This window comes from Sphaeramia orbicularis, chromosome 18 (assembly GCF_902148855.1).
Source record: "Sphaeramia orbicularis chromosome 18, fSphaOr1.1, whole genome shotgun sequence".
Taxonomy (NCBI): domain Eukaryota; kingdom Metazoa; phylum Chordata; class Actinopteri; order Kurtiformes; family Apogonidae; genus Sphaeramia; species Sphaeramia orbicularis.
In genome coordinates, this window is record NC_043974.1 from 13,636,713 (window position 1) to 13,778,686 (window position 141,974).

A 141,974-nucleotide genomic window follows, 5' to 3' on the forward strand; every position below is an offset into this window, starting at 1 on the left:
GACCACAAAAGATTTAAAGCTGTCATTAGTTGCTTTTCCATTGGACATATCTGCAAAACTTTACTGATATTTACTAAATGTCGAAAAAACAAGTGCATAATGTCAGGTTTTCCATTCAATCACAAATGCAATGATTTGTATATTTATTATCACGAGATAACACGAGAAGTCATTCCATAAGCATGGTGACGAATAAAAATAGCGTGTTGATTTTCAGATATATTCATTAATATTATATACAGGATTTAAAAAAACAAAAACAAAAAACAACTATACTTTTTGAAAAATTACCCCCAGTTCTGCATTTGATAATTTTTGGAATTTTCTTTTATGGACATCGGTAGGTAGCCCAAGTTAGGGTTAGGGTTAACCCTTTTTATAAACTAAAACCCATCACTCCACACACTATGTTTTATCATTCTGTTAGGGCTGACCTTAACCCTAACTTGTCCTGTCCTCAGTGACATTTTCAGGCCTAATCAAGTTGAATGAACTTTGAAAGGCAGGAACAGCTGCCATGGATAAAGAAACGAAATTGACATGGTGGCCAAAGTGTTAATGCTGTAACCTGGCAATTTTACGAAAACAAGATGGATGCCCACTGTCCCCTCCCATGACCTTTGATTGGATTTAAATCCCACCAATACTTCGTGCAAACCAGTTTTAACTTGGATTGTGCAGTTTGCCCCTGCTCACTCATACATGAAAACCTGGGTCTGTCAATTTGGACAAATATCCACCAGTCCCCTACCTACTGACGTCCAGAAAAGAAAATTCCAAAAATTATCAGATGCAGATCTGGGGGTAATTTTTCAAAATGTATAGATTTTTTTGATACATCTTGTATTACCCTTCTATCTCGTACTAAATTAAAAAATGATTTGGTTCCGTGGTGTGTCTACACATACTGCACCGTGTTTCTATTAAAACTCTTCTTCTTCGCTTGTTGTAATGTCCGTCAACATCCATTTTTTTTTCATTCATGTGACTCTAGTTGCAGAAAACGGTCTTTCCATCGCAGTTTTGTGTGATATACCAATTGCACTTCACCTGAAAAACCACCTTCTGCCAGCATAAGCACTTTTAATCAAAAAACAAGAGTTGGGCAAAATTGTCATTTTTCCATTAGGTACATTTTTATGCACAAGTTACACCTGCAATTTGAGGGTCAATGGAAAACGTCTATTGATGTTAAAGGGGCCAATACAGAGGATTAAGAACTAGCGTACGTAAACTTTAGATCAGGGTCATTTGGATAGTTTCTGTTGTCAGTATGATTTAAAAAGAGCAAACACATTTGTTTGATAATAAATGGCTTCACCCAACCGCTAGCCATGAGTGAAAGAAATTTTTTTGTATTATTATTGCTATTCTTTGAAAAATGGCCAAAAAATGATAAATTCTGCTTGTGTATGTAAACTTATGAGCACAACTGTATAACACCTCCATATTAAATGTATTTCTTCTTTCCTTCTTCATGATATAGGCAAAAAAACTACTTTTCTAAAGCACTTCCCATGCACCAAACAGAATGATTGCATTAGCATAAAGAACAAAAACCTCTAAAAAGAAGGAGTATTACACCACATCAGGGTGAAAAGCACACGCTATGCCTTGATTACGTGGTAAAAATTGGAATCTGTTAGACAAATATAGCAGTGCTGAAGGGTCTGTCCACTTCCACTGGGTCGTCCAAAGCCACAGTACATGGTTGTGTTCTCAGGGGTCATTTACATGGTTGACATGCAGCCATAATGAGGATCCCTCCCTCAGCCATTAGGTTCTCCATAATTACACTTTATCTTGCAGAGTGACCATGCACTTTGAGCCAGTTGTGCGGCTCATGGGACATTTATCCCAAAATGAGTTCTGTTTGAACGGCTTTGGCCTTATTTTTGACCACAACGTTAAATGTTAAATGGTCTTTTTCTACATCTAATTTCTTAATAGTAACATGTGAGCACCCATAAAAATCTAAATTCTGCATATTTTCTTTTTATCTTCCACTACATTTACTAATTTTAATCAGTATCTTAATATTTTAAACTGTTTTAAAAGGACTTGATGAATCTGCACGGTCCTGGATGTCCAGTATTTCACTGATCATGAACCACTGCTATTAAAACAGACACACGTCCCCATGGGAACAAACATTTCTGGGTAATTTACTTTGATAAAAACTGTTGTGGGACTTCCACATTTTTAAGTCTTAGATTGTATGTGTGTCTTTGGTTGGATATATAAATATGTGTGTCCCCTTTCATCTGTTTGTCTGTCTGTCCCACCATAACTACTGACTATGGTCCAGATCCCTCAGGACCTTTGCAGTGTAAGATGAAGCTCGGGATAAAATCACATGTAATCATTCCCAGTTTTCTTTAGCAACAAATTTCACTGACAGTTGAAGAACCATTTCAAAGTCGTCTCAGATAAAACATTCATGTATGAATCATTTTAACCCATAAAGACCCAAACATCCACCACCGACCAAAACCATCTACTGATGTAAATGTTTAATACCTGTTGATCCACTAATTTGATCAAAACATGTAAATAATTGGTGTAAAATACCATATCCATCCGGATCTGATTCTGGATTTGGTGCAACTTTGAAAAATTTTCCCATTATAACAGATAGGAAGTGGATTGATCCAATAAATCAGTAAGTATCAATGATATCAAGTTGGAATTTGAATTTTTTACAGATCTAATTGGAATATGACCAAAACATGGGCTATTTCTGTAATATAATAAATACACATAACTGGGTGAAAATAAATGGCATCTGGATACATTTCCCAAAGCTTTTTTTTTGGCCGGTAAGCTACAGGGCCATTGGTCCTATTTTTCATCTTTTCATGGTCATCCGATATGACCCATTTGGACGTTCAGAGGCTCCGTAGTTACTGTGGAAACACCGTCATCTTCCACAACATTGATTCACCAGTAAAACCCATGGAGTTGGATCAATGACAGTGGATGGAGACACTTGGTTTATGTTCAGTTAATGATAGATTTTACAGAAAAAGTCACTTTTTCTTCCGTTTTGTCCGTTTTTATATAACAACCCTCAACTTTAATCTGAGCTTTTATGAACATCTACATCAGGAGTCACCAACCAGGTGCCCGCGGGTGCCAGGTCGCCCGCAAGGACCACATGAGTCGCCCGCAGGCCTGTTCTAAAAATAGAAGTAGTCCAGATGTCTCCAACACGTTGCTCGTGATCTACCGGTAGCTGCCAAGGGTCACTAATATAAGAACACAAAGTTGATTCGTCATTTGGTTGAACAGGTCTAAATTTCCACCCAATTAAAATTATAAGTGTCCTGCCCCCCTCCTGAGATGAAACTGTCAGCTATCTGCCAATCAAACTTTAGCGCTGGTTTGCTGTCTGTCATTGCAGAGGGGTGGGGCCAGGTTAGGGTTAGCCAGATACCAGACAGGTAGTGGGTTTAACCCCGCAACGATGTGGGCGGAGTTTAGTCAGGGAGTTATTTACACAACAATAAGACACAGACTTCTGTTTGACTAATGTGAAAGACGAGTGGGTGTGTCTGATCTGTGGGCGGAGCCTGGCAGTCGGTAAAAGATGCAACATGGAGGGGAATTTCACCATAGTTCACAGCAACTGTTCTGGAGATTCTTCAGTGGGAATCAGTTTCCGTAAAGAGAAGGTAAAAGAACTGAAAACTGAACCCCAAAACCAACAGTCCATGTTCACTAAACTGACCAAGACCAGCGCTTCAACAGAGGCATCAGTAAAGTGGGTCACATCTAGATAAGCATAAACATATGTGTTCTATGTGCGCATGCGCTCAGACAGCTGGAGTCGGACCTGAACAGGTGCCTCTGCATTTGACTCCAGTGTGATGACTGTAAAAGTGACGGGGGATGGTGGATTTATGTACACGAAGTTGTGGTTTTAATTTATATGTTTTGACAGCGTATATGAATTTAGAAAAGGTCAAATCCTTCAGAAAAACAGCAGCACATGCTGGTGAAGTTTTATTGTGTGAGTGACAATGTTCCATTTCACAATTTCAAAGTATTAAAAATGCACATACAGGTGTGTATTATTAGTTTTTAATAATTCTATAAAAATATGCAGGATTGTTCCATTTCATAATATTTGACATAGTATTAAGATATTTAGGAACACAGCATGCAAATGCTTGTATTTGTTTTTTTCTACTTTTGATTTTCTTAATAAAAGTAAAATAATAGTTTCATATTAACACTTTTTAAGTATTGTAAATGTTAAAACAAAGATATATAAATAAATAAAATTATAAATGAAGAAAACAATGTTACAAACGTATTATGCAAAATATGCGTATGTATGAAAATTAGGTATATAAATAAATGTTGCTAAATTAGAGTAGCCCTAACTTCATTATGTAAAAATAGCTCACAGAAGAGAAGAGGTTGGTGACCCCTGATCTACATGATCAGTGAATAAAATCAAGGAGAACTAGCACATTGACCTGTGTGGATCCACGGGTTCTAGATGTGGTAGTTTTTATGCAGTTGTATACTTGTGCATGCTGTACCACTTTTGTCCAGTAGTCACAGCCAAAATGTTCTTGCCATAGCAACGTAATTATGAGGCTATTGAGGCTATCCAAAATTACTAATATCTCCCAAAGTATTTGTCCCATCAACTTGCCGTTTTTGCTGGGTTGTTCTTTGACCAAAAATACATAAGTATGACAAACTGCAGCAGTCAGCTTTTTCCAGATTTGGTATGAATACCCAGACACACACACACACACACACACACACACACATACACACACACACACACACACACACACACACACACACACACGCACACACAGGCCACTTGGCTTTTTAATATAGATACCTGATTTGTCCTGATAAAATGCAAAATAGAGCAGATAATATTATAAAAAATGGTGCTAAATCACTTAAAAAAGATTAGATATGCGGGAAAAAAATCATTTGGGGATGGATACAAAAGTAGCACTGGAACTTTATGGGTAAAATAAAAAAGTTTGACAGTCTGGTAATTAGTAACTTCATTGGACTCAGGTGGATTAGGGTATTTTAGATAATTTGACTCCAAATCTACATTCTTGTCAAACCAGTTAACACACACCTTTCACTGCACACCGCTATCTTGAACTAAACATCTCATTTTCTTGAGAGGCAATTGCATACTGGTGTACCACAGGGCTGTGCACCCCACATTCAGTGCAACAATGGAGTGGCAGGAGACACCAGTGATGATATGAATGTAAGTTCCTCGCACTGGACCTGTTGGTTCACAAAACTATTTTTAGCTCCTGATCCTGAGGCAACACTGTAGCCAGAAGTAAAACGAGCAAAAACAACTTCAGCTTTACTCAAAGTGTCTCATGTGAGGTTGGATACAACTGCAAAAGGCAACTTCTCTGAGGTGCAACTCCTCTGGGCCTCTGAAACTGCAGGGGTCGAGAAAGTTCTGCGCTTACACCACGGTATGTCAGCAGGTTTTAAAGCCTATTTTGTGCATATTTCCCAATATTTGGCTAAAGGGAATATCAGGGCCTTCAGGGTATAGCCAGTTATGAGTTGGCTGAATATTAAAGCTGACATAAGCTACTTTTCAGAACTGCATTTTTGTCCAATCTTTATTATAGTAGAGAGGTGTGAAAAAAACAATAGTGGAAGAACACCTCATTTAGGCTACAAAATAAAACCACACTGACACTAATGAGCTTTTTTTGCCCATGATTTTACATATGAATTTACATACAAATACATGTTATAGTTATAGACAGCTTTGAAGTATGTATTATCTACAGCATGTTTTAATTATTAATTTTAAGGATATGTACAATACCTTTTAACATTTTGTGTTTGTGTTTTACATATCCAAAGAGGCCAAATTACTGCATTTGTACGAAAACTGTCTGTATACATTTATACCACATTCAAGTCCATTCAAAGCAATGGTGAAAGAAGCATTTGAATCTTTAACAAAATACATGTACTGATGCCAAAATACTGCACTACAAGTAACAGTTTGGTCCGATAAGGCCCCTGGGATGAATTTGTAAAATGCAAAAATCACATTGAAGATACTGAAAAAAAAAAAAAATTGAATGATAAGGTCAAGGTTACTTTATTTGTACCCATAGGTAGATTTGTTTTGCAGTCTAGGTGATTGCTTTGGTATTACAACAGTACAGACCTTGAACATGTAAGACAGGTACTTGATCATGCTTACAGACAGGACAAAAAGACAAAAAGTGCTCAGTGTTCCACCATTCATCAGTATAGCAGCATGGATAAGTGTTTGTGTTGCATAGTTTTCCATATCACTTTCTGATATTGGTTTTTAATTCTTAATTAATTCATGTTTCTTTGCTTCAAAAATATAACACACGGTGTCCGGCTGAGTGGACATTTTTGTAACATCTTTAAAAAAAAAAACAAACTTGATTGCATTGTTTTTTTTCATGCCTATAGAGCAGGGGTGTCCAAACTTTTTTTAAAGAGGGCCAGATCTGATAATGTGGAGATTGCCAGGGGCCAGTGGTCCCTTCGGACGTTTTTTTAAACAGTAAAAATTACATATAACAGCGATAATTTTAAAAACAACTTTATTTTCATTATCAAAATATTATTTTTTTAAATGGCAATGTAACCAAATCTAAGCCACTCAGGTGTGAACAAATTAAAAAAAAAAAAAAAAAAAAACATTTCTGCCTTCCTTTCACATCTGGAGTCAGATAACGTAGAACAAACCGTGTGGAGTATCTTAAACGTCCAAGAAGTTGATAAAAAATCTTAACCCCACATTCATTTTAAACATGACTTATATGAGTAATCATTACTCATATATTACTCAGTAATGCAAAGTCTGTTAACATTTCAGATGAAAACATATGACTCTTACTCTTGTCTTTCCCAGAATCGTTCAGAAAGTAATATTTTGTGTCACATCTACAAGTACATAACACCAGCAGTTAGAGGCAACTAACCTGGCAACTTGGTAGCCTGCCTTGGTGGTGAATTCATTGAACTCCCAGGTTCACATGAAGAGTCACTGTTGTGAGTTTAAAGCAGCTTGCTTCACTTTTTCAGAATGCTCATTCCCTGCTAGCTTGTCGTATGCGTTAGCATGTTTTGTCTGCTAGTGTCTCTTTACGTTGAATTCCTTAAACAAGACAACAGTCTCTTGACAAATTAGGCAAACACAATCACCTCGATTTTCAGCGAAAAAAAATTGTAATTCCTATCTCTCCTGGAAGCGGCGGCCCTCACTGTCAACTTTCGTTTTTTTTCATTTACAGGCGCCGTGGTTAGAAATTAGCGAAAAGGGTTCACGGCAAAGTCACAGAGCCAGATAGAGTTAGAGTGGTGCTGCCAACATGAGGTGAAAGGAGAAACTGCATTTGGAACCTTTTATGATTCATGTACTCTGTTCAACAGTCCAAGTGGGCCATAAATAATACATTATAAAACCGAAGCTGTGGGCCGTATAAAATCTGACCGCGGGCCGTGATTGGCCCCCGGGCCGGACTTTGGACATGCCTGCTACAGAGGAATAAAAACACTCAGGAAAAATATCTTGGCCAAGGTTCTCATAATTCATGCATGAAAGGGTTAAAGGTGTTGAGATTGGAGCAATGTTGGATAGAAGGGGGGAGGGAGTTCCAGAAAAAGCTCTGTCCCCCAGGTTCATTGTTCAATAAAAAAATCAATGAATGAATGAATGAAATAGATAGATAGATAGATAGATAGATAGATAGATAGATAGATAGATAGATAGATAGATAGATAGATAGATATCCCCTCACTTCCGGTTTTTTTTATTTTGACAGTCTAAAAGCGGAAGTCGCTCTCGCATTTATCCGCGCCCCCGTATTGTTTTGGGAGCGTATCGCCGTGCAGGGTGCGCGCCTCCGCCTGTGCTGTGTGTGCCTGTCACTGCTCGGCTGACATCACGCAGGATCCGCCACAATGTCAAACATCCACCAGCAGAGCCAGCTCATGGCTTCCCCACGCCACAATGACACGCACCGCCGCGTCCTCCTGCTCATCCTTTAAATCCACATCCACCTTTTATGGCTTCACCCATGTCCCCACAGAGGATGCGTTTGAGGTAAGGTGGCTTTATCCGGATTCTTTCAAACTGTGACATTTATTTATTTTAATCAGAAATGCATTTTAGTGACTTTTTCTATGTTTGGATCCAACTCTTCTTCTTTTAATGTGGATTTTATATTTATATTTATATTTTTGTTTTTATTTTTATTTTTTTTAATATTCTTTATGTCAAAAGTTGCTGCTTCTATCATTTAGTGTCGTACGTGGCTTATTACGTAATGGGAGTGCGGATTGTGCTGAGCAGATGTTACAGTGAGGTTCTCTCATGGCAAATCACTGACCCCGATGCTGGACTCCAGCCCACACCATCATCCTCTGGCTGCTCTAACATCATCACAAACTGGAATCTAAGCTTTACTGCCTCCCACCTTCAACTTAACCGGCTTTGATCAGACTCACATGATGCATTCACTGAACCCTCAAAGGGGATTTGAAGAATAAAAGGTGCTTTTCTGCTAAATGGAAGTGGAAAAACTGGTGGTCTGTTGCTGTTTTAATGTATTTTTGGGTTTGGAGGTGGTTTTTGAAGGGTGGAGATGTGACCCAAGGGTCGCCGGTTTGGCTGATGTGCCCTTGAGCAAGGCACTTAACCCCCCATTTGTTCCCACGGATGCATGACACAACAACCCACTGCTCTTAGTCTGCAGTGTGTGGTGTGTTCCTGCATGTTCTAGTGAGAGGTTAAAAGCAGAGGGTCAATTTATGTGTGCTGCGAACAGAATAGAATAGAATAGAACAGAACAGAATGTTTTATTCTCTATGATTTTAATGTAATTTTAATTTTATCTTTGTAAAGCACTTTAATTTGTCTTGGTATGAATGGTACTCTATAAATACATTTGCCTTGCCTTGCGAATAGAATAGAATAGAATCAATTAGAATAGAATAGAATAGAATAGAATAGAATAGAATGTTTTATTCTCTAGGATTTTAATGTAATTTTAATTTTATCTTTGTAAAGCATTTTAATTTGTCTTGGTATGAATGGTGCTCTATAAATACATTTGTCTTGCCAATAGAATAGAATAGAATAGAACAGAATAGGATAGAATAAAGACTCAAGATTCTAACTCTTAAATTCCTATATACACTGTGTTGGTTGTATTTTAATTAACCCATAAAGACCCAGTGCTACTTTTGTGAATTTTTTCTCTATTTCTACCTTTCTTAACTGATTTATCACCGTTAAAAAATAAATGAAAATTGCATTTTTTTGGTGTAAATCATGTTTTTTCTTATATTTAATTAAAAAATCATGTAGATCAGTGTTTGTCAATGGGGGCGGTACCACCCCCCAGGGGGTGTTGGGACATCTTCGAGTTGCACAAATGACAGGGGGGGTTAGTCACTGTTGTACATTTCAACATTATACGTCACCCCCCCACCCCCACCCCACCCCCCAGTGTAAGGACAGTATAACAGAGGCACATACTCCTACCTGGTCTTATGCCCCCCCTCCCTAGTAAATTTGTTTTTGGGGGGCGCAAGGTGGCCAATGATGAGATGAGGGGATTTTTAGCAACTGAGCTATGTAACCCACCACATCCTCCGCAAACAGGTCTGTCACCTTACTTATAGAATAACGTGAGATTTTCACGGCAGCGGTGGGGGTGTGGTTTTAGTTTGAGTGGGGACGGGGGTCTGGTCTGATAAATGACACATAAAATGACACAAAAAAACTAATTTATTATTTCAGCATTATTAGTGCAGGTGTGTGTGTGTGTGAGAGAGAGAGCGAGAGAGAGAGAGAGACATAATGTTAGTGTTCTTTATTATACTTCGGTTAGATCAGTGTGACAGCTGTCCTCTTCTGTAACAGTGTTGTGCCGCGAATATCTAAATCTTACCCGGATACAGCAATGCTATTTTTGGATTGGCTGTTCGATAACTTTATTCTTTTTATTTGATTGGCTGGTTTGTGGCATGCACTGTGAGTGTCCAGTAGCTGTTTGGGTCTTGTTGGTTAAGAGACATGCTGTCTTCATATAGAAGCTATTTCTTAAAGATGGGATTTACTTCGACTAATAGAAGAAAAGTATTCAATCTTAAATATTTATACCTCACTTTTGAACTCAGATCTTTAGTGCAGCTGTTGACAACACAAACTGTACAGAAAACAGTGGATTTGTACTTTTGCTGTGTCTAAAGTCAGAGCTAAACTAACAGAGCTAAGCTAACAGGGGTGTAATGGTGTTGAAAAATTTTGGTTCGGTATGTTTTCGGTACAGGGGTCTTCGGTTCGATACATTTTCAATACGTTTTTGGTACAGTGAAGGAGACCAATTTCATAGAAAACAAAAACAAAAAACAACTTAGGCTAACCGATAACCGATCTTCATGAAACAATGCTGGCACACCGCTCTTCTTTGTCAACTTGTCTATCTCCATTGACATAACTCTGGGGCACCGATAAGGGGGGGGTAAACATGACAAATTCATGGGGCCCAGCATTTGTGGGGGGGGCCCATAGAGCAGTGGAGGGGGTCCAGTGGAGTGGATACAGATTAGAGGTTGCGAAAATGTTTTGTAAGATCTGACAGAAGTGTGGAGTCGGACGTAGAAAGTATGTTAAGTTTCAGTTTCGTTTCACGCTAGCATAAGTGATGTTATGTATGGACCCCCCACCCCCACCCCTGGTTCGACACTGATACTGAAGATACTGAATTTATGAAGGGTCCACAACATTTATGCTTTCATGGGGCCCACAATTGGCAGTGGTGCCCCTGACATAACTGACAAGGAATGCGAAACGCTCCTAAATCTAAAACTTTAGAGAAGATGGAGGGTCTTCCGACTCTGGCTTTGTACCTGTGACGTTGCACTGAGCTGCCATACTGGTTCACCTTCAGCATGTGCATGGTGTGTGTATCGCTTAGACATCCGTTTAAAGGTGGGGTGTGAGATGTTTTCCTGGTGAATTTTTTACTACATTGCTTAAAATCCCCTTCACACCCCAATTACAACCAATAACTTAAATGCTCTAACACAAAAATAAAAAAAAATGTAGTCACCTGTGGAACAGACAGGACTGAAAAAACACCATCCAATCATTTTAAGCACCCAATCGAAATGATTGAACGGTGATATGTCTATCAAACTCAACTGCCATTTGTCCCTCCCCCTCCTCCCTCTGCGTGTACCCCTCAGTGTGCGTTCCCAGAGGTTTGGAGCACTTGTACAGGAAATGAAGCCAGGCTAGGTATATTAGCTATATTCTATTAGGATGGAAAGTTTACGGGCAAACTGTTTCATCATTAACATAAATCATTAGGAAATATAACGTTTGTCAGACAGGTATGAGCTGGGGCTGTTCTGTAAGAGCAGGGGGGTTGGAGGAGACTGAATGAGGTATGCATAGATCGGAGCCTGAGCTGTAGCCGGGGCAGTTGTTGCTGTGCAGCGCTCGTGAACCCTTGAGAACAAGCATTGCACATGCCAGTACTCTGGAGGTGTGGCTTTGGGCGGATGTCTGAAGAAAGGGGTTTGGACTTTTGAATTGAGTATTTTCAAAATGTAGCTGCTCGAACCGTTTTTCTAAGATCTCCTATCCCACCTTTAAGATATCAAATATTGCACATGGATTCTGCTTGTGTCCACCCTGCTCATACTTTGTATGTTCTGCTTAAGATTCGTGTAGAAACTTCAGGCGAGTGTTTGCGTTCTTCACATAGAGTACATGTGTTTGTTTGGTTACACCTCCGAAACAGTTCAGTACAAATGAGTGCACCGTTACAAACGGGTGTGTTTGTGTGTTACACCCCTAGTAATGTAAACTATCAGCTGATGCAGCACGTGGAGATTCTACCCTTCGTAACCGACTGAGATCTGGATGTTGGACCCCAAACTGATCCACTGTGTGTTTTTGTCTCCAGTAGGTCTATGTGAGTGTGTGAGCCAGGTCAGAGGTCATGCTGCGGAGGGAATCTGACTCCCACGGCCTCTTTTCCTCCGGAGAGACGTCTGACAATGACTGTGAGGTGAGGACACCAAAGGACTGTCACATTTAGTCATGGTTTTCAAAACTAGTCAGACTCCATAGGTAAAATTTAATTGTTCCATCTCACATTATTGTGGTATACAGTATATTCTGTCATTTTAATTTTACACTTAATTGTCAAAAAATGACCAAAAAAAGCATCATTTGTGCAGTTTTAATAGATCATTGAGTTCAGGGTTTTATTGATTCAGCCTTTACTTTGATGGGGAATCCAGGTATAAACCTACTTTTGTATTGAAAGACAAACAAAATTAACTCGTTAAAACCTGACGTGTCATCACTGACACACCCTGCACATATGCAGTTTGGATGGCTGGAACTCTTTCACTGTTTGTGCAATTAGAAAAATTCCAACGGTTTCTGAAACCTGGGACGTTGTGCTTTATAGGTAGGGATGGGAATCGAAAACCAGTTCTTTTTGAGAACCGAATCCCAGTAGCTCGTTTCCTTGGAATTGTTTGCCTGCCTGCTTAACGATTCTGCTTATCGATTCCGCTTTTGATGCACATGCACGATGACATCACGCGTACGCTGCATTGTTTTGGTCAGAATGTAGCCAACATAGTGTTGAGGCAGAAACGGTCCAAAAAGATGACACCAGGTCCACAAAGCTTCCATTTCTTCTAAAGGGTGGAATCCCTCCAATATGTTCAAACATTTGACCACAGCATGTGATTAATTTGATTCACTATTTAGCAGCGCTTGTGAATCTAGCAGCAGAGTGAACACTACGCCATCATCTGGGCCCAGTTCCGGTTCTGGTGTGGGCAACAAATGTCGTACCCCCTCAAATACAAGTTTCCAAAGGTAGGGGAAAGGAAATGAGGTGCACAACAACGGGAGACGGGCAGAGTTGAACCGGTTCCACATAGCGGAAATGCGGTAATAGAGGAATTAGTGAAGCGTCTTTAGTTTCACTTTCACCGTACGCCCCCCCACCAAACTGAGCCTGGTGTCATCTGTTATTATTATTTGTACATATTGTTGTTGTTATATTTTCTGTGCAGAGATAGAAATATAACAGACAGTTACGCAAACCCACAAACACACCCGTTTGTACTCTTTCATTCCCTCACCCAATGAGAATCGATAAGGAATCACATCGATAAGCAAAATCAATAATCGAATCGGAATCATTAAATTCTTATTGATTCCCATCCCTATTTATAGGTTTTATTGGGTCAATACAGTAATTTCACTCATTCCTGTACTAGAAGCTGGAGAATAAGTCGATTTAGCGGAATTATATCATGCAGTAAATTGTAAATGATTGGTAGATTTTGAAAGATTTGGAAAAAAGTGCTCTGTAAATGGAAATGGACTCACAGCATATTTTCTAACCTTTTAGTCAGTCAAACCAAGAAAAAAAAAAGTCCAGGTGGACCATTTTGGACTTTGGGTTTAAAGGGTTAAAAAGTGACAATGGATGAATAATTGGATTTGTTAAAGTTATTTGTTAAATTACAGTCAAAAGGTTCTGATCGCTAGCATGAATGAATATTTACTTGAAATGACTGTAGATCAAATGATAGAAGTAATGGATCCTAAAAGAGATTTTAAGTACAAAATGTGGGTTATACATCAGCCCAAACTGCAATTTTTAATTTGTCGTGCACAATATTCAAATTAATGGCAACTTATGCAAAATAATAAAACAATGAAATGACATTAATGAGATAACTAATGATATTTTTTTAGAAGACGTGTTAGCATTTTGTTATGATGATTTGGAAATTCCCTTTTGTTACAAGATTCAAAGACTGTAAAACTCTGGAGAGAAAAATACCATATTGTCCTTATTGGAAATACCTTTTAACTGTTGTAATAATATAAATCCAAAATACAATGTTTTTAGTCAAATAACAACAAAACCAGCATCTAAACCCTCCATTTTTTCCCCTTTTAAAAAAATTTCATAATTTTTTTTTTTTTTTTTTACAGTAATACATTTATTAGTTCCAACTATTTAGTATATTCATTTATGTTTGTATTGCAGTATTTTACAGGTTTGACCCCTTTGTGTATTAAATATATTGAAGGGATGATGTTAAGTCTATTGATGAGACCAAATCTAACAGTTCTGATATCACAACTCTGATATTACTTACTATTTTGAAACAGAATCATAGATTTCTAAACTTTTGTCACTTCTGTGCTATTACCAGTCATCTATCCTCCACTGTTGAGCAGTTTGAAGGAAAGTTAAAATCCAGAATTTTCAGTGAGTCATTAATCGCTTTTCCATTGGACATCTGTGCAAAACTTTACCAATATTCAAATAATGTTGAAAAAACAGAAGTGTTGGTTTTTCCATTAAATCACAAATGCGATGATTTGTCTATTTATTATCGCGAGATGACACCAGAAGTCATTCCATAAACATGGCGACGAACGTAAATATGGTGTTGATTTACAGATACAGGGGTTGGACAAAATAATGGAAACACCTTAAAAAATCAACAAAATATAATTTAATATGGTGTAGGTCCGCCTTTTGCGGCAATTACAGCCTCAATTCTCCGAGGTATTGATTCATACAACTTGTGAATTGTTTCCAAAGGAATTTTAAGCCATTCTTCAGTTAGAATACCCTCCAACTCTTTTAGAGACGATGGCGGTGGAAATCGACGTCTTACTTGAATCTCTAAAACTGACCATAAATGCTCAATAATGTTGAGGTCTGGGGACTGTGCCGGCCATACGAGATGCTCAGCTTCATTAGAATGTTCCTCATGCCATTCTTTAACAATTCTAGCTGTATGGATTGGGGCATTATCATCTTGAGGTGAAGGTGTTTCCATTATTTTGTCCAACCCCTGTATATTCATTATTATTATATATCACCCCTCTATCTCGTACTAAATTAAAAAATGATTGGGTTTCCTGGTGTGTCCACACGTACCGCGACATGTTTCTTCTTCTTCTTTGCTTGTTGTAACGTCCGTCAACATCTGTCTTTTTAATTCACCTGACTCTAAATGCAAAACAAAGGTTTTTCCATTGCAGTTTTGCCTGATATACCATTTGCGCTATGCCCAAAAAACCACCTCTTGGCAGCGCAAAAACTTTTAATCGAAAAATTTGAGTTTTGGCGAAATTGCCGTTTTTTCATTCGGTAAATTTTTGATGCGCAAGTTATATTTGCGCAATTTGAAGGTCAATGGAAACGCGACTACAGACAGGGTTGTATCACATGGTGTTCTTAACCCATAAAGAGCCACTTTTGAGGCAGTTCCCATATGATTTTTTTCCTCTTAATCAGTGTTTTTCAACCTTGGGGTGGCCTGAAATTTGAAGTTGGGGTCTTTCTGGGTTAAATCACCACTGCTTCCTACATGTGCAAATATGTAAATGGAAATGAAAACACAGTCTTGGTATGTATGGGTGAAAGCTTGCATGCCATGTTAGACGTTTAATGTTATAATATATGTTGAGAATATAGAAGAAGCTCCTTGTGTAAGCTGTTAATGTGCTGCTGGGTAATGGTGAAAAGTGCAAACAGCTCCTAACAAGTCAACGGATCTCCTGTTGATCCTCTGTCCTTGTTTGTGTCTCAGATGGGGGCGAGTTGTGGAGAGGTAGATGTTGTGTGTCTGTGCGAGGCCGGTCCCTGTACACTTTATTCAGAAGCACACACACCTACGCCGGTGAGTGCCAAGGCTTCCCACATAAGTGTCGGCAGCCGCTCTTCATCTGTAATCATGCTGTAAATCTGTCCCTTCACTGACCTTGGTTTGATGCAGTGTATTTGAACACAACACAAGTAGAAAGAAGCTGACAGGTTATTACACTAAAACGAAAAAGATAAACGTATCCACTCATAATTATGATGCCTCATTTCTGTATGTGAACGTTGACGTGAAATATGGTTGAAACATGACTGAGTTTCACCTACATTTCAGATTCTACACAGATGTTTTTATACTTCTAATATATTCTATATAGTATAGATTATATACTATATCTTACTATATTATATAGTGTATAGTGTTGTATTTGTTGTTTATTTGTGTTTGCTGTGGTACTGTATTTTTTATTGTATGTGTGTCCTGCAGCTGCTACACTGGAATTCCCCAGTTTGGGATAAATAAAGTCTATCTATCTATCTATCTATCTATCTATCTATCTATCTATCTATCTATCTATCTATCTATCTATCTATCTATCTATCTATCTATCTATCTATCTATCTATCTATCTATCTATCTATCTATCTATCTATCTATCTATCTATCTATCTATCTATCTATCCATCCATCCATCCATCCATCCATCCATCCATCCATCCATCCATCCATCCATATGTTGGTGTCATCCTGAAGCTTACACCAAGATTTCATTTAAATAACCAATATTTGATTTAATGCACTGTGTATTATTTTCCAATATCAGTTACCTCTCTTATTGGTATCAGTACAAACCCTGAAATAAATGTGAATGAATCAATACTTAACATAATCCAGTTATCTTGTTTTAACCCTTTATTGTGCACTCATACATAGAAATACTCTGAAATTCAAAATTTCAACCTCAGTGTGTTATTGGAGGATATAACAAGACTTAATTACTTTTGTGAAGTTTTTCAACAGTTTTTATTATTATGTAGAAAATCAAGGTCAGTGAAGTTACGGTACTTGGTTCCTTACCCATAAGTGTCAAAAAAAAAAGAAAAAAAAAAAAAAAGAAAAATCCAAGAAGTAAATATAAATATTAGAACATCACTTTTAAAGCATTAAAACAACCATTAAGTCATCAAAATATGCCCATTATAATAAAAGGCAAATGTTTCATTCATTAGATACATCAATCATTAGATACTTTTGGTTGCTAGAAAATGTTTAGACCTTTGAGGATTAAATATTAAAAGAACATTTTATAGAAAACATCGATTAATCACATGATGCCAGGTATTAATACAAACTCTGTCTATACTGTAACTCTGACCATTCTGATTATTTATTCATCTGCCAGTGGGAAAAACACATTGTGTTCTGGAATATTTCTTAAATCTGGAATAAAAGTCATAACCACTCAAAAAATATTGCCTACTAAAGGAATAGGAAAACGACAAAAGGCACAGGCTCTACATGTTTTTTTTTTTTTTTTTAAAGCGGTAGGAGTGTCTGTTTAGGATGAAGTTTTCTAATGTTATGCTGAATATGTCCTGTAATGATATGGACAGAATTTATTCACAAACACAGGCTAAAATCTAGATGCACTACCATTGTTTTCTCCCCTAGGCACAACTCCCAAATAAAAGAATGAAATTTGATGAAAAAATGCAGTGTTTCTTCTGCATGCTTGAGGTTTTTTTTTTTTTGATCAATGTATTTTTATTCATATTCAGTCTTTCAAACATACAAAAAGTAAGACAAACACTGAGACATATAACAGAGGTATAAGACGCCACAAATAAATAAATAAATAAATAAATAAATAAATAAATAAATAAATAAATACAAATTAAATGGTTCCACTATAATTACCCAATCACTTTCTCCACAGCACACATTAACCAAAGTCAAGGTGCATTGTCAGCTGTTCTACATAAATAAAAGGATGCCATACCACATTAAACTTCCCCATTGATCCATTCAATGTGGATCTAAGACGTCTGAGTTTGATAATGAAACGTATGAACTGCGTATGAAGTTTCTGCTTATTATGTTTGCAAGTTCACACTCGTGACAGTTCTGACAGATCTTTATTTCATCTTTTGACAACACAAACCGTACAGAAAACGGAGCCGATTTGTGGTTTTCCTGTGGCTGTTTTCAGTCTAAAAACAGCTAATCTAACAGAACTATAATGTAAACTATCAGCTAATGCACCACGTGAAGATTATTAATGTTATTTTGACTGACGGTCAAAATAACCAGCTATGTGTTTTAGATTAAGAAGAAAATTTGATGATAATTTAACACTAATAGAGATGTGTGTAAAATCTATGTCTATGGAGTCGTAACGTTAATCCATTGATGGCTTTGGTATGTGACTATGAGGATAGATGTAACGGTCTACTAGTGTGAAGCTGTGCAGGTGGTCCCACTCTTAAAATGAAGACAACAGTCTGGTCCTTCTGCTGGCATTTTCTACAAACCATTGTCTTACTGGTGTTTTTTTTTTTGTAAGACACTGTAGACAATGGTCTTAGTGTGCAACTCATTATACTGAAGTCAGTATCAGCCAGAATATCTCATTAAACCCTTTATAGTTCATTAATCCTCTCTTAACTGAATGTGCAATAACCTGCTCTACCTCCCAGTACTTTAATTTAATTTCTATTCAAATGTGCAATAACTTGTTTTTACCGTCTAGTACTCTTATTATTATTATTATTATTATTATTATTATTATTATTACTACTTTTTTTCTGACCAGTACTCTATTTTACAAATGTGTATTTGTGTTTGTCTGTACAATAACTGTTTTTATATGTTTTAGCTGTGTTTATGTTTTGTTTGTGTTTTTATTCAAGTCTTTATCTAACTCTGTGATTCTGGGAAATGCACAAGAATTCCAATGTACCTTTACTGCGATGTATCTGTGCAAATGGCAAATAAAGTCTATTCTATTCTATTCTATTCTATTCTATTCATAGAAATACACTGAATTCGAAATTTCTTTACTGTGTTATTGGAGGACATAAGAAGACTTTATTAGTTTTGTGAAATATTTCTGTAGAAAATCAAGGTAAATAAAGTCACTATATTTGGTCCTTACCCATAAGTGGCAAAATTAAATTAAATTAAATCAAATTAATCATCCAAGAAGTAAATATAAAAAAAATACATGTAAGGTGAAAGGAACATGCATTTTAGAACATTAGATCACTTTTAGAACATTAAAACCCCTGTCCACATCCACATTCTCCCTTTGAACATCATTCCTTACATTAGTACCATTACTTCATGGTACCTAACAAAGCAGGTCCAGTCACTATTCATGCAGAGGTGGACCTTACAGACCCTGGAGACCACATCGGACCTGAAATTTTTGATTCACTGTCCTCGCTGGAACTGTTACTGTCACTGTCTTGTTACGACAAAAAATAGTCACTTGCCCGATAAAGGGTTAAGACAACATAGAGAACACTTTTCTAATGGAAAATCCAGAAACTAGGCTGTTTCACTGTCATGAAATTGCTTTATGCAGTGAACTAAAGTGTCCATGGTTTTGTTGCATTTCAATTTGAGTCAGTCATTTTATCTGTTCTGTCTTTCTACTTCTCTGTACTTTCTGTTCTCAGAACACACAGCTGTGTGAACACTGTGGAAAAAAACGAGTGATGGTAACCAGATACTCAGAGGGATACGGCACAGAGGTAATGTGTGTGTGTGTGTGTGTGTGTGTGTTAGTGTAAGATGTGCCCATGCAAGTGTGGATGCACTGACACTTGTAGAGTGTTATATCTGCAGGTGTCTGTAGATATAACACCTTCTAACAGATATGTGTGTTGGCTTGTTACTTTGGCGGTCAGATGATAGTTTTATAAGACTCCAATATATGACTAACATGAGCATTCATTCTACTTGATGAAGGCCACGAGTAGGGCGCAGTTTGACGACACTGATACTACTATTTTACTGCATACTTAGTGTATTTTAGATATTATGCAAATGAGCTAAATTAGGTATTTTGTCATCTAGGAATGTAATTGTCATCGCTGTCCTTTCTGTGACCTTAATGTCTAATTCAGACAATGAGAGCACCCACTAAAAAGACAGTCACTGAGCCCATTCCTCATGTGCAGAGGTGTTATGTCTGTTTATGCACCAAAAATAGTGGTGTTAAGAGAAAATGACGCATTAACACACTCGCTCATCACAGTCAAATGGCATCAAGTTCTGCTGCTTGTGTTTTCCAAACAGTGGTGTGAGTGATGATTCACCAGGGGCTGGTTTGTGTTCCTTCCAACAACTTCACTCAATGTAGCTAAAAGGCACTTACAATTACAACTGACACACAAAAAATACATTGACTCCACCATATGATGTTATAAATATGCCTGTGTCATGATGTTCCTCAGAGTTTGGCTTACAGGAGTGGTATTTTTGCCTTTTTTTAAATGGAATTATGCATTTTCAAACATTTCCCTGTGGTCTACATAAACTGTAAATGCTATGTTTGGGTTTGAATTCTTCATTAATTCAACTCCACAGGTCCATCTTCAACCCTATTTCTGAGTAATGACACCAGAAAGGTCATTTTGAGCGCTGGTCCTTTAAATGCAAATGAGCCACTTCATGCCCCACCCCCTCCAGAATGTTGGCTGTGCTACTCTGTCCCATTCAACCAACAACTGAACATTTTAGGCAATCAGCTTGAAGTTTGGACATATTGGACTACAACTGCTCCTGCTGACAAATAATTATGGCATATTTGAAGAAATGTTCATCAAAAGTCTTGACCTTATATGTGCAAATGTTGTGACATAACTAGTTATAGACAAATTAAGAAGGAATTCAAACAGGTTGTAGAAATCCACTAAATTTTTTGCCAAAATTAATATAAAGATAGCTTTGCAGCACCGGGAGGGTTCAAATTCAAACTTTATGAACTGTTAGGGTTCAAATACACAAATAAATGAACCAAAGACTAATAAAAGTGGGTTTACCAAAATATGACCCCTTTAAGAAGACTTCAAAGAACTCGTGTCCACATTTTTGATGCAATGAAGTGTTAAATCTACAACTGAAACTAATACTGTTATTCTACTTCATGGGTGTCCACATTCAGCTCAATCTGATCTCCAGTGGGCCGGACCAGTAAAATAATAACGGTGAAAAAAGTGAAATTATATTATGATCAGGTTTACATCTACAAAGTTTCCTTAAAAATCTAAATAACATGAACAACTTGAATTGTCATAAGAAAAACAAGTGTAATTTTAACATTTTACCAATATTCTGCCTCATTTTCATCAGTTTATCATTTACACATTGTAACGATTTGAGTACGGTGACTGAATCCAAATGCAAGACCCGGAAGCAGACGTAAAAGTTTATAGTGTTTATTAAACACAGGTTTAACTGACAAGTCAAAGATTGTGTTAGAATACAGATTCTTGAGGTTACAGAGTTCAGGGTTCTTCACAGGGTTTGTGAGGCAGACCGGAGATGGACCCTCACAGCTCGGACCGAAAGCACACGTCGGGTATCCGACTAGGAGAGAGCAGAGGGATGTCAGAAAACAGACCAGGTCATACACGGTGAGGCAAACGGATAGGCAACAGTACATTGGGATTAGACTAGCTCACGTACCAGAAAAACAGGCAAAAGGTCGAACACACGTTGAGGCAAACAGCAGCAGAGGCACAGACAGGGGTCAGGCAGAAAGGCAGAGGTCCAGAAAAACAATCCAGGTCTAAAACAGGCACACAGACAAACAGGATCCAAAAAACGCTGGTAAGTAACACATTAAGCGACACAAACTGGCACAGGACAGGGGAAAACACAGGGCTTAAATACACAAGAGGGAGGGAAGACAATGAGACACAGGTGGAGCAAATCAGGGTGGGGACAGGTAATCACACACAGGTGGAACTGATTAGGGAAAGGAAGCAAAGACACCAGACATGACACATGAGGAGAACTTAACAAAATAAAACAGGAAGTGACAGACAAAACACACAAGACAGACAAAACCAGATTAATGTCTGGTGGCAGATGTGACACACATATGCATTACAATCACATAAAACATGTAGTAACAGGCAGAATATTGATAAAATGGCATTTGCTTTTCATAAGACATTTCCGTTTGTTCATATTTGTTCAAGTTATTCACATTTTTTGTAAAAGTATAGTTTGGTAATGTAAATATTTTCATGTAATTTTACTTTTTTACACCAAAAAAAAAAAAAAAACTAAGAAAATTTGGGGTTGTCATTATTTAAAGGTTATTATGATAATATTTTACTGGTCTGACCCACTTCAAATCTAATTGGACTGTATGTGTCTGAACGTGGAACCTGAATTAAAATGATTTTGACACTATTGATTGTTAAAATCTTCAGTGTAACTTTTGCATTTCACAAATTCTTCCCACGGGCCGGATTGGACCCTTTGGCGAGCTGGATTTGGCCCCCGGGCCATATGTTTGACACCTGTGTTCTACTTCATAAAACTGAGTTTTAAAAGCATTAATCTATTGGCAAAATGTAGAATAATCTCACTTTGGAACCATATTCTCTCATAAAACTCACCTCTGCACTAGACACATGTATACGACTTAATATTTTGGTGCAATAACTGAATTTTGAAAAATAGAAGATTTATCCTAAAAATAACCTTAAATGTGGTGTAAAATGATATTGTGCTAAAGTGTCCTGTTTTAACTGTTTTCCTACAGGAGGAGTATGTATTGTCTGACCCTCAGGGGGAAAGTGATGCAGACGCTGACATAGAAGATACAGATAGCAGGTTTGACCCACACTTACACACACATCACCACCTGATCTGTACTGAAACCCTCATTTATTTGTTGCATGTTTGAGAATTATGCTTCCTGTCACTTATATTTCTAAATATTGTACCTCTGTTTCTGGGATTTTAAGGGCAGTGAATATAAACGTGTAACATTTGCTTTAAATATAAAGTAAATTTTTTCATCACATACATTTAGGTTTTATTAAGAAATCAATCAGCTATCATTAGCTGTTGTGCTAACAGTTGCTAGTAATCAAACAGCAGTTCGGTAAGACAGAGGGGGAACCTACAAAATAAGTTAAAATTATTATAAAAAGCTAAAATATTTTGGGGCTGTGAGTATTAATGTATACATTTTTAATTTTTATTTATGGTGTTGATCTCTGTTTTTATTATTATTATTATTATTATTATTATTATTATTATTATTATTATTATTATTAATAATAATAACTCAAACAGCCATATAACATTGACACTGTTGTCCATTCTCAATGCACTGTGGACAATAAAGTTGAATTGAATAAATGTAGCTAACCTTTTATTAGCATCATATATTAAACACACTTTAGAAGAAAAAATTATTTAATACAAAATCATTTGAATTTCTATTTCACCACTTTTTCAGTTATACAAAATAATTGACAACACGTTATTTTTTTATAGAGTGGCAAGAAGTACTTTTCTCACACGTGTGTAGAACAAATCAGGTTTCAAATACAGATTTTTTTGTATTTGTACTGTAACTCCTCCCATCTCTGTGTTTCACTATCCGATTTGTCTAGACTTCAGGAGCCTGGTTCACTCCAGCGAATCAGCTCACGGAGACGTAAACGCCCGCGAGTTGCGCGGCAAGACACCACTGAGAGTGAAGACGATGGTGGGCGGAGCCACAGGTCCCATCGCTGGAACCTCAGGCTCAGCCCTGACAGAGCACAGAGCAGAACCATACTAGAGGTAAAGGACTGAAGTTCCAACCCCAGTTCCCCTTTTCCCAAGTTGGAACACTGTGTAAAATGTAACAGAATACAATGAACTGCAAATCTCCTAAACTCATATTTTATTCACAGTAGAATATAAAGAACAACCTAATGTTCTATTTTAAGAGAATGATATGAATGAATGTTTTTATTATTGTGTCTTGCATAAAAAAACATGCCCAGCCCTCACATGGGCTTATAAGACACCAAAAATACAAACCAAAAATCAAACACCAGACAATAGGCACAATAGATATGAACAAAACAAAATACTGACCTATTTAACAAACACATCTGCCGCTTTTTCCTGGCTTTACAAACAAATAATGCTAATTTATATACATTAAAACTAAACAACCATTTCATCTTGTCATCATCAGTGCTCCAGAACAAATCAGGATTTCGGATACACATATCATCAAACAAAGGGGCTCTCAGTTCATCATATAGAGGACAATACAAAAGAAAATGTGATTCATTTTCCACTTCCCCCAAATCACACAGTCCACAAAGTCTGTTTTCTTCTGGGGTTTGGGTGAATCTCCCAGTTTCTACGGCCAAGGGAAGGATTCCTGTTTGCAACTGAGCAATTAGGGACCTTTGGTTAAGGATAAGGTAAATAGAACATTGAACCACAGGTTCTAGATGTGGTAGTTCTTATGCTGAGGAGAGCTGACTTTTGGGAAAAGATGTTAGTCTGGAATAAAAATTGTTTGGTAAATCATTCTTTAAAATTTAAACGACAATTAGTATATTATTAAACGATACCTAAGGACTGAAGTTAGTAAATCCATCGTTCCTGTTTTTAACTTAATTTCCTATCATGCAGTATGGTACTGCACTTCCTGTCAACTGTCATGTGCATAGCTATGTGATTGTAAGGCTATTGTATTCTGAAATTACAAATATCTCCCAAAATATTGGTCCTATCAACTTGCCGTTTTCGCTAGTCTCTTTGTTGACCAAAAATACATAAGTATACCAAACTGCAGCAGTCAGCTCTTTCCAGATTTTGTGTGATGCCCGAGACACACACACAAACACAGTCCACTTCCCTTTTATAATATCGATTTTGAATGTGATTGAAGCACCACATCTCAAAAAAGTCTGGAAACTTTTCAAAAATGCAGCCGAAGCTCATGCTAAATAGAGTCAGGGAAAGTTGAAACCTGTTTTGTGGTCGCATGAATTGAACCAAAATAAAGTGGAAACCACTGTTGCTGTGTCCTCCAGACTAACGAGGAAGGACACCATCTGGTTTGTATCACTGCTCAGTTCAATAGTCTATATCTCTGATGGTATGGGGTCACATTAGTGCCTACAGAATGGGCAGGTTTTGTATCTGGACTGACATCATCAGTACTGAAAGACATACACAGGTTTTAGATCAGCATATTCTCCCACCCAGAAGACGCCTTTTTCAGATGTCAATTTCAGCAACACAAAACTAAACTGCACACTGCATCTATTACAACATTATGGCTTCAATAGGACAAGAGTCCAGGGGCCTGAAGTCCAGATCTTTCACAAACTGGTAGCATCTGCTGCATCATAAAACGAGTACAAATACAACAATGAAGACCAAGAACATTTAACTCTTTCAGTGCCATGGGCCAATTAAATCGGCTTTACGAATACAACCTTTAAAGTGCCACGGGCCAATCAGATCAGCTTTGGAGAACACGCCATATTTGTGTACAAACAAACCATCCACCCCCATTTCTTTCTCACATTTCGATGACGTTCTTTCAAATCTTCTTGCAAATCACGATCAATAATGAATCGGCTTCGTCCGGTGCGTTTTGAATCTAAGTAGCAATCGGTCGGATGTTATCGAGCGGTTTTTGACCAAGGAAGAGCTCGCGTTTCGTTTTCTGCTTGGGAAATTTTATGAATGAATTTATGAATGAAATCATATGCAAATTAGATGGCCATTTTGTAGTAATATCGTAAACACAGCGATATGTCAAAACAGTCCCATCTGCTAGAAAATGAGTTCTGATGACGATTCAGACTTCGATTATAAAAACGACGCGAAATACTGAAAAACGGCCAAATTCTGTGGCACTTTTAAGGCTTATTAGCCCCTTAACTGTCTGGCACCGAAAGAGTTAAGTAACGAGGAAACCCTAGACAGGAATGGGACAACATTCCTCTCCCAAAAGTCCATCGACTGGTCTCCTCAGTTCTCAGATGTCCACAGACTTTTGTTAAAAGAAGAAGGGATGTTACGCTGATAGATGTGTCACTGCCGTCTGATTCAAAATGACCCAATTTTTTCCTCAGAATATTTCATTTTTCCCATTTTAATAGTTCAATATGTTTTATATGCTCGACTGAGAATAAAATATGGAGATTTACAAGACATTTTACACAGCATTTCAACTTTTTACGAAGTGCTGGGAGGTAGGATATAGCCCACCTGGAGTTAAGTACATCCTGCCTCAAAGCATTCCAGACCATCTGTGTTGACCATAAACAACAAATATGGAGGACCGCAGATCTAAGCTCCTATTTGCTTTCTTACTAAAGTGGTATTTTGACTGTCAACGATATGGTATTCTCACAGACACAAACCAGATAGAAGAGGTGAAATGACGGATACGGTCATTTTCCATTATGAAGTTTTTGTCATTGCAAACTTGCTGTCCGTGAGCCGCCATTGTTGTGTTTATGTCACGTTGTAGTTCACGTTGAGGTGGGGGTAGTTCGATCTGGTCCCACTTTACAACTAGGACCTCCAGCTTTGATAGGCATTCCGATGCATTTTACTGAGTTGGACGTCTGAAACTTCCCACCTTCCAGCACTTTGGAACAGGCCATTATGGAGCATTCCAAAGTGCTGGGAGGTTGGACATATTTCAACTGGAGTTAAGTACATCCCACCTCAAAGCATTCCAGGTGATCCACATTGAATATAAACAACAAATATGGAGGACCGCAGATCTAAGCTCCTATTTGCTTTCTTACTGAAGTGGTATTTTGACTGTCGACAGTACGGTATTCTCAAATACACAAACCAGATGGAAGAGGCGAAACGACGGATGCGGTCATTATACATAAACTCATTTTAGTTCAGGGGCCACATGCAGCCTAACATGATCTGAAGTGGGCCAGACCAGTAAAATAATATAAATAATAGGATAAGAACTGACAAATAATGTCAACTCCAATGTTTTCTCCATGTTGTTGAGTGAAAAAAACAAAATTCCTTAATGAAAATGTTTACATGTACGAACTGTACTTGAACATACCATGAACGAATATTAACAACCTGAAAGTTCTTAAGAAAAATATTTGCAATTTTAACAATATTATACCTTAGTTTTATCATTTATACATATGCATCACAACATCACAGTGAATCTACAAATATACAAAACATTTAATAACAGGCAGAATATTGTTAACCCTCCAGTATCCAGGTGTGTCTTTTAGGCACACTTTGCACTTCATTTAAAAAAATTTCATATTATTTTTCACAGTTTAAATAAAGTTAGAATTCAAAAGTTGTTCATTTTTGCATGATCTTTAAAATTCTGGCCACCAACTAAAATGTGCACATTGTAAACAAAAGAAAATTACAAGACTAGCATCTGTCTGCCAAGTGTGCCTAAAACGCACTATTTCTTCCATTTGATATGTATGATTAGGGCTGACCTTGATTTACAAAAATAAAATAAAATTAGAGCAGAAAAATAAATCAATATATAATATTTAATAGTTTGATTTATAGGTGTGCATTTTACGCACACTTGGTGACAGATGCTAGTATTTTTGGACATTTGACCTAGCGCCAAAAATAATAATGCAAATTAACCAATGTTGGAGTTAATCATCGACATATGCCAGGATGAAAAAATCAAATAGTATGTGATCCAATTTTATGTAGTATATTGAAAAAAATTAATTTTTTTATTTGTTTTTTTGTCTCCAAATAAATGGTTTGTTTACATTACAAACATGGCATTTAAAGGGTTAAAAAATATGACAATTATTGAGTATTTGGTATTTCTATTTACAGCTCAAGCTGACGAAATAGAAGAAAGTGTAAAAGAATTAAAAACAAACTATGAAAATTTTTGGGATATTTTTCCACAAGTGTGCAAAAAACGCACACTTGGTGCTTAGTAAGGGCCTTGCTGGACAAGATACCGGAGGGTTAAGATTCCACATACTTCAGACATTTTTGTTCAGGTTATTCCCATTTTTTGTAAAAAGCTAGTCTGTAAATGTACACATTTGTGTAATTTTATTGTTTTTACACTAAAACAAAGGGAAAAAAATGGTTTTCATTATTTATAAGTTATTATGATAGTATTTTACTGGTCTGACCCACTTTAGATTGAATTGACCTAAAATAAATTTAACATCCTTGATTCTTAGTATATTCAGTGTAATTTTTGCATTTCACAAATTCATCCCACGGGCCAGACTGGAGCCTTTAGTGGGCCGGTTTTGGCCCCCGGGCCACATGTTTGACACCTGTGTTATACATTGTCAAGTTTTTGTCATTGCGAACTTGCTCTCTGTGAGCCGCCATTGTTGTGTTAACATCATGTTGTATTTCACGTTCACTTTGCTATTAGGACCTCCAGCTTTGATACTGAGTTGGACATCTGAAACTTCCCACCTCCCAGCACTTTGGAACAGGCCATTAGAGTCAGGGTTGTGTTTCCTTGTTGACTGATACGTGTTAATTTCCCCCCTGATCTCCGTCTTGCAGGAGAGCATATCGCAGGTCAGGCCGCTGATCATCTGCCAGCCAAACGCTGAGAAGGAGAAGAGTCCCAGTGAACTGTCCAAAGGATCCAAACGTCTGATGTCTCTGTGGCCATCGTCCCTGTCTCTTCCACTTATCCTCCTCCTCTCTCTTCCACTCTCCCTTTCCCTCATCATTGTCATTGTGTCTTTTATTTTACCGTGGGCCAGTGCTTGACCACAAGATTTAGTTTAACCCATAAAGACCCAGTGTTACTTTTGTGGCAGTTCCCAAATTAGTTTTTTTTCTCTGTATTTCACATTTCCTGAGTGATTCAATACCATTTATTATAAAATAATTTTGCATTTTTCCTGTGAAAATCAGATATTTTCCTGTATTTAATGTACTGGTCATGTAGATCAGGGGTGTCAAACTCATTTTAGTTCAGTTCCACATTCAGCCCAATCTGATCTCCAGTGGGCCGGACTAATAAAATAATAATAGTGAAAAAAGTAAAATTATGTTATGATCCGGTTTACATCAACAAAGTTTTCTTAAAAATCTGAATAACATGAACAACTTGAATTGTCTTAAGAAAAACGAATGCAATTTTAACAATATAATGCCTCAGTTTATCAGGTTATCATTTACACATGTGCATTACAATTGCACAAAACATTTAGTAACGGGCAGAATATTGGTAAAATCGCATTTACTTTTCTTAAGACATTTCCATTTGTTCATATTCGTTCAGGTTATTCACATTTTTTGTAAACGTATAGTTTGATAATGTAAACATTTTCATGTAATTTTACTTTTTTACACCAAAAAAAAAAAAAAACGAGAAAATTTGGTGTTGTCATTATTCATAGGTTACAATGATAATATTTTACTGGTCTGACCCACTTGAATTCTAATTGGACTGTATGTGTCTGTATGTGGAACCTGAAATGAAATGATTTTGACACTGTTGATTGTTAATATCTATAGTGTAATTTTTGCATTTCACAAATTCATCCCGCGGGCCGGATTGGACCCTTTGGCAGGCCAGATTTGGCCCCCGGGCCACATGTTTGACACCAATGATGTAGATGTTCACAAAAGCTCGAATGAAAGTGGATGGTTATTATATTAAAAACATAGAAAACTGAATAAAAAGTGATTTTTTTCAGTAAAATCTATCATTAACTGAACATGAAACACGTGTTTCCATCCACTGTCATTGATCCAACTCCATGGGTTTTACTGGTGAATCAATGTTGTAGAAGATGACAGTGTTTCCACGGTAATTACATAGCCTCTGAACGTCCAAATGGGTCATATCTGATGACCATGAAAAGATGACACACTGTATTTTACACCAATTATTTACATGTATTGATAATATTAGTGGATCGACAGGTATTAAACATTTTAGATCAGTAGATGGTTTTGGTTGGTGGTGGATGTTTTTGGGTCTTTATGGGTTAAAAAATAAAAAAAGACAAAGTTTGACCAACTCCTGCGGTGTCATGGATAGCACAAGTGAAACCAAACCATGGTGCTCTATGAAAGATTGTAAACAAACAGATGTTCTATTTTTAGTTACCGAAATCTGAATCCCAGGATACACAGGGCTCAGTCAATGAGTTTTGGGTCAGTGCAGATCCTAAAGTCACAGATTGAAATATTTATGTCATCGTTTGGCTCCATTTAAAGCCACACAGTGCACTGACATTCAGAATGAAAACAGCTCAGCGCTCGCCTCGCACAGTCTCTCGCCTTCTTTCTCACTCTCTCACCCCCACGTTTGTAAAAATAGACCTCTCATCTCATTCCTTATACTAATGAGACGCAAGAGTGGATACAAGGGGAGGGAAGGTTTCAGGGTTGCGCAGGTAGATTCGCATATACTCAGATGGAAACTTGGAAACAACGACGCTGCTGAACTATGCAATTCCTGTGTTCCAACCGCAGCATCTTAGAGCCAATGCTGTTCAAGAACGTCTCCTATGTCCTTGGCACTGTCTTCACCTTCTTGGCCCCGTCCCCTTCTTCTCTCTCTGAGGGATATGCTTTATGAATGCAGGGACTTATGGTTCTAAAATAGAGCATGACCCAGATTAAAAAAAGCAATAGCAGGAGAGATCAAATATAACTCTCATCGTGTATGATGTACATCTGTTGGTTTAATCACTGTCTGAATGTGTTCTTTAAGTTGTTGCAGACGGACCTAAAAACAGGTTGATCCTGGAACTTTCGCTCCTTCTTCCTCACTGTACTGTATATTTTTAGTCAAATAATCACATTAAAATGAGCTTTAGTAAAAATTTGATCATGTTAAAGCAATTTAAATCACAACCATAGAGTTGTAAAATCATTATAGAGTTGACAAATGTTTACAGTGTGTGTACAGTATATTTGGAATTATGAGAAGATGACAATGAGCTTGACAATCAGTCTTGCCGCTCCAAATATCTGGAAAAAGCCATTTTGCAGTGGCTTCTCTGTACTGTATATTTAATGTTATATTGTTTTCATATGTTTCCAACTTCTAGTTCTTTTCTCTCGTCATATTGAAGTTGCTTGCGTTGTCGTAGAGGAATGTTTACTCAAAGTTAATATTAGGTTGTACTGTAGAAGCTGATTTAAGACCTTTTTCTCCCTTCCAGCCTGCTGTATTTCCAGTCTTACTCTTAAACATTTAACTTCCATGTGTATGTTCACCTCTGTGTTTCATGGGGCCACAGAAGGTCAATAAAACTAGATTGTATTTTGACAAAAAGTTTCCCTTTTGTTTGCGTTTTATTTCCTCCGCCAGGAGGTATTGAGATCACTTTGCTTTGTGTGTTTGTTTGCATGTTTGTTTGTTTATTTGTTAGCAACTTTACAGGAACACTATTCCAACCATCTTTACCAAACTGTACCCACAGATAGGCCTAGGCCCTGGGACCAACCCATTACATTTTGGGCCAAGTAGGCCAAAGTTCAAGGTCACAGCAAGGTCACAAAATCTACAATTTTCTTATCTCATCATTGAGCAATTTTCAAAAATTCATAAAAAATTCAAAACGACTCCGATTAGCCTCCAATTTGATCCACCTGTAGCTTAGAACAATATCTTGTATCTGGCACAAAATTGTCCACATCCACTGTGGAATATGGACTCTGTGGACATTTCAATTTAACGTTGAAAATCTCATTTACGACACATTTTTCATTATAACTCAACAAATATTGATTGGAATTTAATATAATTTGACAAACACATGACTGGTACCAAGCTTCAACTTTTTCTGCTGTATGGAACAACCTGGAAACTGTTTAATTTAAAAAGAAATAGTCGATCCACACATGCACGACACCGTTCGGGGTGCTTGGCGGAGGTTTGCGTTCTCTGAACATTTGTTATAAGAAATATGAATTTACATTCTAAACTGCATTAACCCTTTATAGGACACTCATAGAAATACTGTGAAATTCACTATTTAAATCTTAGTGTGTTATTAAAGGACATGACAAGACTTTATTACTTTTGTGAAATTGATTTTTTTTTTCTCCCCAATATCAGTTATCTCTCTTATCGGTATCAGTACAAGCCCTGACATAAATGTAAATGAATCAATGCTTAACATAATCCAATTATCTTGTATGAACCCTTTATTGAGCACGCATACATAGAAATACCCTGAAATTCAAAGTTTCATTCTCAGTATGTTATTGGAGGACATAGCAAGACTTAACTACTTTTGCGAAATTTTTCAATTTTTTTTATTTTCATGTAGAAAATGAAGGTCAGTGAAGTAACCATATGTGGTTCCTTGCCCATAAGTGCCAAAAAAATACATATTCAAGAAGTATATAAAAACAAGTGGTGCTGGGCACAACAAACCCCGCCCCTTATATTGTAGCTTATTTTGGCATCAATCCAGTTGATGTCAGCATATCAATTGCCACTACAGGGTGGGGAAGCAAAATGTACAATATTTTGAGGCAGGGATTGAAAGACAGTGTATGACCAATTAGTTTATTGAAAGTCATGAGAATTTAAATCTTCAAATCATGTTTTACTGCATTTCTAACGGTCTTGTTGTCTACCTCAAGTTCAATTGCCATTTTTCTCATGGATTTGGTTGGATCCTTTAGGATTTTGGATTTGAGAGCTTTAATAAAAGCTTTGGTACGTTTTTTGTTGCTTCCTCCTCTTCCAGACTTTCTCGTAATAGTTTTGCTCATAGTCATTCTCTTCTTTCCATTATAAACAGTCTTTATGGACACTCCAACTATTTTTGAAATCTCCTTTGGTGTGACGAGTGCATTCAGCAAATCACACACTCTTTGACGTTTGCTTTCCTGATTACTCATATGGGCAAAAGTTTCTTAAAAGGTATGGATAATAGTGTTAGGTATGATTATGACATCAATATATGTTTGGTTTCAAAACAATTGACATAGTGCCTGCTGAGAAGAAAGAACTAAATGTTCATTGTAAATTTTGCTTCCCCACCCTGTATATATGCGCCAAGTTTGAAGTGAATTGAAACAAAATTGATGTTTTTATAGACATTTGAAATTTTGCCCATTATAAGTAAATGGGAGAAGAATATTTTAAAATTTCATTAAAAATTTGAACTTTGACCTACTTTTCCCAAAATTTAATCAGATCTATTCTGAGTCACTGGCAATCTATAAACCCAATTTGGTATGAATTCAACCAATAGTTTTGCCGCAAAAATGTCAAACAAGGAAACAAACCGAACGTAAAAATACAAGAAAAACACATGTATTGTAGAACATTAGAACTTTTAAAGCATTACGATAATGTAAGTGCTGATCCAGACCCCTGTCCACATCCACATTCTCCCTTTGAACATCATTCCTTACATTAGTACCATTACTTCATGGTACCTAACAAAGCAGGTCCACTCACTGTTCATGCAGAGGTGGACCTTACAGACCCTGTAGACCACATTGGACCTGAGATTGTTGACTCACTGTCTTCACTGGAACTGTTACTGTCACTATCTTGTAATGTATGTGAAAATGACCAAAAATAGTCACTTGCCCGATAAAGGGTTAAGGCAAAGTAAAGAACACTTTTCTAATGGAAAACCCAGAAACTATCCTGTTTCGCTGTCATGAAATTGCTTTATAGAGTGAACTGAAGTGAACTCACTGTTCATGCAGAGGTGGACCTTACAGACCCTGTAGACCAGGGGTGTCCAATCCTGGTCCTCGAGAGCTGGTACCCTACATGTTTTAGATGTATCCCTCTTCCAACACACCTGATTCAAATGATAAGCCTATCATCAAGCTCTGCAGAAGTCTGATAATGACCTTCAGGTGTGCAGGAAGAGGGAAACATCTAACACAGGGGTGTTAAACTCATTTTAGGTCAGGGGCCACATTCAGCCTAAAATGATCTAAAGTGGGATGGGCCAGTACAATAATGTAAATAATAAGTGAAGAACTTATAAATAATGTCAATACCAAAGTTTTCTCTATGTTTTTGAGTGAAAAAAGTAAAATTCTGTAATGAAAATGTTTACATCTATGAACTGTACTTGAACATAACATGAACAAATATGAACAACCTGAAAATTCTTAAGAAAAATAAGTGCAATTTTAACAATATTACGCCTTATTTTATCATTTATACATGTGCATCACAACTACAGATCACAGTGGATCTACAAATACAGAAAATATTTAGTAACAGGCAGAATATTGGTAAAATTCTCCATTCATCTCTCAAGACATTTCATATTGTTCATATTTATTCAGGTTATTCACATTTTTTGTAAAAGGATAGTCTGTAAATATAAACATTTTTGTGTAATTTTACTTTTTTTTTTTACACTAAAACAAAGACAAAAATTTGCATTTTTCATTATTTATAGGTTGTTATGATTGTATTTTACTGGTTTGACCCACTTAAGATTGAATTGACCTAAAATGATTTTCATATCCTTGATCGTTAATATCTTCATTAAAATTTTTACGTTTCACAAATTCATCCGAGGGGCTGGATTGAACGCTTTGGTGGGCCGGTTTTGGCCCTCGGGCTGCATGTTTGACACCTGTGATCTAAAACATGCAGGATACCGGCCCTCGAGGACCAGGATTGGACACCCCTGCTGTAGACCACATTGGACCTGAGATTGTTGGCTCACGGTCCTCACTGGAACTAAAACTGTCACCGTCTTGTAATGTGTGCGGAAACGACCAAAAATAGTCACTTGCCCGATAAAGGGCAAAAATAGAAGACCGATTGAAATAATAATCCTGAAACTTTATACACAGGATCATATTCTTTGGTGTCTGTTATTTTATACTCAAAGAAATCAAAACTGTTTCTTGTGGTTTGTTACCAGCACTCAGTAGAAAAGCTGGCATCTGTGATGGTGTCAAGGTTATAATAGTTTTGGATTTTTCATTATAGTTCAGTTTTATTTAGTTTTGACTTTTTTTCTCAAATTCAGTTAGTTTGAATTCGTTTTTAGAGCAGGTTTGCTAGTTTTTATTAGTTTTCATTATTTTCTAAATGCCCAGTTTTAGTTTAGTTTTTTTTAATATTTTTTATCTTCTTTGCAGTCATATTCAAATAAATCCCAGACAGGACTCTGCTGCTTTCACCCAACTTTAGTCTCCATGTTTCCAGATAGAGTGGGGACGAAAAGCTGACTCTAAACGACAAGTGACGAGAAGTGACGGACCGTTAAGTATCATATTGTGCCGGCAGCTAAAATTGCTTGAGGGAAATAAATCGATTTCATATCAAGCCGATATTGACAAAGATGAAAACGAAGGGAATTTTATCCATAATTTTTTATAGTTTTAGTAGTTTTGTAAGCACACAATACAGTTCCAGTTAGTTATTGTTTTTTTATTTTAATTATAGTTTTTATTTATTTCTAGGGATGTCCGATAATATCGGCCCACCGATATTATTGGCCCAATATTGGCATAAAAATGTATTATCGGTGAATATTGGTATCGGGTTTTTTTTTGCCTATCATTAAAACCGATAAAATAACGCCTTGATTTCGCTGGCATTTACCGACGTGTAAATGAAGCATTGTTTGTAGCTGAAAGAAATGTGCAGTTTTCAAAATTGTACAGTAGAGTTGCCACACTGTAATAGACTCATGGAGGGAGGGAGAGAAAATAACTAAATATGGCATTTTTTCCACAACTTCAGTTGAAGTATGTATTCTTTGCACAGACAGTGTTTACATTTTGAAAGCCTTGTTGCATTTGAGAATGCATCCAATGGGGCATCACAATAAAATTAGGCATGATGTGTTAATTCCATGACAGGAGATATGTGATGTTCCTAAAATTAGTTTAATATCCCACATATATCAGCAGCGTTATCAGTAGATATCGGAATCGGAAATTAAGCATTGGACAATACCGGCATATCGGTTTTTGGCAAAAAAGCCAATATTGGACATCCCTATTTATTTCAGTTAACGAAAATATTTTTACAATTCTAGTTTTCGTCATTTCATTAGTTTTTGTTAACGATAATAACCTTGGATGGTATGGGAGTGCCTTAGTGGCCATGGAAAGGGCATCTTGCACATCTGGAAAGGTACCATCACTACTGAAAGGTTTTATAGCAACATACAGTAGGCTCCCATCCAGAGCAGCTCTTTTTCAGGGAAGACCTTGTACATTTCATCATGAGAAGGCTAAACCACAGCTTACAACAGCCTGGTTTTGTTGTCGAAGAGTCCAGGTAGTGAACTGACCATTGTTGGCCCTTCTACTGCTATCACACCGTCATATCCTACTAATGTTTTACACAAGAACAGTACAGACCTCATGTCCCATGCAGTGTTTGTTGTTCTTTAGGAAAGGGCCCGAGGGGGAGGGTCCCATAACGAGGTTAACTCTCCTCTCCTCCTCTCACTGTGAGTGTCGTCATGGTAACAATCGGGACTGCAGAGAAAACAGACTTTTCATAAGTAGATTGTGAGCTGCTGCCCAGAGCGGCACACTCCATTAGGTGATACTGTGAATAAGCCAACATCTGCACATGTACCAACTCCACAGTCTGCTCCTCTATATGTGCTTTATGCAGAAATGTCCAGTTTTACAATGTGAAGAAACACAGTGGACAGATTTGGGTTCATTGTATTTCCTCTAAGGGAGTGTGAAAATAAGTCTTTGGAGTGGTGCATGTATAGATGCGTTTCCGTTTCTTGAATTACCACGGCGAGCGGCCATCTTGTGTGGCAAGCAGTCATGTTTACTTCCTGTTCATTCACTTTTCTGGTGCCCTGGCTGATACCGGAGAAGAGCGGCAGCGTTATTTGTGACATTGTACGTGCATGGCAGGATTGGGTGGGGTGTGTTCCCATGCTTCGGCACCACTATTTTCCATCGAAGCAACAGTGAAACTGAGAAACTGCAAAACAGTCACACAGGAGAACTCTTATGGGCTACTCCCATCAGCTATCAAAAAGGTAAATTTTATTTTGTACGTAACATGTATTTAAATTCCGTGTATCATTCAGTCTGGTTCCAAATCAAAACGAAATTAGCCAGAAACGTCATTTGCAGTGCATTGAGCTAGCTCACATCATCAGTCAGTTAACATCGCTGTAGCCAGACGGTTCATATCTGCACAGCCCTCATACTTATTAATCTTTGCGCACCATCTTGTGGGTTTTTGTTACTGTAAAATAAGATTTCCTGTGCATGGTGTGTTAATTTGTCGCTCATTATTGTAATGTCCATGCTGCTGCAAATTTCCGGGCCCAGTACCAGGCCCAAATAACTATTTTAAGAACATTCGACTCGAGCGCGGTGATTATGAGTTACAGACTCGCCCATGGTATCATATGAAAGCCTAAAGCCTCAGGATTCCAACCATATCTGTCACTACACTAGAAGTAAACATGACCACTTGCCACACAAGATGGCCGCTCACTGCGGTAATTCAAGAAATGGAAACACATCTATACACTGAAACCAGCTTGCAGACAGATGGATACACCACAGACCAGAGACAAATTCCAAACTCTGGAAGCGTACTTTTCATCTCAGTGAAGCCTCCTTCCATTTCCTTTTGCGTAGGTCTGAATAATAACCTGACTCACTTCTCTGCTAGTTTAATTCTGCTGGTATGCACAGTAGAGTATGTGTTTGTGTGGCTGTGAAAAGAACAGAGTCATTGTCCTCAGGTAGGAGTTGGTTGCCCACCAGTTTTGACTACACCCACTCACACTGCCTCAACCTCAAAGCATCTTTTAATGGAAGTTCATCCTGTGTTGATGTGTGTTTATTCTAGTTGGGCATCAAGAGACCTGCAAAAACAAAAAGAGGCCTTCATGTTTCTGAGCAGCTAGCAACTTCTATTAGTTACATTTATAAAAAAAAAAAAAAAAAGCTATACTGAAGTAAATGTGTCCCCAATTTTGTGTCAAGCTTTCATCTGCTCTGAAATGGACTTTTATATCATATTACATAGATATGAATGTGATGGGAATCTATTTCCATGCTGACTGAAAATCTCTATTTTTGTTTTGACTGTGGTGCTGAGCGGTTTTGTTTTGTGTTGTTTTGAAAAATGAAAATTTAATAAACTAGCAGCATTGTACCCGTGGTGCCATTATACGATAGCACCCTCCCGTGCTCATGTTGCCTTGTTCTCGCAGCCCTTCTGTTAGCTTAGCTTAGCATAGTCACTGCATTTCCATGGTCACAAGTAGCTAGTTTTTTAAAGGTGATTTGTTGTCTTTTGTAAGTGATTTTCTGAAATCCGACTCTCCCTAATTATTTCTTTAGATCCGCGACTTACTGCACACATACAATCTTGGGACTGTTGTGTTGACGGAAGTTGGAAAATCTTTTTGTTGGAAGGGATGCATACGCTAAATTAGCTTTGCTTTACCGTTTTAGCTTTGCATTAGTTTTTATTTGCCCAGATTTTATTAGTGCAGTAAGTCACATGGCCATGATTTGAGCCTCAATTTGACCCCACCGGACTAAAGTAATGATTAGGGAGAACTGAATTTCACAAAATTACTCATAAAATACTACGAATCAGCTATAAAAGCCTGGCTATGTCTGACCATAGGAATGAAGTGATTATGCTAAACTAGGCTAAGCTAAGCTAACGGAAGGGCTGTGAGAACAAGGCAATCGGTGCACTGCAGTGCAAACTGTTTTGCCCACTTATCGAACTCATTAGTGCATGACAAATGAATTAATAAAAAACAAGTGGTGAACTCTTCCTTCAGGGTTTTCCAGGCTGGTAGATCCCATCAGAATAACCCACTGGAACAGTTTGGGTTGACTAGACTGCATTGTATATTCTTCCGCCAGCGCAGAATGTGTGTGTCATCGCGACAGGACAAGACAACGAGCATGCGCAGATTGGCAGGAATAAAGTCCAAACGGAATAGAGGGTTTACATGTCCGAGGAATAATTTAGATCGGAATTAAAAGGGGATTAAACCAGTGACTTTGATCGGGTTTAAATTTAATCCAAACTTTTCTTTTTCAACTGGAATAAGGCATTTACATGGGCATCTGAAATAGGATCTAACCTTTAATCAGATTAAACCAGGAATAAAAGTTGTCTTGTAAATGCACGGGACTAATAAAAATGACTTTATTTTAAATATAAAAGAACCATTCCAACAAAGTTTGATTTAAACAAAACCTGCACTTTTCTGAATAAAGTAATGTATTTATGTGCATTTCTATACAACAGATTGCAAATCCCTTGAGGTGATTTTATGATTGTGTTAATAGATGACATAAATAAACAACTTCTCCCTTTCACTTTATGGGACCCCCCATCCCATGGGCCCCAGAGCAACCACACTGCCCGCATTGTCTTTATTTACGTCTCTGAATGAACTTGAAGTTATTTTCTTAGCCGAGGCTACTATGTGACCCAGCTGTTTGTTTATTCTGCCAGTACAAAAGGCGACAGGTGTTAACCATGTCGTTTCACTACCCCTTGGCCTCCTTCTACTTAACACGTGTGAGGATCCTTGACCCAAATTCCACAATGTTTGGACGTGGAGGAGCAATGTGATCCAACTGATGACCCACAAGGCATTTAATACTGATCCCCGAGTCATATGGTCCAGAATAAAAATTCCTGCCAAGACCCTCGAGAAATCCTGGTGCACACATTCAGATGGGCAAAGGTCCAGTTGCCTCAGAGTTTACAGTGTTCCTCTCTTTATTACTCTACTGTAAAAACTAAAGGGCAAGATCAGTACAGGAAAAGAAAGTGACATCACATTTGTAAACATAAATTATGTTGTACACGTGAACACAAGCAGCTTATTATGATGGTGAGCTAATACAGAAAATGCAATAAAGGTAAGAAATACAGTAAACAAATGCTAAAAAAAAACTAATTCAGATCATATTTTAAATAAAGAAGCATGAGTGTTTTGTTGCATAAACTCCCACCAAATGTTTATTCCTCACTCTGGACAGTTTAGAATTTCAATTAGCTGGTGATAAAGTATACGTGATGGTTGGGTATTTGAGGAGCTATGGGCTCTCATACACATGTCATCCTCAAATATTCACTTGCATGAGGAGAGAGGGAGGTAGGAGAGGATCAAACACACAAAACAGCTGCTGTCTGGAGGCAGGATAAAAAGTAGAGCTGCTGGCAACACTAGCAAAACAACATCCAAAAGGTGGATTAAACCTGGACATATTTCATTTTCCCTCCACATTTTTTCTCACCGTCTTTACAGAAAGTAAGTGATGTACAGTTTTTTTTTTTCTTCTTTTTTTTTCTTGGCAATGCAGAGGTTTTAATACTTTGAGTGTTTAGGAGAGGAGGATTAGAGGGATTAGTGCAGAATACACTTACACTGGACAGTATGGCAGTGGCTAATCCATGGGTGCAGAAAGAGTGGGATGAATGGAAAAGAGAGATAGAGGAGAACAGGAGAAAAAGACTAATATGGATGCAAAGGGTGATGCGTTGGACAAGACTGGAGGTCACCTATGAAAGGAAAGAGGATGGAGAAGAAGAAGATAGTGATGCAGAGGAAGAAGAAAGTATAAATGACAAGAAAGATAACATGAGTAAAGAGGAAAAGGTAGACAGTGAAAGGGATGAGAAAGAGGGAGGGGATATATTGGTGGTAGAAGCAAAGAAAATCGAGAGAGATGTGACAGTAAAAGATGAAAGTGGGACAGAACAAGAAGATCCAAAAGAGGTGTCAGAAGTGCAGGAACAAGAGGATGACAATGAAAAAACAGGGATGAGAGAGGTAGATGAGGTGGAAGATAAAGAATTGGGAGAAAGAGAGGAAGAGGGGGAAGGTGAAAATGAGGAGCAAAATGAGGTTAAGTGGAATGAGGTGGATGTGGCGGAGAGTAACTTAGTCAAAGAAGACATAGAAGGAGGTGAGAAAGAAGGTGATAATGAGGTGCAAAGGGAGGTCAAGGAGGACAATGTACCAGATGAGGAGGAAAAAGAGGAGGAGAGGGAAAGAAATGTAGAAGGGGAAGACAATAAAGAGCACCAAATGGAAAGTGAGAGAGATGGTGACATGGAAGGTAGTGGAATGGAGCAAGAAAAGCAAGAGGAGGGGGGTGAAGAGGTGGAGAAGCAGCACGAACATGAGCTAAATGAAGAAAATCACCTGGAAGAGCACCTTCAGCAAAACCAAGAACCTACAGGTCAAGAAGACCTTTCAGATTTGCTTGAATTTGGCAATTTAAGTAAAAATTCCACCTTAATGGGATCTGAAGATGAAGAGCAGATCAATAGGGAGAGGGACAACTACAACGCGATAAAGGACGGAGAGTTAGATGATGAGAAACTCTATGTGAATGACGAGGAAAACTGTAGGAAAACGGCTTCTATGGAAAGGAAAGAAGACGATGAAGAAACAGTCACAGAATCTTCAGCGACTTACGATGATGACTTTCAAGATTATCTGCTTGGTGAGAAAGAGGAGGAGTTTACAGGTGATGATGAAGCTGAACGTTTCACAGAAGAAGACTCAGATGAGGTGAAGATTTACAACAAGGATGATCATCCCAGAGACATATTCCACACCTTGAATGAGTTCAGGGACTCCTTCGTTCTCACTGATCTTATTTTGAACACAGTGGATGGGAAAGGTCTGCATGTGCATTCCGTTATCCTGGCTGCCGTTAGCTCTTTCATCAGGAATACTCTTAGTAGGAGCAACAGAGTACATGATAGACCCAAAGAAAAACTGTACACAGATACAGCCAATGAAGTCCACATTCGGTCAGTGTTCCTGGGTCCAGAGGTGGATCATGTTGGATTAGAAGCAATCGTGGAATTTTCCTACACTGGAGTGATTTCATGTCTGAACAGTGACACTATAGAAAAGATAAAAATAGCAGCTCAAACACTGGGCGTCCCAAGAGTGATGGATATCTGCACCAAAGAGGAGAAAGAGTCAGCAAAAACTGGAGCGCAAAAGAGGGAGGAAAAAGTGTCTGCTGAAGCACAACTGATGATCAATCTTCAGTTGATCAAAAAGCTGTGGATGGACGGAGTGGGCTGTGACGTTATCCTGGGAGCCCTCGGGGCATCGTTTCATGGTGAGTAATCTACAAGGAATTTAGGAATAGACCTAAATAAAAGGTCAAGAACTCAAGTCATACTGGTTGTATTGAGGAATATCAAAGTAACACTGATGAAGACCATAAGCTAAAGTGCACTGGTCTAACTTTAAAGTTAAATAAAGTTATCCAATATCACAGGTGCTGCTGGAGTTATTGGTCTTTTTGTATTAGTATTTGTTATTATTATTTAGTTATGGTTGGCAGCGCTTCTCCTCCTTGCACCTTGGAGGCAAGAGAAGTTGGGCTAGAACCTCCTACTGAGATTTAGATCAATATGCCAATCTGTAATTTAGCTGTTAGGTGTTTAGTTCATGAAATTGGTTCTTGATGGTCAAGGCTTTAGACAAAATAAGCGACTTTGGAAAACTGTGCTCAAACACCACCAGATCCTAATTACACTGGGTTACAAAAAAATGTTGTTTGCAAGTTGTCTAGGTTTTTTCAACTGAATTAGGACCTTTTTGCACCGCTAAATCCAAAAATGACATCTGTTTTTCTCAATCAGGTCAGGTTTTTTTGCTACTTTAATTTTGAAAAATTTGATCTTCTCACAAAATTGATTACATTTTTGTGACTTTATCAGTTGATTTTTTTTATGTAGTTCTCACCCAAAATAGGTTTTAAGAGAAAAAAAATCATTTTCTAACAGGATTCCTGTTAGGTACAATGGTGTAGTCACCGCAGATGTAGCAGAATACATCAGGCTTATTTTTGCAAGATCTTCTAGTTGAAGCCATTTCATTCACCTGTAATATTAAAAGAACTATTAATCATAAATTGGCATAAGTAAAATCTTCAGAACTCGTTTATTGCAAGTAATATGAAAGAATTTTGTATCATATGATGTGAAAATGCCCATAAATGTAAGCAAAAATGTTAAAAAGCCAATATGTAGCATAGTTCAGAAAGTTGACCTGATTGAGCAAAATGAATGTGATTTTTGGATTCAGCACACCAAAATTATCCTAAATCAGCTCAAAAAACTTAAACAATAAACTTGTTGTTGACCAGTGTTATCATCATTATCAAAATTGAAGCACAAAAGTTGCAGAATCAAACAAAGAATGGTTGTCAATGAAGACTCCAACAACATTTATCACACGTGTAAAAGTGTAACTCCTGTGCCACTCTCAAGTGTATAACAGTAGAGTGTGATGAATTAAAGAAAAAAAAAAACATCATTAAGTGTAGTACTACCATGGTGGACTATCACAGTGTTCTGGGACACCTTCAAATCACCATGAAACCTTGATGTCCAGTCAAGTCTAGGAACTCTACTGGAAGGATGAACTCCATTCTTTCAAAGATATTTCCTTCTTTAGTGTTTTGATGATGGTGGAGAATTCCTTGTGTTGGGTATAGATCTGGTGACTGGGAAGGACATACAAGGAATATTTGACCCACAACTTTAATATTCATCAAACCACTGCTGAAAGAGATCATTCTTATTGGTTTTTTTTTGTTTGTTATGTTTATGATTTTGAATTTTCTGAATTTGTTACCATTCTCCCTGCAGTCCACAGAGTCATCCTGGCTGCGAGTAGTGACTATTTCCGTGCTATGTTCACTTTGGGGATGAAGGAATCCAATCAGCCCTTTGTAAACCTCCCTTTCCTGTTGGCTTCAGAGCTAGAGGTTCTCATCGGCTGCTCCTACAGTGGGATACTTGCCCTCAGTTGGAGCTGTGTCTTCGAGATCACCAGCACTGCTCTCCAGCTCCAGTACCAACCTGCCCTTTCCATGTGTCTCAACTTTCTTCAACAAGAAATTAATCCACAGTCATGTCTAGATGTGGCGTCATTTGCCAATGCTTATGGGATGGTGCAGCTCCTCGAAGTCGCTGAAGATTTTGTCTTGCGTCAATTTCAAAAGGTGGCGTGTACCTCCAAGTTCAAGGATCTGCCAGCCAAGCAGCTCTTAAAGTACCTGAATAGTTTATCACTTTGTGTTCCTTCTGAGCTTGTTGTTTTCAGAGCTGTGGTTTCCTGGATCCAAGCAAAGCCAAAGATAAGGCTGAGGTTAGCTAAAGAACTAATGAAGACCATTCACTTTCCTCTGATGACCTTCAAGGAATTTAAAGAGGTCAGAAACCAGAATATGTGGTCTGAGCACAGTTTGAAAGAACTTTATGAAACAATTTTTGAGGACTTCTGCTCCATAGAAGTTGCTCCACAAAATCAGTGCCGCATCTATCTGCCAAAAGAGAGTCTAGTCTTGATTGGAGGCGACCAGATCTCTGAAGACCTTGGTACTCGTAGCATCAGCAGGGATCTATGGTTTGGGAATTCCTTGAGGAACCACATGGGCATAAAAAAGGCCATGGAATGGAGAAAACTGGGAGAGATGCCTGATCCAGCAAGGTTTGGTCATGAAGTGGCTGTGCTCAAAGGACAACTGTACGTGATTGGAGGGAAGCAGTATTATGGCGTGGATGACACCTTGAATTCTACTTATAGGTGAGTGGGGGTAACCTTCTTTGCAGAAAAACAAATGTGCATTTTTAACCTTTCCAGTTTTAAACAGATGTTTCATTGTCAGTCTATTTCTGTTCGCTTCATTTATGACATTTACAGATATGACCCCCTTCGAAACAACTGGGAGACACTGGCTGAAATGCGAGAAAGGAGATGTTCTTTCTCTGTTGTTGTCCTAGACGGAAAGATATATGCAATCGGTGGACATTGTGACCCTGAGTATAGAGACAGTGTTGAACGGTACTGCCCCGCGACCAACTCTTGGAGGTAAAGTATGCAGTGTCAACACAACACATGCTCTCTAGAAACTATCCTCTCTGGTTCCATGTGAAGTTTGTGGAGTAACTTTCGGTATACTTCATAGATAGTGATGTTTATCTAACCTTCCTGTGAACCAAATTTACTGTATACATATTTGCCAAATATATCTTTGTAATCTTTTTTGGCATCTAGTGGTAATGTAGTGACCAATAAAACTATGGACAAGATGGAGAAGCCGTTGTTAGAGCACACTGTTAAATGCGAGTATTGGGACTTTTTGGTTTAAAGGGGTCATTATTTAGCTACACCCTCTTTTATTAGTCTTTGGTAGATTTATTTGTGTATTTGGACCCTAACAGTTCATAAAATTTGAATTTGAACCCCCCAGGTGCTCCAATTTTTTACCTCCGTCAAGGAACGGCAGAGATTATGTTTTCATCGGGGTTTGTTTGTTTGTCTGTTAGCAAGATAACTCAAAAAGTTATGGACGGATTTGGATGAAATTTTCAGGAAATGTTGATACTGGTACAAGGAACAAATGATTAAATTTTGGTGGTGATCGGGGGGGGGCACATTTGCACATGTAAGGTCAAGACTTCTGACGAACATTCCTCAGAATACACCATAATTGTTTATCAGCAGCAGCAGTTGTAGTCCATACTGAAAATATGTCCAGACTTTGAGCTGATTACCTAAAATGTTCAGTTGTTGGTTGGGGGGTGGGGAGGGGGTGGGGCATGAAGTGGCTCATGTGCATTTGAAGGGCCAGCGCTCAAATCGACCTTTCTGGTGTCATTACTCAGAAATAGGGTTGAAGATGGACCTGTGGAGTTGAATTAATGAAGAATTCAGACCCAAGCATAGCATTTACAGTTTATGTAGACCACAGGGAAATGTTTTAAAATGCATAATTCTGTTTTAAAAAGCAAAATATCACTCCTTTAAGGAGGTTATTAAAAGTAGTCCACACTCCAACTCTACATGAAATGTAAAAAAGAGGACATCCATTCTGAACTACTGTAGGAACATTGTGGAGGTGACCCACTCATTATGTACATATAAATGTTTTCCACACTGGAAATTTTGTTTAATTAAAGGTTTTAAGTCATGAATCCAATTATTAGTTAGCAAATATTAGCAGGTGAAAAAGAAAGTCTATTTTTTTAAGCTCTTGGGCAATGTGGCAACAATGATGGTCTGGTTATTTTCTATCCAAACTCCTGTTTTTGAAAATGAAGTGTACGACAACATGTGGTGCAACAGTGCCAAACAACTCAACCATCAGAATCATGATAAGTTTGTGTGATGTGAATGTCACACGAGTCAGATAGTTTCCACTGTTTATATTTTTACCTGGATACTGGCTGTAGACCCAAAGGAATGTAAGACCATTTCTCAGATAGACAGGATGCAAGTCAAGCTCCGACTTATTTCAAGAATTTCGAACATCTTTAGCCCTTTTATAAAACTTGCAAACTCACATTAGCAGGATAAGAATAGACTTCATGTGGCTAATATTTCACAATTTCATGCCATTCATTTGTTATGACCCTGGTGTGTAAAGGCCATAAGCTAACAAAAAATAAAAACAACACACAATTCTTATTTTCAGGTGACCAATGAAAACATAATTATGAAGACTACATTCTATTTCTACAGTCACATCCACTGAACCTCTGAACTTCACCTCTAAGAAGCCTACTGAATTCTGAAGACAGAGCCAGATATAGATTATTAGAGGACACTAAATGTTAACTATGTAATCAGAGATTCTTGACCTGACCCAGAATCATTTTACTGGTGGAACTAAAATTTACAGCACAAGAAAAAGATGATTGTCAATGTGTAAGTGAAGCTCAGAACTCTATTAAAATACCCTACGCATTAATGAGTAGTAGACTGATGACAATAATAATGATGCTTAAGTGTGCCAGTCGTAAATGGGTGGGCAGATGAGGAAATCTGACATAAAAACAAGGAAGTAAGAAGAAAATAAGGTAGTAGTAAGAGAATTTCAAGGGCAACCATATGTTTCATGGTACAAGATATGACTGGAGTGTCTAGTTTCACAGTCAACATTACAGATATTTATGGTTTTGAGACTTCAAATACTAACTATCTATCATCAGCAGGATGCGGTAATTTACCATAATGCAACCACCATTAAATTAATGATTTTATCAATGAATTAGAGCGATAAGAAACTGAGAGGCTTATTGTTATTTTACACACCTCTGTGGCGGCATAAAGTTTTCTTCTTCAGACAACTGGTATTAAATTGATGCACTTGATTTTGGTCATTTTCAGCAAGAAAAAAACAGCTACAGTTATACCATAAGTCACACCCATTTAAAGGTTTTTTTATGGTGGTCCAGAGGTGCAACAGCCCAAAAAAGTATCCACTAGCCCAAAAAATTATTCACTATAAGAAAAAAAAAAGAGAACAGCCCAAAAAAATTATCCACTATAAGAAAAAAAAGAGAACAGCCTAAAAAAAATTATCCACTATATATTTTTAAAATAAATCAATTTTTAGCGCACTGACCTCCACTTTTGGTGGGTTACTTCGTTAGCATTAGCCACATTAGCTGAAGGCCTTAAAAATTTTCAGCCTATGCTTTTACTTTTTCTGGTGGCCTTAATTTTAAAGCAAGAGACCTTTCAGGTAAACAGCACCCCCCTTAATTGAAAAGGTGAATGATGGCTTTTTTTTTCTTATAGTGGATAATTTTTTGTGCTAGTGGATAATATTTTGGGCTGTTATCTTTTTTTTTTTTTCATATGGGTAATATTTTGGGCTGTTGGACCTCTGGACCACCGCAGATTTTCATATTGTTTGTGCTGCATTAGAGCTCTACTACGAATGGTCTACCCACTATTGGCATTTTGCAGATAGTAAATGGTCTGAACTATACATCAACAAACACAGAAATTAGCAAACAATCATGTAATAGTAACATAATAATAATCTTGCATCAGTACATCACCGTTACTGTTGTGTTTACATTCACTTCCTGTTCTTCCATAACTGACTAAAGGTTAAAACTGGCATGGTGAGCTCATCATATTTGATGGAACAGATGGTGCCCCTGCCACAGTACCATCTTCCATTGTTTTTGCGCTGCATTTGTGGCTTTTTGGAACCTTGACTGACCATATTTGAAAAAAAAAAAAAAAATAGACAGAGATGCAATAGCACAAGGTCTAATGTTAAATGCTAGATGATAAAACAGTAAACATCATCAAACATCCGTGCTGAGGTGATTTGATGGTTTTGTTAGTCTAAATTTTACAACAGCCACAACTTGGGTCAAACTCTTTTAAACGTAAATGTAATTTCCCTGTCAATCAAAACTTGACACAACAATCATCACAGCCCTTAAGGTGGACAAGAACTCATAGAAGAGAGTTGACATAAATGAAATGATACCGTAATGCCTCTTGGGGGGAAAAATATACGTATATAAATACTCGTGTGTTGACCCGTGGGGAACCATGGTTCATATTACTACCAATGTCTAGTGACTGAAGTTAGTAAATGCGTCATTCCCATTTTTATCTCAATTTCCCGTCATGCAGCATGGAACTGCACCTCTGGTCAACTGAGCAACATGATTGTAAGGCTATTGTATTCTAAAATTACTAATATCTCCTAAAATATTGGTCCTATCAACTTGCCAAGATGTTTAATATGGAGATGGGACTATTCCTCAACGGTATCAAATTGACCAGTTAAAAATGTCTCAATTTCTCAGAACTGTGCAGGCACACACACACACACACACACACACACACACACACACACACACACACATACACACACACACACTGAGACCTTCCAGTATTATGTTACAGATATGTAGACACGAATAAAGAATGTAAATAAATAAATAAATGAATAAAATATACAGTTTCAATGTGAGTCTAAGGGGCCAGGACCTTTTAGAACCAGCATCTAGTGGTCATCAGCGGTATTGCAGCAGCATTACAACTTTAGCTGGCCAGACTTAGATAGACTTACCCATGCATTTATCTCAAACAGGTTAGACTACTGTGAGGGCCTTCTCACTGGACTCTCTAAACCAGCTGTAAGACAGCTGCAGTCCATCCAGAGCGCTGCTGCTGGGGTCCTGATTAGAACCAGGAAGTATGACCATATTAGTCCTGTGCTCAGATCTGTGCACTGGCTTCCTGTCGCTCAGAGAATAGACTTTAAAACAGCTCTGCTCGTGTATAAGTCTGTCCATGGTCTAGCACAGGGGTCTGCAACCTTTATTATCAAGAGCCATTTTGTCCCCTCTTCCACCAAAAAAAATAGTCTGGAGCCACAAAACATAACAGAGCTTATAAACTTTAAAAGTTTGAATCTTTTTTTTTTTTTTTACATTTTATTTGTTACAGCCACTGAATATAACAAAGAGAAGTGCAGTGTGGAATGGATTCTGGAGTATGATTACTCTAAAAGTACTCAGTAAAAGTAGTTCATAGTATTTGTGCTAATAGTATATGAAGTACTTATACCAAAAATACCAACTTCATGAGGTACTTATTGGAAAAATTAATTTTATTCATTATTGAATTTAGTCTTAAAGCCCATTTCAGATGAAAAAACACAGTTTTGTAGCTTGGAAGGGAATCTGTTGTAGGATTACCCCAAAAGTACACAGTACTCATACCCATACAGTCGCTCCACGGAAAGTATCGCTTTTTATGGAAATGATTCTCTTCAAAACTCAACACTTCCTCCTCAGTTCCCAGTTGTACTGCTCCATATTCTCCGTCTGGGTTCACATCCACAAGCTCCCAGAGAATGGACAGAATTACATGAGTAATATCCAAAAGATGGACAGAACCCTCCGTCTGTATCCGTCTGCGTGTTTAACATAGAGCGTAAATGACCCCTTACTTTTGTTGGCACATTCGCTCCATGCAGCTCATCTACTGTAACTGTCGAATGAGTAGCGCACAAGAAAAACGCTAGCGGCTGGCTTGACCATGCAGAGGAAAATCGCGGCTGGTTTGACCGCAGTAAAGGGAGGAGCCACGACACGGAGGATGAAGAGCTGCATGCGGCTTTGGAACCGCAGGTTGTCCACCCCTGATCTAGCACCAAAGAACATCTCTACCATGTTGGTCCCACATGAACCACCTCGGACCATGAGAACCTCAGGGACTGGTCTTGTGCTGGTGCCCAGAGTCAGGACTAAACACGGTGAAGCTGCGTTTCATTTCCATGCAGCTAAACTCTGGAACAGTCTTCCTGATGATGTGAGACAGACCTCTACTCTGACAAGTTTAAGTCCAGGCTGAAAATTTTAATTGATATTTATGTTTTATTCATTATGTTTTAATTGTAATTGTGTGTTTTTAATTTGTCTCTTTTCCATTCTTGTGAAGCACTGTGACTTGCCTTGTGTATGAATTGTGCTATACTAATAAATTTACCTTGCCTTTTGAATAATTCCACATTAATTCCACATTAGTTTGGAGTGAAAGTCTCACCCTTTGTTTGGAATGAGCTGAGTGAGGCTTTGAGAGTTGACCATTAAGCTCAAAGCTCCAGTGTCTCACTACTCACTCTAGTGGTGCAAAGTGGAATTACATCTTTACAACACAGTATCTTTGGTATATTGTCAAAACTCTTCTTTTTTTTTTTTTTTTTTAACACACTAGTGGCTAATTTATTTTTCTTAACATCTACATTTTAAGATATAAATATTACAAATTGCACCTTTAAAGCTATACCGTATGATGTGTCATTTTTACACTTTTCTTTTGTCATCTTAAAATGCTCCTAATAAGTGTGTGTCAAACTAAAATGTAAAAGAAATCCACCAGGTATTGAAACTCAAAAATGTTTAATTCTCATATATTTCTAATAACAGTCTGACCAATCATTTTAGTCAGTCCGAATGAAATAATTGGCCGAACCTGACTGAGCCTCCTGTCAATCATCCATTACGGCCGTCCAGCATCCGATCCATTATCGCCGCCTCACATCCGATATGTGTCCCTCTGAATCTGACGCTTCACTCGCGCTGCTCCTCCTGTCACTGACCACAGTCTACTGTCTAGGATGTGTTTGGATAGAGCTGACATGCACATGTGGAAGGGAAAAAACTGATTTATGAACAGAAACAACAACTGAGGGGCACAAACGGGAGTCTGATGAATGAAGGATGGAGATAAAAGTCCGGAAGTCAGCTGTACTGGACTGAACAGGTCTGCATAAAGCTCAGCTTTTATGACGGTGGGACTCATACAGGTACATGTACATGGTGTCACACAATGTAAGATGATGTAGGATGATAATTGTATGGACTATGAAACTTCAAATGTCCACGGAAAATTCGCGGAGGCCGCGCGTTCACAGTGCGCGCGCCCATCCCCTGGGCACTGCAGTGAAGACCCTGACCCAGTACTGCACAGACCAGGTCTACTGATGGAACAGGAGCCGCGGGCCCGCGGCAGGTGCATGATGCATGTGATTACTGAGGGAGGGGTCCGCGGACACACCAAAACGGACCGGACCTCCACCTCTGCTTCCTCCTCTGTTTCCATCGCGCATCAGGAGAGAGGAGGAGGAGCCTCAGAGCTCAAGCAGAGGGAAGGGGGCGGGGCTTTGGAGGGAGGTGGGTTGTTCATGTTCAAACTTTTACTAAGTGCTGTGAGAAATGCCACATCGGTAGGTATAGCTTTAAGGTTTTCTGGAAAAATGAAGGCTTTATTGAGGACTTGCAGCTGATGTCACTGGTCATGTGATTGTTGGTTACATCGCCATATTGGTAGGCACGCTATCTGGATCCAGAAAGTCAGAACTGTTGCTTTATATCGTGTTTTTCTTTGGACTCGTGTTTGCGTGTTTTGTTATTTGCGAGTATGTCTGCTTGTGATAAAGGCACCATAGATGAGTCTCAATGTTTACTAACAACAGTGATGCACGCACAACTCGGAGGCAAAAACAGTAGTACCAGCTACCAGCCGGCTTACATCAGCCGCGTACACCTCCAGGCTCTGCCCCGGAACTGGTGAACGAGCCGATATGTTAGCTCTAAAAAGGTCCATTAACTGTCTCTGTCCAAAAGCCAATCCCATCTTCTCTTTCACGGCCGCATAATTTGACTTGACTGCATCGGGAAGGCTGTTCCATAGTAGAAAAGCAGACTTGCACAGGCGGGTGGGGAGTATTGTCACCAGCTCCCCGCTGAGCTCACCGGTGTCACCCGCTGTAGCTCTGACTGCCACTTCCAGCTGAGGAAACTCTGGCTGCCATCGCCGGCAAAGGGAGCAGGTAGATCCACAATCACTCTGTCTCTATAGGGTGATAGTCCAGGGGAAGCCCTCCTGGTAGGTTTAAAGGGGTCTTCATCACCGTGCCACATGATGACAATTCTTTTTTTTCACGCCACTAAACGCAACAGGTACGCAGGCTAACTATACTGAGAAGCTACGCTAACCACGGTAATAACTATAAACAGTGGTCGGCACAACAGAACCACCGCTGCCACCAATGGAAGTGAGCAGTCTTTATACCTAACTTATACTTGGTGAAAGCTAAGGAATAAACGGCACACAGGAGTTTAGCAGGTCCATCGTTTAACGTGTTGTACGATCCAAGGAAAGCTTGCCTACCAATATGGCGTCATAAACAGCAAACCACATGATCATGGGACGTATGTGCAAAACCTCAATATATGTTTTCTGTGTAATTTCACAAGTCAGCTGATACTGTATCTTGTCTCTTCCAGTTACACCTGTCCATTGGATCTGCCTTTGAGTGGGCATGTGGCGAAGGTTCTACAGGGGCAGATCTTCATCTCAGGAGGGTTGAACAACGACTACCTGTGTCTGGCGTCCACATTTCTCTATCACCCAGAAAGAGGAAGCACCTATCTGGACAACATGAGTAAACCACGGGCTTACCACTGCATGGAGACTCTGGGCGGCTGTCTTTACGTAGCAGGTGGAATGACCACGCACGATAACGTGAATGCCACCGACCAGCTGGCTTGTGAGATGTATAACCCAGCAGCGGACTCCTGGACGTCCTTCCCGCCGCTGCCGGTGCCTCATATGGGAGCGGGAAGTGCAGTTTTGGAGGGAAAGTTCTACGTGCTGGGCGGATACAGCCAGGAGGACTACAGCGACATGAAGATGGTCCACCGTTACGACCCGGCGACGCAGCAATGGGAAAATATGGGCAAGATGCCGGGGCCAAACAATGATATACGAGCGACCGTTCTGTGTTTACCAGCACATTTCAGATTGTAAAACACACATATCATATTTATTTGATATAGTAGAATGATGCTGTTTTGGCTTGTGAAAACATTTTTGTAACTTTTTATTTGCAAAACCTGAGATGTATGGAGAGAAATTTGTTTCTTTATTCAGCAGTCAAAAAGAATAGATTTGCAACCAAAAAAGAGATTTTAGAGCAAAAGACAGTAAGTGGCAATCAAAAAAATAGATCATTTTGCTTATAAATCAGTCGTCTTTGCTTGTGAGTTTGAAACTTTTTGGCTGAGACTTCAAAAGTTTTGCTTAAAAATCACTCCTCTTTGTTTGCAACTTCAAAAGTTTTGCTTGCAAATTTAACTGTACTTAATGGGCGGGGCCTACGCTGATGGATGAAAGAAGAGTTTCTATTGGTGGGTTTGACCTGGCTCCGGTTTTCTTTTTTTTCTAAATGCCTAGTTTTAGTTTAGTTTTAGTATTAGTTTTAGTTTTGTTGTATCTTTTCTCTTCTTCTCCGTCGTATTCAAATAAATCCCAGACAGGACTCTGCTGCTTTCTCCCAACTTTAGTCTCCATGTTTCCAGGTAGAGTGGGGACGAGAAGATGACTAAATGACAAGTGACAAGAAGTGACGAACCGTGAAGTACCGTATGGGCTAAAATTGCTAGAGCGAAATAAATCACTTTTGTATCAATCCGACGTTGACAAAGACGAAAACGAAGGAAATTTTATCCATAATTTTTATAAGTTTTAGTTAGTTTTGTAAGCACACAATACAGTTTCAGTTATCATTTTTTTCTTTTAATCATAGTTTTTATTTATTTCAGGTAACAAAAATGTTTTTACAATTCTAGTTTTCGTCATTTCGTTAGTTTTCATTAACGATAATAACCTTACCACGTTTAACCCACTTCTCCGTTGTGTTTATGTTACTGGGAGGTCAGCTGATAGTCTTTTACTCTTTGAAACTGAAATGAGTCACTCACTCATTCCGTACTGCTCAGGTTACGAATGTACAGGCTGTAAGCAACGCTATTTAGTGTTCTAGTTCATTACTTATTTCATTTCAGTTTCAAAGAGCAATAGACTATCAGCTGACCTCCCAGTAACATAACACATTGGAGAAGTGGTTTAACAAACCTGGAGCCAGGTGATTTTCAAGCAAAACTTTTGAAGTCTCAAGCAAAAATTTTAAACTCACAAGCAAAGAGGACTGATTTATAAGGAAAATGATCTTTTTTTTTTTTTTTTTGATTGCCACTTTCTGTCTTTTGCTCTCAAATCTCTTTTTTGGTTGCAAATCTATTTGTTTGATTGCAAATCTATTCTTTTTGATTGATGAATAAAGAAACAAATGTATGTCCATAGAGATGTTGAAATATTAAGACTTTTGATCAAGATTCATTCTACACATATAAACATAAGGAATAGCAAGGGTTTTAGTGGGGTTTTTTTTGTGTGTTTTCATTGATAATACACTATTATAGAGGCTGCTGTTGTAAATATTTAGCAAGGACTGACACCAACTATTTCTATTTTTCACCTATAACTGCAATATTAAACTGTGGACAACAGAGGGTGCTATTTTCCATACTCTTAATCACATTTATTGTTGTAAAAGGAATATAAACAATGTTACATTAACAGACAGAACAACTTGAGATGTTTATTTGCATTAATGTTCTGAATATATGTATATCATATCTTTATTAAAATGTACTTAAAAATTGATGTGTTATTGGTCATATATATTTTTTAATAAGTTTCTACTTGTTTTGTTATTCATGGAAGTACTCAGAGAGGGTGAGTGTTTAAAACACACCTTAGTCATATCCCAGAATCCTCTATATACCTGCTTTATTGATATACCAGCATATTAGAATAACATCTGTTCTGAAATAACATAACTTTATTTACTACAACATCAGAGAGAATAAAAAACACAAAAAACATGCACTTATTTCAAATTTCCACACTTAATTACATCGTTATACTAAGTTATTGTTAACATAAACTGACCTCTTTTCACCTTGTTGAATTGATCCATTCAATGCACATTTCAGTACCAGTATGCATTTATAGTAACTGGTCCGTTTAACCCATAAAGACCCAAACCTCCACCAGCGACCAAAACCATCTACTTATTTAAACTGTTTAATGCCTGTTGATCCACTAATCTGATCAATACATGTAAATAATTGGTGTAAAATGCAGTTTGTCATCTTTTCATGGCCATCAGATATGACCCATTTGGACGTTCAAAGTCTCCATAGTTACCGTGGAAACACTGTCATTTTCTACAACACTTATTCACCAGTAAAACCCATGGAATTTGACCAATAACAGTGGATGGAGACTCTGGGTTTATATTCAGTTAAAGACATATTCTACAGAAAAAATTATCTTTTTCTTCAGGTTTCTCTTTTGGGATATAATAACCCTCAACTTCAATCTGAGCTTCAATCTACATGATCAGTACATTAAATATAGAAAAATACTAGATTTTAACTTAAAAATGCAAAATACAGAGGATAATGTTAGAGCAAATGTTGATAAATCACTTAAGAAAGGTTAAAAATAGAGAAAAATTCATTTGGGAACTGAAACAAAAGCAACGCTGGGTCTTTTATGGGTTAAGATTATTAGTTATTTATGTGACTTGACTTTATTTCACTGATGATGTGTACATTAGAGAAGTTCAGGTGCAGCCATACAACCAGTACATTTCAGTTTGTTTAAAATATACTTGGTCCAAAATACACAACAATTGTAGTTTAATTTGATGCATTTTCAAATACTAGTATATCATATTGTATTTTAACACATATTATAAGTAACTATTACGTGTACACATGGGGATAATATATAACAAGAGACAATGAAATACTTATATGAGCAGTGAAACATTCTCAAGGAAGCAGATTTACAGAGATATTTGGTACGGTTACATGATGTTTTTTAAATCTGATTATTTTTCCAGAAGAAATTAATTCGGAACTAAAGCATTTTCTCTGCTGTTTACATGGAAATGTTAAACCTGAATAAAGGTTTACATGAGGTATTAATGAGGTAGATAAGTGAGCTAAAAGGTTTGTGCTGCAGTGCTCACGTTGTTCTCGCAGCCCTTCTGTTAGCTTAGCTTAGCATAGTCACTGCATTTCCATGGTCACACATAGCCAGTTTTTTAAAGGTGATTTGTTGTCTTTTGTAAGTGATTTTCTGAAATCCAATTCTCCCTAATTATTTCTTTAGATCCGCGACTTACTGCACACATACAATCTTGGGACTGTTGTGTTGACAGAAGTTGGAAAATCTTTTTGTTGGAAGGGATGCATGAGCTAAATTAGCTTTGCTTTACTGTTTTAGCTTGGCAAGATTTTATTAGTGCAACAAGTCACATGGCCATGATTTGAGCCTCAATTTGTGATCATATTGACCCCACTGGACTAAAGGAATGATTAGGGAGAATTGAATTTCACAAAATCACTCATAAAATACTACAAATCACCTATAAAAGCCTGGCTACGTCTGACCATAGGAATGAAGCGATTATGCTAAGCTAGGCTAAGCTAACGGAAGGGCTGCGAGAACAAGGCAATCGGTGCACTGCAGTGCAAACTGATTTGCCAACTTATCGAACTCATTAGTGCATGACAAATGAATGAATAAAAAACAAATGGTGAACTCTTCCTTCAGGGTTTTCCAGGCTGGTAGATCCCATCAGAATAGCCCACTGGAACGGTTTGGGTTGACTAGACTGCATTGCATATTCTTCCACCAGTGCAGAATGTGTGCGTCATCACGACAGGACAAGACAATGAGCATGCGCAGAATGGCAGGAATAAAGTCCAAACGGAATAAAGGGTTTACATGTCCCAGGAATGATTTAGATCATAATTAAAAGGGGATTGATTAAACCAGTGACTTTAATCGGGTTTAAATTTAATCCGAACTTTTCTTTTTCAACTGGAATAAGGCGTTTACATGGGCATCTGAAATAGGATCTAACCTTTAATCAGATTAAACCAGGAATAAAAGTTGTCATGGAAACGCACGGAATGAACAGTGAAACAACCTCAAGGAAACAGATTTCCAGATAAATTGTTGCATCACTATGAAACACACATGCATTGGGTCTAATTATTTGTGGAAAAAAGCAGAAAACCACTGAAGGTTGTGTGTCCGTTGAGGTTGTCGTACACTCTGCCGTTGTCCCACAGTTCCACATGCACCTTATCACCAGCGACCAGTGGAAGGACAACGGCGTTACTGTTACTGTCTGACCCGTCGACTGAGGCCTCCTCGTACGTTGAAATGACATAGGAGTTGTTTTTCCTTAAAATGGCCCCCGTGGTGTGTGTGTTGTAGCCGTAGGTGCTGAAGGTGAAGTAGTACACACCCTTCACTGGAGCGGTGAAGACTCCTGCAGCAGAGCAAATACCAGACATGCTGCTGCAGATCATATTATTGTAACTAGGAGCGATACAATCTGTTGTCATCAGTTATTAGACAAGGAAGTTGATACTGAATTACTCTACACATGCATAAACATTGATTTAGAGTAGGGGTGTCAAACATGCGGCCCGGGGGCCACAACCGGCCCACCAAAGGGTCCAATCCGGCCCGCGGGATGAATTAGTGAAATACAAAAAATACACTGAAGATATTAACAATCAAGGATGTCAAAATAAATTTAGTTCAGTTCCATCTAAAGTGGGTCAGACCAGTAAAATACTATCATAATAAAGTAAAAATAACAAAAACCACATATTTTTCTCTGTTTTAGTGTAAAAAAAAAAAAGTAAAATTACACAAAAATGTAAACATTTACAGACTAGCCTTCTACAAAAAAATGTGAAAACCTGAACAAGTATGAACAACCTGAACTGTCTTAAGAGATTTAAAAGTAATTTTACCAATATTCTGTCTGTTATTAAATGTTTTGTGCATTTGTAGATCCACTGTGATCTGCACGTTGTAATGAACATGTAAAAATGAGAAGCTGAAGCCAAATAATGGCATAAATTGTTAAAATTGCACTTTTTTTCCTAATAAATTTCATGTTGGTCATGGTTCCTGTTTTTCCATATTTTTTTAAAAGATAGTTTGTAGATGTAGAAATTTTGATAATATAATCTTACTTTTTTCACTCTAAAACATAGAAATTAGACATACAAATTTTGCAATTGATATTATTTATGTATTATTATGTTTTTATTTTAATGATCCGGCCCACTGCAGGTCATATTGGGCTTTATGTGGCCCCTGAACTAACATGAGTTTGACACCCCTGATTTAGAGGCATTTATTTATCTCCACTACACCAAGGTTATTATCGTTAACGAAAACTAACGAAATGACGAAAACTAGAATTGTGAAAACATTTTCGCTAACTGAAATAAATAAAAACTATAATTAAAAGAAAAAAACCATAACTAACTGAAACTGTATTGTGTCCTTATAAAACTAACTAAAACGGACAAAAATTATGGATAAAATTCCCTTCGTTTTCATCTTTTGTCAATGTCGGATTGATATGAAAGCGATTTATTTCACTCTAGCAATTTTAGCTAGCGGCATTATACAACACTTCACGGTTCGTCACTTCTCGTCACTTTTCATATCGTTACATCCCTAATTTTTAGTATTTTTTTTTATTATTATTATTATTTTATTATTATTCTATGTGTTTTGGTCAAGGAACAGACTTGCAAAAACGACAAGTTGACAAGACCAATATTTTGGGAGATATGAGTAATTTTGGAATACAGTTGCCTTTCAACAGAGGTGCCCAATCCTGGTCCTCGAGAGCCACTATCCTGCATGTTCTAGATGTTTCCTTCTTCCAGCAAACACCTGACGGTTGTTATCAGGCTTCTGCAGCGCTTAATGATGGGCTTATCATTTGAATCAGGTGTGTTGGAAGAGGGAAACATCGAAAACACTAAAACACAGGAGTCAAACATGCGGCCTGGGGGCCTAATCCGGCCCGGCAAAGGGTCAGATCTGGCCCGTGGGATGAATTTGTGAAATGCAAAAATTACACTGAAGATATTAACAATTAGTGGTGTCAAAATCATTTTAATTCAGCCTCCACATACAGACAAATATAATCTCAAGTGGGTCAATCCAGTAAAATGCTATCATAGTAACCTATAGATAATGACAACCGCAAATTTTCTTGTGGTTTTAGTGTAAAAAGGTAAAATTATATTAAAATGTTTACATCGACAAACTTTCCTTTTTCAAAAAATGTAAATAGCCTAAATAAATATGAACAATCTGAAATGTCTTAAGAGATTTAAATGCAGTTTTACCAATATTTTGCCTGTCCGTAAATATTTTGTGTTTTTGTAATTGTAAAGTAAGTTGTAATGCACATGTGTAGATGATAAACTGAGGCAGAATATTGTTAAAATTGCACCTGTTCTTCTGAAGACATTTCAAGTTGTCCATGTTATTCAGATTTTTAAGGAAACTCTATAGATGTAAACATTGACATAATTTCATTTTACTTTTGTCACTGTTATTTTTTCTGGTCCGGCCCACCTGAGATCTTATTGGGGTGAATGTGGCCCCTGAACTAAAATGAGTGTGAGACCCCTGATCTAAAACATGCAGGATAGTAGCTCTCGAGGACCAGGATTGGACACCCCTGCCTTATAATGATGTTGTTTTAACCAGAATGCTTTGGCGGTGACTGCTGGACAAATGCGGTACAGCATGCACGAGTACACAACAGCATAAAAATCACCACATCTAGAACCTGTGGATCCCCACGGGTCAACACTCCAGTAAGTTTCTATACATATCACTGTGAATCCTAGTATGACACTGACTACATCAGATATAGTTTTAGCTTCACTGGACAAAAACCTGAGTGTGTTTAATTCTTGAATAAGTGACTGAATGCACTTTTAATTTTTAACTCTTTTAATTTTAGTTAAAATGGACCTAATTTAGTGTTAAAGGGAATATTTCCATGTTTATCATCACCACCTGCTGGTCAGTTTAGTTTATCATTAAACTAGTCTTCTGTGTTTTCATACTGTGATATTCTGTATTATCTCAGGTTCAAAACACACCATCTTTGTATAAAATATTTTGAGAAGTTTAACTTTTATCAATTTAGATCACAGCTTATCATTGAGGGATGATCATGGGTCCTGAAGCCAGACCAGTTGAGAACATTTCTGGCTTTGACTCCATTTATTTTTAATACCTTAACAATCATTTGAATAATATTGTACATGCAGGAAATAGACAGTTGTCAGTATAAGACAGTACCTGTGTTTTCATCATAACCGTTGCCAATGTTTGAGAAAACCCTCTTGAAAATCAGGGTTTTGTCGATGCAGGGCCCTTCATAAATCTCTCCGGTGTTTGCCAAAGAGACAGAAAATGCAACCTGAGGAGCAGCTGTGGACACAGAATTATATTTATGGATGTTAATACTCAGTGAAAATGAGATAAGAAAAGATAAGATAAGATGAGATAAGATGAAATAAGATAAAATGAGATAAGATGAGATAGGATATGATGAGATAAGACAAGATAAGATGAGCGAAGATGAGATAAGACGAGATAAGATAAGTGAAGATGAGATAAGATGAGATGAAATAACATAAGAAAAGATGAGATGAGATAAGATAAGATCAGATAAAATGAGGTAAGATAAAACGAGAAAAGATGAGATGAGATGAGATGAGATGAAATAAGATAAGAAAAGATGAGATAAGATAAGATGAGGTAAGATAAAACGAGATAAGATGAGATGAGACTTTGTTTATCCCACGGTGGGGAAATTTTACAATTTAACAGCAGTAACATACAACAAGCAAGTGCAGAGAAAAAGAGGTAGAAAAAAAACACAAATGAGTGAAAAATGAAATTTAAGAGAAAAATAAGAAATGGTGTGTTTATATAAATATTTGTATAAATATAGAATTTACATTAAATCTTCTTTACATATTAACATTGTGGGTGCACATGCATATGATCTGATATGGATGGGGGGGCAGACAGCAGTGACTAAACTCAGACAAACTGATGATTAAAAATGAAACCTTCATATAAACAGAGTTTCTTCGTTATAAACAAATGCATGACACTACATTTCCACACATACAAAATGAGAGGGTTTAGATATTGACTTACCACTTCCAGTTCTCTGCTTCAGCTCTGTGAATGTTTGGAAAGGTTTGTTACTGATAAAGGATGCATGTGTGCTTATATTTGTATGCAGTGGAATCATCTGATGGTCTTTTACCTTCGTTCTCTTCCTTCAGTTTGTCCATCTCAGCTCTCTGTTTCGTCAGCTCCTCTTCCGTGGCGTTGAGTCTGGCCTCCAGGGCTACAGCTTTTTCCTCACACTCGTCTATTTTTGCAAGTTTTTCTGGTAAGGTCCTTATCAGCTCGATTCTGTCTCTAAACCATTCATTAACAACCAATTCATGAATCTGTCCGAACCCCGGCTCCGGAAATAAGAACCCGAGGACCATGAACAGAACCAAAGCCCTGGACTCCATTTCTGGTTTTCCTCTCAGTCTGTTCTCTTCACTGGCTTTTCTACCTGTTTGTCTTCACTGCGAAGGGTTGTCAGGTGTTAGTGAGTAATGTTTGGGCCCTCAGGTTCCCCGAATCAACTGACATCTCAACATGCCCATTTTAGACGATGATGAAAATGACTTAACTCTTTAGGCACCAGAGAAACCCTTTTTTCGTTTTTAAATATTCAATTTTGATATCAGGATTTCAAAAAGCTGTAGTTTGGAAGTGGTTAAAGATAAAGTCATACTGTAAATGAGAAAAATATTAGGTACGACCAAAAGTTTATAATGGGAGTAAATATACAAATCTAATTTGGATATTGTAACATCACAGGGCGGCGGCCATAACTTTAGGTAAAATTGAACTTGGAACATATTTACATGGAAGTTTACTTTGTGTTTTTGGTTTTTTGTCATTTATCCTTAAAATAACTTAAACATTAGTAGAAAGTAAAATACAGTAAAATTTAGTGGCATTTTAGCCAAACTCAACCAATTTGCATCTTGTAATGTCGCAGGGCGGAGGCCATATTGGATTGTGTAACTTTCAGAAAAACTGAACTTTGAACATATTTACATGGAAGATTACTTTGTATTTTTGTTTTTTTTTTGTCATCTTATCCTTAAAATGAATTAACTTAAACATTAGTAGAAAGAAAAATGCAGTAAAATTTTGTAGCTTTTTAGCCAAACTCATACAATTTGCATACTGTAACGTCACAGGGTGCATATTGGATTGTTTAATTTTAGGTAAAACTGAACTTTGAACATATTTACATGGAAGTTTACTTTGTGTTTTTGGTTTTTTGTCATTTATCCTTAAAACAACTTAAACATTGGTAGAAAGTAAAATACAGTAAATTTAGTGGCATTTTAGCCAAACTCATCCAATTTGCATCTTGTAATGTCGCAGGGCGGTGGCCATATTGGATTGTGTAACTTTTAGGAAAACTGAACTTTGAACATATTTACATGGAAGATTACTTTGCATTTTTGTTTTTTTTGTCATCTTATCCTTAAAATAAATTAACTTAAACATTTGTAGAAAGTAAAATTTAGTAGCTTTTTAGCCAAACTCATCCAATTTGCATATCGTAATGTCACAGGGTGGCAGCCACATTGCATTGCATAACTTTTAGGAAAACTGATATTTGAACATATTTATATGGAAGTTTGCTTTGTATTATTATTATTATTATTTTTTTTTTTTTTGTCATCTTATCCTTAAAATGAATTAACTTAAACATTAGTAGAAAGGAAAATGCTGTAAAATTTTGTAGCTTTTTAACCAAACTCATCCAATTTGCATGCTGTAATGTCACAGGGTGGCAGCCACATTAGATTGTGTAACTTTAGGTAAAACTGAACTTTGAACATATTTACATGGATGTTTTCTTTGTGTTTTTGTTTTTCTTGTCATCTTATCCTTAAAATAAAATATCTTAAACATTAGTAGAAAGTAAAAAGCAGGAAGTTTTAGTAGCTTTTTGCCAAACAGCAGAGTAGCCAAATCTGTTCTTATCCATCCAAACTAAAACTAAACAAACTTTTTTTAAATACTTACTAAACCAGCTCAGGACCTCGCCTTTCAAACTGGATTTTCTTCTTCACTTTGAATAGAAACATGCCTTGAAATGGTGTTAGAATTGAAGGGGCACATGTCTGCCATCTGTTGGTGGGAGGTGGTAACTAGATTTGGTAACTATCTGGAGTTATGGTCTGTTTCAGTCAGTTATGTCGCTTGTCTCAGTATTGCGACTTTGGTGCTTAAAGGGTTAACATCATTCCATTTCCATGCAGCTATAAAACATGAGCATGAGCAGGCACGTGTGTTTCTTTTTAATAAACGGGATATTTTATGGTTTCACGATGACTTCATTTCATTATTACCCTCAAGGGGGAGGCAAGGGGTATTGTTTTTGGTTTGGTTTGTTTCATTAAACACGTTAGCAGCAAAACTATTGGTTCAATTCATACCAAATTGGGTTTATAGATTGCCAGTGACCCAGCATAAATGTCATTACATTTTGGGAACAGTAGGTCAAAGTTCAAATTTTTTCTAAATTTTTTAAAGTATTTTTTTCCCATTTACTTATGATGGCCGAAAATTCAACTGGCTATAAAAACATCAATTTTAACCCCATTTACTTCAAACATTTTAGAGATATGCAGACTAATTTTAGATATCACTCTGCAAAATATCTAAGTGATAGCTTGTTTTCGACATTTTTTGTTGAATTTTGAAATATTTTTCTTTTCCCATTTACTTATAATGGGCGAAATTTCACATGTCTATAAAAACATCAATTTAGTTTCAATTTACTTCAAACTTGGCACATACATAATTTTTATATTTAACAAATACTGAATATGAATGAAAGAGTGGATCGATTCCAACATAAGCTACAACATGTGCTAGGGGCAGGGTTTGTTGTACCTGGCACCACTTGTTTTAAAACTGGTTCTGATCGAGCTGAGATGCGAAGAGAGGCTCCGAAAATACATGACTCACATGAAACATTACTGACCACGGTGTGCATATTTCTGTCACAGTTGTCTGTTACATTCTACAGAGAGTGTCCTGAGGGTATGTATTCTGAAGAAAACATGTTTTGCAATGTCTGTCAGTACATTTTGGACCTGTTTTATTAACCCATAAAGATCCAAACATACACCGTCAACCAAAACCATCTACTGATCTAAACTGTTTAATACTTTTTGATCCACTAATCCTATCAATACATGTAAATAATTAATGTAAAATACAGTTTGTCATCTTTTCGTGGTCATCAGATATGACCCATTTGGACGTTCAGAGGCTCCATAGTTACCGTGGAAACATTGTCATCTTCTACAACATTGATTCACCAGTAAAACCCATGGAGTTGGATCAATGACAGTAGATGGACACACTTAGTTTATGTTCAATTAATGATAAATTTGGCTGAAAAAGTCCCTTTTTCCCCAGTTTTCTCTGTAATATTAAAACCTTTGAATTGACTCTAAGCTTTTATTAACATCTACATGATCAGTGAATTAAATATAGAAAAATACCTGATTTTTACTGAAGAAACGCAAAATATAGAGACTGATATTATGATAAATGGTGATAAATCAATGAAGAAAGGGTAAATATAGAGAAAAATTAATTTGTGAACCACTACAAAAGTAGCACTGGGTCTTTATGGGTTAAGTACCAGGCTGAAATATGATAGTAGAACAAGTGTCTCTGCATAAACGCAATTCATCTGTCAATAAAAGTCTTTAAAACTTTCTTCAGTATGAATCATGTGGAACAAAATCTAAAAAACAAAACTTGAAACAGTAAAACTTGTAGAAACAATATTTGTGTCTTTTCCAAAACTTTCGGTTGGGATTGTGAGCGCATGTAACAACAAAATAATTCCAAAGTCATCATTAAGTTTGGTTAAATATGAAAAAGAGGAGACTGTAACACATTCTTTGTGTTTTGAATGTTGAGGCTCAGAAAAAAAGCTAAAAAAAAAAAGCATGCGTCTTGTGCAACATCCTGTGGTAAGTGATCAGAAAATGCTGAAAAAAAAAAAAAAAAAAAAAAGAACAAGTAAATGTATATAGGACAGTTTTATGTGACATTTCTTCAAGAGCCGAACAAAGATAAGATATCACCTTTCAAATGTAATTAAAAGATTGGAAGTGTTGTTCAGATTAGTTCAGCTCTTGGGTGTTTTTTACCCTGGTTCCATCTTCCTGGTTTGCTTTAGACTTTATTATCATTATTGTCATCAGTGGGTTTTTCCCCTTTGGGTAATCAGACAAGTCTGAACTTCTATCAGGGCATCAGTCATTTGTTCATACCAGTCAAGAGCCAGTACAGAAGATAATATTTCTTGTCTACGTGTTCCTTCCAACTTGATAATCTCCTCATTGTTCCATGTTCCTCATTCATCACTCAGATTATGGACAGAAAATACAAAGTACAAGGTTAACTGTGGTTGAATAACTTTCAGATTAATAATTAATTATTCTGCTTCTATGTCTGATTTAAGTATATTTTCATGCCAAAGGGATGTAGATATTTCACAGAAAATATCATATAAATCCCTGTCTTGTTTATTTTATCGTTTCAAGTAGCCTTCACCAGACACATTTTTATATTTCCAATTATTGCAATACATTTTTTTTGTTAATGTTAAGCTGAAATAGGTTGTATCTGGTGCACTATGGTAAGGTTTCACAGTAATAAACATACGCTTCATTTCAAAGTTTATTAAATAGCTTTTTCATCTTGGAAGTAACCATTACATATAGAATATATACGTAATGTCACATACTGTTAATACGTTAACATATTATGTCTATTTTTTTTAAATCTACTTAGCTCTATTCTTATCTTACTTTTGTAAAATTTGATATTCTAATTTCTTGTCTTATTTTTGGTTTTTGTAATTTTATATTGTTGCACTGACTGGAGTAGCTCTCCTAATTTCATTGTACACAATGATAATAAAGGCTATTATATTCTATTCTGTTGTATTCCACTGTATTTTAGACCATTTTCTGTAGAAATTCAACATAACACCCCCTCAGTGTGACATTTTTATTTTCTGTTCTTGGAAAATTAATTGTTTAGAGATTGTTTTGATTAATTATTAACATCAGATACTATTAATTTACATGTGACACATTTACAGGTCATTTACACAATAGTCATCTGATGATTATTACTAAAGCGGTGTCTGATAAAATGATTTATATAATAAATTCTTTTCAGGGTTTTGGAGCTCTACTTGGTTTTTAGTGGGATGATTGAGTTTTATTCAGCAGGTCTTTGCTTTGTGCATAAGATGAAATATACAATAATAACAAAATGTAATGGCTCCAAGGCAAACATATAAATAGGACAAAATAAATAATTACTGCTACGATTGATGTACAATTACATAAAATTGAGGTTAATATTATTACACTGCAAATTATTCTTTATCTTACTCATTTTACTCATCATGTTTCAACAAAAAAAAGTTGAGCTCATTTATTTTGCGAATCGATTGTATTCAGTCTATTCCGATGCTATCCTAAATCCTATCTAATACAATGAATCATTTTAAAGATCTTCACTGTATCCTCTGGCAGTTTTTTGCATGAAAATGAATGCAATTTGTGGATGACATGTAAATCTGTCAGTTTTAACATTTATTTTTCAAGCTTCTAATTGCGAAGACACACCAACCCGACTGCCAATCATCACCAGAAAAGGTAGCCCGACTATCAGTTCCATCTCCCCAACATAGTCAAACAAATGTGAAGAACACACCAAATGGACTACCGACTTCAGAGTACGTTCTGCGCTTGCACGAGATGTAAAACTGGAAAATGACGGAACATCTCTCTAAACACAGAGCTCGCTGTCGTCAGTCATTGTTGTCAGCAGAGAGTGTTGAGTAGTCCAGAAGGGTTGTTGTTGTTGTACTTGTTGAACGGATGGCTAGTAATAAGAAGATACTAGTGTTGTCAGCTCTTGGGCTTCTTCTTGTGGAAGAAGAAGGAGAAATCGCACTATGCTAACAACGCTAATAGTGTTCACTTCATGGAATGAATGAAGTCCATAGTCAACACTGACTGATACTCATTCAGATACGATATGAGCAGTGAATGGACTATTACAGAAGACAATAATAGTGCAAAGTACCTTGGCATAGCTGTATTCGTATGGAAACTTTTCGTTCACTGACTCACTAGTCAAGGGCTATCCCTTCACCAATCAGTTTGGTCCAACTGAACGACGGGTAGTAGCCGATTACACATGTTGAAGCGGCTGGTGACAGCGTTAACGACGGCCATTCGCAGAGAACGCACCAACCAGACTCATGTCACCGACCTCACCAGACTGCCTGATGACGTCTGACCGCCGACAATTGGGTTGGTGTGTTTTTGCCTTAAAACAGCAACAAAAACTTGTGCTTCTGGTAGAGACACATCTTATATCAAAATCTTCAATGCACATTCAGATTAACAACACACAGTTTATTATACGTTGCCTGGCTCATTCGGAAATTCTGGATCCATAACTTGTTTTTATTCCTGATGTACAGTTCTTTCCCAGAAATCCATTCTGCATGGCCGCTGCCATGAATATCAACTTTGCTTTAGGACGACTGTACGTTCTCTTCTTCTTTTGTCAAAGACAGTCACTGCAACAACAGTAGATGAACCGACACTACAGTGGCAACACTGTGGAGGTTTGGCATCAAACTCTGTGCGTCCATCTACCTTAAATGAGCGTCTTGTGAGAACTGTGCAGTATTTTACAAGAATTACGACATGTTGTGAGACGGGACTTTTCTAGAAGCCAAACACTCTACAAGTACTTGGGGCGAAATTGTAAAAATATCACTTTTAGTTTGTGAAAAACCGTAATGGAAACCGAGCTACTGTTTACTACAGTAATCTTCACCGGTGTGCCTCTGTCTAAAGTGCAGTGGCAAACGGAGTAAACAGGCTCGAATGTCAGTAACAGGACCAGGCAGCCTGCCCATGTTCTCCCATCTCTGTGAGCTCGGCTCAAAGCGGTGGACCAGTCCAGACTCACTGTAGTCCTCCTGGCAGTATCCTCCCAGTATGTAGACCTTCTCCTCCAGGACGGCTGAGGCTGCGCTAACATGCGGTACGAGCAGAGACGTGAAAGCAGTCCATGAATCAGTCACAGGACTGTACACCTCACAGGCCAGTTGGTCAGTGTAAAACTTCCTAAGGTTGCACACTCCACCAGCGACGTAGAGGCGGCCTCGCAGGGCTTCCATGCAATGCTGGGCCCGGTCACAGGCCATGTCCGCCAAGTAAGTGGTTCCTCTCTCTGGATGGTACAGGAACATAGAAACCAGACATACATACTTACAGTCAAAACCTCCAGAAATGAAGATCCCTCCATCTAAGACAGTGACAGCCTGGCCGCTCAGAGCCTGGTCCAAAGGCCGCACAAAGCTGGAAAAGATCCAAACAGGAGGCAAATGACAGAAATACAAGCAATAAGTAATGTCTTACCCATACAAGTAAAATGCTCTTGAAACCGTGGGTGTGGTCGATTGTATACTAAGAGAACCACCACAATACTATACAAGTGGCTTAAAAAAAAAACACAAGAAAGGTTCAAGGATTTCCTTATTTGTCTTCCTAGGGAGAAACCTGATTTAGAGCAGGGACCAGCTGCAAACAAACAATACAAGAATAATAGGTTTCAATAGTCTTTCATTATTCCATTTTCAAGACAGTGTTTCCCATTTGAGAAACAAACTGAACTGTACAGTCAATAAGTGGCCCATTCATTTGTGAAATAATACCCAGATAAGACAGGGTAGTGTGGCCGAGCGGTCTAAGGCGCTGGATTAAGGCTCCAGTCTCTTTGGAGGCGTGGGTTCAAATCCCACCACTGCCATCAATTCCTATCTTAATATTCCAAGTTGGGATCAATAAAGGTCTGACTAACCTAATCTGTTATGGAAGTTATGTTGAATAAATAATAAGATTTGTCACAGATAAGTTTCTTAAGATAAAAAATTGTACCAGTTTGAGGAGTCTGCTTCTTCATAACCACGGGGACAAATCCCTCTGTTAGTATAGGTGCGACCTAGACTTTGTTCATGGTGGTGAATTGTTAATGTCCATTCTGCTATTCTTTGTTTAGAAACTGGGAACTGGATTCAGACCTAACACAGTCAGTCTTACCTCCAGGAGTCAGTGTCAGGGTTGTACATCTCCACACTGTCTACATTGGTATTGATCTCCTTATCGCCGCCAATTGCATAGAGGCGCTCCCCTTGTACCACGACTGAGAAATTACTTCTGAACTCCTGCATGTCAGCGAGCCTCTTCCAGCTGTCCTGTTCAGGGTCATAACTGGTGACGACAAAGTCAGATAATACAGCTGGTATAAGGTTTAACTAGATATGACTGCAGCAATGAAATACAATATTAATAATAAGAATCACTGTGTTTTTATGTTTTTATTAATTCAGAATGAGCACAACTCCACTTTGCATAGCCAAATTTCTGAAATTCTCAGAAAGGACTTTTTATCTATGTCTTTTCCTCATTTTTTTTCTGTTTTATCACGGATGGCATCATGAATTTACTAGTCATACAACAGCCAGACCAATTGCCACATTTTGAACTGGGAGCTTGGTTGAAACCCTATCATTTAATGACAAAAAAAACCCCCTGTAAAACAAAACAATCCACTGTTATCCAAGTAGGCCTCCCTAGTTGCACAACACCACTCTTAGATGTAAATTTACTGGTTCTGTGATGCCATTGCTTCTTGAGTAATAAGAACATGCCATTGTCCAGTCTATGAGAAAGCCTGCATTAGGTGGGTTGGAAATATTATCAGTGTCTGTAAGATTATAGTTTTAGCAGCACCTAAACTTCTGTTATAAAATAACTTCTCTTATAGTGTGCTATGATGACTGATTGTGGTGTTTGGATCACCAATAAATCTAATTTAATTAAATAAATGGCATTATCACAAAGGAACAAGCCTTTAGTTTACAGTGCAGAGTCGAGGTGCTATTTGAACCAGCCAAGTGTGGTAAAGTGTTGCTCAGTCCAGTTACACATATTTGTTTCAACAGGTTACTTCCTATGAGTCTAGACAACAGCTGACCTAAAGACTCCAGAATGAATGGAATAGTACTGGCTACAGTCATTAATGTCGCTGATATATGCCACTAAAGATTCCACACTGAACCTTTAACTGAAGTGAGAAGGCAGCGTTGTGCTTGTTTTACCTGTAGGCAGATTTCATTATATCATCTTTGGTGTAGAAGTAACATCCCCCCATCACATAAAGCCTTCCTCCCAGTGCTGCAACTCCATGCCTGAACTTTGGTTGGTCAGGTATCTCCCCGAGTCTTCTCCATTCCACCTCCTTCACCAGACCTGTGCCACTGCGAAGGGAATTTGCAAACCACAGCTCCCTGCTTGGTATGCGATAGCCCATGTCTGGATTCAACTGGTCTCCTCCAACCAACACCAGAGCCTCTCTGGGCCGCCTGACCCGGAATTGGTCTTGTGTTGTGGGAAAACCAAAACCAAATTCCTTCAGTGCTGAACCATAAAGTTCCACATCTTTGTCTCCGAAGCATTCCATACGTAAGTTGACGGCCCTGACCTCCCTAAATTCTCGAAACGTCATGAGGGGAAAGCGGACTCCAGTCATCAATAAACTAGCTTGACCCTGTCTCTCCTCAGGATCAGCCTGAATCCAGGAGATGACAGCTCGAAATACAGCCAACTCTGAAGGCACACATAGACCATCACAGCGAAGAAAATCCAGAAGCTTCTCTGCTTGTAGGTCCTGAAACTTTGCTGTGGCTGACACATCCCAGAAGTTTCTTAGTACAAAATCATTGGCTTCTTCAAGGAGCTCTGACATCTCATACGCTTCGGCAAACGAGGCTACATCGAGGCAGGAGGTCGCATCCATTTCCTGGTGCATAAACTTGAGGCAAAGTGTGAGGGCAGACTGAAACTGAAGCTGGAGGGCTGTGCAGGTGATCTCAAAAACACAATCCCAGTTTAGTGGTAGGAGCCCACTGTAGGAGCAGCCAATCAGAGCCTCTAATTCAGACGCTAGCGGGAACGGAAGAGCAATGCAGCTTTGATGGGATTCCCTCATCCCACTGGTGAACATACCACGGAAGTAGTCACTGCTGGCAGCCAGAATAACTTTGTGAACTAATGACAGAAAAAAACATGAGCATTATCTAAGTATCATGACACACAAGGACAAATTGTGCTAACCAAGGTCATGAGACCCACACTGACATTATGACAAAAACTAAGTGTGAAAAACATTGCTAACTTACAAAAAAAAACAACAACAAATCTCTATAGTATGTTGAAATGTCTTTTTGTCTTTGTGAAGTTCCTTCATCCGTAAACCTTGTTTTTTGTTGGTATAAATCTACAGTACATTTCAGTTATTTCACATTGGTAATGCAGTATTTCACAGTAGTAAAAATTGAAAAAAAAAAGAAAAAAAAAAGTGTGCATTTGAAATCATCAACCGTATGGTTAGTAAATAAGTAAAGGTGCCTTATAGGGAATTGTAATAAAGTAGGTGGAATTGACTTCTCAAGTTTTCAAAGTCAAGTCAAGTTAGGCAAGCATTGACTCTACGTAAGTTGAGTCTTGTGTTAGTGAAATAATTCTCAAGTCTTAAAAAGGTGACTTAAGTCTGACTTAAGCCCTGCGACTTAAGTCCCCCACCTATGGCACAGTGCATGCAGACTAAAGGCCCATTCATGCTCACTTTATGTACATAAATAGGTACATCCGTTTCAAACAATGTCAAGCATCTCTGCTTTTATACTTACAAGCGTCTATTGCGGTGAAATGAGCATTTGTCAATCAATCCACCAGATGGCACCGCTCTTAATTAATATACTGGCCGAATACCATGAAGAAGAGTAATGTTTCTTAAGAAGAAGAAGGTCAACAATAACAAACATGGCAACTACAGAGGAGGTATTACTAATCTGGATACTAATATTGATTTTGAGAAGGGCAGTTGTTATAAACAGGGTGCAGTTTGTTGCGGGGGGGGTCAACCCCCCCTCTGGTTTTTACATCCCTACTTCTGCTCAATAAATTTCATCCTTGGGGGGGGTGGGACAATCAACCAACTGAAACAACAGGCAGGTTGTGACAGAGTTTTCTTACACTTATATCGAACATTACTGGCACTAATATTCACCTGAACCGAACTGTTAGCAGTCTCAGAATTCGCGAACATCCCCATGCACTGGGGTGCCATAAGACAGGGGGTAAACGTGACTAATTCATGGGCACTCCAACAAAAAACACCCCCCTGCCCCCCCTCTGTTTTTATGACAAATCTCATCCTGGTCATAAATATGTTGGTAGTTTATCACTTACTCACACAGTTGTGATTTCTGGAAATTATTCTCTTCAAATCTCAACACTGCCTCCGTGCTTGTCGGTGGTACTGCTCTGTATTCTCCATTTGGGTTCACATCCACAAAAACTCCCAGAGAACAGACAGAATTACACACATAATGAACTCAGAGGATGGACAGAATGCTCCATCCATAGACGTATGCTTTATCAACGTATCTTTAACGTAGAGCATAAATAGGCCTTTAATGTGACTTAAGAACATACTTACATGAATCTTCCAAACCAATTATTTCAAACCGATCTAATAAAATCTACTGAAACATGCAGAACTATTGTAACCTATGTGCTAACCGTGGAATACAGCTCCATCTACATCCAGTGTCACATCACAGCCCACTCTTTCAGACCACAGCCGCTCAATGGACTGAAGAGTGATCTTCATCTGCTCTGGTGCAGAAGTGTCTTCTTTTAGTTCCTTTTGTGAATTTCCACTTTCCTTCGATCTATCTGTGTTGCAGAGACACAATACTCGTGGAACTCCTAGGACTTGTGCTGCAGCTTTAATTGGGGTCACGGTGTCTTTGTTCAGAGATGAAACATCTCCAGTGTAGGCAAACTCCAGAACTGCCTGAAGCCCTACATGATGGACCTCAGGACCCAAACTTACTGACCAGCTGTGGACGTCTTCATCATTGTCCAACTGTTGCACACTTTTCTCCTTCAGTCTCTCGCGGATAAAGGAGCTGATGGAGGCCAAGATTGGGGAGTGAACATTGAAGCTTCTCCCAGTTTCAGTCATCAGAGTGAGGTCTGTGAGGAGAGATGATTCCCAGAATTCTCTGAGGGTCTTGAACATCTCTGTAGGATAGCTTCCAACTCGATATATGAGGGTACTATCACCAAGTCCTTCACTATTATCCCCAAACGTGTCCTTGCTGATTTGCGTCCCGCTTTCTGTCCTCATCCCTACTCTGTCGTTCCTCCCACTTATCAGTCCCATCCTGGAGTCGTTGAAGGCCACAATCCTCCGCAGCTCTCGATTGTCCTGTTCTATCCCTTCTGAACCTTCTTCAAGGATTCTTTTCCTCCGCTCCTTGTCTCTTCTCCACCGTTCTTCCCATGGCAGTCTGGTAAACTCCATGTCAGTGGTTGGCTTAAACTTTTGCTTGATATGCTTACTTACAGTTTTTCAGCTGCCACTGATATCCATCAAAATCTTGCCAAGACAAATGTGGTAATTTTGCATTTATTTGTCTTTTCTGCCCTCAGAAATCTTCCTTTCACTCTCAAATCCCTGTTAGACTTAGCTTTGCCCACCGGCATTGGATATAAACAAGTACCTATATTTAGATACTGGGTCAGACAGATTTAGTTACAACAGTCTTGCCATGCACTTTGTGGTAATGTTTACCAAGGGAAGACAAGGAAATGTAAAGTGATTTGCTCAATGTGGACAATGATTGACTCTGGCTCATATACTAAAAAAACAACTTTGAATTGAGGTTACAGAGATAAAAACCTTCTAATCAACAATAGTTTCAAAGCATGAGCACAGTTATCTTATGGCACAGTGTCACAGCCAATAAAAAAATTCCCAACTTCCTTTTTTTACTTCCTCTAAATACACAATATTGATTTAATAATGTACACCTGCATTTTATCCTGCTCATTTCTGTTCAGTCAATCTTATATATATTTTATAATTAGCAGAAATTATGCCTCAAATACAACTCCAAGTGTTAAACAGTAGAAAACAAATATTATCAGAACAGTATTCTATTTAACCCAACATAAAGATGCTTATAAATTTTGTATAGTTAGCAAAGAGCGTGATTATGGTGAAGTAGGTTGGAGATGACCCTACTGTTATTACCTCCACCAAAGAGGTTATGCTTTTGTTTGTCTGTCTGTCCGTGTGCAAGATAACTCAAAAAGTTATGGATGGATTTGGATGAAAATTTCAGGGAATGTTGATACTGGCACAAGGAACAAATGATTAAATTTTGGTGGTGATCGCGGGGGAGGAACTGATCTGCCTTGGCGGAGGTCTGCGCTCTCCGAGTGCTTTTCTAGTTTACATATGGAAATCACTGATTCTGAAGGTGCAACTTGAGTGGACATTATTTATTGTTGCGTAACTGGACTGGATGAAGAAACCACTGTAGACATGTTTGGAAATATCTCTTTTTGCCTCTAGAGCCCCTTTCACACAGCATTTCTGTCCCGGTGTTCTGTCAAGTTGAGCTGCTCCGTCGAAGTAAGCTACCAGTAGCTTATATCGACAGCGACGTCTATCGATTGACGCTACCCCGTCAAAACATGCTGCCTTACATTTTGACACACCTATTTGAAAATGAAATAATGCTTCGACTGTGGAAAAACACCAGTATTTACTTATTCATCTGAAGCTCATTTCGACAGGCTTATAACTTCTATTAAATAAAGCTCCTACTATAGAAACACCATAATTTACATTATTATCATCTCACTTCAATATTCTACATCTATCCTTCGTGCACATGTAATTGCTTACAGGAATTGTTAACATAGATTTAGTCAGTTAAATGGTAGGCTATCATCATTGGCATCTGTTGAACTAACTTAAACAATAATCTAAACGCCATTAACACCCACCTGACCCACGTACTTAACGCTATATCATACAATGAGAACTTCCTTACGCTATTATCATCTAATGTCAATATTCTATGCCTATCTTTCATGCACATAATTGCTTCCATGCTTACTGCTCAAAAGGCACTATTAAAGAAATATACTTACAACATATGACTCACTTTTGCCTGGGGGAGCACAAATCGATGGGCATTTAAACTGTGAAAACGCTTAGGGGCATGCGCATGCTCAGTAGCGCTAGGTAGCTCAACTCGACAGGTAGGGTGTTTCGACAGGACACCGGGAATATTTCACCTTTATTCCAGAACAAAATGGTGAGATCATTTGGTCCCACCTTTATTGTGGTTCTGTAAAGCCTCTGGAGGTAGTAACAGAGCTGTGATAAAGGTGGAATGATGATTCTGGAACACTATGTAAAAGGAACACCTCACGTTCCGCAACCAAGATGTGATGTTTTGATGACCACTCCAGCACCAGGGAGATTTAAAAATGAGCGCGAGCTGTGTATAGTAAACAAACATATCAACATGACCAGAAAGATGTCGAGCTGGGGAGACGCAGAGATCCGCTAGCTGCTGTCACTTCGGGCAGAGGACTCTATCCATGCTAACATTTGTGGAACAGTGAAAGACTTTGGAGAGATTAGCTAAGAAGGTAAAGGAGCGCTATGCTGTGAGGGTATTTCTGACACGCAAGTTATACATCACATTATTTGCTGTGCTGCATCACCACCCCTTTGATTCCGGAGCGCAGGTCCGCTGTGTAAAAGTCCAGCCTGTCTCACCTCTGTTACTCCTTTATCTTAGCTGTGGAAATCTATCTATCTATCTATGGTCAAAAATGTACAGTTACCTTGACATTTCATTGACTACAAATGTGTTAGAACACGTTCATCTCACAGATGAGTTCATTCAGAATCAGCTTTATCACAAATCAGCAGACTCGATGTTGTTCACTTCTCATACATTCCCGTTGCGCTGTTTTCTCATTCGATCTCTGCTCAGTGCATTTGTCCGTAGACGCTCAGCGTCCATGCACTTCAATGGGACTGAGTGGAACAGTTTTTTTCATTGCCTCAAAACTGGACGGTAATTGGATAAATGCCACGATGTTGTCCCAGCCCCGGACGCTCAGTGTCTCTGGGGGTGAATGGAGCTGTGGGCGGAGCTCAGCTGGGCTGGACGCCAGGCTTCCACATACTGATTGGAGGATCAGTCCAAAGGCTGAATCCCATTTGATTGACAGCTATTTTGAGATCTACTCCTCCTCTTGACAGAGTTCAGTTTAATACCGTTGTGCATTCTGCTGTGAAATCGAAAGAGAAATCACTACGAAATTACTTGTTCATTTCTTGCACTGTAAATTAAACACACTCATTGTACTTCCTTGTTTCAATTTAACATCATTTCAATGTTTTCTTGTTTCAGTTACATAATTTAATCACTTCTTGTTCGAGTTTAATATCATTTGGAGATAGTTAAATCAATCATACTGTTGGCTAGGTCGGAGTGAACTAGCTGTCTTGCAAGGTGCATACGATGGCAGACAATGCTAATGTTGTCATCCTGATTTTGACAACACCTAATTTTTTTGATAGTCTCCCTTACGATTACCATTTTCTTAAACAGGAACGGAGGGCTGAATTTATCTTTAAATAACGACAATTTTTTCGATGTAAGCTGACAATGAGCTTCCCCTCTTTGAAAGACGAGCAGCCACCACTGCTATCTATCTATCTATCTATCCATCCCTTACTATTTGATCATTATACTTTTCATTTATATCTTTTTAACATCCTTTTTCCTCTTTAGTATTTAATATATTCCATCCCTGATGAGCATCTGATTCCTTTATATACATCTACTTTTTTTGACACAGAGAAGCACCTCTTACTTTTTTTTTTTTTTTTAAATAATTTACAGGTTTCGTTATTTCTAGTTTCTTTGTTGTATAATAATATTATGGAACGACAATAAAAGGGGGCTAATGACTTTATTCTAATGACCTTGTGGATGTAATAATAATTGCTTTTTCAGATGGATGTTAGCGCGTCTGCCTTTGTATGGAACTGAAAAAGAAACTAGGAAGGGAGAAAGATAATAAAATGACAAAGATAAACTTTGTCAGTATTATTAAGTACATTACATAATAAATTGTGAGATGTATAATGTTTTGAGATTTATGATCTGCTCTATTGATGTGTATTGAGCTGTACTACACTGCCTCTGTCATGACTCAAAAGCCATAAATGACAATAATTACTGCAGACAGGGTTATAAATGTGACTTTTCTGAGAGGACTTTCATAAGTTACCTGAGCTGCACAAGTCTACAGGATCAAACGCCTTAATTCTGCAGGATGGCAAACATTTTCCTGACCATTTGTGTGTGTTTGTTTCTTGGCCTGTCTGAATGCCAGGCTGGTGAAAATAACATTACTGAGTCTGAGTGGGGTGAAAGCCCCACAGAGAACTACAAGAACCAGAGTTTGAAACAAGAGCAGGCATCTGATGTTTTACCGCTGAGCTCGACACCTGAGCCAGGCTGTGACACAACCACCAACTCACTGTGGAAACAGCTGGGGGCTCTGGAGGAGAGGCTGAACGTCACAGTGAGAACCCTCGAAGAAAAGCTAGACGCCAATGAGAAGAAGCTGGCAGCTTTAAACAGCACTGTGACTCAAGGTAATAAAATGATAGCGTTAGCCTTGTAGCATTAATGCCTTAGTGATAAACTATATCAGTGGTTTCCAACCTTTTTTGTCTCGTGACCCCATTTTAACATCACAAATTTCTGGCAACCCCACACATTCAAAACAGAGACTTTTTTTGCTAAAATTAATTTGTTTTTGATCATGTAATAGTTTGCTATACTATGTTGCAAATAAACATTAATTTTAGACGACATTTAGGCTGTATAATGTATATTATTATGGACGGAGGCAGTAAAGCCAGGTGTAGATTACTGCACAAAGTGAGAATTTGATTTTCCTTGGTCAGGATATGTACAGTCAGTCCAGCTTGGATTTACAAGGCTGACAATTAATACTGAACAAACAATAACTCAAACTATCAATTATGAAAGAGCTGCAGCATCTGAAACTGACCACAATGAACATTTGACAGATAAACAGAACCACAGTGCTTCAGTTTCAGCTTCACAGTTTGTCATGTCTTTTATGTATTGTGATCGTCTCTCTCAACTCACTATATATTTTTTATTAGTAAGTTTTTATTTTTATTTTTATCAATTACTAGAAATTTCAGGCGACTCCATTTAAATTTCAGGCGACCCCACGTGCGGTCCCGACCCTAAGGTTGAAAAACACTGCACTATAGGGACAAAAGTATTGGGGCACATTGAATTCAGGTGTTTCTTTTCTAACAGGGGGCTATAGTTTTATATTGTGACAAATATCATATTGATTATTAATACTGATGTTTAAATCTTTATCTTACAGTTGTAACTATAATGTGTCCCAATATTTTTGTTTATATAGTTTCTAAACATCAATATTTCCTTAAAGTTTAATGGGAGATGTATCTTGTAGATGGTTGGTTGTGGTAGAAAATTATTATTTACAGTCAGAGCATGAAAGATATTTTAGAAATTTAGAGGTAGAACATTTAAAATCATAGTCATGGATTAAAAAAAAAATTGATGTTGAGAGAAATTTAGTAAAATGCACAGAGTTAACAATTTAAACCAATATATACAGTGATATTTATGTTAATATAAAACTGTATTATGACATTTGTCATTATTGTTTTGTATTCCAGAACCCTGTTAGAAACGAAACACCTGAATTCAACATGTCCCAATACTTTTGTCCATATAGTGTATGACTTAAACCAGGGGTTCCCACAGTGGAATATGTGTACCCCCAGGGGTACATGGAAGAAGCCCAGGGGGTACTTGAAATTTTCTATGGAAAACTACATTAAGTAAGTCATAATGTACTGATAGAAAATATATAATGACAATTAATGCTGAAATATAAAACACAATAAATGCATTCATATAATACTTTTATTGTCAATCATCTTGTTTAAGCTTTGGTAACATTTTAAGAACATTTCTATTTTATATTATTCAAAATTAGTTTATTTGAGTAGCTAAGTAATTTTTTTTATTTTTTATTTTTTTTTGTCGTTCATTTATTAATCAATGACCAATATATTTATTTGTTTGATCAATGAAAGAGGGCACTTTTCAGTTTATATTTTGCACATAAAATTCACTTTAAAAAATGTATTTGTTTTTTAAAAAAATATATTACAATTATTAAATATATGCTCTTTGTTTACAAAGTTTAGAAAATATAAACAGACACCTTTGCCAAATTTTTTCAAACAAAAATGCTGAAAGTTAGGGGTACTCGCCTAAAAAAGTATATTTCAGGGGGTACTCCACTGTAAAAAGTTTGAGAACCACTGACTTAGACACTTATGCTCTGAGGCTAACACTATGTAACTTAACCTTCTACTGTATATGGTCCACCAATGCTGAAGAATCATAGCAGTATCCATGTTAAAGTTATATGTTAAAGCAAAGTGGCACTTAATCTCTCAAAAAACTTTTAAAATAAGGTATAAAAATATATAAATCTGATTGTCTTGGTGCATTACATCTACCAGGGCAGCAGCAGGTGGCATTTTCTGCTGCACGACCGGTGATGAACGGTAACGTTGCTGCTGGACAAGCTGATCTCCCTTTGGTGTACGCCCATGTCGTGTCAAACATCGGAAACGCCTACAACCCAATCACTGGTCAGTATTCACCGCCTCGCCATCCTGGGTCCTGTGCGCCTCTTTTAAATTATTAAAAACCCACCATTTTTTTGTGAATTTTTAATTTTGTTAAGAAATGAATGAGTTTTTCTTTTATCAACATAAAAAGTCTAGTGGTGTGAGCTCTGGTGAACTTGCCAAACAGGTGGATTGAACGGAGGGGTTTTGTTGAATCCCCTCTGCGTTCACCAGACCTCACAGCACTAGACTTTTTTCATGGGGATACCTAAAAGACAAAGTCTACGCTATGAGACCTGTAACAGTCGCTGAATTGAGAGCAGCCATTGAACGTGAATGCACGCAAATACCAAAGGAACTGTTTGGTGATGTGTACGATTCCATTGCTTGGCGTTGTCAGCAGAGTCTGGAGCAGAACGGACGTCAGTTTGAGAACAGGCGGAACAGACAAAACAGTAAAAGGATGTTTGTAAATTCTATTACAGCGTTACTTTTGTCACCGTCATTCATTTTGAAAAATCTCCACACTGCTGACATTACTTCTCCACCACATACCTGCTGTACTTATCGGTGAATGTCATGCTCCCTTAAGTGGTATCGGTGTGGTTGTATCAGATTACTTTTACAAGTACAAATACAAGTACACACGCTGAGTATCGGACCCGATACCCGATACTGGTATTGGTATCGGTGCATCCCTACTTATTAACTTAGTAATTTAGAATTTTGCTTTTTTTTTTTTTTGTTAATCTATGAATAAAACACAGTGGGCATGGAAAGTATTGAGACGCCCTTAAATTTGTCACTCTTTGTTATATTGCAGCTTTTTGCTAAAATAATTTTTCCCTCATTAATAGGTAGATTGTCATTTATGGCTTTTGAGTCATGACAGAGGCAGTGTAGTACAGATCAATAAACATCAGTAAAGCAGATTATGAACTTCAAAACATTATACGTCTCACAACTTATTATGTAATGTAATTAATGATACTGATAATAAAGTTTATCTTTGTCATTTTATTATCTTTCTCCCTTCCCGGTTTCTTTTTCGGTTCCATACAAAGGCAGACGCGCTAACATCCATCTGAAAAAGCAATTATTATTACTTCTACAAGGTCAGAGTAAAGTCAGTAGCCCACTTTTATTGTCATTCCACAATATTATTATGCAACAAAGAAACTAGAAATGACAAAACCTGTAAATTATTAAATAAAAAAAAAAAAAAGTAAGAGGTGCTTCACTGTGTCAGAAAAAGTAGATGTATATAAAGGAATCAGATGCTCATCAGGGATGAAATATATTAAATACTAAAGAGGAAAAAGGATGTTAGAAAGATATAAATAAAAAGGATAATGATCAAATATGGATGGATGGATGGATGGATGGATGGATGGATGGATGGATGGATGGATGGATGGATGGATGGATGGATAGATAGATAGATAGATAGATAGATAGATAGATAGATAGATAGATAGATAGATAGATAGATAGATAGATAGATAGATAGATAGATAGATAGATAGATAGATAGATAGATAGGCTTTATTACAGACTCATGGTCCACATTAAAAAGCAAACAGATAAATACAAACACAATAAAAAACACAAAAAACCCTCAATACTTTCAAGAGGCAGTCATATCAGTGTTTCCAGAACAGAGATGTGTAACGTACAGCACTATATGCAAGATTTGTCAGCACTAAAATTACAGTATTTTCCGAGTGATTCAGGCGACAAATAAATTTAAACATCAGATTTCTCAACACAGCACACAATGAATTTACATGATTAGACATAAACAGTTCACTGGGCTTTTTCAATAAAAGTCTTAGAGCATCATTGTATGCCACTGTCAGTCTGTGGAAGCTGGCCTTTTTATAGTTCACCCACAGATGTGCTGTGTACAGAGGGGCGCAGTACGCTCTAAACAGAGTCAGTTAATGTACACACAGCACCATATTTTGACATTTTCACCCCATTTTTTTTACAAGTGTCACAACAAAGGGTCTGAAAACTTGTGACCATGTGATATTTCAGTTTTTCTTTTTTAATAATTCTGCAAAAATGTCTACAATTCAGTTTTTTTCAGTCAAAATGTGTGATATCTGTACATTAATGAAGAAAAAAAAAATCACTTAAATGATTTTAGCAAATGGCTGCAATATAACAAAGTGAAAAATTGAAGGTGTTCTGAATACTTTCTGTAGTTCCATAGTATGTGTTCAAGTGTCAATTGATACAAAAATATCATCGCAAAAATAAAAATTTTACAAAAAATGCCAGAGGTGTGAATAATTTTGAGCACAATTGTATAACATTAAAATATTCTACATTCCACCAAATTTTCATTGGAAATATATGGTTCAAAAACATGAACATGATAAATATAATGATGATAAAACCTGTTTGTTTGTTTGTGTGTTGCAGGTTATTTTATTGCACCAGTGAATGGAGTTTATTACTTCAGTTTTACTTCTTATTTCTGGGCGTCTGAAGGAGCCACTGGTGGATCTTTGTACCAGAATGGACATAAAGTAGTGTCGTGGTATGGTTTCAGTAAAGTACACGATGTGTCTCAGTCCAACAGCGCCGTCCTGCTGCTCAGAGCCGGAGACGCCGTCAATGTCCGTGTATGGGCTGGATATCAAATAGGTGATAATGCAAACCGCTACTGCTCATTCAATGGATTTTTACTTTTTTCCATGTGAGGCTGATGAAACTATTACATAAAAAAAGAACAAATGTTCAGTGATGGATGAAAATGGCTCATTTCACTTAATAGAACTTTACACATAAGTAGAAGCAGAACACATAATAACACTTGTAGATTTGTGTCTTTTGATTAAGTAAATTCACTCCATAGAATTGTAAATGTAACACAGTTTGCATTACATTTAATATAATTTTGTCCACCTAATTCCACTTATTTATATAATTTTATGTATTTTGTACATATTTTGCACTGTATTTTTTTCCATGCACAGTTTGATTACATAAAAGGATGCATTTTTAATTGTTTTTTATTGTTTTGAACTGTTAATTACCCATATTCAGTGTAATAACTTTTAAATTCCATTTGTTTCATTTTTATTGCTTTTTTTTTTTTTTTTTTTTTAATCATGACTCTTCCCAGTGTTGTCTGTTATATTGCAAATGGGTTTTTCACCTCAGTTTATCCTGAGATGAAATAAAGATTATAATAATTTGTCATGATGCAAAATGCAATAGATGAGTAAGAAAATAAAATGAAATAATGTGTGAACTGTAACAGACTGACACACTGTATGTGTTTGTATGTGTGTGAGAACTGCTCTGAGAAATGCTGCAAATTTATTGTCCTCAATAAAGCTTTCTGAATCTAAAATAAAATAAAATAAAATAACCCATTCTGACATATATAAGAAGTGAACTCAAGCCGATGTATTGAGCAAAGAAACTTGAAACTGTGTTATTTTCTTTTTGTTTATTGTGTAGATGTACAGTGAGTCTAAGGACTAAACTTCTGCTGTATCATACATATTGTCTGTGATTTGTGCTGTAACTTTAGTTTTTTTAAGAGTAGAGTCAAAGACTGTTGCTATAAACATACAACACAATCATTTGTAGTTTGCAGTCAGGCATATTTCACTTATCATCACTCATCACATCTTTGAATATTCTCATAAGTACAGTGTGATTCATTTTAGATCATTTTAGTCCAAATTATCCCAAAACTGCATGTTGTGTTGCCTTGAGGTTAAGAAATGTTTTGCATGAAACACATAAAATGCATAACTACTATACAATGTAGATTAGATTGTCACCTAGTGGTATAACTGTAACATTACAGTAAATGTGGTATATATTACTTCAGTGATACTGTTGTACAAAGAAAAGAACTCTATGGCCTTAACATCTTATTACTATATTACTTAATTAAAAGAAAAAAAAGAAAAAAAAGATATCAATTCTTTACTAAACAGCCACAGTTAAATATAATTCTGCACTCTGCATTACTGTGTTGATACCTGAATTTTACAGTGGAACTAAAATGAGTGATAGTTACTCCTCAGATGTACATGTAACAGTATGCCATTATGTACTTAAAGGTTTTTTTCTTTCTTTTTTCCTGTTGACAGCATAGTTTTCGATATCCTAGTCCTGCAGAAACAGGTGCATCTTACCCAGGATTTGTGTTCTTGTCCATCTAACCCAGTGTTTTTTCAACCTTGGGGTCAGGACCCCACATGGTGTCGCCTGGAATTTAAATGGGGTCGCCTGAAATTTCTAGTAAGTGATAAAAATAAAAATAAAAACTTACTAATAAAAAAGAAATGGTAAGTTGAGAGAGACAATCCCAATACATAAAAGACATGGCAAACTGTGAAGCTGAAACTGACGCACTGTGGTTCTGTTTATCTGTCAAATGTTCATTGTGGTCAGTTTCAGATGCTGCAGCTCTTTCATAATTCATAGTTTGAGTTCTTGTTTGTTCAGTATTAATTGTCAGCCTTGTAAATCCAAGCTGGACTCACTTTGTGCAGTAATCTACACCTGGCTTTTCTGCCTCCGTTCATAATGATATACATTATATAGACTAAATGTCATCTAAAATTAACATTTATTTGCAACATAGTATAGCAAACTATTACATGATCAAAAACAAATTAATTTTAGCAAAATAAAAAAAGTCTGAGGTCGCCACAAATTTGTGATGTTAAAATGGGGTCACGAGACAAGAAAGGGTGGGAACCACTGATCTAATCGAATGTTTTGACCTTATTCTGCTGCACTGGGACCAGGGATGGCATGACTTCCATTGAGCTTCAGATAATATTTGCTGTAGTCATCATGCTCATGTAATGCACAAATCAATCAGTCACATCAGTTTATGATATACAAGGAAAAAATTATTGGACCACCCTTGTTCTCTTAAATTTCTTGTTCATTTTAATGCCTGGTACAACTAAACGTACATTTGTTTGGACAAATATAATGATAACAACAAAAATATCTCATAAGAGTTTAATTTCACAGCTGATATCTACCCATTTTCTATGTTTTTTTTTTTTTTATAATAACCAAAATCACTTCACTTCTTCCATCAATATCTATGGCACTGTACTAACAAAAACAGTGCTTTTAGACATTTCATGTTTCCTTTTCTGTCTGTTTTAGTCACATGATACACACAGGAGTTAGTACTTGATTGCATAACTATTGTTTTTGATGATAATTTAATATTTTTTTCTGCGATTGTATATAAACCGGTTACACCTCAGACTGGTGGCTCATTCCTGTGCTTCAATCACAATAGAGCAATTTCTTCACCTGCATTAAAAAAAATGCAGCTCTACTGTCAATGTCACTTAAAATTTTTAGCACTTGCCATTGTTTTAACTACTGGTGATTGAGTGGGTTTTGCATTACATGATTTAAACCTCTTACACCTTCACTCTGTTTAACACAATTAGAAAGACAGGTTCATTATTCATTCATTCATTTTCTGAACCCGCTTTATCCTCACTAGGGTCACGGGGGTCGCTTGGAGCCTATCCCAGCTACATAGGGGCGAAGGCGGGGTACGCCCTGGACAAGTCACCAGTTCATCGCAGGGCTGAACATAGAGAGACAAACAATCACTCTCACATTCACACCTATGGGCAATTTAGATTAACCAGTTAACCTATCAGTGCATGTCTTTGGATGGTGGGAGGAAGCCGGAGTACCCGGAGAGAACCCACGCAGACACAGGGAGAACATGCAAACTCCACACAGAAAGGTTCTACCTACCGTCGACTGGTGTTGGAATCGAACCCAGGACCTTCTTGCTGTGAGGCACAAGTGCTAACCACTGCACCACCGTGTCGCCCAGAAAGAGAGGTTCTATTTGTATAATGTAACCCACAAACATATATCATTATTCCAGGTAAACGTTCTACTTTGAATTGTCGTCTGTTTCAGTGTCATAAAAGCTGCTGTATGTGCTCGTGTTCCTTTTTTTCAGTGGTTTTGTTTTATTGTGTGTTTTAGGGTCAAAACAGGTGGAATAACAAAAAAAGACAAAGACAGGAACTGAAGTTTGACAGGTTTTTACTAAATAAGACACTCAGAATGCACATCAATAAGAGATTTAGGATGTTGAACATGAACTGTGAACTGGAACACACTGAACAACAAGTGTTTGAATTTGAGCCCAGTAGTTTTTGTTTTGGGCTCTTTTTTCCTAATATCAGTCCGGCTGCTTTTTGATATTTGGTTGAACTCCAAAAAGTAGTTACACGGTCAAAACTCAGTAAAAACACAGTAAATAAGGAAGGAAAATCACCACAACGCAAGGAAAACAGTGGGAAAAAAAAAGCCCAAACCGTCTATTTTTATAGCGAGTTGGTCTCACTCACTGCTCTGTGTTTTACCTCCCATTACACAGGCGGCAGGGGGTGCACTGAGCATGCTCAGATGTCTATGGAAAGAACAAGATCTATTCTATCAGCACGACTGGACTTTTTTTTTTTTATAGAGCAAACGGTTGAATTTTTATGAATACTTAAAACAAATCATACATTCAGAATGACCACCACAGACACGTCAGGGGTTAAAGGGTTAAATAGCGTATTGCACATAGCTTACTAGTTATGTCAAAAGAGTTAAATGGATGAATAATGGCACTAAGATAAGTGGAAATATATCAGAAACATCTGTAATATAAAAATGTACATTTATGAATACAATGACAAACACCTTATTCCAAGAAGTGCTTTTTATTTAGTAGATGTAAGAAATGTGCCCTTTTCAAAATCATTTAAAATATTTGTCATTAGATGTGGTTTAATACCCCTCAGCCAAATATAGTGTAAGATTTTGTTGAAAGTTACTGCCCTATAATATTAAAAAATGTATATGTGAAAGTACTCAGATGTTATAACTGCACTAGGCCATTTGACCTTGAAAAAGTAGGTCAAGGTCACCTATTTTCAATACACTTCTGCTCCATGCCAAGATGCATCCACTGTATAAATTTGGTGCAGATATCGGAATGGACAGACAGACGACAAAACGATTACAATACGAAAAAGGAAAAATGAACTTAACACAGATCATGAAGCACATTTTAACCCTTCATCGGGCAAGTGATTATTTTTGGCCATTTCCGCACACATTAAGACAGTGACAGTACAGTTCCAGTGAGGACAGTGAGTCAATAATCTCAGGTCCAATGTGGTCTACAGGCTCTGTAAGGTCCACCTCTGCATGAACAGTGAGTGTTCCTGCTTTGTTAGGTACCATGAAGTAATGGTACTAATGTGAGGAATGATGTTCAAAGGGAGAATGTGGATGTGGACAGGGGTCTGGATCTAAAAGTGATGTTCTAATGTTCTAAAATATATGTTCCTTTCACCTTACATGTGATTTTCTTGTATTTTTAATATTTACTTCTTGTATTTTACTTTGGTAAGGAACCAAATATGGTAACTTCATTGACCTTGATTTTCTTCATAACAACAAAGAATTTTGAGAAATTTCACAAAAGGAATAAAAGTCTTGTTAGGTCCTCCAAGAACACAGAGGTTGAAAAATTTGAGTTTCAGAGTCATTCTATGCGTGCCTTATAAAGGGTTAAGGTAACTCGGATTTACAGTCGCCAAAAAAATTATTAGACCATCAAAAGTCATCAAAAACAATGGTTATGCAATCCAGTACTAACTCCTGTGTGTATCATGTGACTAAAACAGACAGAAAAGAAAACATGGAATGTCTAAAAGCACTGTTTTTGTCAGTACAATGTCATAGATATTGATGTAAGAACTGAAGTGATTTTGGTTATTATCAAGAAAATGTTTAAAATGGATAGATATCAGCTCTGAAATGAAACTACTACGAGATATTTTTGTTGTTTTCATTATATTTGTCCAAACAAATGTGCCTTTAGTTGTACCAGGCATTAAAATGAACAAGAAATTGAAGAAAACAAGGGGTGGTCTAATAATTTTTTCTGCGACTGTATGAAGGCACCTCTTTGTCATATTAAACCTATTTGAAGATGATGAGGTACTCTGGGTAGGCCTGGCCGTCGTGGAAGATGATGAACATGTTGGGTCTCTGCTGGTTGTCAACCACGCTGTCGAAGCGGTCGCTGGGGTCAGAGCCACGAGCAGGAGGGGCACACAAAGTAGAGTTACCACCGGTGTAACGCCCAGTCACGACACGGGCAGCGTACAACCTCTTCAGACCTGTGGAGTCTGCTGGGGAGTAACCACGAGCTGAATATTCTGCAGTGACTGCAAAGTAAACGCCTTTTCCATACGCAGCAGCTGTTGGAAAAACATATGAGACATGAGTCAGACTGAATTATAAAGTCTGACGTATCAAACTGAAATACAGGTCTGAAAATGACAAACACTTTGTCCTTTAATCCTGAACCAGCTGAAACAAAAACAGTATGAAAATACAGACAGATAGATAAATAGATAGATAGATAGATAGATAGATAGATAGATAGATAGATAGATAGATAGATAGATAGATAGATAGATAGATAGATAGATAGATAGATAGATAGATAGTAAGGCTGCATGATTCTGGCGAAAATGTGAATCACGATTCTTTTGCTTAGAATTGAGATCATGATTCTCTAGCATGATTTTTTTCACAAAATGTGCATTTCAGTCGGTGGGGGTGTTTGTGGGGGGGCTCGGCTGCACACATGCAGTTCAGCCGGGAAGGGGGTTTAGGCCGGTTACCTGCACATGTGTCGGTTACCGTCCTGCTTATACAATGGGGGTACGGGGCGGTGTGGTCAGTGCCCCCGCAGAAGTGAAAGTTTATGTTCATTTACCTTTTCCCTGCACTTATGGTCCTGGTTGCTAAGCAACATTGGCTGATCTGTGAAAGTTTGCAGCGCAAAGAAACTTCCCAGCCGGCACAGTGGAATATTTTTAATATACAACTTTTGTATAGGGCGAGACTTTTGATTCTTGGTTAAAGGCTGAGTTATCCTCACCAGCAAAGAAAAGAAAAGGAGAACAGCGCAGAAGTCAGAGAAGTGAAAATGAAAACACACTTGGATCTGGACGACAGAAAAGGCCGACATGAGATTAACACCGCCGAAAGTGAACCTTAATTGGGCACCAGTTCAGGTGGGTGACTCTCACCACTACCACTGGGGTTTTCATCCATTTCACTCTCTTTACCGCAAACGTTCCTCCGCTGTCAGTCACTCCTTCTTCACTCAACTGCAGCAGGTCATGTGTTGTAAAGACACTTTACCATTGGCCGAGGGAGGAGGAGGAGGCGGTTCTGCGTTTGTGGGCATTTATTTGTAACGCAGCCATGAAATAAAATGTGCTTAAGAATCGTCCGTGTTTAGAAATGAGATCGCATTCATGTGTGAATCGAGATCCTGATCTTTAAACGATTAATTGTGCAGCTCTAATAGACAGACAGACAGACAGACAGACAGACAGACAGATAGATAGATAGATAGATAGATAGGAATTCAGTCAGATTGGCTCAGATGTGTTGAGTTGGCCCATGTAATTACTAACAGTAATCCTCTTGTGGAGGAGGTGAAGTTGCAGACCATACCATGTGTTCCAGCGTAGCCTCTGTCAAACTTGTCCCTCTCGATGCAGTTGCATGATTCTGCAGATGTGCCATGGTAAAGCAACTTCTCTCCTAGTTCTGCCACGCCGTTCTTCGCAAGTATACGCTGTCTACACACGGCAAACGCTCGCCACAGGTGGAGGTTTTGGATGCGTTCGATCTTAGATGAGAAACAGAGATACTGAAGGCACCTCTTCTACAGGTGTTCGTTAGTATTTCATGAGTATACAGTGTGTTACTCACTTTCTGAATGTTGTATTTAGCCGTTTTGAGGAAACCCTGGGCTATCTCCTTGTACTCCTTAGAGTTTGGATTCAGCTCCACCTTTTTGAAGTCTTCACCCTCCATAGGGTCCCAGTGTTCAGGCAATTCTAAGGCTGAAGAAGATGTCATAAATTAATGTTACGTCACAATTACTAACGACTGGAAGTCAGTCCAGAGTATCCAAGTAAAAGTACTGCATTAAAAAACTTACTAAGGTTAATATAAGTATTACCAAGTATGAAAAGCGAAAGTAGTGAGGCTGCACCAAAATATGTTCTATCTGTGTTTTACTATTATTTAATACGTTTTTTGGATTAAATTTACTGTTAAATTAATGCGCATGCTACATTCTAAAAATGTATGTCGTATCTCAAAGAATCTGATCAGTGATTGGTGGGTACAGCTGTCAGTCACATGTTGTACCCTCCAATAGAAACACCTGTGATTAGACAATATTGAGCGATCATAGGGTTGATTTTTCTACAAATGAGTGGATGCAGATGTCCTCATGTCCTGCTGAATAGGAGTTCTGAACTTTTTGACCAATGACACTACAGAAATCTGTAAGCCACTGCAGCTTATTCCAAATATTAAACACATAATTATTATGATTATTTTTTTATTGTTATCACTGATCTTTTAATCTGTTTTTCATTATGGTATGGTGTGTGCTGCATGACCTCTTGGCCAGGTCATGCTTGTAAAAGAGATATTGTGGCAGGTTTGAAGAAACAAAGGGGACAAAGGGGTGAGAGCTAATAAGCTACGCTTCTCACTACTTTTTGAATATGACTTTTTTTTGTTTTCTTTTTGAGTGTATCATTATTTTATGCTTCCTTGAATTTTCATTTCTATATTATGTTGTGCAAAGAAGTCAAATAGTAGTAATCAGGAAGCTTGTATCATATCCATATTCAAAACAAATCAATAAAAAAATAAAAAAATAAAAAAAATTGAAACAAAATTGATGTTTTTATAGACATTTGTAATGTTGCCCATTATAAGTAAATGGGGGAAGAAAAAAGATTTTAAAAAATCATAAAAATTTGAACTTTGACCTACTTTTCCTAAAATGCAATGACACCTATTCTGGGTCACTGGCAATCTATAAACCCAATTTGGTATGAATTCAACCAATAGTTTTGCTGGTAAAGTGTTAATGAACTAAAAAACAAAATGAACCAAACACAATACCCCTTGCCTCCCCCTTCAGGGGCAGGGTAAAAGTCAACAAAAATGGTCAATCTGAAAAGTAGACAAAGTTCTTAGACAAACGCATTTAAGAATATAAATGCAAGATATGCCTGAGATATGGTTGAGAATAAGTGTCTAAAATCTGTGCTTCAAATATGTTTTTTTTACCCCACCCCTTGAAGGGGAGGCAAGGGGTATTGTTTTGGGTTCGGTTTGTTTCTTTGTTAACACTCTAGCAGCAAAACTATTGGTTAAATTCACTACAAAATTGCTTACCAGGGACCCAGAATAGATCTCATTACATTTTGGGCACAGTAGGTCAAAGGTAAATTTTTTTAATGAATTTTTAAAATCTTTTTTTTTTTTACCATTTACTTATAATCAGCAAAAATTCAAATGGCTGTAGCAGCAAAACTTTTGGTTGAATTCATACCAAATTGGGTTTATGGATAAGCAGTGACCAAGAATAGATGGGGTTTTGGGATTTGGGAAAATTTGATCAAAGTTAACATTTTTTGAAATTTTTTAAAATCTTTTTTGTTTTTCTCCCATTTACTTATAATGGGTGAAATTTCACATGTCCATAAAAACATCAATTTTGTTTTAATTTACTTCTAATTTGGAACATATATAGAGGCAACTGATATGTTGACATCAGCACATGCATAGACATGATGACATCAGCTGGATCGATGCAAAAATAAGCTACAATACATACGAGGGGCGGGGTTTGTTTTGCCTGGAACTACTTGTTTTTTTGGGTTTTTTTGAGTACGTTACTTGAGTAAGGCTATTACATTCCTTCCATCATTGCAACATGGGAAATGAGGATGATTTCTAGAAATTGTGACTTACTTATGTTAGTCAGAATCCTTTTGACTTTGTATGTGATGCCTGTCACCCAGTTGGTGGCTTCCATTGTCCTCAGGTTTACTGTGACTTCCATGCCGTCTGGTTCCTTCACGTCTACAGACACTTGCTGGATTGCATAAGCATCCTCTAACAGGTAGTTTTCATGCAGGCTGAACTCCTTCCATTTTTCCTGTTGACCCTGAATAAACCACTGAACAGTCAAAGACAAATTTTCTTCTTCTTGTTCCTGGAGGGCTTTTTGAAGCGCTTTGTTCACCAGTTCAGTGATGCTCAGAACATCTTCTTTCAGGCCTTTCAGGACGTAGACCACCTCTGTAGACCCTGATCGTGCTCTGGCTCCAGATGCAGCCATGTTGCCATTGGCGCTTTGACGTTCCCTCTCCTGGAGGCTAATACCGAGGATCCTGATGTTTGTTAGCACTGCAGCCAGTTCCATTGCATCAAGTCTGGAGAAATCACGCATATCAACCTCTCTCTTAACCAGCAGCTGCTGCAGGTTCGCCTCCAGCGCTGTTTTGATGGTTCTGATGATGTCAGAACTACAGCAGATTACACTTATGATCACTGGCTGTGGCTTCGAGGAAAGGATGTTTGGCAGCATTGAAGACAGTTTAGAAGTACGCCTTACATGCTTCAGAATTTTTTCTAAAAAAAATTTAAAAAGAGAGGAGCTTAATAAATAAGTATGACAACTGAAAAGAATAAATGGATTTGTACAATTTGGGAACTTGATGGAAAAAAAATGGTACAATCAGTCATTCCTCTGAAAACCTGATATAATCTAGTGTTTTTCTGAAAATATTTGGGTGCTTCTATGAAACTGATCCCCAAAAACAGGACAGAGGGGCTAAAAATTCAAACTAGATGAAGCAAGTTTGGAAGCATTTTGGGTCTATTTTAAAAACAAATACTTAATGAGATAAAAGAGAAACAATTTTTCGGATAAAACACATTTTGATATTATTTTACATTATATTTAATACAAAAATCTGTATGTAACATGGTCAAAAGGACACGAAAATTACGCGCTACTATTTTTTTAAATATCTCTTTAGTCTCTCACAGTTACATTTTGGGGAACGAACTAATTATGCAAGGCAGAGTGTTTCACAAAAATGACCACTGTTGCAAAATCATTCGCAATTTATGTGTTTAACTAGGCAGGTTCTGTATGTAACACAAGTGGACACGATGGGTTACACATAAAACCTGGGATGAGACTGAGATTCATGAAAAACCCACATGTCTGGATTAGAAAAACCACTAGGATCCTCAAATTTAACACAGTGTCTTTATTTATAGAGGTATATAAGACCATTTCAAGAGATGTTTACCAGATCAAATGCACTGACACCTGAGTAGCTGCTTTTCCTGTCCCAATGTTGGTCGTATTTTTGGCCCCAGTATTTTATTAAAAATGCATTTATCTGAGGTCATCATTAGGTACATCCTGGGGGGAAATATGTCTAAATTTCTCTTTTATTACTGGGTCTAAAAAAGCTGGCAAAGTGCCAGGAACCAAAATGTACCCAGTTTCATAGAAGCACACATTTCTGTATCAAAAACTGAACTGAAAGACTGAAAATTAAATGAAATTTTTGGAAATATAATAATTCTCCTAGAGCCACAGTAAGAAAACAGACTGTCAAACACTATCATTATATCCATTAATCAAGTTTTTTAAAAATGAAAACAAACCTGCCAGGTTGTGAGTAGGGGCCATTTGTCCAAAGCGGTTCTCAAGCTCTGATCTGCAGGAATATATTAGAAAACACTCAAGTAGTAAATTAATGAAATTAGACAATCCACACTACAACTAAGTCATTTTGTCTCACAGTTCTGACCTGAAAACCTGAAAGATGGGTTGTTGCAGGATGACAATACGGATGACAGAGAGGGTAGAATTAGGATTCAGGTCTATAATCGCTGATGCCATACCGTCCAGCATGGCTTTGCACGCTGCAGCAGAATCCATGCCACCCATTCCTGACAGAATATAAAACAGATGTCATTTACATGTCTGAAAATAGTGATCGAGGACCAGAGCTAACTGGTAACTACCTCTTATTACGTTACATCAAGTGCATATTGTACTGTATTACTCATATAAGACATGCTATTACTAACAAAAGATGTCATCTGTTAACCCTTTAAACACTAATGGCCCTGGACTTTTTTTCCTTATTTTGACTATAAAAAGGTAAGAAAATATACGGTGAGTGAATCCATTTGCCCATTTTTCCAGAGCACTGTCTTTTCCAGATCTTTCAAAATGTAGCAGTCATTTACCATTTACTGCAAGTTACAATACTAATAAACCAGCTTCTTCTCCAGTTTCTAGTACAGGCATGAGTGAAATTATCGTAATGACCTGATAAAACCTAAAAAGCGCAATGTCTCAGGTTTCAGAAACCATTGGAGTTTTTCCAATTACACAAACGGTGAAAGAGTTCCAGCCATCCAAACTGCATATGTGCAGGGTGTGTCAGTGATGATACGTCAGGTTTTAAAGAGTTAATGTGAAGTAAAATGACATCACAAAAATGTTTACTTTTACAAACTGTCCTTTCACAATAAAACGGGAATAATCTGAATAAATATGAACAACCTGGAGTATCTCAAGAAAAATAGGTGCAATTTTAACAATATAATGCCTACAATGTTATATTTACAATTTAACAATATAATGCAAAGATATAACATTGTTAAATGGCACTTTAAAAAAAAAACATTTTTCAGGTTGCACATGGTTGTTCAGGTTATTCATTTTCGTGAAGTAATTCTACTTTTTTTCACACTAAAACAAACACAAACCTTTGGATTATTACTTATGAGGGGGGGCTGAAAAGTTCATAGCCTGACTAAGAAGGAGTTATTCCACAGCAATGACACTTGGCATACATTAAATTCAACCTCTCCTGATACTAATTGCATGGCTTCCTTTCAGATAAACCCACATTGGATAAATAATTTAGGACTTTGAAAAGCAGTAGCAGAGACATTTCGTGAACCATCCGTGGCACCGTGGTCTTATCAAATGTCTGCAGAAAAAGGGGTCCGCCCCCAAGGACATTCATGCTGACATGGTTGCTATAGGGGATGATGCTCCAGCTTTATCAACTGTGCAAAATTGGGAAGGTGAATTCAAGAGAGGTAGGGAGAATGAGGGAGGGGTGAAAAGCAAGCATTTTCATGAAATGTCTGTAGTACTACTTTTTAAAGTCCCAAATTATTTATCCAATGTGAGTTTATCTGGAAGGAAACCATGCAGTTAGTATCAGGAGAAGTTGAATTTAATGTATGCCAAGTTTATTGCTGTGCAATAACTCCTACTTAGTCAGGCTATGAACTTTTCATGCTCCCCCCCCACCCCACCCTGCGTATAGATTATTATTCCTATTATTTTACTGGTCTGATCTACCTCCAACACACCTGATTTATATGATAAGCCTATCATCAAGCTCTGCAGAAGCCTGATAATGGCTGTCAGGTGAGCTGGAAGAGGGAAACATCTAAAACATGCAGAATATGCCGGCCCTCCAGGACCAGGATTGGACATCCCTGTTCTACAGAGACGGGAATAATTTCAATGATCGTTATCGGGTATCAACTGATACACAAGGCCCCGGTACCAGTATCGGCATTGGAACTGAAACAATCGGTGCATCCACATAGTTTCTTAACATTATTTTCTGCCCAGACAATGGCCCATGATCCACTGAAAATGGGTTTGCGGCCTACTTTTGGGTCATGACCCACCAGTTGAGAACCAGTCATCTATAGAATATAACCCTAACCCTACACTGAGCAGCAGTTGTACTTGCAGATACTAAAGAGTTAAGACATAATCATCTTTGGTGCTACACACACATAAACACATATGTGCACAGATTACACACCTGTATTGACAGCTGGGAAGGCGACAGAGGTGTAGCCTTTGCTCTCACAGTGCTTCAGTATCTTTTTGCAGTTCTTATTGATCTTCTGAGGATCACAATGAAAGCTAGCGTGAAAGATTTCATTGCAGCCAAGCAACCCAGCTCCTGTGACGCACGTACGGTCTGTCGGGGTGCCAACTGACAAAAATATTCACAAAGTTAACATCACAGTAAATGTAATGCAAAAATTCACAGAAACTCTTTTTAGTTACACTGGTGGTTTATTTACTTTGTCTTAACTCTGCTTGGACAGTGGGTCCTGCTGCCGTCAGAATGGCCTGGGACACACCTGTGCGGTTTGACAGTAGAGTTAGTGTTTGTGTATATTTTTTTCAGACTCTTAATCATAACACAAGTCTAAAAGGATTTGCATTCAGTGATGCATGTGTATCTGAATGGAATCTAAAAGTAGAAATCCAATAAAAACCGGTAACTCATACCCGACTGGTTATTCGAGAAGTCTGTTGTGTTGACAATGACGTCTGTTCTCTCATGTGTGATATCACCACGGACCATCTGCAGCTTGACTCCGCCCAGCATGGCGGTCACCTCATCATTGGATGCAGAGACATAGCGGTAAAAGGAGGCTAAGGTCAGGGCAACAAAAACACAGCAAGATGATTGAATATGACTTTCAGTGAAATCGGTCTTTCTTTTTAGTATTTATCGCAGAAGCCTTGATTAAATTGTTAAATGTTGATGTTAACCTTGGTCTGGGTTAGCATTGTTTGTGAATCCTTTGAGGTGAAATGTTTGCTGTGCAGATTGGAAAGCCTGGAAAGACAATTACACACAAATAAGAAAACTAAATGCAGTCAAATGTACCCAGTTGTATATACATATAAATATTGTTGTTTTTTTGTTTGTTTTTTTTTACTAATATCACATCAAAGATAATCAGTAAATGTAAATAATTATTTGTGGTGTCAGCATAACATGGGAAAAGTCTACATTTTTCTGCAACTACACTTTAATTTACTGTAAATAAATACTGTGGTGTGCATATTAACCATGCAGGTCCTATATGATTCTACTAACCAAAAGTGTATATGTAACATCTACAGAATCAACTAATTTCAAATGAAACTTAAAATATGATTTCCTGACAAGCGACTCAGATTTTAAGAGCAGCCTTACCTTCCTAGAGTCTTTGTCATTAGGGTGAACGACGACACGCACAAGGAATGGAGTTGTACTTGTTCGGTTTTGTTCAAAATCTCGGATCGCTTCCATCAGGACCCTGGATGCCACGACGTGTGGAAAACGGAGGAGAGCGCCGGTGCCGAGCACTGGGAAACCCACGGACCTGAAGCCCTTGTTCTCACAGGAAACCAGGATCTGACTGATGCCCCGTTTCAGAGCCTGGAACAGATGAGAATAATTACAGGTTTAAACCCTTACAGACCAAAGGAAACCTTTATGGTGACCTCTAAGTGATTTTTTTTCTCCACATTTAACCTTTCCTAAGTGATGTACAACCATTTATCATAATATTATCCTCAACATTTTGCAGTGAAAATCAAGTATTTTCCTATATTTCACTAAATTATCATTTAGATGTTCACAAAAACTCAGACTTAGTTCAAACGTTATGATATAAAAACAGAGAAAACTGAAGAACAAGTGACTTTTACTGCAAAATATAAAACACGTGTCTAAATTAGAACTACATAGGTTTCATTGGTTAAATCAGTGTTGTAGAAGATGACAGTGTTTTCCATGTTCACTCTGGAGCCACTGAATGTCCAAATGGGTCATATCTGATGACCATGAAAAGCTACAAAACTTCATTTTACCAGAATTATTTACATGTACTGATAGGAACAGTGGTTCAAATGTTCTAAAACAGTGTTTGTTAAACTTCTTTGAGGCCCACCATACGCCCCCCTGTCCCCGGAAAAATTTGAGACCAGGGGTGGGGGTGTGTGTGTGGGGGGTGTGTTATTGTAAAAATAATGTGATGAACCTGCCGTACACCAAAAACTAAACAAATTTGCGCCCGGGGGGTTTGGCGAGTCATGCCTCTGTTTCGACATGGGGGGAACCTGCTGCATCTCCTTTGTACTAATAGCTAATGAGTCTGTGATTTTTCGTGATTTTTTTTTCCCCTCCCGTCCTATGACCGCCAGTTGAGAACCAACACCATGGCAGGTATTAGGGATGCAAACAATTAATTCGACTGATGATTAATTGTCAATAAGAATTTGTTTGATTAAATTATTCATTGTCGGTTATTTGCCCTTGTCTACCTGTCCACACCAGTCCAAAGGCTGCCGGTTTGTCTGCGCTGCGACACCGTGGCTGGGATAGCCGGTCATCGAGCCAGATCATGGCGTTGATGAGTTAGAATGTCTTTATGGACATGATGGAGCCAAACACAGACCGACTGTCTGTTTGTGGGAGCGGTGCACCCCCGCCTAAATATACACACAAATGCAAGGTCGGTATCGGATCAGAGTGTTTTTCCTGGAGATTGGTCTAGTCCACGGTCAGTGAGACAGAAGTTGAAAACATCCTCCAGGCTTCTGATTCGGGCCACAGGTATGTAATGAATTTGCGAAGCTTCAGGAGGTGAAGAAAAGATAAATGAGCGAAAAGTTTCACTTTCACTTCTGTGGGGGCACGGACTGCACCGCCCCGTACCCCCGTAGTATTAGAAGTAGGACGGAAAGTGACGCACGCCCGCACATGGTTACCAACCAATACGCATCCCTTGGCCGTACTGTGCGCGTGCGAGTACCCCCCCAACGGAACACATGCGCGTGCACCCACCCACTGGCGAAACGCACGCGTATGCACCCCCCCATTACACACCGCCACATCAACAGATGAATTCCACAGGAAACACTGACTGTATCCAATGGTTCAATAAATCCATCATTAAGGAATATGACATGTTTTTATCATGAAGTGTATAAACAATATTTAGCTTTTACTCTTATAGACCGTATTGAAAAAGAAATTCAGGTTAACAGGAAAATCGCCGCTTATCAATTAATCGTTAATCGATCGATAAGGGCAACCAACTAATGATTAAAGAATTAATCGATAATTTGCATCCCTAGCAGGTACACCAAATAACCACTACCAACCCATGGCCCAGATCCGAACCATGAAAGAAAACCACTGTGGGGGTATGTGTGCCTGTGACAGTCCCTGGCAGTTGTTCACGTCTTTGTAGGAGTGATACTGAAACACATTATGAACACACATAATGAACCTAAAACACTATGTTACCTGGACTGCAGTTCCATTTTGTTTTTTATCCCATTGGATGAGATTAAGGAAGAATACTGCCTTTGACTGGAGTCCTGGCAAACCATGGACCAGCACTGTATCACCAGTCAGGGTTCCGCCTCGTGCTTCGGTGTGAAACTTCCCAGTCATCTGAGGTCCAACGACATTGGAGAAAGCCTGTCCTACACGGGTAGAGACTGGATCATGGCCAACCATGGGGGATACCAGGCTGTCAACCTAGGACAACACAATAATACAACTGTGTTATTACAACCATCTCTCATAGCCCACAAATATGACTGCTGCATGTGTGTTTGAACTACTTTATATATTGTCAGTATTTTTCTATATATATTTTTTCAGTAAAATTTTGTGTGATAGTTTTTGTATACTGTCTTTCATTTGTAAGAATCTGCTGCTAAACAGAGCAGAGCTGCTAAACTGATTTTCACTGTTCCTGTACAGCGTTGTATAAAGTACTAGAAAGTACCAGTTGAGTAGAAGTTCAGGGACCCTACCAAAAAAAGACTTTGGGAAAAGTTCAAGTGACCAACTGAAATAGTACTCAAATTAAAGTCTTTAAGTGTCTTTAGTATTCAAGTGTGCTTAAGTATGTCAAGTAATCTACAATTAAATGTACTCAAGTAATGAAAGCAAAAGCACAAGTAAATGTTAATAAAAACCAAAGGCGTTAGAATTTTGAACATTACACTACTGCTCACATCAACAGATCGTCAACAGGTTGAGTGTGGGCCGTCGTTTGCACTTGCACGTTATGACATTAGACCCAATGACGTATCAGACATTTTTTTTAGTTACCCCAACCTCCGAATGGGAGGCAAGGGGTATTGTTTTTGGTTCAGTTTGTTTGTTTCTTTGTTTGTTTGTTAACACTCTACCAGCAAAACTATTGGTTGAATTCATACCAAACTGGGGTTATAGATTGCCAATGACCCAGAATAGATGTGGTTATATTTTAGGAACAGTATGTCAAAGTTCAAATTTTTTAGAAATATTTAAATCTTTTTTTCCCCCATTTACTTACAATTGGCGAAATTCAATTTGTCTCTAGCAGCAAATCTATTGGTTGAATTCATACCAAACTGGGTTTATGAATTGCCAGTGACCCAGAATAGACGTCATTACATGCTGGGAAAAGTAGGTCAAAGTTCAACTTTTTAATGAATTTTTAAATCTTTTTTTTCTCCCATTTACAGTCTACTCTCGTTATACCGCCAACTTCCGTTCACGGCCAAACTGGCGGTATAGCGAAAATGGCGTTACAACAGGTTGCGTCCATAATGTGCATGTCTTTACTATATGATGTCTATGCTGCCTCCGTTAACCCGTTCTAATTGCGTTTCTAAATAAATCTTGATTCTGTTATGTTGTAAGGGATCATTTAAAGTGGGGAAACATTTTAAGCATTATTATACCGTGTCGGGAAATGACACCCCATCATCTTGAGGCTTTGGCTTAATCCCACGTCCTCTTCCCGACATCCTGACCTACTGAGTGTTCTGCGATAAATGAACGGTGGCCGTTCCGTAGACCTTCTCGTAGCTTGTCGCGATCAGCGTCTGGCGCGTTTGTTTCAGTGCATTGTTAAAATTTATTTGTACTCGATGGCAATCACGCTGGCGGTATAACGGTCGGGAAATCAATGGTATAAGTGTTGTTTGTGCATGGAACTGGGCTGGCGGATGGCGATAGGCGGAAATGGCGGTATAACGGCGGGCGGTTTAACGAGAGTAGACTGTACTTAGAATGGGAGAAACTTCAAATGTCTATAAAATCATCAATTTTGTTTCAGTTTACTTCAAACTTGGCACATACAGTATATAGAGGCAATTGATATGCTGACATCAGCATATGCATAGACATGATGACATCAGCTGGATCGATGTCAAAATAACCTACAATATGTGCAACAGGTGGGTTTTGTTGTGCCTGGCACCACTTTTCATTTTTTGTAACTAGTAATGAAACTGCATTAAAAATGGATGACAGTAGAAGTATGTAATTGAGTTAGGAAATGTAGTGAAGTAAAAGTGAAAGTAAACAGGATAAAAAATACTCAGTAAAGTATGTTTTAGTCTTCTAAAACACACTTGAGTACAGTATTATTACTTAGTTACTATACAACACTGTTCCTTTTCTATTCTAATGTATTCTAATGTATTCTATTCTATTCTATTCTATTCTATAATAATAATAATAATGGATTAGATTTATATAGCACTTTTCTATGAATGCATACTCAAAGCGCGTACAGAGGATCCATTATTCATTCACTCTCACATTCCCCCTCTGGTGGTGGTAAACTACAGTTGTATCCACAGCTGCCCTGGGGCAGACTGACGGAAGCATGGCTGCCAATCTGCGCCTACGGCCCCTCCCCTCCGACCACCACCAAACATTCATACACCAGTGTGAGTAGCAGCATTGGAGGCAAGGAGGGTGAAGTGTCTTGCCCAAGGACACAACAGCACATGGACAGAGCGGAATTCGAACCGCCAACCCTTCAGTTATTGGACGACCCGCTCTACCCGCTCTGCCCCTATTCTGTTCTATAGTAATGCATCGTCTCCTATGAGATCATCGAATTGGTGTGTGACAACCATGTGTCTCTAAAATGTCAACTTTTTACTACCTAAGCTGTCATGACGTACAATATTTATCTATGAGTAGTAGTGGAGCAGACGTATAAAGTTGCATGTAAAGGTTTAGCGGTACCTCTAATTTGTGTGTAGTTGTACAGTGTTGAATATATCAGAAAATGCATATAGACAACTGCAGGGTCAACATTCTCACCTGTTGGGTCTCGATGGTTCCTTGAATGACCTCTACACGGACTCGTTCGACATCTCTTGGAACGCTGCTTCCCGTGCTAATTCCCTGGAGAAGTCGGTCGCACGTGTCTTGCATTGACCTCACCACCTCTCCTCTGTTGTCGATCAGCATTACTCTGTTCAGACTCCGCCCTCCCTGACTGCCAAACTTCATAACAGCTGTTACCATAGCCTCAGCGGAGTCCCTCACTGGGACCCCAAACACACCTGAGCTGATGCAGGGTATTGCTATAGATCTGAACTTCTTTGTTTCAGCTAAATCCAGAGCTTTCTTTACACTTTGTTCTATTAAGACCTTCTCTCTGCCGCCTACGTCACCCTGGACAGGCCCGATCGCATGCAGCAGTGCCTTGCATTTAAGATTTCCGCCTGTTGTCATGACCACTTCACCTGTGCGAATTTTTCCTTTTTGCTGAACCAAACGGCTGCTCTCCTTCTGCACCTGAGGGCCACCGGCTTTACTCAGAGCTGCAGCAACACCTCCACAGTGGTCCAGATCCTCATTGGCTGCGTTCACCAGGACATCAGCCTCCAGTTTGGTGATATCCCCCTGACACACCAACACCTGGAGCCCACCACGAAGCGAGTAACTGGCAACTACTGTGCCTTCACGTAAAGATGACAAATTCAGCCCTGCTATGTTTTCCTCAAGCTGTACAACACACTTGTAATCACGACTAGCTTTGAGAAGAGCATCTCTACCAGAGGGGCTTCTAAAATATCTTACTGCCCCTGGCATATCAATAGAGATTTTTTCATGACGCAGAGAGTCCAGAAATGGACCCAGTCTGCTTCTGACCTGAGTCACTCTGTTGGATGGACCTTCTAGAACCACTATAGCTGCAGAAGAAGTGTATGAAAGATGGAGGGTAACACCTGAATGGTCAAACCCATGTTGTTGCAGCAATTCCGGTAACTTTTGTCCTAACTCTGGGAAAGGAAGAACAATATTGCCTTCTATGCGTGCCTGGTCCAAAATGAACAGTGTGATAACTTCATATAGCTCCTGGACTTCTTTGGTGTGGCCCAGTAGGTGCACCATACTATCTGAGCCAAACAGGACCTGAACCCTACATCCTGTTTGGTTCATTTCATTTACCTTGGACTTGAGTTTCTCCCGAAGCTCAGATGGTACATCAGAGCAGTTCGGAACATTGATCTTTACTTCTTTGAATTTGTCTTGCAGTTCCTTTAGGGTTTGATTAATTTTATCAGCCGATTGTGAGTAAAGCCACAGATCTCTTGGCTTTAGTTCTAGTTCCACCTGGTCACCACATCCTAGGAAGTCTCTTAGATTCCCTGGACCACCATATGCTGTCCTTAATAAATCCAGAAGATTTTGGCTCATGTCAGAAACGGTCCTTTCCGACACCACACTTTCTATCACAGCTATCAAATCACCAGCCTTTAGGATCTCCTCTGCAGATCCTTCAAGAACTAACTGACCTGCTTCTCCATGTGTGACCTTCACACCAGGAAAATCTCTCTGCACACTGCTCACAATCTCTTTCCAGAGGAGGCGGAGCTTTGCTTCACCCAGTCGACGAGTACGTGTGTGCTTCTCACTCAAACTTGACCCACGAACTTTGACATGTGAGTCCATCATATGCTTCAACCTGGCATTCACCTGAGAATGTTCTCCAACCACAACAGCCATCCCAACCTCACTGTAGACCTTCACACCATCTGCTGTAGGACAAGCATTACAGGACTGAAGGAAAATGGTGATTTTGGAAGGCTCTACCTCAAAATGACGATGATATTGTTTATCAATCCTTTTAAAGAGGTTGTCCACCTCATCTTCCCACTTTTTAACTTGTTCTGATGCACTAGGCTGAACTAAAGACCTCACACAAACTTTCCCATCCTCTGGGTAAAGCTCAGCACGGCAGCCCAAAGTGCTCAGTTCTTTGCTCAACTCTTCCCCAGCCTGAGGACAATCCTTAAGGTAGCGAATGAGGTAGGGCTCAAGCTTTACATGATGTTCTCCACTTGATGCTGGGTTTGGAACAGGGATGGAGTGATGCTGAAAGGACATGAATACACTTTGTTTTAATCTCAGTTATTGTGTTTGATTGTCTCATATGAAACAGAGATCAACAATCGAAAGATAGAAGTAAGCTTTTATGATGTTTGTAATGACGATCATGACTTCAGTTTCTTTTCTTGTGTTTTTTCTTTAGACTGAATTTAAAAAAAAGCACTGAATATAGTCAACATGTTGATTTCCTTCATTAAAAACATTTGCAAAGGTGACTTTTTTCATTGTGCATCATTTACATCGTGTGCACATTGTCTTTTTGGGGTATTTTATTGAAATTGGCAGCTATATGCCTAATTTTTCTGTTTACTCATGCATGTTTTGATGTTGAACAAACATTTTCACATTATAACTGTTGTTATTTTATGTTAAATGTTGAATTTTCTGTCTCTAGATTTGTCAAATGTTCCTGTTCCTGTGTTGGCATTTCTCATGTTGTTACCAAAGAGAGATTTTACTGCCATCAAGTGACAATCAGTGGAATAGCATAAAATTAATATGAGATTATGAACGTGCATGGGTGTATTTGTGCACATTAATATTTGAGGAAGTACTATACATGGCTAAAACTGGGATTCACAACAACAAATGAAATATTTTTCATTTTTTAGTTGCAAGTGTAGTAGTAAATAGTGATGACATTTCCTCAAACACTATCCAGGAATTTTATTTCACTCAACTGCAGAAGATACCAGGCATTTATTTGAAGGAGGTCTGTATTATAGTTTATCTTTCATTACACCCACTCCCCGCAAAGGAGAGGGTTAGGGTTAGGGTTAGGGTTGGGGGGGTTAGGGTTAGTAGGGTTAGGGGTTAGGGTTAGAGGGTTGGGGTTAGGGGTTAGGGTTAGGGGTTAGGGTTAAGGGTTCGGGTTAGTTAGGGTTAGGGTGTTAGGGTTAGGATAGGGTTAGGGTTAGGTTAGGGTTGGGGGGGTTAGGGGTTAGGGTTAGAGGGTTAGGGGTTAGGGGGGTGGGTTAGGGGGTTAGGGTTAGGGTTAAGGGTTCGGGTTAGTTAGGGTTAGGGTGTTAGGGTTAGGGTTAGGTTAGGGTTGGGGGGGTTAGGGTTAGGGGTTAGGGGTTAGGGTTAGGTTAGGGGGTTAGGGTTAGGATTAATAAGGTTATGGTTAGGGGTTAGGAGTTTGGGGTTAGGGTTAGGGTTAGGGGGTTAGGGTTAGTTTGTTTGTTTGTTAACACTCTAGCACCAAAACTATAGGTAGAATTCATACCAAATTGGGTTTATAGATTGTCAGTGACCCAGAATAGTTGTCATTATATTTTGGGAACAGTGGGTAAAAGTTCTCATTTTTTATGAATTTTTAAATTATTCCCATTTACTTAAACTGGGCCAAATATGTGCGAGGGGCAGAGTTTGTTATGCCTGGCACCACTTGTTTCTAAATTTTCATCTTAATCTGTAGAAATATCTGTATTTTGTGCAAAAAGTCCATGCATGAGTTTTATTGTATAAATACTGTCTTTATGGTTCTCATAGTTTATACAAATTATTGCTGAAAAAGAAAGACACACACCTGCAGTGACTGGAGCTGATCAATAATGTAGATCATCAGCGTTGAAACTAGCTGTATTATATTGTTACATGACAAGCAGCTGAAGTTTATCCATATTATTTTGTAATTGAGAGATGACTTTTACTTATTCAAGTCAATGTCATAACCCACTGTTATTAGCAACCAGGCATGTATCTGACGTTTCTATGAGGAAATGAGATGTATGATAACAGCCTGCGTCATAAGCCTCAGCTCATGTAATGTTGTCTGACCTGTGGAGTAGTCGTGTAGTCAGGCGTGGAGGATGCGGTCGAAGTAGTGACAGAAGAAGATCTATGAGGTTCAGGACCTTCTCGAACAGTCAAAGTCAGAGAACATCCTCCAATCGTCAACACATGCTCACTTCTCTGCAGTACTCTTTGTTGAGCTGAGACAGAAAGAGGGAAATTACTTTGACGTTATTTCTTCTTTCCAAGTGGCGAGTATAAGTATCTAAGTATCTTTCAATCATTCATTTACATAAAGCTACGTCATCAGAATACAATTCCAACAGCCCATAACTTCACCAGGGCAAAATACATTTAACCCACTAAAGCCTGAACCAGTAAATCATTGACAGAAAATTCCAGTTCTTTGAAACTGGAGCCTTTATTTGGTCCCTCTGAACAAACTAGGGATGTAACGATTACCGGAATAATGATAAACTGCGGTAAAATTCCTGAAGGTTAGTATTACCGTTTAAATTCTAATTATCATGATAACCGTGTTTGATTACCGCACGCTGAAAAGTCACAGTACTGCACATTTCCTGGATCATTGTGCTACTTATTTACATTTATTTTTATTCATTTTCTTGCCAATTTTGGTCAGTTTTAATTCATTTTATGTCATTTTTTTGTTCATTTTTCATTGATTCTGCTGCTTATGTTTGTGCATTTTAGTCCAATTTGTTTCTTAATTTGTTCATTTGTTGCTTATATTCAACTTTTTTTTTTAAGTTTGTTTGCGTCTATCTATCTATCTATGAAAAAGAAACTAAAACAACTCAAACTTCATATGGAAAATGGTCAAATGATGGCCATAAGGTTCCATCTTTAATGCACATTTGATTGTTTGCATGTTAATATTTGAATGTTTCTGCCAACAAAAAGTACATTGTGCCTATTATTATTATTTTTTTTGTTTTTTTTTAACAATTCCACTTGGATACATTATTTCAGTGTGTATATTGTTACATCCCGAGGTTCCACATTTAGACCAGTATGAGCTAAAGTGGATCAGAATCAGTCAAAGAAGAACAGAATAAACTAAAAATAATGACAAATACAAACATTTCTCACACCATTACACTAAAAATACACTAAAGTATACAAAAATATGCAAAAATACATTAAAAATATACTAAACTACACTAAAAATATGCCAAAATACACTAAAATATATAAAAAATATGGAAAAATACACTAAAAACATACAAAAGTATACAATAAATATGCAAAAATACACTAAAGTATACAAAAAATATGCAAAAATACACTAAAAACAGACTGAAGTATATTAAAAATAAGCAAAAATCAACTAAAGTATACAAAAAATATGCAAAAATACACTAAAAATATACTAAAGTATACAAAAAAATATGGAACAGTGTTGCTTACCACACTTTGAAAACTCATGGTTCATTTTGTTAATTATTTTGTTCATTTTCCTGCCTATTTTGTTCAGTTTTCATTGATTTTATCACATTTCGTTATTCAATTTGTTGCTTCTATCTATCTATCTATCTATCTATCTATCTATCTATCTATCTATGAAAAAGAAACTAAAAAAACTCAAACTTGATCTGGGAAATGGTCAAACAGTATCCATAGGGATCCATCTTTAATGCACATGTGTATGTTGTTTAAATGTTAATATTTGAATGTTTCTTCCACCAAAAAGTACATTGTGCCAATTATTTTATTTTATTATTTTTTGTATTGTTTGTTTTTTTTTTTTTTCCAAAATACAACTGGTTACATTATTTCAGTGTGTGTCTAAGTATAAATACCATGATAATAATGATAACTGTGATAATTTTGGTCACAATAACCGTGATATTATATTTTCACATCATTACATCTCTATACGGATTACATACATACATATTCCTTAAAACATTAAAACTAATAGTAAAGTATAGAAGTGAGTTTTCAAGCAACAGAAGTCATTATATATATATATATATATATATATATATATATATATATATATATATATATATATATAAACTGTGATTTTAGAATATTATTAAATATACTTTTATTTTCTGAAGTTTTCGAACAGAAAATGAGTCAGTGTTATTTCACACCCTGGAACATATCTGATCAGTAGGTACAATAACAGGTAGGAATGACAGGCTTTGCATAGGCCTGGAACTGTTTTGTTTACTTGTTTGTTTTATATATATATATATATATATATATATATATATATATATATATATATATATATATATATACATATTTTTATTTTTATTTTTTTTATTCACTAAGAAATTTCTCTCAAGATCTAATTTGTGTTTTTATGATGTTTCAGTCTCTGGGCCAGTCTAACATTCTGCATTTTTTGGTGTTTTTTTTTCTTCCTTATTCACTTTATATAAGAATAAATATGGATTACATACATACATATTTATCAATACATTAAAACTAATAGTACAAAGTATAGAAGTGAGTTTTCAAGCGGCAGAACTCATTACAAAAAACAGAAAAGTCTATTTTGGGTCTTCCCTGTGCATACTTTCACTTTCACATTTCAACGTTCTGCCATTGAGAAAAGAACAGAGACTAAACTAATGCACTTTAATGATAAAAATAATAACAAAAATAAACACAATAATAAGTGTCTTACCTTGTAGATCTCTAAATGCTATTTTGTAAACTGTACCAGATATATTAGTGACTGAGCTGCAGTCACCCCCTCCTGATCTGCGCTGGATTTTGAAGTAGTTTTCTATTTTCTTCTTTTGCTCCTGATCCAGAGTTTTGGTGCAGTCAATGAAAACTGGATACGGGTACAGGTCTGCCATGGTGGAAACACCTGGCAGCTCTAATAAACAAGATGATCGAGGCTCATAAGAGCGAAGGAGACCGACTGTATCCAGATTGAGTCCACTACAGTTCCTGGTTCTTAGTGCGCCCTCTGCTGGTCATAGATGGTACATCCGGTGCAAGAATCCACCTGATTTACTGGAATCAACAGGAGTTCACAAAACAATCAGCCAAAGGGAGTCACACTGTTCTGGAAACACTGGTATGACTGACTCTTGAAAGTATAGAGGTTTTTTTTTTGTGTTTTTTTATTGTGTTTGTATTTATCTGTTTGCTTTTTAATGTGGACCATGAGTCTGAAATAAAACCTATCTATCTATCTATCTATCTATCTATCTATCTATCTATCTATCTATCTATCTATGAAAAAGAAACTAAAACAACTCAAACTTCATATGGAAAATGGTCAAATGATGGCCATAAGGTTCCATCTTTAATGCACATTTGCATATTTGATTGTCTACATGTTAATATTTGAATGTTTCTGCCAACAAAAAGTACATTGTGCCTATTCTTCCTCTTCTTCTTCTTCTTCTTATTATTTTTTTTGTTTTTTGTTTTTTTTGTTTTTTTCAAAATACAACTTGGTTACATTATTTCAGTGTGTATATCCTTACATCCCTAGGTTCCACATTTAGACCAGTATGAGCTAAAGTGGATCTGAATCAGTCAAATAAGAACAGAATAAACTAAAAATAATGACAAATACAAACATTCCTCACACCATTACACTAAAAGTATACAAAAAATATGCAAAAATACACTAAAAATATACTAAACTACACTAAAAACATGCAAAAACACACTAAAATATAAAAAAAATATATGGAAAAATACACTAAAAACAAACAAAAGTTTACAATAAATATGCAGAAATACACTAAAGTATACAAAAAATATGCAAAAATACACTAAAACATAATAAAGTATACTAAAAATAAGCAAAAATAAACTGAAGTATACAAAAAATATGCAAAAATACACTAAAAACTATCTATCTATCTATCTATCTATCTATCTATCTATCTATCTATCTATCTATCTATCTATGAAAAAGAAACTAAAACTCAAACTTCATATGGAAAATGTTCAAATGATGGCCATAAGGTTCCATCTTTAATGCACATTTGCATATTTGATTGTTTACATGTTAATATTTGAATGTTTCTGCCAACAAAAAGTACATTGTGCCTACTACTGTTATTATTATTATTATTATTATTATTATTATTATTATTATTATTATTATTATTATTATTATTATTATTTTTATTTATTTATTTATTTATTTATTTATTTATTTTTTTATTTAAACAAAAAGGTTTCTTTTTCACATATTATCTCCATGGAGTGAGTAATGACCAGTATTGTAGTATGTTCAAATGTGAGAAAACATTAGATTAGCTGCATTAAAAATGTTCTTATTACATAGTTTGCACACAGTATATCAGTAAATATGTTTCTTCTCTTCAAAAATTAAATGCATGATGTCCAGTTGAATGGACATTTTTGCAACTCCATGAAAAATAGGTTAAAAAAATGTCAGTTGCATTGTTTTTTAATGCCTAGAGCACAGATGTCAAACATGTGGCCCGGGGGCCAAAGGGTCCAGTCTGGCCCTTGGAATGAATTTGTGAAATGCAAAAATTACACTAAGATATTAACAATCCTTTTAGTTCAGGTTCCACATTCAGACCAAGTCAATCTCAAGTGGGCAGGACCAGTAAAATACGATCATAATAACATAAATAATGACATGTCCACATTTTTCTCTTTGTAAACGTAAATATTTTCATGTATTTACACTAAAACAAAGAATAATTTCACAAAAAATGTGAATAACCTGAATAAATATGAATAACCTGAAATGTTTTAAGAAAAGTAAATACAATTTTAACAAGATTCTGTCTGTTATTTTAAATGTTTTGTGTACTTGTAGATCCACTGTGACCTGTAAGTTATAATGTACATGTGTAAATGATAAACTGAGGCAGAATATTGTTAAAATTACATTTATTTTTTCAGTTTGTTCATGTTATTCACATTGTTTGAAAGGATAGTTTGTAGATGTAAACCTTTTCATACTGTAAATTTACTTTTTTCGCTGTTAAACATAGAGAAAGGTTCAGAGTTGACATTATTTATATATTATTATGTTATTATTTTACTGGTTTGGCCCACTTCAGATCAAATTCAGCTGAATGTGGCCCCTGAACTAAAATGAGTTTGACACCCCTGATCTAGAGGAATAAAAACACTCAGGAAAAAAAAATCTTAATTAAGGCTTACATAATTCATGCATGAAAGGGTTAAAACACCTTCTGTATCAAAACTGACTGTTTGCACCTCCCTTTGAGACGTGTTAAATATAGACACAGTTTCTATGAGCAAAACTGCTTTCGGGTTTGATAAATCACTTTGCTAAATTAATATATTTACATTTTCTCCTCCCAGCACTTGCACAATTGCATGTAAATGCCCCATATTGCATATTCATTGTGTCAAACGTACTAACTGGATGCAGACACACTATTTTGCACCTTTGAAAGACACAACCCTTAGTGCGCACTGTTAGTAAATCAGTTTGTACATTTTTTTGCATGTGCAATGAGTTTGGACATGTTTTTATACACACAAACCTTTAGTACAGGGGTGTCAAACTCATTTTAGTTCAGGGGCCACATTCACCCCGATTTGATCTGCAGTGGGCCGGACCAGTAAAATAATAACATAATAATATATAAATAATGCCAACTCCAAACATTTCAGTGTGTTTTATAGTGAATAAAGTAAAATTACATTATGGAAACGCTTACATGTATAAACTGTCTTTTTAAAAATGTGAATAACATGAACAACCATGAAAAAACTAAAAAAATAAGTGCAATTTTAACTCTATTTTGCCTCTGCTTATCATTTGTAGATGTGCATTACCACTTACAGGTCACAATGGATCTGCAAAATACACAAAATATTTTTAGTAAATGACAGAATATTAGTAAAATTACTTCTCTTAGGACATTTCTAGTTTTTCATATTTTTTTGTGAAAGGCTGGTTTGTAAATTTACACATCTTCATGTAATTTCACTTTTTTACTCTAAAACAAAGGAAAAATTTAGAATTGCCATTATTTGTAGGTTTTTTTGGTAGTATTTTACTGATCTGACCCACTTGACACTAAAGTAGGGCTTTATATGTTAATGATTGACTGTTAATATCTTGAGTGTAATTTTTGCATTTCACAAATTCATTCTGCAGGCTGGATTGGATCCTTTGGTGGGCCGGATTTGGCCCCCAGGCTGCATGTTTGACACCTGTGCTGTAGTAGATCCAGCTTTCAATAAATTCATCCAGCATGCAGGCCAAATCAGACACTTTGGTGGGCCAGTTTGGTCCTTGGGCCACATGTTTGACACTCTTGAGCTAAATGAAGCATACTGACTCCTCTTGGACCATTTTGATCAAAATTAAATGAAGTTTATCTTAGTTTCCATTATGTCTGTGTTTTTATTCTTTAATGAGTTTTCTATTAAAAAAAAAAAAAAAATTAAAAAGTGACCAAGTAATGATTTAACAGTTTATTTTAGGATCAGATACAAAATAAATGCAGCAAACATAAACCTCCACCAAAAACTAATAAGACAAAAGAACCAACTTTTTTTTTTATTTATGTAGTGCTTTCCAAGATTAAATCATACAGTGGTTTACAAGAGAAGTAGTGTTAGTTTATCCATCATAACCACTACCACATTAACAAAAACACAACCCATAATGTACAGTGTAGACATGAACAACACAGTACTATGAAAATGTGTATTTATAGCTTTCAAAAGTGATAATATAAGAGGAATGTATTATAGAAGAATCTGTTACAACAATTAAATAGAGCTGTTATGTAAAGTACAGTCAGTGAAGTTCACAAACACAGACATAAAAAACATCTTTATTTGTGTTTTATTAATGCTTTTCAACATCATCAGCATCTAATCTATGGTTAATTAACTGTCAAACACCTTGACCACCACCCATAGCTAAAATCATCTATTATTTTTTGTGCTTAATAACGTTTGAACTGTTAATCCTATCAAAATGTAAGGTAAAGTGCAGAGTCGGTCTTGTGTTTGGACTGTCTGAGGCTCTGACGTGAACATTTAAAAAAAAAAACAAAACAACAAAAACGAAAAACGTGTTTTTAACATTGATTTGAGGAAATCTACAGAGGTTATGAACGGCTGCAACTTATTCCGGGAAGTTTATAAATGGGCAAAATATAGTAATTTGGAAAGCATCTAACACCTCTAAATGTAATATAATCTTAATAAATGTTCTGTCAGAGTTCACAATAAAAAAAAAGTCTCTAAATTTGGATAAATCTATGCAATTTCTATTTTAAATTGTTTAACTTTTAATCATGATGCTGATTACAGAATTTGTCAGAAACACCTTTAAAAAAAAGCTTCACAAACAAAAAACACAACAAAATATTAGTTAACGTGATCAGATTTACTAAATTAATAAAAACAACATGTTCTTCTATATTTTCAACTTTGATTTACTGAACCTGTCACCGCAAATCATTCAGACTGATTAAACCATACACACATAATAATCCATTATATTCACTTCTATGACACTTAAATGTATATTACCTGTCAGTTTTTTACCACAATTGACAATTGTGATTGACTTATGCAGTTTTGACATTAGAATCTACTTTATATAATAGTGTGGGTTTTTTCTACCATTGAAATTGGCAAAAATTGGTGAATAAATGGTTTGACTGTGTTTTACCCAACGATTCATATTTGTTTATCTACGAATGGTTAGTTCAGCCAATTCTGTTTTTTTAGTGTTTGGTTCTCCTCTTCTTGATTGTAAGTCTTGTATTTATCACATCATAGCTCATTAAATTTAAGACTGGTCTACAAGTAAAATGCTTCCAGAGTAAAAGTAGTGAAACTTTACCAAATTTGAGTCAATAATAAAGAAAAATTAAGTGAAAAGTGCTAGTTGGCTGAAGTTTCTAAGCTACAGTCTTGGGTCAAAATTTGATATTCGGAGAATTAATGAGAGAATGGGTTCAATTCAGAAGGAATATTTGTCTCAGAGCTACCAGATCTACTTCAAAACAGTGTCTGCACATGACAATACATTCACTTTACAGGTTCTATCTAGTGGAACGCTGAGAAATTCATAAATGTACATAAACCAACATGTATAATAACACACCATCATCTACAGTTGTGCTCATAAGTTTACATACCAGTGGCGGCTGCTCGTCTTTCAGACAGGGGAAGCTCATTGTCGGCTTACATAAAAAAATTGTCAAGTTATTTAAACATAAATTCAGCCCTCCGTTCCTTTTTAAGAAAATGGTCAGTGACCTTATCGTACCAATTAAACAAGAAAACACTGAAATTATGTTAAATTGAAACAAGGAAGTACAATGAGTGTGTTTTATTTACAATGCAAGAAATGAACAAGTAATTTCATAGTGGTTTCTCTCGGTTTCACAGCAGAATGCACGATGGTATTATAACTGAACTGTGTCAAGTGAAGGAGTAGATCTCAAAATAGCTGTCAATCAAACGGGATTCAGCCTTTGGATTGATCCTCCAATCAGTACGTGGAAGCAGGACAACATCGTGGCATTTATCCAATTACCATCCAGTTCTGAGGCAATGAAAGAAACTGTTCCACTCAGTCCCACTGAAGTGCATGGACGCTGAGCGTCTACAGACAAATGCACTGAGCAGAGATCGAATGAGGAAACAGCGCAACGGGAATGTATGAGAAGTGAACAACATCGAGTCTGCTGATTTGTAATAAAGCTGATTCTGAATGAACTCACCTTGAGATGAACGTGTTCTAACACATTTGTTGTCAATGAAATGTCAACACAACCGTACATATTTAACTATTTAATTTTGGTAATTTTAGGGGAGGCCGAGCTTTCCTTGCAGTCTATGAGAAATCGCCTCTGTTACATACTCTGACAGAATGCACATGGGACGGTCTTGGATGTTCCAACATGACAATGACCCAGAACACAAGGCCAAGGCGACCTGTCATTGGCTACAGCAGAAAAAAGGGAAGGTTCTGCAGTGTCCATCTCAGTCTCCTCACCTTAATATCATTGATCCACTTTGGGAAGGTCTCAAACATGCAGTTCATGCAAGAAAACCCAAAAACTTAAAGGAGCTGAAGGTGCTTTGCCAAGAAGAATGGGTAGCTTTTCCATCTGAGAAAATAAAGAGCCTCATCCACAACGACCACAAAAGACTTCAAGCTGTCATTAGTCGCTTTTCCATTGACCTTCAAATTGTGCAAATATAACTTGTGCATAAAAATTTACCTAATGGAAAAACGACAATTTCGGCCAAAGTCTCATTTTTTGATTAAAACTTTTTGCGCTGGCAAGAGGTGGTTTTTTTGGGCATAGCGCAAATGGTATATCGCGCAAAACTGCAATGGAAAGACCTTTTTTTCGCAACTAGAGTCAGGTGAATTAAAAAAACGGATGTTGACGTATGTTACAACAAGTGAAGAAGAAGAAGAAACACGTCACAGTATGTGTGGACACACCAGGAAACCCAATCATTTTTTAATTTAGTATGAGATATTCTGTGTCGGACGCATGTCCGATCGATGTCCCGATGTTGCAGCACGGGAGGGCACTGTCGTACAATGGCACTACGGGTACAATGTTGCTAGTATATAATAATAATGAATATATCTGTAAATCAACACCATATTTTCGTTCATCGCCATGTTTATGGAATGACTTCTCATGTCATCTTGTGACAATAAAAAAACAAATCATTGCATTTGTGATTTCATGGAAAAATTGACATTACGCACTTTTGTTTTTTCGACATTTAGAAAATATCGGTCAAGTTTTACGCAGATGTCCAATGGAAAAGGGACTATTAATGTTAAAGGGGCCAATACAGAGGATTAAGAACTAGGGGATGTCAACTTTAGATCAGGGTCATTTGGATAGTTTCTGTTCTCAGTATGATTTGGGGTGTATAAGCCTCAAAACAGAGATTTTCCAGGACCACACTACGAACAAAGGGGTAAAAGAAATTTCCCATAATTCTGTTTGAACCATTGGCAAGTTGGAGGTAAACACTGCCAAAAAGTGCAACGGTATGATGAAAGAAACCCAAATGTACATATTTTCCTTGTAAACAACTTAACCACTTGATCGACCATTTAATGCCATTTCAATGTGTTACAGATCGCATTTCTGCAGTTTATAGTTGATAGCCGCAAACAGATGACCAAAGCCCATGGAACATAGATGGTTACAGCTACTGACGGCATGATGAATACTTTTGTAAACAAAGTTTTTGCATCTGTTTATGGTGGTATTAATGACTGCTGATGACGTAACAGGTCTGGAAGGGTTGTCTTATTTCATAGGAGAATGTTTCAACTCCTACCCCTTGCAGCTCCGTTTCAAAGGGTAGTGTCAAGTGCAAGTGCCAAGGGGTAGGGGTAAGGGGGAGGGGCCAAGGGGTGAATTGGGATTGGGCCTTTGTATTATTATTCATATTCTCTGAACAATGGCCATAGAATCATAAATTCTGCTAGTGTATGTGAACTTATGAGCACAAGTGTATATTGAAAACATGAGCTAACCAGCACTTTTCTACTTTGTTTTCTGATTCATCTTATTAAAGTATGTAAGATTTAGCACATTTAATGTCTGAAGCAGATGTTTTCTAGGAAATCATACAGCAGAGCAGTGTGATCCTTGGTTTGATGACTTAAGCGTGGGTTTTTGTGGAACAGATGAAGGCATACACGTCACCTTTGTCTAGACTGACCCACTCGGCCGTCCCTTTTTTCACAGCTCCAGCCATGTCACATTCATGCCCCGGTTCCTTTGAGTCCCAGTTCTGATAGCAGACCAGCCTGTTACTGGCCCAGTACCAGAGATCCAGACTGCAGGTGTAGCGCAGTCCCACCCACACGTAGTCAAACTGGGCCCTCTGCACCCTCTTCTGGACCCATGTCTGCTGGGTGGGGTTGGTGATGGAGGCCAGGTCGGAGTAGTGTTTTCTACAGTACGTCAAAGCGTCGTCCCAGGACTTTTGCTCTGGAACCAGGACCAGTTCATCTGTTGGTCAGAGGTTGATAAATACACAGTATGACATATATTTGGAACATCTTGTATTTTTACCTCACCCCCCGAAAGGGGAGGCAAGGGGTATTGTTAGCTTAGCCGATAGGCCGTAAGCTATTGTCGTCATGCGGTGTCCGGTGTCGTTGTCTGTCGTCCGTTACAAAATTTCAATCGTCTTCTTCTCCGAAACTACAATTCTGATTGACTTCAAACTTGGTATACAGCTTCTTTATGATGATGTCAGCAAAAGTTAGTGAAATTATTTGGATCCGGATCTGATTCTGGATTTGGTGCGACTTTGAAAAATTTCCCCATTATAAACGATAGGAAGTGAATCGATGCAATAACTCAGTAAAAATAAATGATATCCAGTGTAAATTTCTACAGTCCAGCCCTGATGGGGAGATGTCCAAAATATAATGTCCACATGCTGATCAGGATCTTCTTCTGGATCCGGGAACTTACAGAAAATTTAACATGGGCTCTTATGGGGAAAAAATTTCAATTGTCTTCTTCTCCAAAACTCCAGTTCTGATTGACTTCAAACTTAGTATACAGCTTCTGTATGATGATGTCAAAACAAGGTATTGAAATTATTTCGATCCGGATCTGATTCTGGATTTGGTGCAACTTTGAAAAATGTTCCCATTATAACAGATAGGAAGTGGATTGATCCAATAAATCAGTATCAATGATATCAAGTTGGAATTTGAATTTTTTACAGATCTGATTGGAATATGACCAAAACATGGTATCCATATGCTGATTCGCTTGGCACCATTAAACTGGATTGTTTATCACTGTAACAGGAGATTCTGTAAATGTATGCCAACTCTGATCCACTGAAACTTCTACCACTCAGGATCTTTTACATGCACAAATGTACATGACCACGTAGTGAGGATCCAAAGAAATACTCTTGGATTGCCCAAGCTGGGAATCAAACCCGGGCCTCTGGTATGTCTGTCCATCACCTAACCCTCTGGACCACACAACCCCCCCAAATACCATGATAGATGACCTGTCTTGAAATACCATATTTTCATTCCAAAGACATTCAGGCACCCTATGCTGCATATAGATCCTTAAAGTCCTTCCATTGTTATTTGATGGTTACATACTTTCAGATATATATTGCCAACACATTTTACTACAATTTATGACCAAAGTTGACCTATGGTAAGTCAATTAAGCCATTATTGTATGCACATTGTTTCCAGAATAATATGTGTGAAACACTTGTTTCAACAAAGCCAGGTCTATCAAAGAATAAATCCCGACCGTCCATGCTTTCAGCTTGGGCTATTTCTGTAATAGAATAAATACACACAGAACTGGGTGATAATAAATGGCATCTGGATACATTTCCAAAGCTTTTAATTTGGCCGGTAAGCTACAGGGCCATTGGTTCTATTTTTATTTTTGGTTTGGTCTGATTTGTTTGTTTGTTTGTTTGTTAACACTCTAACAGCAAAAGTATTGGTTGAATTCATACCAAATCTGGTTTATAGATTGCCAATGACCCAGAATAAATGTCATTACATTTTGGGAAAAAGTAGGTTAAAGTTCAAATTTTAAATGAATTTTTTAAATATTTTTTTTCTTCCATTTACTTATAATGGGCAAAATTTCACATGTTTAGAAAAATGTCAATTTTGTTTCCATTTACTTCAAACTTGGCACATATATAGAAGGAATTGATTTGCTGACATCAGCACATGTATAGACATGATGACATCAGCTGGATCGATGCCCAAATAAGCTACAATCCGTATGAGGGGCGGGGTTTGTTGTGCCTGTTTTTACTGTGCTCTTACTTTTTTTATTGTTGCTGTGTTGTAAAGCACTTTGATCTAAAGTGCTATATAAATAAAATGTTTGATGATGATGGTGATGATTATTACTACTGCTTTATTATTATTATTATTATTATTATTATTATTATTATTATTATTATTATTACATTTATCTCCTTGAAAGGCCTGCTTTACCTATTGAAAATATATAAAGAGCAAAGTTGATAGTAAAACTAGTCAGGAACTTTAGATCATGCACAGATTCACTTTTTCTCCCTGTGCTTTATAGAACCGACATACATACACAGTGACAAATGAAAACCTGAATCAATCAATCCTCAAATAAACAGCAATACATGAGACAAATGTGTGTGAACGTTTGTAAATGTCACCTTCGTAGCAGTAGAAAGGTCTTGGTTCTTCACAGCTGTCGCTCTTCCATCCTCTGTTGTTACCCATCACCACACATTCCTTAGCTCCCTGAGTTGTGGGATTTGAGTGTTCACAGTGATCACTCCCATCGGACCACCTCCACTTGTGTGTGAAGAGGATGAATAACGTGACGGGCGCCTGGGGCTCACAGAACTCACATGGGTTGTTGCTTTCTTGAATTGTCAGGGCCACGTTGGATGCAGAGCAGATCCTCTGAAGGTCCAACCAGCACTTCACATCTATACTCAGCCTTTTGTCTGGGAACAGAAAACAGACAAATCTGACACTTTTGTGATAACCGACATATAAAGAATAAATTAAATTATTATTCATATTCTACAATGAAATCATGTCACCTTAACCCTTTATTGGGCAAGTGACTATGTTTGGTAATTTCCACATCCTTTCACCTTACATGTGTTTTTCTTGTATTTTTTTTATATTTATTTTTTTTTTAGCAGTTACAGGTCAGGAACCAAATATGGTAACTTGATTGACCTTGATTTAAAAAATTTTGAAAAATTTCACAAAAGTAATAAAGTCTTGTTAGGACCTCCAATAACACACAAAATTTCATACACAAAACACTTCCTGGTTATGCTTTTTAATGATGAAAAAGTTCCGTACTTATTCTCTTCACTTGGATTAAATGTTTTGACGGCAAAGATTGAGCACAAAAACGACAAAATGAACAAAGTGTTGGACAGAATGAATAAACTCCAACAAAATAATAAGCAAGAATAATCAATCAAATGACAAAATAATTAACAAATTTAGGAAAATAGTTAAAAAAAAAAAAAAAAAAAGAAAGAAAAGAAAATAATGAACAAAATTGTCTTAATAATCAGCAAAATGAACAGAAATTAACAGAATAATCAATGAAAGGAACAAAAATAACCTAAGACAACCAATAAAACAAAACAAAAAAAACCAATATAATCAACAATATAAACTAACTAATCAACAAAATGAACAAAACTAAACTAAATAAACAACAAAATGAACAAAAAATAAGAGAATGATGAAATAACATGAACAAAAATTAGCAAAATAAAAAGTGTTTTTCTTTCATATAAGTGGAATTATCTTAACATCTATGTACAGTTTAGATCTGATCTGGACTATTTTTGCAAAACCTCTCAGCAAATCCTAAAAATATTTTGCATAAAGTAAAGAAGAAAGTAAATCTATTAAATATTAACTTAGAAACGGAAAAAATCAGTTTTATTGTCAATATATGATACAAAAGCCACTATTTGAAGAAGCACATACACAAAACACTTCTGGGTTATGCTTTTTAATGAAAATAAAGTTCCGCACCTGTTTTCTTCACTTGGATTAAATATTTTGACAGCAAAGACTGAACACATAAATGACAAAATGAACAAAGAGTTGGACAGAATGAATAAACATAAAAAAGAAACTTTTTTTTTAAAAGAGCAAAAATAATCAACCAAAAGAAAAAATAAATCAACAAACTGAGAAAAATAGTCAGAAAAATAGACAAAATTGAAGAAAAATAATGAACAAATTGACTAAATAATCAATAAAATGAACAAAATGTATTAAATAATGAACAAAATTGACCAAATAATCAACAAAATGAACCGAAATAGGCAAAATTGTTAACAAAGGAAACAAAAATAAACTAAAACAACCAACAAAACTAAAAAATTAGATACATAGCTAACACTATAAACTAGCTAATCAGCAAAATGAACAAAGGTGAATTAAATAATCAACAAAATGAACAAAAATGAATAAAAAATAATAAATAAATAAAATGAACAAAATAAAATGACTTTGACATTCATGCTCTAAATCAGGGGGTCAAACTTATTTTACTTCTTAAGTAAATCAGACCAGTAAAATAATAGGAATAACAATCTATAAGTAATAATCCAAAGGTTTGTGTTTGTTACCTCCGCCAAGGAGGTTATGTTTTTGCCAGGGTTTGTTTGTTTGTTTGTCTATTTGTTTGTTTGTTTGTCCGTTAGTGTGCAACATAACTCAAAAAGTTATGGACAGATTTGGATGAAATTTTCAGGGTTTGTTGGAAATGGGATAAGGAAGAAATGATTAAATTTTGGTGGTGATCGGGGGTGGGGGGGCCCACGGGGGGGCCACTGATCAGCCTTGGCGGAGGTCTGCGCTCTCCGAGTGCTTCTAGTTTTATTTAGTTTTGACTTTTTTTTTTCTCTAATTCAGTTAGTTTTAATTAGTTTTTAGAGCAGGTTTGCTAGTTTTTATTAATTTTCGTTATTTTCTAAATGCTTAGTTTTAGTTTAGTTTTAGTTTCTTTATATCTTTTCTCTTCTTCACCGTCAAATTCAAATAAATCCCAGACAGGACTCTGCTGCTTTCTCCCAGCTTTAGTCTGCATGTTTCCAGGTAGAGTGGGGATGAGAAGACGACTAAACGACAAGTGACGAGAAGTGACGGACCGTTAAATATCATATGGTGCCAGCAGCTAAAATCGGTTGAAGGAAATAAATCGATTTCATGTCAATCTGACATTGACAAAGACGAAAACGAAGGGAATTTTATCCAGAATTTTTATACGTTTTAGTTAGTTTTGTAAACACACAATACAGTTCCAGTGAGTTATCGTTTTTTTTTTCTTTTAATTATACTTTTTATTTATTTCAGTTAACGAAAATGTTTTTACAATTCTAGTTTTTGTCATTTTGTTAGTTTTCGTTAACAATAATAACCTTGGATTTGACCACACGGGTAGGCTGGTTTTGGCCCACGGGCCGTATGTTTGACACCCCTACTTTAAAAGGCACTATAAAACCATAGATGTTGGGATTTGCGTCCTCACCATTACATGTATAACGGCCCATGGAACGGTCTCCCCACTTAACCATACAGCTCTGCGGTGGCAGTGGTGAGGTCTGGTTTCTTTCACTGAACCAGACCCATTCCCTCCCAGTGTCTATTTCGGCGTAAAGTCCAATCCATCCTTCTTGGCAGGTGCGCTGGTCACAGAGGATGTCCAAGTCTGACAAGTTGTTCACGGTGGCCAGGTCTGTGAAGTGCTTTCTGCAGTACTCCTGGGCCTCGGACCAGGTCTTCTCCTCTTTAATAAAGTGGTACTCATAATCTTTACAGGTGGAGAAAGACCACTGACCTGAAAAGACAATAGAAGAAGAAAAACCAGTGTGAGAGATAAAGGATTTTACATATTTATGTTTGAACACAATTAGCTAAACTTTCTGCTGTCATGTCGGCTTCTGGACTTTGTCTGTCTTTCTGTTTTGTTTGTCATTTCCTGTTTTATTTTGTTAAGTTTCCCTCATGTGTCTTGTCTGTTGTCTTTACTTCCTTTTGTGTTCACCTTTCACCTGATTACCTTGCTCCTCCCTGATTATCTCCACCTGTGTCTCATTGTCTTCCCGCCCTCTTGTGTATTTAAACCCTGTGTCTTCCCCTGTTCCTTTGCCAGTTTGTGCTCTGCAACTTGTTGTATTCACTTACCAGCGTTTCTTGGATCCTGTTTGTTCGTCTGCCGTGTTTGACCTGTTTTTGTCCCTCGACCTTCGATTCAGCCTGACCTTTTCCTGCCTGCCTGTTCCCGACCTGGTTCGTACCCGACTTCGTCTCTGCCTGCTCCCTTTATTACCCCAGCCTCCAACGTTAACCTGTGCTTCGACCTCCGCCTGGATTACTACCGTGAGTTTGCTCGTCCCCTATGTACCGTTGCTCGATTGATTGTTTTCCCGTGTATGACCTGGCTTGTCTATTGACCACCCTCTGTCTGTCCCTAGTGGGGATTCCGTGGGGGTTTTCCCGACTCGGCCGAGTCGGCCGTCTGTCTATCCCACCCGCAGCCCAGACGTTTACCCCCGGAACCGGAGGCCTCTCAGAAGACAAATATTCTCTGTGTAGAGTTTTTTTCTTCTGTAAAAGTGTTTAATAAAAACACTAAATCTTATTCGGTATTTGTGGTCTTGCTTTTGGGTTCTGCCTCTGTACTCAGTCTATTACATCTGCTTTATCACATTTCCAAACCAGATACTTGATTTTCTAGTTTTTGAATGAATGAATGAATGAATAAATGAATGAATGAATGAATTTTTTATTTCAAACATGTAGACAGTGAAATCAAAACAAAAATCAACCAACAAAATACAAGTACAGGTACGTAAATGATTGATAAGCAAACAAACAACAAAATAAATAAATAATAGTAATGGTAAATAATAATAATAATAATGAAACAAATGAAATTATACATGCTCGAAAAGGAATAGGAAGAAGTAAAAACTTATGTACTCCTACCCCCAATTTCTATTCCTTCTGATCATTATACAGCAATTAGTATTTTGTATGAATAAAATAATAATAATAATAATAATAATAGTAGTAGTAGTAGTACTGGTAGTAGTATGACAATATCACACTTCCTTTTTTCCTATATACACAAATATGATAATACCCATTTACAACTTTTCCTACCAGATATTAATACCAGATATTAATAAAAACTAAAAAGAACAAAAACAAAACAACAAAAAAACCAAACAAAAACACATATACATGCATAATATAAATACATATAATATTCTATATTGTCCTTTATAGTAATAATATATTCAAATATCCATATTTAAACTAGATATTATCAGCACATATGTGTCAAAGCCCCACTATGAAAAACAACCGAACCCCCCCACCCCACCCCCACCCCCCACCCCCGCCATCAGGCCCTTTCCTCTGTATTTGGTAAAAATCATTTGTTTGTATTTGTTTTTAAACTGCTTGATGTTTGGACATTGTTTCAGCTCCATACTCAGTCTGTTCCATAGTCTTACAGCATTATTAGATACACAGAATCTCTTCTTCGTGGTTCGACATCTTTGTATCTTAAATTTGTCATTTCCTTTTATTTATACCCTCCCTGTCTTTCCTGAAACATTTTCTGTAAATGGTTTGGTAATAGATTTCAAATTCTGGCTTTGTATAGAAATTGTGCTGTTTAGAATTCAACCATATCATTAAATTTTTATTATTTTAGACTTCAAAAATAGTGGATTGGTGTGTTCACGATAACCTACATTGTGAAATATTCTGAAAGCTTTTTTTGTTGCAGTATGAAAAGTGGATCTAATGAGCTTTTGTATGTATTGCCCCACACCTCTGTGCAGTAATGTAGATAGGGTAAAACCAGGGTACAAAACAGTGTGTGGAGTGATTTGTTGTCTAAAAGTGTCTTGCTTTGGCCATTACAGAGATGCTTCTAGATATTTTAGTACAGACGTATTTAATGTGAGACTTCCAGCAATTGTGTCATTTATTATCACCCCAAGAAATTTAATTTTATTTAATTTTTTAAATGTATTTGAGAGAAATTTTCTGTTGTTTTTATTTTATTTTACAATTGTGCACTTTCCAAACATGAAGACATGAAGACTGATTTCAGCCTAAAAGAACACGTCAAAGGGGCAGAGAAAATAAGAACAAATAATCAATGTATTTAATAAAGAACTACCTGTCTAAATTTCATTACATGTGCAAACAATGACAATAAAAAGTCTTTATTCTCAAATAATTTTCATTGAAGAAAATCCTGAAATCATTGATTTGTTGCTGAAATGTTGGTTAATGTTCAACCTTTGGTAAATATACTGATGTAAACATGTCTCTCAATCCAGTTCACTCTTGAAATTATTTTAGTATTTATGAAATGAGAGCAAGGTACGGAGGCTGGTGCACACCTAAAAAGTCTTCAGGGAACAGGTGCGTAGGAGCATGAGGTATGAGTGAAGAAGAAAAAAAGACATCCCTCACACTGTCTATTCAACCTGCAAAAAACTTTAATATAGGACAGTGTGGTAGATCCCTTACCCACCACAACCTTGTGTTGGTAGTTATTTGTTATTTCATGAGTTTTTGTTTCTTAAGTTACAGTTAATAATTACAGTACACGGTTTAGTTTGAGTATTTTATTTAAACATGCTAATTTGGGTGCCCATTTATTATTTATGTTTGAATTATTTACTTTTGTTTGTTCTTGAGCGCCCAGACAAAAGACCAGACTAATGGGCTTGGCCATCATTTAAGAAGCAGGAAGGAACTATTACCACAAGACTGGGGTAGGGGGGGGGGGGGGGGGGGGGGGGGGGGGGGGGGGGTACTGTTTGTTTCTTTGTGTTAATTTAGTTGCTTTAATTCTTGGCTTTAATCACATTTGTTTCACACAGTTAGTATTTTGTGTCTAGTTATGATTATTTGCTTTTCATGTTATTTTGACTAAGTTAATGGTTGAATTTCTTATAGTGTAATGCCTCCCCCTTGTGTTTGATTTGGGTCAGTCCATTTCTTTTTAAGCCCACCTGGGTTCATTGTTTGGTCAGGTCAGTTTTTGTTCTGTTGCAGTTGGTTTAGTTAACCTCAGTTGGGCCCATCTTTCTTCATTTTGTTAAAACTGACATTTTTTGGAGCTTTTGTTGAGCATTTTCTAACTTTATTAAATTATAATTTTTCCTGGTTTTACCACCTTTGTCCTGGTCTTTATGTTTGGTCCTCTACAGGGAGCAACGTTTTGATTCTTGGGAAATTTTTCAAGCAGAGATTTTAAAAAAGCATTGATAATACAGGCAAATATATGGCCTACCCTGTCAGAGGTAGCCAATCAGGGCCTGAGCAAGCAGGGGGCCACAGTCAGTCATACAGCTGTGTTCAACTGGCAGTGATTAAGAAGCTCCACCCATGGGAGGTGATAACAGACTCAGCTGAATACATGGATAAATAAGACTGTGGAGACTCAGGCACTTCAATACCAGGTAAGCACATGCATGAGTGAAAGCCCATATACAGGTACAGCTCAAAAAATTAGAATATCATGAAAAAGTTCAATATTTTCTGTCACTCATTTCAGAAAGGTAAACCCATATATTATATAGACTCATTAGACATAGAGTGAAATATTTCAAGCCTTATTTCTTGAAATTTTGATGTTTATGGCTTACAGATAATGAAAACCCCAAATTCTGTGTCTCAGAAAATTAGAATATTGCATAAAATCAATTTAAAAAAGGATATTTTAAACAGAAATGTCAGGCTTCTGTAAAGTCTGTTCATTTCTATGAACACAATACTTGGTTGGTTCTCCTTTCACATGAATTACTGCATCAATGCGTCGTGGCATGGACGTGATCAGCCTGTGGCACTGCTCAGGTGGAATGGAAGCCCAGGTTGGTTTGATAGTGTCCTTCAGGTCATCTGCATTGGTGGATCTGGTGTCTCTCATCTTCCTCTTGACAATAAAGGTTTGAAATATTTCACTCTCTGTCTAATGGGTTTATATAATATATGGTTTTCACTTTCTGAAATGAGTGATAAAAAATATTGAACTGTCTTTTAATAGAGGAAAAAAAAGATGATAAAAAAAAAAAATTGAACTGTTTCATGATATTCAAATTTTTTGATAAGCACCTGTAGAACAGAAGGATAACTATAAACTCATATAGGCACAATAATATACAAATTATTCAAATACAGAAGGATCTTATCATTTTAAAAAAACATCAGAACAGTGCATGGAGAAGAAGGTAATGATAACTAGAAAAGCATACAGAGGGCGCAGACCAGTCCCCCCCCCCACCCACAATCACCACCAAAATTTAATCATTTGTTCCTTGTGCCAGTATCAACATTTCCTGAAAATTTCATCCAAATCCATCCATAACTTTTTGAGTTATCTTGCTAACAGACAAACCTGATGAAAACATAACCTTTGCTGTTCCTTGGCAGAGTTAATAAAAATGATAACTAGAAAAGCACTAGGAGAGCGCAGACCTCCGCCATGGCAGATCAGTCCCCCCTGAAATCCTGAAAATTTCATCAAAACCCACCCCCCCAGATCACCACCAAAACTTAATCATTTGTTCCTTGTGCCATTATCAGCTTTTCCCGAAAATATCATCCAAATCCGTCCATAACTTTTTGAGTTATCTTGCTAACAGTCAAACAAACCCCTATGAAAACATAACCTCTGCTGTTACACTTGGCGAAGGTAATAATAATAATACCTGATGACAGAAGCATGTTATGATTAGCAGATGACAATTAAAAACAAAAAATAATCATTAGAAGACATGCCTCTTATCACAAACTGCTAAATTCCCAACATCACATTTAACAAGAATTCATCATTGAGTCCTTTTGGGGACAGTGTTTGTAGAGTAAAGATCCAGAATGCCTCACGTCTCTTCAAGATAAGGTCATGGTCAAACCACCACACCGGTTCAATACCATGGAATCGCAGAGTAGTGATGTCATGCTTGGCCTCATTAAAGTGTTCGGGTCATGTCTGCGAATGGGGCTCTTGTGTTCACTTATTCTTTTAGTTTTCTGGTGGTTTTGCCCACGTAACAACAAAAATAAATATGTATAGAACAATATACACTATATTGCCAAAACTATTCGCTCACCTGCCTTGACTCGCATATGAATTTAAGTGACATCCCATTCTTTATCGATAGGGTTTAATACTGTATATAGAAAACTAGAAAAGTACTCGGAGAGCGCAGACACACCCCCCCCCCCCCCCACTATCACCACCAAAATTTAATCATTTATTCCTTGTGCCAGTATCAACATTTCCTGAAAATTTCATCAAAATCCGTCCATAACTTTTTGAGTTATCTTGCTAACAGACAGACAAACCCCGATGAAAACATAACCGTTTCACTTGGCGGAGGTAATAAATGAGAAACACATGAAAATATTCCACATGCACAAGAGAAAAAACTAATATTCACTGACAACAGCCACTTCTTAGTCACTTGGCTTTAACAGTCCATTTATGGGTCACAATTAAAAGAGTTAAACATGTTAACAGACTGATCATACACCGTGAACCTACAGTAGCCGATTATTACTCACCCATCAGAAGGAGCAGAAACAGACTCCATTCCATTTTTTTTTCCTCCTTTGTTTTTTTTCTGTTTTGAGCAGTGAACCAGGTCAGGCTTCTATTCACACCAGGTCTCTGTGGCAAATACAAGAGTTTACTGTGTGATGAGGTTTAATACCAGCTCCAGTAAAGAAATGAGTCTGATAAGAAAGGGAAACATGCAAATAAAAGCAGAACTAACAGAACACAAATATATTTTATCATGGACCCTAAAAGAAAAGGCTAAACATACAACTTCTTTTTGAGTTTATTTACTGTAGGTCAGTGTGTTCACGTCTGCAGTACGCCTGAGCTTCAGACCAACTCATGCTCTGTTTGATATAGTGGTAGTTATAGAGCTGACCCATTAGGAAAGAACAGTGACCTGAAAGAAAGAAAGAAAGAAAGAAAGAAAGAAAGAAAGAAAGAAAGAAAGAAAGAAAGAAAGAAAGAAAGAAAGAAAGAAAGAAAGAAAGAAAGAAAGAAAGAAAGAAAGAAAGAAAGAAAGAAAGAAAGAAAGAAAGAAAGAAAGAATATATCTGTTATTCATTATATCATGTATGTTCTGTCCAGTGGCGGCTGCTCGTCTTTCAGACAGGGGAAGCTCATTGTCGGTTTAAATTTAAAAAAAAAAAAGTCAAGTTATTTAAACATAAATTCGTCCCTCCGTTCCTTTTTAGGAAAATGGTCAGTGAGTTTATCGTACCAAGTAAACAAGACAACACTGAAATTATGTAAAATTGAAACAAGGAAGTACAATGAGTGTGTTTTATTTACAGTGCAAGAAATAAGTGATTTCATAGTGGTTTCTCTCTCGATTTCACAGCAGAATGCTTGAACTGTGTCAGTGAAGGAGTAGATCTCAAACTAGCTGTCAATCAAACAGGATTCAGCCTTTTGACTGATCCTCCAATCAGCAAGTGGAAGCCCAGCGACCGGCCCAGCCGAGCTCCGCCCACAGCTCCATTCACCCCCAGAGACACCGAGCATCCGGGGGCGGGACAACATCATGGCATTTATCCAATTACCGTCCAGTTTTGAGGGAAAGAAAAAAACTGTTCCACTCAGTCCCATTGAAGTGCATGGACGCTGAGCGTCCACGGACAAATGCACTGAGCAGAGATCGAATGAAAAAACAGCACAACGGGAGACGTGAACAACATCGAGTCTGTTGATTTGTGATAAAGCTGATTCTGAACGAACTCATCTGTGAGATGAACATGTTCTAACGTATTTGTAGTCAATGAAATGTCAACACAACCGAACATATTTAACCATTTAATTTGAGTAAGTAAGAAGTTGGGCTTCCCTTGCAGTCTGTGAGAAATCGCCTCTGGTTCTGTCTTATATCATGTATGTTCTGTCTTATTCATATAAATCTTCACTTATCCGTCAGAATGAGCAGTAAAAGACTCCACTCCATCTTGTTAAATCTGTTCTGGTTCAGATCAGTTCGACTACTGCCTCTCTCTCTCTCTCTCTCTCTCTTTCTCTCTCTCTCTCCATCTCTTATCAGGTGAATGTGGGCGGTCTTTTTAACCCCACCTCTTATGATACACTGCCCAGTGACATTTACATCCTACATTTACATCCTAATGACTTTATTTAGATGTAAAAAAAAAAAGTCTCCCCCTGGATTTGACTCAGTAAATAGTTCAGATCTTTGTATTGGACAGTGCGTTGATTAATATGTTCCATCTGCGACATGTGACAAATTTAATGTTTTTAACGACCATCAGTTTAATAAAGAGTGACACTGCATGAGCATCGTGTGGCGTGGACAAAGCCAAAGCAAAGCCATTAACCCTTTATTGGGCAAGGGACTATTTTTGGTAATTTCCACAAATTACAAGACAGTGATGACAACAGTTACAGTGAAGACAGTGAGTCAACGATCTCAGGTCAAGTATGGTCTCATATGCAATTCTGTTATGAGGCTAAAATGAATAATCTACCTTTATTAAGAATTTATGTTGACACCTTTTTACCTTTATAATGAAACACATATAAAATAAAATAAAACGAGAAAAGCTCTTGGATAGCACAGACTCCACCAAGGCAGATCAGCAACCCCCAATCACCTGAAAATTTCATCAAAATCTCCCCCGATCACCACCAAAATGTTATCATTTATTATGGATATTAGTGAGCAGTCATGTCCATCCAAATCCACTAAAGCAGGGGTGTCAAACATAATTTGTTGATCCACTGTGATCTGTACATTATAATGTGCATATGTAAAATTGAGGCAGAATGTTGTTAAAATCACATTTATTTTTTCAGTTCGTTCATGTTATTCACATTGTTTGAAAGGATAGTTTGCAGATGTAAACCTTTTCATACTGTAAATTTACTTTTTTGGCTCTTAAACATAGAGAAAAGTTCGGAGTTGACATTACTTACATATTATTATGTTATTATTTTACTGGTCTGGCCCACTTCAGATCAAATTTAGCTGAATGTGGCCCCTGAACTAAAATGAGTTTGACACCCCTGGCCTAGAGGAATAAAAACACTCAGGAAAAAAAAAAATCTTAATTAAGGCTTTCATAATTCATGCATGAAAGGGTTAAAACACCTTCTGTATCAAAACTGACCCTTTTCACCTCCCTTTGAGACGTGTTAAATATAGACACAGTTTCTATGAGCAAAACTGCTTTCGGGTTTGATAAATCACTTTGCTAAAGTAATATATTTACATTTTCTCCTCCCAGCACTTGCACAATTGCATGTAAACGCCCCATATTGCATATTCATTGTGTCAAACGTACTAACTGGATGCAGACACGCTATTTTGCACCTTTGAAAGATGCAACCCTTAGTGCGCACTGTTAGTAAATCAGTTTGTACCAAGGTTATAATACTTTTGGATTTTTCATTATAGTTTAGTTTTATTTAGTTTAGACTTCTTTTTCTCTAATTCAGTTAGTTTTAATTCATTTTTAGAGCAGGTTTGATAGTTTTTATTAGTTTTCGTTTTCTTGAAAATGCTTAGTTTTAGTTTAGTTTTTTTTTTTTAATATCTTTTCTCTTCTTCTCCGTTGTATTCACATGAATCCCAGACAGGACTTTGCTGATTTCTTTCAACTTTAGTCTCCATGTTTCCAGGTAGAGTGGGGACGAGACGACGACTGGAAACCACAAGTGACGGACTGTGAAGTGTCGTATGGTGCCGCTAGCTGAAATTGCTAGAGCGAAATAAATCGATTTCGAATCAATCCGACATTGACAAAAGATGAAAACGGAGGGAATTTTATCCATAATTTTTACATGTTTTATTTAGTTTTGTAAGCACACAATACAGTTCCATTTAGTTTTTTTTTCTTTTAATTATAGTTTTTATTTATTTTAGTTCACAAAAATGTTTTTTCAATTCTAGTTTTTGTCATTTCATTCGTTTTTGTTAACGATAATAACCTTGGTTTGTACATTTTATTGCGTGTGCAGTGAGTTTGGACACGTTTTTATACACACAAACCTTTGGTGCACAGGTGTCACACATGCGGCCCGGGGGCCAAATCCGGCCCGTAGAATGGATTTGTGAAATACAAAAATTACACTGAAGAAATTAACAATCAAGAATGTCAAAATCATTTTAATTCAGATTCCACATACAGACCAATTAGATCTCAAGTGGGTCATACCAGTAAAATACTGTCATATTAAACCTATAAATAATGAAAACAGCAAATTTTTATCTTTGTTTTAGTGTAAAAAAGTAAAATTACATGAAAATGTTTTTATTAAAAAACTGTTATTTTACAAAAAATGTGAAAAACCTGAAATGTCCTAAGACAAGTCTATGCAATTTTACCAATATTCTGCCTGTTACTAAATGTTTCATGTATTTGTAATTGTAATGTAAGTTGTAATGCATATGTGTAAATGATAAACTGATAATCTGAGGCAGAATATTGTGTATGTAAACATTATCATAATTTAATTTAGTTTTTTTCACTGTTATTATTTCACTGGTCCAGCCCACTGGAGATCATATTGGGCTGAATGTGGCCCCTGAACTAAAATGAGTTTGACACCCCTGCTTTAGTCGATCCGGCCTTCAATAAATTCATCCAGCAGGCCAAATCGGATACTTTGGTGGGCCAGTTTGGTCTGTGGGCCACATGTTTGACACTCTTGAGCTAAATGAACCGCACTGACTCCTCTTGGACCATTTTGACCAAATTCAAATTGAAGTTTATCTTAGTTTCCATTATGTCTGTGTTTTTATTCTTTAATGAGTTTTCTATTAAAAAAAAAAATTAAAAATTAAAAAGTGACCAAGTAATGATTTAACAGTTTATTTTAGGATCAGATACAAAATAAATGCAGCAAAAATAAACCTCCACCAAAAACTAATAAGACAAAAGAACCAACTTTTTTTATTATTTATGTAGTGCTTTCCAAGATTAAATCATACAGTGGTTTACAAGAGAAGTAGTGTTAGTTTATCCATCATAACCACTACCACATTAACAAAAACACAACCCATAATGTACAGTGTAGACATGAACAACACAGTACTATGAAAATATATTTATAGCTTTCAAAAGTGATAATATAAGAGGAATGCATTATAGAAGAATCTGTTACAACAATTAAATAGAGCTGTTATGTAAAGTACAGTCAGTGAAGTTCACAAACACAGACATAAAAAACATCTTTATTAGTGTTTTATTAATGCTTTCTCAACATCATCAATGTCTAATCTATGGTTAATTAACTGTCAAACACCTTGACCACCACCCATAGCTAAAATCATCTATTATTTTTTGTGCTTAATAACGTTTGAACTGTTAATCCTATCAAAATGTAAGGTAAGGTGCAGAGTTGGTCTTGTGTTTCGACTGTCTGAGGCTCTGATGTTAACATTTAAAAAAAAAAAAAAAAAGAAAAACGTGTTTTTAACATTGATTTGAGGAAATCTACAGAGGTTATGAATGGCTGCAACTTATTCCGGGAAGTTTATAAATGGACAAAATATAGTAATTTGGAAAGCATCTAATATCTCTAAATGTAATATAATCTTAATAAATGTTCTGTCAGAGTTCACAATAAAAAAAGAGTCTCTAAATTTGGATAAATCCATGCAATTTCTATTTTAAATTGTTTAACTTTTAATCATGATGCTGATTACAGAATTTGTCAGAAACACCTTTAAAAAAAAAGCTTCACAAACAAAAAACATACAAAATATTAGTTAACGTGATCAGATTTACTAAATTAATAAAAACAAAATGTTCTTCTATATTTTCAACTTTGATTTACTGAAACTGTCACCGCAAATCATTCAGACTGATTAAACCATATACACATAATAATCCATTATATTCACGTCTGTGACACTTAAATGTATATTACCTGTCAGTTTTTTACCACAGTTGACAATTGTGATTGACTTATGCAGTTTTGACATCAGAGTCTACTTTATATAATAGTGTGGGTTTTTTCTACCATTGAAATTGGCAAAAATTGGTGAATAAATGGTTTGACTGTGTTTTACCCAACGATTCATATTTGTTTATCTACTAATGGTTAGTTCAGCCAATTCTGTTTTTTTAGTGTTTGGTTCTCCTCTTCTTGATTGTAAGTCTTGTATTTATCACATCATAGCTCATTAAATTTAAGACTGGTCTACAAGTAAAATGCTTCCAGAGTAAAAGTAGTGAAACTTTACCAAATTTGAGTCAATAATAAAGAAAAATTAAGTGAAAAGTGCTAGTTGGCTGAAGTTTCTAAGCTACAGTCTTGGGTCAAAATTTGATATTCAGAGAATTAATGAGAGAATGGGTTCAGTTCAAAATGAATATTTGTCTCAGAGCTACCAGATCTACTTCAAAACAGTGTCTGCACATGACAATACATTCACTTTACAGGTTCTATCTAGTGGAACGCTTATAAATCCATAAATGTACATAAACCAACATGTTTAATTACACACTGTCATCTACAGTTGTGCTCATAAGTTTACATACTAGTGGCGGCTGCTTGTCTTTCAGACAGGGGAAGCTCATTGTCGGCTTACATTAAAAAATTGTCAAGTTATTTAAATATAAATTACAGAATTTGTCAGAAACACCTTTTTAAAAAAAATGCTTCACAAACACTCTATTCCTTTTTAAGAAAATGGTCAGTGACCTTATTGTACCAAGTAAACAAGAAAAGGCTGAAATTCTGTTAAATTGAAACAAGGAAGTACAATGAGTGTGTTTTATTTACAGTGCAAGAAATGAACAAGTAATTTCATAGTGGTTTCTCTCTGGATTTCACAGCAGAATGCACGACGGTATTATAACTGAACTCTGTCAAGTGAAGGAGTAGATCTCAAAATAGCTGTCAATCAAACGGGATTCAGCCTTTCGACTGATCCTTCAATCAGCACGTGGAAGCAGGACAACATTGTGGCATTTATCCAATTACCGTCCAGTTTTGAGGCAATGAAAAAAACTGTTCCACTCAGTCCCATTGAAGTGCATGGACGCTGAGCATCTACGGGCAAATGCACTGAGCAGAGATCGAAAGAGAAAACAGCGCAACGGGAATGTATGAGAAGTGGACAACATCGAGTCCGCTGATTTGTAATAAAGCTGATTCTGAACGAACTTGTCCTTGAGATGAACGTGTTCTAACACATTTGTTGTCAATGAATTGTCAACACAACCGAACATATTTAACCATTTAATTTTCGTAATTTTAGGGGAAGCTGAGCTTTCCTTGCAGTCTATGAGAAATCGTCACTGTTACATACCCTGACAGAATGCACATGGGACGGTCTTGGATGTTCCAACATGACAATGGCTCAGAACACAAGGCAAAGGCGACCTGTCAGAGAATTAATAAACCACCTTCTGTCAAAATGTGATGACGTCATATAAATTTAATCATCAAAAACAATACAAAAAAATTATAAGTCCTGCCCCCTTTTAAAAAGGCGGGCTTTTCACAAATGCTCATTCATCGAAAAGTGCGCCTTTTTAAAAGGCGGGCTTTTGATGAATGGGCTTTGTGAAAGATTGACAGTTGTGTGTTTGGTTTAAAAGAATTAGGATGTGAGGATGTGGAACATGAAACTTGCACATATGTTTTCACTGTTTCGGGATTGGGGCGGGGGGTGTGAAGGGGAGAACAAGTGGTCATTCATCGAAAAGCCCGCCTTTTAAAAAGGCAGGCTTTTTGATGAATGAGTATTGTGAAAGATTGACAGATGTGTGTTTTGGTTTAACACTTGTTAACAGAATTAGGATGTAAGGATGTGAAACATATGTTTTCACTGTTTCGGGGTACATGAGTGCAAGGGTGGGTGACTCTGTATAAATAAGTGAACAGTCTGGCTTGCTCTAAGTCTAAGTCTGCTGCACTCTGCAACACTGAGGATAATGCTCCTGGATGGGAAAGGGAAATTCTTCAAAACACCAATGGAAGCCACAGTGTTTGTGGACAATGTACTGGGAAAATGAAGAAAACTGTGGCTCGAACAGACTCAGTTGCAATTATGCAACCAGCGCAGTGAGATATCATTGTCATAAGCCCTGACTTTTATTTTTATTTTCAGTTGTTTTATAGATACGTTTTTATTTATTGGGGCATCATTTGATCCTTTCACAACTTATCACAAAGTTAAGAGTGCTTCAAAATCTGTCATGTTTGTTTGGAGGGCCCCCGGGGGGCGGTAGATTTTCATGTCGATTAAACTTGAGGTTGCTCACGTATGTAAGACCATTCCAGTTTACGGAAGGTGTGCCATTACGTTTGGGATTGGCACTGTAGGGTTTTGTGCTCACTGTTTATGTTTTGGGGACTTTTTTTTTTTTTTTCTTCCTGCTCCACTTACATATCATGCCATGCATGTCATGTCAAGTCATGTCCAATTATTATATAAGCATGTCTAAATGGACAGCATTTTGACGTTAGTCAGTTTTAATGTTAATGGTCTGAATGGGGCAGTTAAGAGGAAAAGGGTCTTAACATATCTGAAAAAGTTAAAAGTAGACATAGCTTTCATCCATGAAATTCACCTCACCTCGCAAGAACATAAAAAACTGAAGAGGGAGTGGATAGGACAGGTGATATCCTCTTCTTTCAATTCAAAAGCCAGAGGAGTAGCCATTTTGGTGAATAAAAACACACCTTTGGAAGTTATTGATACTCTTATAGACCCATCAGGACGATATGTCTTTATTAATTGTAGAATACTTTCAGAAAAAATGGTCACTCCTTAATCCATATGCACCTAACTATGATGATGAAATGTTCATGCAGGATCTTTTTCTAAAAATTGCAAGTGGAGAACATAATGTACTAATAGAGGGTGACTTCAACTTTTGTTTAGATCCTGCTTTGGACAAATCATCCAAGACCATCACCAGGTCGAAAGCAGCTATGATGATCCAATCTTATATGAAAGATTTAAACCTAATGGACATTTGGAGGCAGACACACCCCCAGACTCATGATTATTCCTTTTATTCAAGCCCTCATAACTCCCGCTCTAGAATTGATTTATTTTTGCTATCTAGCCAATTGTTTCATAGTGTATTGGAATCTGAATATTTATCCTGAATTTTATCTGACCACTCTCCATTAATCTTGTCTATTTTGTTCCCTGATGTACCCAGAAGGCCCTATAGACGGTGCCTGAACCCACTTTGCTTCACAGAGCTAACTTTCGTACATTTATAAGAGACCAAATTAGGTTTTTCTGTGAAACAAATAGTGCTTCCTCTCCCAATTGTTTTATCTTATGGGACACCTTAAAAGCTTATTTAAGAGGGCAAATTATTTCCTATACAAAGGGTCATAAATAGAAATACACAGAAGATACTGAAAAGTTAGAAAAAGAAATTTTACAACTGGAAAAAGACTTTCAACGAAATGGTTCTAATGACACTTACCAATCTTTAGTTAAGAAAAAAACTTCAATACAATACATTAAATAGTTACAAAACTGAAAGAGACATTTTGAAAACTAAACAGAGGTATTACGAATTGGGAGACAAGGCACACAAAGTTTTGTTGTGGCAGCTGAAGTCTGAGGAAAGTAATAAGACAATTAATGCTATTCATACTGAAACGGGTACAGTTTCATATAACCCAATAGAAATAAATGACACATTTAAACATTTCTACTCCAAATTATATAAATCAGAACTTCCAGATGATTCGACCCACCTTGACAATTTTTTATCCACACTTGAATTATCAACAATTAATGAAGAAGACCGAAAGAATCTTGACCTCCCCTTTACTCAGGTAGAAATTAACAAAGCCTTACACTCACTCCAGTCTAACAAAGTACTAGGAGAGGATGGTTTCCCTCCTGAATTTTATGAAGAATTCAAAGATTTGCTCATCCCTCTAATTATTGATGTAATAAATTTATCAGCTAAAACACAAACATTACCTGAATCCTTTACAACTGCCATAATTACAGTTATACACAAGAAAAATAAAGATCCATTGAAATGTGCTTCATACCAGTCTATTTCATTATTGAACACAGATTATAAACTGATTTCTAAATTGTTAGCAAATAGACTTTGTGACATATTACCAAAAATAATTAATCCAGGCCAAAGTGGATTTATTCAAAAACGTGTATCTGCCAATAACTTGTGTAGACTGTTTAATATAATCCACTTGGCAAAATCAAGATCTGATCCATCCGTGGCAGTGGCGTTAGATGCTGAGGAAGCCTTTGATAGACTGGAATGGCTCTATTTATTTAAGGTGTTGACAAAATTTGGTTTCGGTCACAATTTCATTGATTGGGTAAAAACTTTGTACTACAAACCTAAAGCAAGGATCACTACTAATGGGCAGATGTCCTCCGCATTCCCTTTGACTAGATCGTCTCGCCATGGTTGTCCATTATCACCAGGTCTGTTTGTACTGGCTATCGAACCTTTGGCGGAGGCAATTAGACAAGATTCTGACATTAAGGGCTTTGTGGTTGGTCCGACAGCCCATAAAATTAGTTTATTCGCCAATGATGTTATGTTATATATAACAGAACCCTCTAAATCCCTTACTCGATTACAACATTAGCTTGATTTATATGGTGCAGTCTCAGGTTATAAAGTAAATTATGATAAAAGTGAAATTATTCCACTTACAGCATTCAACCACTCTGAATGTCAAGGCATCTCTGCATTTAAATGGACTCCAACAGGTGTAAAATATCTGGGCATAACAATGGATAATAATCTAAAAAATTTCTATAAATTGAATTACAGCCCACTTATTAAAAAGATTGAGGAAGACCTACACAAGTGGTCTAGCCTACCCATCACTTTGATTGGAAGAATCAACTGCGTCAAAATGAACATCTTACCGAGGTTACAGTATCTCTTTCAGTCACTTCCTGTACCCCTTCCTCAAGCCTTTTTTAAAATCTCTTAATAAAAGTGTAAGGCAATTCATTTGGAATGGTAAAGTGGCCAGAAGGCCTTTAGAAATATTACCATGGGAATATAAATCAGGAGGGCTCCAGCTGCCCCATTTCAAAAAAATATTACTTTGCTGCTGCCTTGTTTGAAGGTGACAAAGTTCCATCTTGGACATACATTACTTTTCATTCTTTGAGAGATAATGGTTTTTGTGATTTTATATATAAGTACAACTCAAAAATCTTGCCTAAATTAACAGATAATCCAATTCTATTTCACCTTAGTAAATTATGGTATGATATACATAAAAGCATTGAACAAAAAGTCGAACTGTCGTCAAAGTCTCCGTTGAAGCAAAGCCGTCTCATTCATTTGACTCTAAACAATACGATTCTGGAAACCTGGTATCAACATGGAATACATAAACTGGAGGACTGCTTTGAGAAAGGATCTTTGATGACTTTTGAACAACTGAAAGGCAAATATAATTTGCCAAACAAGACCTTTTTTTGTTTTCTCCAATTACAATCATTTCTAAGCAGCACATTGGGCAAGAATACTGTGTTACCCAACCTCACGGAGCTTGAAAAATTGTTGCATAATGGTGACCCATGTAAATTTATTTCTAAAGTGTACTCTGTTTTGATAAAAGAATGTCCTAAACCAAAGATGTATACATTCAAAGAAAAGTGGGAATCAGACTTAAACATCACAATTGAAGACGCCCTCTGGTCCAAATTGTGTGAGAACAGCATATCAGCCACTAATAAACTCAGGATATAGGCTTATCCATTACAACTTTCTGCATCAGTTATATCTGACTCCAGAAAAAATCCACAGGTCTAAACCTGAACTCTCTGATGTATGCTTCCGATGTGCAGCATAAATTGGCTCATTCTTACATTGTACTTGGTCATGTGTGAAAGTCAGAGATTTTTGGCTGGGCTTGTGTGATATTTTGTCTAATGTTACCAGGAGTTCAATACCCCTGGATCCTGAAATTTGTCTAATTGGAAATTTTATGAAGATTAATGAACCACTAAACAAATATCAAACAAAATTCCCCGAAATAGCCTTGGCAGTGGCTAGAAAAAATATTGCTGTTACATGGAAGTCTGATTTTCCCATTCCTTTAACCAAATGGCACACAGAGATGAACAGTTGTGTCCCTGTCACATTTGTCTGTTCCATTGTTCTCTTTCTTCATTTGTAAAATGAAAATTCGAAAACCAAAATAAAATATTTAAAAAAAAAATAAAATTGCAATTATTTTGCCTGATAAATTTCAGGTTGTTGATGGAAGTTCAGGTTGATCGCTTTTTTTGTTTAAGGATAGCTTGTAAGTGTAATACTTTTTTGTACTAAAACAAAAGAAAAAATTTAGAGTTGTCATTATTAGACCACTCCAAAGGGGAGGCAAGGGGTATTGTTTTTGGTTCGGTTTGTTTCTTTCTTTGCTTGTTAACACTCTAGCAACAAACTTATCAGTTGAATTCATGCCAAATTTGGTTTATAGATTGCCATGTTAAATGTTTATTCTAAATACTAAATGTAAATATAAAATGTTAAATAAAAATATTAAATGTAAATATTAAATATGAATGTTTGATCTAAATACTAAATATAAAATGTTAAACAAAAATATTAAATGTATATATTAAATATAAATGTTTAATCTAAATACTAAATGTAAATCTAAAATGTTAAACAAAAATATTAAATGTGAATATTAAATATAAATGTTTAATCTAAATACTAAATGTAAATCTAAAATGTTAAACAAAAATATTAAATGTATATATTAAATATAAATGTTTAATCTAAATACTAAATGTAAATCTAAAATGTTAAACAAAAATATTAAATGTGAATATTAAATATAAATGTTTAATCTAAATACTAAATGTAAATCTAAAATGTTAAACAAAAATATTAAATGTGAATATTAAATATAAATGTTAAATATGATTATAAATGTGAAACACTAAATGTTTAATCTAAATATTAATTGTAAATATTAAATATAAATGTTAAATAAAAATATTAAATGTAAATATTAAATATAAATGTTTGATCTAAATACTAAATACAAAATGTTAAATAAAATATTAAATGTAAATATCAAATATAAATGTTTGATCGAAATACTTAATATAAAATGTTAAATGAAAATATTAAATGTAAGTATTAAATATAAATGTTTGATCTAAATACTAAACATGTCTAACACTTAGAGCAAGCCAGACTGTTCACTTATTTATACAGTCACCCACCCTTGCACTCATGTACCCCAAAACAATGAAAACATATGTTTCACATCCTTACATCCTAATTCTGTTAACAAGTGTTAAACCAAAACACACATCTGTCAATCTTTCACAATACTCATTCATCAAAAATTCGATGAATGACCACTTGTTCTCCCCTTCACACCCCCGCCCCAATCCCGAAACAGTGAAAACATACGTGCAAGTTTCATGTTCCACATCCTCACATCCTAATTCTTTTAAACCAAACACACAACTGTCAATCTTTCACAAAGCTCATTCATCAAAAAGCCCGCCTTTTAAAAAGGGGGCGGGACTTATAATTTTTTTGTATTATTTTTGATGATTAAATTTATATGACGTCATCACATTTTGACAGAAGGTGGTTTATTAATTCTCTCCTGTCATTGGCTACAGCAGAAAAAAGTGAAGGTTCTGCAGTGTCCATCTCAGTGTCCTGATCTTAATATCGTTGAGCCACTTTGGGAAGGTCTCAAACATGCAATTCATGCAAGAAAACCCAAAAACTTAAAGGAACTGAAGGTGTTATGCCAAGAAGAATGGGTAGCTTTTCCATCTGAGAAAATAAAGTGTCTCACCCACAACGACCACAAAAGACTTCAAGCTGTCATTAGTCGCTTTTCCATTGACCTTCAAATTGTGCAAATATAACTTGTGCATAAAAATTTACCTAATGGAAAAACGACAATTTCGGCCAAAGTCTCATTTTTTGATTAAAACTTTTTGCGCTGGCAAGAGGTGGTTTTTTTGGGCATAGCACAAATGGTATATCGCGCAAAACTGCAATGGAAAGACCTTTTTTTTCGCAACTAGAGTCAGGTGAATTAAAAAAACGGATGTTGATCTACGTTACAACAAGCGAAGGAGAAGAAGAAACACGTCACAGTATGTGTGGACACACCAGGAAACCCAATCATTTTTTAATTTAGTACGAGATAGTGGGGTAATCCTACTATAATGGACATTCTGTGTCCGACGCATGTCCGATCGATGTCCCGATGTTGCAGCACGGGAGGGCACTGTCGTACAATGGCACTACGGGTACAATGTTGCTAGTATATAATAATAATGAATATATCTGTAAATCAACACCATATTTTCGTTCATCGCCATGTTTGTGGAATGACTTCTCGTGTCATCTCGTGACAATAAAAAACCAAATCATTGCATTTGTGATTTCATGGAAAAATTGACATTACGCACTTTTGTTTTTTTGACATTTAGAAAATATCGGTCAAGTTTAATGCAGATGTCCAGTGGAAAAGCAACTATTAATGTTAAAGGGGCCAATACAGAGGATTAAGAACTAGGGGATGTCAACTTTAGATCAGGGTCATTTGGATAGTTTCTGTTCTCAGTATGATTTGGGGTGTATAAGCCTCAAAACAGAGATTTTCCAGGACCACACTACGAACAAAGGGGTAGAAGAAATTTCCCATAATTCTGTTTGAACTATTGGCAAGTTGGAGGTAAACACTGCCAAAAAGTGCAACGGTATGATGAAAGAAACCCAAATGTACATATTTTCCTTGTAAACAACTTAACCACTTGATCGACCATTTAATGCCATTTCAATGTGTTATAGATCGCATTTCTGCAGTTTATAGTTGATAGCCGCAAGCAGATGACCAAAGCCCATGGAACATAGATGGTTACAGCTACTGACGGCATGATGAATACTTTTGTAAACAAAGTTTTTGCATCTGTTTATGGTGGTATTAATGACTGCTGATGACGTAACAGGTCTGGAAGGGTTGTCTTATTTCATAGGAGAATGTTTCAACCCCTACCCCTTGCAGCTCCGTTTCAAAGGGTAGTGTCAAGTGGAAGTGCCAAGGGGTAG

General features: G+C 37.1%; 6 protein-coding genes and 1 non-coding gene across 8 annotated transcripts; 3 read left to right on the forward strand and 4 right to left on the reverse strand.

Moving 5' to 3' along the window:
* Positions 1-7,911: 7,911 nt before the first annotated feature.
* LOC115438763 (uncharacterized) lies at positions 7,912-28,571 on the forward strand. 2 transcript variants are annotated; one of them, XM_030162561.1, is made up of 7 exons: positions 7,912-8,113; positions 11,991-12,095; positions 15,673-15,762; positions 19,365-19,439; positions 22,469-22,539; positions 23,331-23,502; positions 28,252-28,571. In XM_030162561.1, exons 2-7 carry the CDS (start codon positions 12,027-12,029, stop codon positions 28,462-28,464), a joined length of 690 nt encoding a protein of 229 aa, XP_030018421.1. In that variant the 5' UTR covers positions 7,912-8,113; positions 11,991-12,026; the 3' UTR covers positions 28,465-28,571. The 2 variants fall into 2 exon arrangements, with proteins under 2 accessions (XP_030018421.1, XP_030018422.1); XM_030162562.1 differs by having other exon boundaries at positions 11,994-12,095.
* Positions 28,572-39,838: 11,267 nt separating this feature from the next.
* LOC115439088 (kelch-like protein 13) lies at positions 39,839-53,053 on the forward strand. Its single transcript, XM_030162983.1, has 4 exons — positions 39,839-41,784; positions 43,325-44,264; positions 44,382-44,549; positions 52,292-53,053. Exons 1-4 carry the CDS (start codon positions 40,077-40,079, stop codon positions 52,812-52,814), a joined length of 3,339 nt encoding a protein of 1,112 aa, XP_030018843.1. The 5' UTR covers positions 39,839-40,076; the 3' UTR covers positions 52,815-53,053.
* A 3,525-nt stretch (positions 53,054-56,578) lies between these two features.
* cbln11 (cerebellin 11) lies at positions 56,579-61,309 on the reverse strand. Its single transcript, XM_030162872.1, has 4 exons — positions 61,051-61,309; positions 60,939-60,962; positions 60,069-60,200; positions 56,579-57,204 (listed from the first exon to the last, which is right to left on the reverse strand). Exons 1-4 carry the CDS (start codon positions 61,307-61,309, stop codon positions 56,918-56,920), a joined length of 702 nt encoding a protein of 233 aa, XP_030018732.1. The 3' UTR covers positions 56,579-56,917.
* Positions 61,310-67,740: 6,431 nt separating this feature from the next.
* LOC115438976 (kelch-like protein 33) lies at positions 67,741-73,459 on the reverse strand. The gene is made up of 4 exons (XM_030162873.1): positions 72,581-73,459; positions 70,096-71,044; positions 69,035-69,205; positions 67,741-68,293 (listed from the first exon to the last, which is right to left on the reverse strand). Exons 1-4 carry the CDS (start codon positions 73,368-73,370, stop codon positions 67,741-67,743), a joined length of 2,463 nt encoding a protein of 820 aa, XP_030018733.1. The 5' UTR covers positions 73,371-73,459.
* On the forward strand, positions 68,663-68,744 carry trnal-aag (transfer RNA leucine (anticodon AAG)). The gene has a single exon. It is a non-coding gene; the product is annotated as a tRNA-Leu (tRNA).
* Positions 73,460-87,471: 14,012 nt separating the features above from the next.
* Positions 87,472-108,256, reverse strand: LOC115439042 (protein mono-ADP-ribosyltransferase PARP14-like). Its single transcript, XM_030162939.1, has 15 exons — positions 107,994-108,256; positions 105,374-105,528; positions 101,516-103,579; positions 98,702-98,938; positions 96,602-96,826; positions 96,172-96,238; positions 95,905-96,051; positions 95,694-95,753; positions 95,426-95,602; positions 93,371-93,512; positions 93,225-93,277; positions 91,509-92,171; positions 89,439-89,572; positions 89,178-89,355; positions 87,472-87,904 (listed from the first exon to the last, which is right to left on the reverse strand). The coding sequence occupies exons 1-15, from the start codon at positions 108,169-108,171 to the stop codon at positions 87,624-87,626; spliced, it is 4,761 nt and encodes a 1,586-aa protein (XP_030018799.1). The 5' UTR covers positions 108,172-108,256; the 3' UTR covers positions 87,472-87,623.
* Positions 108,257-115,749: 7,493 nt separating this feature from the next.
* LOC115439083 (macrophage mannose receptor 1-like) lies at positions 115,750-127,548 on the reverse strand. Its single transcript, XM_030162978.1, has 4 exons — positions 127,449-127,548; positions 121,381-121,689; positions 118,517-118,813; positions 115,750-116,322 (listed from the first exon to the last, which is right to left on the reverse strand). The coding sequence occupies exons 1-4, from the start codon at positions 127,480-127,482 to the stop codon at positions 115,970-115,972; spliced, it is 993 nt and encodes a 330-aa protein (XP_030018838.1). The 5' UTR covers positions 127,483-127,548; the 3' UTR covers positions 115,750-115,969.
* Between the last annotated feature and the right edge of the window lie 14,426 nt (positions 127,549-141,974).

Coding starts and splice junctions, on each gene's coding strand:
- LOC115439042 (XM_030162939.1), bottom strand. CDS start 108,171: ATGGCAGACCTGTACCCGTATCCAGTTTTCATTGACTGCACCAAAACT. Junction 98,939..101,515: donor GAACCATCGAGACCCAACAG/GTGAGAATGTTG, acceptor GTGTTGTCCTAG/GTTGACAGCCTGGTATCCCC. Junction 92,172..93,224: donor CCCTACTCACAACCTGGCAG/GTTTGTTTTCAT, acceptor AATTTTTTTTAG/AAAAAATTCTGAAGCATGTA.
- LOC115438976 (XM_030162873.1), bottom strand. CDS start 73,370: ATGGAGTTTACCAGACTGCCATGGGAAGAACGGTGGAGAAGAGACAAG. Junction 71,045..72,580: donor AGATGGAGCTGTATTCCACG/GTTAGCACATAG, acceptor TTCTGTCATTAG/TTCACAAAGTTATTCTGGCT. Junction 69,206..70,095: donor ATAATGAAATCTGCCTACAG/GTAAAACAAGCA, acceptor TGTCGTCACCAG/TTATGACCCTGAACAGGACA.
- LOC115438763 (XM_030162561.1), top strand. CDS start 12,027: ATGCTGCGGAGGGAATCTGACTCCCACGGCCTCTTTTCCTCCGGAGAG. Junction 19,440..22,468: donor CAGAGGGATACGGCACAGAG/GTAATGTGTGTG, acceptor GTTTTCCTACAG/GAGGAGTATGTATTGTCTGA. Junction 23,503..28,251: donor AGAGCAGAACCATACTAGAG/GTAAAGGACTGA, acceptor TCCGTCTTGCAG/GAGAGCATATCGCAGGTCAG.
- cbln11 (XM_030162872.1), bottom strand. CDS start 61,309: ATGGAGTCCAGGGCTTTGGTTCTGTTCATGGTCCTCGGGTTCTTATTT. Junction 60,963..61,050: donor ACTGAAGGAAGAGAACGAAG/GTAAAAGACCAT, acceptor AAACATTCACAG/AGCTGAAGCAGAGAACTGGA. Junction 60,201..60,938: donor GAAGCAGAGAACTGGAAGTG/GTAAGTCAATAT, acceptor CTGTGTCCACAG/CTGCTCCTCAGGTTGCATTT.
- LOC115439088 (XM_030162983.1), top strand. CDS start 40,077: ATGGCAGTGGCTAATCCATGGGTGCAGAAAGAGTGGGATGAATGGAAA. Junction 41,785..43,324: donor CCTCGGGGCATCGTTTCATG/GTGAGTAATCTA, acceptor TTCTCCCTGCAG/TCCACAGAGTCATCCTGGCT. Junction 44,550..52,291: donor CCCGCGACCAACTCTTGGAG/GTAAAGTATGCA, acceptor TGTCTCTTCCAG/TTACACCTGTCCATTGGATC.
- LOC115439083 (XM_030162978.1), bottom strand. CDS start 127,482: ATGGAATGGAGTCTGTTTCTGCTCCTTCTGATGG. Junction 118,814..121,380: donor GGGCCGTTATACATGTAATG/GTGAGGACGCAA, acceptor TTCTGTTCCCAG/ACAAAAGGCTGAGTATAGAT. Junction 116,323..118,516: donor ACCTTTCTACTGCTACGAAG/GTGACATTTACA, acceptor TCTGACCAACAG/ATGAACTGGTCCTGGTTCCA.